Source organism: Rhinatrema bivittatum, chromosome 2, assembly GCF_901001135.1.
Source record: "Rhinatrema bivittatum chromosome 2, aRhiBiv1.1, whole genome shotgun sequence".
In the NCBI taxonomy this organism is placed as follows: domain Eukaryota; kingdom Metazoa; phylum Chordata; class Amphibia; order Gymnophiona; family Rhinatrematidae; genus Rhinatrema; species Rhinatrema bivittatum.
The window spans coordinates 348,738,891-348,860,968 of NC_042616.1; the positions used below are offsets into that span (position 1 = coordinate 348,738,891).

The window sequence follows — 122,078 nt, forward strand, 5'->3', positions numbered from 1 at the left end:
AGGGTCACCTTATCCTTGGTGAGGATTTTTATCTGGCACGGGTACCCACAATGGATAGCTCTCATGGGGGTATCATGCACTCAGCAGCACACTGATTAAACTTAAACACTTCGTTGAGGCTTGAACATAATAGATATATAGCTATCTAGATTCCCTAATTTGAGAAGCTATACTTTTTATTCTTCTCCGCATGATTCCTACTCCAGAATTGACTTCTTAATTGATAAAGAGTTAACTAATTCAGTGACATAAGTACAAATAGAGCCAATTACTTGGTCTGATCATCTGCCTCTTTGGACAGAGTTCTTAAGAATTATGACGCAGGATGCAGATTCTTGAAATTAAATGACATTTTACTGGATGACAGGCAATTCTGCAACAAACTCTCAGGCGTGAGGAAAATTTTGAAATTAATGATACTGGGGATTCTTCTCCTGTGATGGTCTGGGATTATTTGAAAGCGTATTTACAGGGTCATCTTATTGAAAGAGCTTCATTCCTGAAAAAGGAGAGAGGTCAGAGTAGGACAATAAGGGAAAACATATGATCTTGAAAGACAGCATAAAATTTCAGGGTCAAAGAATATACTACAGCAATTGTTGTTGGCAAGGGAGACATTACAATCCTTGAGAAACACAAAAATTGCCTATCATCTGGAGTTGGCTAAACAAACATTTTGAGGGAGGGAATAAGGCAGGGTGCCTTCTTGCTACCCATAACACTATTCTAAAAATTAAAAGTAAGTCTGGAGATATTCTAACCTCTAACAAAGACATTAGGAAACATTTGCTGAGTTTCATCAAGAATTATGGGCCTGAATGTTCAATAGCTCATGAAGTGATTGGGAAATATTTGTCTGAAGTTGAGCTGCCACATGTCAGGAAAAGACAGAAGTTGGCTGGACAAAGAAACATCTGTTCTGGAGGTTATTGCGGTCATTAAGGAACTTAAGGTTAGTAAATCCCCTGGAGTGGATGGGTTTACAGCCAGATTTTATAGACAATTTAAGGCAAATGTGGCAGGTCCCTTGACCAAAATGTATAACTTTTTGAAGGGGGGGTGGCTTCTTTCTCTCTGAATCTAATAAGGCAGGAATCATTATTTTGGCCAAACCAGGGAGGGATTCTACAAACTGTGGATCCTATTGCCCTATTTCTCTAATAAATTTGCCGCTGTGCTGGGGATCATGTGCCAGCAGTCGGCCAACGCACACAACTTACTTCAGCCCCAGGGCTGAAGTAAGTTTTGGAATAGAAGCTAAAAAAAGAAAAAGGTAGGGGGGAAAGGGCGGCGGTTGAGGGGTAGGGAATGGGGGAAGGCAGCACGAGGTTCAAAGGGAGGTGCACACAAGCTCTTAGACCACATTCAGGTTCCAGGAAGAACACGGCTGCCAGACCGGAGGGCATAAATGCTTCACTCCCCGAAGAAAACGCACGTCATCTGGATGAGCCAAAAGAGCAAATTCGCAACCTTACCTCGCAGACAGTCTAACACCGCCACCTGCACTCTGATAGAATTAAAGGATAACCCTTTGACTAAACCGTCTTGGAGAAAGGCCAAAATATGCCCCACGCAGCTCGCCTAGGATCCACTTACTGACCGGAACACCAGGTCTCAAAAACCGTCCAGACTCTCGCATAGGCAGGAGAAGTGGAGGTCTTCCTAGATTGCAAGCAGATAGTGATGACCGCGTCCAAATAACCTTTATCCTTCAAACACTGCCTTTCAAAAGCCAAGCCGCTAGACAAAATCAATTTGCCTGATCCAAACAACTGAGGCATTGATGCCGAAGATTCGGTAGATGAGCGAGTTGTAATGGCCCGTCCACTGCTATGCTAAGTCCACAAATCACAGATGCCTCGGCCACTCTGGAGCTATCAATCACTTTGCCCGGATGAACCTCTATGTGCCACAAGATCTTGCTTACTAATGGCCAAGGAGGAAAAACATACAGTAAGACTTTTTTTTGGCCAGGGAAGAACCAAGGCATCTATCCCTTCCACCCCTCTTTCTCTTTGACAACTGAAGAAATGTGGAGTCTTGACATTTCGGAAGGTCGCCATCAAGTCCACATACAGCGAACCCCACCTGTGAGTGATGAGACGCATTGCTTCTGACAGCACCCACTCCTCGGGGTCTAGCTGCTGCCGGCTCAAAAACTCTGCTTGCACATTGTCTGAGCCCGCTATGTGTGATGCTGTCAGGTGTTCTAGATTTTGTTCTGCTTAGTCGACCAAAATACGGGCCTCCTAAGCTACAGCTCAACTCTTGGTTCCTCCTTGTCGATTGATGTAAGCCACTGTTGTCGCATTGTCTAACAAGACTCTCACTGGCTTTCCCCTCACCAAGGGTAGAATTGCCAGGAGTGCCAAATGTATCGCTGTCATCACCAGACAATTGATGGACCAGGAGGCTTACTCTGGTGACCAACAACCTTGCAGAGTGGCTCTGACACACCGCTCCCCAGCCGAAAAGACTGGCATTGGTGGTAACAATAGTCTAGACCGTTATATCGAGATCCATGCCATGGTTCAACTTGTCCGGGAAGAGACACCATGAAAGACTGGAACACGCAAACTCTGGAAGAGGGAGAGGAAGCTGAATATCGGATACCATCGAGATAGCAACATGGACTAAAGAAGCCTCGTGGGCAAAATCGCATGGAATCAACTCCAAGGAGGAGGTCATAGACCCGAATACTTGCCAGGTAATCCCAGACCTTGAGTATTCGCTTGTCTAATAATCTGCGAATTTGGGCCTGTAGCGTGGAAATCTGCTCCTTGGTGAGAAACACCTTTCCCACTTTCGTGTCGAAACGTGCCCCCGGGAATTTCAAACTCTGGGAAGGAACAAGATGACTCTTGGAGAAACTGACTAGCCATCCCAATGACTTCAGGCACCAGAGAACTAAATCTATCACCTTCCAACAAAGGGCTTCTGACTTTGCAAGGATCAGCCAGTCGTCCAGATACGGATGGACCAGGATGCCTTCCCTCCGGCGAGCCACTGCCACCATAACTTTACCTTGGTAAAGGTCCAGGGCGCAGTCACTAGACCAAAGGGTAGAGCACAAAACTGATAGTGTTCCCCCAGAATCATGAACCGCAGATATCTCTGATGACTGAATCGAATTCCTATATGCAAGTATGCTTCGGTTAAATCCTGGGACGCCAGGAACTCTACCCGGGTGTACTGCTGCGATCACTGAACGTAGAGTTTCTATCCAGAACCAAGAAACCTTCAGAGCCTCGTTCACCTTCTTCAATTCAAGGATTGGTTGGAACATGCCCTCCTTCTTGGGAGCTATGAAGTAGATGAAATAGCGACCTGTTCTTCGCTTGTTCAGAGGAACTGGGATAATTTATTTATTTATTTATTTATTTAAGGACTTTTTTATACCAGTATTAGTGTGGACATCATACCGGTTTACATACAACAAAAGGTTTGGGAAAATACATAATAACAGGGGCTGCATAATGAGAGGGGATCAAACCAAGAAAGCGAGGAAATAAAGCACAAATGCAACGTGACGAGTAAATAACTTAGTTAAGAAAAGGGTGACAAAAGTCAAAGTAAAAAAAAACTGTCAAGAATATACAGGTCAAATAATACAATGTATACAGATCATATATACAAAATCAAAGTAGAGTCATGGCTGTAGGTAGAGCAAGGTAAAGCAAGGAGGAGGCAAGGGAGGGAGGGGGGAGGGAGGTGGGGAGGGTAGGGAGGACGGGATTGAAGGGTTGGGGGAAGAGGGAAAGGTTAGTCTGGGTAGGCTTGTCTAAATAACCATGTTTTAAGTTTCTTCTTGAAGTTGGAGAGGCATGGCTCTAAGCGGAGATTGGACGGTAGGGAGTTCCAGCGTGAGGGGCCAGCAATTGAGAGAGCATGGTCTCTGGTGGAGGAAAGGTGTGCTATTTTTAGGGAAGGGACAAGAAGGGCTCCTTTATTGGCTGTTCTCGTAGGTCGGTTGGACTGCACCACACTGAAGGGGATGTCAAGCCAGTTAGAATTGTGGGAGTAGATGGCTTTGTGAATGATAGTTAATGTTTTGTAGAGAATTCTAGACGGGATGGGGAGCCAGTGTAAGTCTTTAAGAATGGGGGTGATGTGGTCTGTTTTGCGGGTGTTGGAGATTATTCTAGCTGTCGCATTTTGGAGCATTTGCAGCTGTCTAATCGTGGAGTATGGGAGTCCTAGGAGGAGTGAGTTGCAGTAGTCCAGTTTCGAAGCTATGGTGGCTTGAATCACAGTACGGAAATCTTGGGTGTGTAGTAGGGGTTTAAGTTTTTTTAGGACATTGAGTTTGTAGAAACCTTCCTTAAGAATAGAGCTCACGTATTTCTTCATGGTCAATTGTTGGTCGAGGAAAATTCCTAAGTCTTTTACAAAGGGTTGTGCACCAATGGTCTTGAAGGCTGGATCAGAAGAGAGGGAGGGATTGGGAGAGGAATGTGGTGAGATGAGTAACAGCTCAGTTTTATTGGTATTTAGGGCGAGGTGGAGGTTGGTGAGGAAGGAGTTGATTGATGTAAGGCAAGCTTCCCAGTGTTTCAGCGATCAGAAATAGAGGTGTGGATGGGGATGATGATTTGCACATCATCAGCGTAGAGATAGAACTTACGATTAAGATCAGAGAGTAGGTGACAGAGCGGAGTGAAATAAATATTGAAGAGTGTGGAGGAGAGGGAGGAGCCTTGTGGGACTCCTTGTGAGAGGGGATGGGGAACAGAAATGGCGTTGCCTATTTTAATGGAGAATTTTCTGTCGCATAGGTATGATTTAAACCATAGTAGGGCAAGACCAGATATGCCAATCTCTTCAAGGCGGGCAAGCAGGTGGGTGTGGCATATGGTGTCAAATGCTGCGGAAATATCTAGGAGGGCAAGGAGGTAGCTGTGACCTTGTCCAATACCTCTGAGGAGATGGTCAGATAGGGTGAGTAATAGGGATTCCGTACTGAAGTGTTTCCGGAAACCAAATTGAGCGGTGTGAAGGATCTTGTGGTTTTCAAGGTAGTCCATCAGTTGGGTGTTGACTACTCTTTCCATTATCTTGGCAATGAAGGGGAGGTTTGAGATGGGGTGGAAGTTGGAAGGGTCTTTTGGATCGAGGGAGGGTTTTTTCAAGAGGGGTTTGACCACAGCATGCTTGAGTGTATCGGGGACAAGACCTGAGGAGAGGGAACAGTTGATAATATCAGCTATGGCTCTAGCTATAGAGCTGGGGATAGCTAGGAGTGCCTTAGGAGGGATGGTGTCATTGGGGGGGAAGCAGCTTTGAGTTTTTTGAGGATGGATTCTATCTCTTTGGAGGAGGTGGGATCAAGGAGACAGAGTATGGGGATGATAGGAGCTGTGCTTGAAGGGTGGGGGGAGTGAGGAGTTGGGGAATCTTGTGAGGAGCTTCGTTATTTTATTGTGAAAGTAGAGTGCAAGTTCCTCACATTTGGCGGAGGCTTTGGAGTCAGGTATGGTGTGTGTGTGTGTGTGTGTGGGGGGGGGGGGGGGGGGTTGGTTTCGTCAGCCCTGCGACGTAAGAGAAAGGTGCTTTAGGATTGTATCTATAGTCGTGAATCTTGGCTGCATAGAAATCACATTTGTGCTTCAGAGTGGTAATTCTGTAGCAGTGAAGGGTTGTTTTATAGCTGGCGGAGTGCTGTGGAATGGGGTCTTTACGCCAGGTTCTTTCTTTTTGGTGGAGTTTATTTTTCATTGCTTTTAGCTCAGGGGTGTACCATGGGTTCGTGTGCTTGGAGGCAGTATTTATGGTGCGTTTAGAGATGGGACAAAGTTTGTTGGTTATATCCATGGTGAGGTTGTTCCATGATGTTAGCGCAGAGTCGGGGTCGGCTCCCACTTGGCGCAGGCGAGAAACGATGTCTCTTACTGCCATCTTCTTTTCCTGGTAAGAGCATGGGGATATCAAAAAGTGGTCTCTTAGTGGCCGAGCAAATTCTAAAGCATAACCGTGTTTTATCACACATAGGACCCACTGGTCAGACGTGATCTTAGCCCATTTCTCGTAAAATAAAACCAACCAGTCTCCTATCACTGGAACCTGTTGCTATGCAAACTTTTTCTCTTCTTTTGGCAAACCACAGAGGCTGAAGGGCCTGCATCAGCACTCCTCACTGAAAGGCCTACATTAACACTTCTTGCTGAGTTTGCATAATCTCGTCCTGAACAGACACAAAGTCTGCATTTCTTATAGCTCTTAGTATAAATAAACCTCTGCCCTAGATAGAAACCGGCACAGCATGAGAGATTGTAGCCATAGCAACGTAGGCATGCACGCAGGCAACATGCATCAGCACGTAGGACGTATTAGCCAATCATATACTGTATAGTAGTTGCTGTGGAATTCTGTAACTCGATATAATAAAAACAACATCCTCAGACTGAGATGAGGGGATGATCAGAGGAAGCTGGCTGCCTGATTTTTGCCATAAGAATCCTGTCTGATGCCTCTTCTTTCCCTGCGTCGCTACATCTGGTGACCCCAAGCCGTGAAAGACCCCATACTCACTCGAGCTGGAAAAGCTTAGGTGCACCTCAGTAAACTCGCTCCCGTTGTTGTATTTTCTCAGCGAGTTTGCTCCCACATTCATGAGTATGGGGGGACAACAGTCAGCTCAGCAGAAAGTTCATGCACAAAAGCTGGCACAAATAGTAAGAAATCATTTCTTGATTAACAAAGGAGAGGTTATTAATGTCCGACTAGGAGATGTAGAAAATATGTTGAAAGAAATAAACTGCAGATGTCCATGGTATCCACAGATAGGTACTTTGGAAATCCAGGACTGGATCAAACTAGGGAATGCCTTGCACACATCCCCACGTGCCTCAATAAATCATCTATTGCTTTGGCAAAAATGCACGGAAGCGATAGAATATTTGGGGACACACGTTCACAAATCCTCTGAATCTGCCTCGGGGGAAGAATCACAGGATACCAAAGAGCCTGAAATCAAAGAAACTAACTTCCCTCCGCCTCCCCCTCCAACCCCCTTAGCATCGACTACCTCCCTGTACCCCCAGCTGCCATTGTCTGAGACAGTCGTTGATTCTGCATCACCGACTTGTCCAGATAAGATTCCATCTCAAAACACCGCTCCCAGTAATGATTTATGTGCTGCGGTCTGCATGGAATTTCAACAAAAAGAACAGGTGAAAGAAAATCTCACAGGAGAGGAATTCTTAGAGGGGCTTCAAGCATTTTCCATCACGGAGGTACCTCATGCCGAGGGTGAACTTCAATATCAGTGGTTAGCACTGCTTTACACTATTTTATCAGAAACAGACATTCATTCCAGCTATTCTCGTGGGCTGTTAGAGGGACTTGCGAAAGGCTATAAATTAATTCCCCAAGATTGGAAACATCTGGCACATATCCCTGATCAACTTTACGGGGTGGGACAATTTGCAACGCTGGAACAGCCAGCAGTGAGGACGCTTTCTGCTGTAGCATTTCCAGGGCTTAATTGTTGTGTTCCTACAGCCTTTAAGCAGGTTCCTGATTCAGGTACAGCCGCAAAATCATTTACAATGACTCATCAGGCAGCTACAGAATCCTACATACAGTTTATAGAACGGCTGCAAAAAGCTATTCAGCGTCAGGTGGACAGCCTAGAGGTAAGCGCTGAACTCCTAAAGAAATTAGCCTTTGAAAACGCAAATACAGATTGTAGAAAAACTCTGCAATCCATAGTCAGTAAACTAGACATGCTCCAGGCTTGCATAGACATTGGCACTCATGCCTTTATGGACACACTGGCAGCTGCGTTGCACACAGGTCAATTTCAAAAGGTAAAAGGGACATGTTTCAATTGCAAACAACCTGGTCATTTTGAACAGCAATGCTATGCCCCAGGAAGGGAAGCATACCAAGGCACTGATTCTTGCCTGCATACAGACGCGGGATGAGCGACATTACTCCGCCCCTAGGAATGTCATTATAACAGCAGAGCAGAAAGTAACTCCCAGGAAAACTGTCTTTCCTGAAATTCTTTTTCTGACTTTTTCTTTGCTTTACTATCATAAAGAGTATTATTGAGAAGTATAAAGACTGCGAGTGTTTTCTATAGTAAATTAAGATTAACTGCCGGCCTTCTTTGAATTCTTTGTAAGCATACAGTCCACAGATAATGATTTGAACTCCCTGCAAAAAGCAGGTAATGATTCCTTTAAAATCTCAGAGTATCGCAGTGCTCTGAAACTGAACATAATATTTTCAAGTTGACAATGCAGTTTCTTAGTCCCTAAATTTCAAGTGTTTTTCAAAGCATTTTAAAGCTAGTTTGATAATGTTTAACATCCCAAGAATGGCTTTCATTTTAATTTGTGAAGTATTTCTGCATGAATGAATTGTGTGGACGGAACGGAATGTGTTTACAAGCTGGTATGAGAATTGACGTTTTTTTCAGCTTCAGTTCTACAACAATTGCAGCAGTTTGTTCAGCATACAAAGACAGGAAAATCTCTAACATACTATTTTACATTATTTTATAACACATGGAAACATAAGATGACTTACAGGATCACAAGCGGCCATATCAGTCCTACGCTCCCATCCTCGGACTCAGAATTTAACCCTTGGCTAAGCTATTAGCACAAGGAAGCCTGTTTCTCTTATAGAAGTAAAAGATTTTCTTTTTCAAACTGTCCAGCATACTTAATGAATGTTTAATCAGAAGTGATACTAGTTTATTTGCCATGTTTAGATTTAATTTCTGAGAATTTATTTTGGAATGAAGTGAATATTTGGCAAAGTTTTGCAATGAAATACTTTCTTGTTATTTTTTCTACTTTCTTCCTACTGTTTTGCTTTCTGCCCTGTACTATGACATTGTAAGAACAATTAGATTTAATTTCAGGCATTGTTTGATATTGAAAAAGTACTCACTAGTATTTAAAAGTTTAGAACTTGAAAATGCTAAATCAGTTAAAAGGTTAACAGCAAAAATCAGTGACTAGGGAGAGAGGAGAAGGGGGGTCGAGCTAGTGAGCTGAAAAAAGAAAACTTAGGTTTCGTTTTGTTTAAACACAGACAGTTTCTGTAGGTTTAAAACATGAAGCAAATGTAATGCTTGCATTAATGATGCAATTCAATAATTGAGATACTTATTTTATATGCATGTGTACTCTGTTCTTTATTTTTTTTCTCTCATTTCTCTTTCGCAGAATGATTGTTGGCTTTCAGCTTGCATTGCAAGTGTACATAATTTGCATTCTTACTGCAATATTCATTTTATGACAGAGTAGGTTAAGATAGAATCTGTTTCCAAGAGATCAGCAAATCCTTGCTAGTTTCTGGTTCAAGTTGTCTAGTTATGTTATCATTTGCGGGTACATTTTTTTTAATAAGGATTTGTAGATTAAGTAAGTTAGGTACACGGTACCGATTTTTAAGTTTCTCTCCCTAATTTCTGTATCTGTTATCTGATTATCAAGCACATGCGATATTTCTCTCTCATAACACATACTTAATACCTTTTCTTCCTGAATTATCTCCTGCTCCAAACCTCTTCTGCCCTCAACTTTCAATGCTGAACTTTATACTTTCAAACTTCTTTAATACTGAGCTGAGGTTACTGAATGTTACAAGCAGTATTAAGTATTAGGTTTTTTTTCCTCTTTTCAAAGGTTCTCCCTTCATCTTACGGGAGGCAATTAAGAGTTAACAACAAGAAAGAAAGAGTGGGAGTGGGGGGGGGGGCTAGTGTGGGCAGAACAGCGTTTCTCAAGCAAAAAAAATTAGGTTTCATTTGGTTTAAAAGAGGAGAGAACTTGAATCTATGAATTAATCCTTTAAATTTTAGAAACAAATTCCTGAAGCAGTTAAAGATATTGAGAATAATATAGCCATAATTTAGCAAGAAAGTTTAATTTTGTTTACAGTGAATAAAAAAATCTGTGTCTTGCCAGTATAGGAAGTGCGGAATTGAAAAGGTTTTTTTTTTTAAAGAAGTTTTGTTTAAATAGAGCGTCCTTATTGGAAGTTGTTTAAAAGGTGTGTGTATGTGTATAAGACAGAGTTGTGAATGGTAATTATGGGAGAAAAGACAGAGAATTGAGATTGTTTTGATAGTACAGAGAGACATTGAAAAAAGTTATGATTCCTATTCTTTGACAAGCAATCACTGTTAGGGGTTGCTACATTTAATGCAACCCCTCCCCCAAGCTTTTTTTGCTGCAAATCCAAATTGATTTTATTAAATTGTATAGTAGACTTAATTCTAATTTTTTCCTGTGTGCCAGATTTTAATATTTTCCAGATTGACAGCCTTCCTGCCATGAGAGATGAGAAGATGAACACTTTGCAGCTTATTTTTTTTTTCATTTTTAAACAGAATTCTGATTTTTGTTTTCTACTGGATCGATCCAAAAACATTTTTTTCCACATTTTCCAAATTTTTTTTCACATTTTTCAAAATATTTTTTCACACATCTTTTGATTTTTGATCTTTGCTCTAATTTTATTTCTGATACATCTTGATATGAATTTTGAGCTCCAATTATGTGTTATCTGTTGTCTGTTTGATGTTAAGAAGATGAATATTTGTAGGATGGATGAATATGTGTCAGTCTTGTGTAACATATGTTTAATGTAATGTCTGAAATACTTGTTTGTGGTTCAGCCTACTGCAATTGACTTTTCCTTCACATTATTAATTTGAATTTATGCTATTTTACTATATTAGGAACTCATACCACATTTAGGCCTTGATGAATGAAAAATTGATACACCTTGCTGAAAGATTGTCTACATTTTTCCAAATATTTTCCAACCACATTTTGATTTAATTTTTTTTGCTCAAAAATATGTGTTCATTGTTTGCCTTCTGTCTTTTGTGTATGTCCTGACACCTGAAACATTGCTGTGAGTGAAATATATATTTTTATGTAATTGTCTATACACTTAAGTTCTTTCTTCATTTGTTTTTAATAAAGTGGGAAAACATTATATAAGATTAGTATAGTAGAGTTATAGCCATGATAAAATCCTCTCATTAATTAATTTGAATTTGACTGAATACACCATTGATTTTCAGAAATCATTCCATCAAGCCTTTTCCATGCCTTTGCCACAGAGGACATCCTGCAGCCATCATTAGGAACTGCACTGTTGATACTTTTTGCCTAATTTTCTCTTTGCATTTGTTTTGCTCCAGATGTGTTTCCCTTGCTTAGATGAGAACCTGTTATCCTTCTGACACCACAATCAGCCCTCCAAAGGTTGCACACACCAACTTTACATTGCTCACATAAGGAGCCACTTACATGCTAATGCTATCTGGCAAATGGATGTTACTCACTATTCTCCTTTTGCCTTGGAAATTTTTATATGTAACCATTGACACTTTCTCACATTTTCTCTGGGCCACCCCCCAAAAAAGGGGAGGCCACCAAGCATGTTATTAATCACTGTATAAGAACCTTTTCAGTCATGGGATTGCCTTCTGTTTTAAAAAACTGATAATGGTCCTGCTTATAGAAGCCATTCCTTCACTGACTTTTGTCAACATTGGAACATCAAACACATATTTGGCATCCCTTACCACTCCACTCACTGACAGGCTGTCGTGGAGTAAGACAGCCTTTGACAAACACAAACTAAAAGCAGGAATTGCCCCTAGTACTGTTTACCTTAAATCATTTAAACATATCATATTCCAATCAGGCCACAGCAGTGGACAATTATTTTGGGAACAGGATTAGCAATCCACAACCATTAGTTTTGTATAGAATATTATCTAACTATGTTTAGCATGACCCTATCCCCTTGTTATCATGGGGAAAAGGATATGCTATTGTGCTTTCTCCTTCAGGGTTCCTTAAGCCGTGGAGAGATGGCGTAGCACCAAGAACTGCAGAATTCGATTTCAAACTTCTCCCTGAGTCTTCACAACCCCCAATCCACAAACCTCCTGGAACAGCAGGGACTTGAAAAAAAAAAACTCGAGAACTTTTTGCCTTCTCCAGATAACGTTTTTGCTTGCTACATTTACTTGCTTGAACGCCAATTCATTGACAATTGTGATGTGCATCTTCTTATTCTGCATTCTCCCTCCTGCCATGGCAATATCTGAACAAGAACTATGACAATTCAATATGTACATTACCGATGCACAGACTTTATCACAACTATTGAACCAAACAGATTGCTGGGTTTACATGCACATGCCAACCCATTCCAGAGAAGGACTATTGATGCATGCAGTTCTATTTAACCTATCAGGATGGACTACTTACCCGTGGACTTACAGAACGGTCTTTATAAATTCACCAATCAATTACACAGTAATGCATTTGGATAGTAGGGTACAAGAGAACGCTGATTTTTGTTGGGAATATACTAATGACAGTATCACAGGGCTCAGGATAGGGAAATACCCATATTGCAATCACACATTCATCCTGCACCACAACATGTCCAGAATACACTCCTTCCTTAATGTAACCATTACTGAACACATGCACAATTTCATAACATCTGACTTAGCAGGTCTCAGAAAGACAATTCTCATTGTATTACTTTGTATTGTTATGTTAATATGTTGCTGTTGCTGTATTCATTTGCTTACCCAATTTGGCTAACATACTTTTACCTAATTCTCTACATAATGATTTCCTTTAAATTTATAAAGAAAAGGTGAGATGTTGCTATGCAAACATTTTCTCTTCTGTTGGCAAACCACAGAGGCTGAAGGGCCTGCATCAGCACTCCTCACTGAAAGGCCTACATTAACACTTCTTGCTGAGTTTGCATAATCCCGTCCTGAACAGACACAAAGTCTGCATTTCTTATAGCTCTTAGTATAAATAAACCTCTGCCCTAGATAGAAACCGGCACAGCATGAGAGATTGTAGCCATAGCAACGTAGGCATGCACGCAGGCAACATGCATCAGCACGTAGGACGTATTAGCCAATCATATACTGTATAGTAGTTGCTGTGGAATTCTGTAACTCAATATAATAAAAACAACATCCTCAGACTGAGATCAGGGGATGATCAGAGGATGCTGGCTTCCTGATTTTTGCTTAAGAATCCTGTCTGATGCCTCTTCTTTCCCTGCGTCGCTACAGAACCAAGGAATGGACCAGCCTGGCATCATTGGGAAGATATGACACCATCTCCTCCCTGTGAAGAGCCATGTCTGCCAAGCCAATGCCCTTGAAAGGACTGACTCCAAGACTGCTGTCTACCCGAGAACTGCCTGGGAGCAATCCCTGAAGGCCTGGACGCCTGAAACCTGCAACTCCCCTTGAAGCAATAGTGAGAAGGAAAAAAGCCTTTCCCTTTTGACTTATCTTCCAGCAACCAATTTCTCAGTCAGAGGAGCCTCTGGGCCGAAACCGCCAACATTATGGTCCTGGAACAGTTTCTGAGAAGATCATACAATGCATCCGCACTGTAGGCCACCCCAGCTTCCAACCACTCAGCTTGAAAAGCCTCAGACTCAGACAAAGATTTGTCCATTTGCAATTGCTGCACCCAGCGGAGTCCAACTCTCACCATAAAACTTCTGCCCAAAGCTGCTTGACCTCCAATGGCAGACACCTTGAAGATCTTTTTGAGATGTACTTCCAGCTTCATGTCCTGAAGATCCTTCAGAGCTGCATCACCTGTAACCAGAATGGTCGTCTTTTTGGTAACCTCTGAGATTCAAGGTCCCCAAGGTAGATGCCTGTGAAAGTCAAGTGCATCTTCAGGCAAAGGATATAACCTTATCCATAGCCCTACTGACCTTTAATCCTGTGACCGGGGTATCCCACTCCCTGAACAGGATAGCACTGACTGACTTATGGAAAGGAAAAGATCTGGCTGGCCCCGGGAGGCCAACCATGACCAGGTCCACTGCTCCCAATTCGGAATCCTCCTGAGGGATCTCAATGCCCAGCTCCTCTAGAACTGTGGGTATGAGCGGAGACAGCTTCTCCTTGTGGAACAAACGGACCACCTTAGGATCATCCCCCCTTCGACCGCCATGGTTTTCGATGGTGCCCGATCTGAGTCCTGCTCGACCACAGCTAGAACCAAATCCTGAGTGCCCAGCTCCTGGTGATCATCTTTATTATTATTATTATTATTATTATTTATTTCTTTTATATACCGACATTCAATCGAGATATCACATCGGTTTCCAGATAACCAAGAGAATAGGGCGTAGTCCGCCCTATTTTACATTATAACATGGTAACCAAAAAACAATTATAACATATTATAACAGTAGTACATGGAACAAAAGGTTATAGGATATAACAAAAGGTTATAGGAATAACATATGTACATGAATGTGTTGTTGATAAAATATATTTAGGATTAGGGACTTGTTGGTAAAGTAATTTAGGAATAAAGGAGGGAGGGGGGGTGAGGGAAGGGAGGGGGGAAGGTGGGGTGGGAGGTAGTGGAGTGAGGGATTCAGGGGGGTGAGAAGACTGAGTATGGGATGAGGTGTGTCCTCATCCCATGTGTCCAGAGAGATGTGTCCAGATGTGTCCAGAGAGATATCTGGAGCAGACGAGGCCCCTAAGAGGCACCTGATCCTAGAGGCCCTCCACATGGCCCTGGACCTCTTTAACAGTTTCACCAGAGGCTCCCTCTCCAACTTCCGTGCCTTATAGGTCTTGCGCAACAAAAGCACAAAATCGAATGAAAAGGAGGAAGCATCAGAGACACACCCCCCCCCCCCCCCCCCCGGTCCTCCTCACTCCCTAGAGGAGCCCCGACAGCATCAGGTCACCCCCTCTGGAGACAAAGGGGGAGGGAAATCTCTGCCCCCCCCTCCACGAATCATGGAGGAGCATTGAACGTGGCCAAAATGGCCACCGTTCCCTTGCTCAGCAAGAACAGATCCTCTGAGAGCTGCCACGTCAGCACGAGCCTCCCAGGCTCATGGCATCTGCTCAAGCAATCTCCTGCTGAGCTCCTCGAAGGTCCCGCCCCCCGGGGAGGCATTGGGCACAAAGGCCGACATGGGACAGATGCACACACGTCCCCGCAGGACGAATAGGTCGCCCTATGCGGCACTGAAGTTGGGGTTGGGCGGGGAGAAGAAAACTGCGCCAGGCAGGGAGGGAAAGAGATGCACCAGTAAAAATAAGATGCAGAAGTCAACTGACGAGAAAGCACCGCCAGGATGGGAGTCGTGCAGACTCACAGCCACCCCCTTCTGCTCTCCTTATTTTTCTTTTACTTTTTTTTTTTTTAAATACAAACTATCAAGAAAACAAGGAGCAAGGTACTTCCCTATGAATGGCTGGAGGCTCCGTTGGTCCTACAGGGCGAGTGATCCGGAGCCCCTGGGTGCCAGCCCTGCCCGGCAAGAGAAGAGCAAGCTAGATAAGGGTCCCCAACTCTCTGCTCGTCCACCTCAAAGACCAGAGGGGATGGTCCCTTCAGGACCTAGCAACCCTCTAGGAGGCCAACAGTGCTACAAATTGCAGATAAGTCTTTACTTTTTTTTTGCTAAGTCAGACTGCAGGCTTTGCACATCCAACATCTGCTGGAGACAGAGAAATACTGAGGGACTGCAGGTGGCACCTTGGCTTAAATGGCAGTGTCAGTAAAACTTTCTCTGTCTCCATCAGCATATTCCATGGACAGATCTAGATCAGTCCAGACTCCTTGCTTTTGCCTCCCCTCCAGCAGATTCCTCAAGGGAACTGGCAACCACACGGGAGGCCGAAGGTTCTTCACTCCCTTCAGAAAACGAGCCACGTTCAAATGAGCCAACAGGGAGACCCCATTCACCTCATCCCTGTAACAGAAGAGAGCTGCTACCTGCACCTTCAAGGAGCTACGGGCCAAACCTTTATTCAAGCCATCCAGCAAAAATTCCAGAATAAGTGGGATTTTGACCACCAAAGAGGAGAAACCCCGTTCCTCACACCAGGCTTCAAATACTCTCCAGACCCGCACATAAGCTAGTGATGTGGAGAACTTCCGAGTGTGGAGTAAGAAAATGTTGCTTACCTGTAACAGGTGTTCTCACAGGACAGCAGGATGTTAGTCCTCATATATGGGTGACATCACAGGATGGAGCCCAATCACGGAACACTTTTGTCAAAGTTTCCAGAACTTTGACTGGCCCCTAGTGGGCATGCCCAGCATGGCACTAACCCTGCAGCCAGCAGGGGTCCCCCTTCAGTCTTATTTAAAAGCTACAGGCAGTGCCAAAAAATAAAATAAGAAAACCTAACGAACCCAACACCGCGGGGCAGCGGGCGGGTTTCGTGAGGACTAACATCCTGCTGTCCTATGAGAACACCTGTTACAGGTAAGCAACATTTGCTTTCTCACAGGACAAGCAGGATGGTAGTCCTCACATATGGGTGAGTACCAAGCTGAGGATGTCCTAGAAATGCACCAAATGTACCTAGGTGTGCAAGGCACTAGGACTGGAATAAAATTTGGCCAAGGGCATCCTGAACCCTAACGGGCAGGCGGAAGGGTGTTGGTACGTCACGTTGTAAATAGGTTACAAAAGACAGACTGGCCGAAGATGGAATCTTGTCTTCCGGCTTTGTCCAAGCAATAGTGGGCTGCAAAGGTGTGGAGAGAACTCCAGGTGGCAGCCCTGCAAATGTCAGGAAGCGGCACCGATTGTAGGTGTGCTACTGAAGTCGCCATGGCCCTCACAGAGTGTGCTTTAACACGGTCTTGAGATGGAATGCCCGCTTGCTGATAGCAAAAGCATATGCAGTCTGCCAACCAGGAGGAGAGAGTCTGCTTAGCCCCAGGCTTCCCTAACGTGTTAGGGTGGAAAGAGACAAACAATTGAGTGCTTTTCCTGTGGGCAGCTGTATGGTCTAGGTAGAATGCTAGAGCCCGTTTACAGTCAAGGGTATACAGAGCCTGTTCTCCTGGATTGGAATGGGGCTTGGGAAAGAAGGTGGGTAGTATAATGGATTGATTAATGTGAAACTCCGATACTACCTTAGGCAAGAACTTAGGGTGAGTGCGGAGTACTGCCCGGTCCTGCAGAAGTTTAGTGTAAGGCAGATAGGTAACTAGGGCCTGTAATTCACTAACTGCGAGCTGAAGTGATTGCCAGAAGGGAAATCACTTTCCATGTGAGAGAGGCTCGAATGGTGGTTTCATGAACTGACCCAAAACCAGGTTGAGGTCCCAAGAAGGGGTCAGAGGACGCATTGAGGCTTGAGGTGAAACAAGCCTTTCAGAAAACATATTACAAGGGGTTGTGTACTGATATAGGAACATCCCTGCCACCTTTATGGAAGGCGGCTACTGCACTGACATGCATTCTGATCAAATACGTTTTTAGACCTGACTCTGATAAGTACCAGAGATAGTCCAAAAACTTCGTGATTGGTCAGGTATAGGGGTCAAGGGACTGAGAAGAGCACCATGACATGAACCTGTTCCATTTATAAGAATAAGATTTTCTCGTGGCAGGCTTCCGTGAAGCAATCAAGACACGGGAAACTGCTTCAGAAAGGTTAAGTGGCTGAAGGATTAACCTTTCAACATCCATGCCGTCAGGAACAAGGCATGACGGTTGGGGTGGTGGAGGCACCCGTTTTGAGTGATCAGAAGCGAGCTTCCCCAAGGGAATGTGCCTGCAAATGGAGAGATCCTGCAGTATTGGGAATCACACTTGGCATGGCCAGTGAGGTGCTATCAGGATCATAGTTCCCTTGTCCTGACATAACTTCATCAGAGTCTTGGAGCGAAGAGGAAGTGGAGGGAACGCATAGAGTAGACCGGTTGCCCACGAGAGGGAGAATGCGTCTCTAGGCTGAGAGTGTTTGCTGCGAATGAGAGAGCAGAAGTTCTCTACTTTGCGGTTTTGAGGAGACGCAAAGAGGTCTAGTTGAGGATATCCCCATTGTTGGAAGATGGAGTTCACTACCGAGGGGTTGAGAGACCACTCGTGCAGTTGAAAGATGCGGTTCAGCTTGTCTGCCAACACATTGTCCACTCCCAGCAAGCAGGTGGCCCTGAGGTACATCGAATGAAAGAGAGCTTCCACCCATATCTGTGCAGTTTCCTGACCCAGAAGGAAGGAGCCCGTGCCTCCCTGTTTGTTGATGTACCACATGGCAACCTGGCTGTCCATTTGGATCAGGATAACTTGATTTGAGAGGCAATCCTGAAATGCCCTGAGAGTATATCTGATTGCTTGAAGCTCCAGGAAATTTATTTGGTGTTTGACTTCCTCTGGAGACCAAGATCCTTGTGTTTGCAGATCAGCCACATGGGCTCCCCCGCCGAGGTTGGAAGCATCGGTGCTGAGAGTTATGTGAGGATCTGGAGCCTGAAAGGGCAAGCCTTGGAGATTAACCTGATTTCTCCACCAGGCAAGAGACCGACGGGGTGAGTAGGTTAGATGGACAATGGGCACCAGGGGCTGAATGGATTGAGTCCATTGTGACAGAGTCCACTACATGACTCTCATGGCCAAGCGGGGCATTGGGATGACCCGAACTGAGGACACCATGTGTCCTAGTAGGATGAGTAAGTGGTGTGCAGTCATGGAGTGCTGAGACTGCAGCTGGTGTGCAAGAGCCACAAGAGTGAGAGCTCGCTGTCGAGGCAGAAACACCTTTGCCTGCAAGGTGTCCAAGTCTGCCCCAATGAACGACAAGGTTTGAGATGGGAGTAAGTAGGATTTGTCGTAATTGACGAGAAATCCTACCGAGATTAGAGTGTGTAAGGTAAGATGCAGGGACGACAGAGCAGCTTGCTGAGTGGGAGCCCTGATCAACTAATCGTCTAGATAGTGGTAGACATGAACACCTTGAGTCCTAAGGAAGGCTGCAACTATGACAAGGCATTTTGTGAAGACTCGTGGTGCAGATGCGAGGCCGAATGGAAGCACTCGGTACTGATAGTGCTTGGGGTCTACTAGAAACCTCAGGTATTTGCAATGAGATGGAATTATCGCGATGAGTGTATGTGTCCTGGAGGTCTAGAGAACAGAGCCAGTCTCCTCTTTGTAGAAGAGGAAGAAGAGAGTCCAAGGTTACCATTTTGAACTTCTCTTGCTGGAGGTACTTGTTGAGGGTACATAGGTCCAGAATTGAAAGAACGCCTGCCGATTTTTTGGGAATTAGAAAGTACCGGGAATAGAAGCCTAGGCTTTGCTGAGAGTAGGGTACTGGTTCTATTGCTCTGGACTGGAGGAGGAGGGAGACCTCCTGTTCCAGAAGGATGAAGTGATCAGATGTTTGCCACATCAGTAGAGGTGGGGAGTCCGGTGGAATGGAGAGAAAGTTCAGATGATAACCTTGAGAAATTATCACCAAGACACACTGGTCTAGGTGATGGAGTGCCACCTGTTGTTGAAATGGCACAATCAACCTCCCACGGGTATGTGGGGCAATGGAATCTGGCTGCTGCTCTCTATGTAGGAGTCAAAAACTGGAAGCAGGGCCCAGCTGAGGAGCTCCTTGTGGTTTTTGTTTTCGTGTCTGATGAGACTGGGCTTTTTGAAACTGTCTCGTAAAACGGGTTCTAGATGGTGGCGGGTAGGATTTCTTCGGGCGGAAGAATGACTTCTTAAGAATCCTTTCGGCAGGGTTGTTTTGAAGAGTACTCAGAAGGTATCAGAGAGAGCTGTCTTAAGGTCTCATGATGATCCTTGAGTTCTGCCACTGTTCGTTGAATCTGCTCGCCAAACAGATTATCTCCTATACAAGGCAGGTCGGATAGTCTGTCTTGTACTTCAGGGTGAAGGTCGGAAGACGAGCCAGGCCCATCGTCTTGCCGAGACAGCAGCTGCAGCTACCCTGGTAGCAGTGGCAAAGATGTTATAAGAAGATCTGATGCTTGCCTGCCTCAAAACCCTTGTTTACTAGGGTTTGCAGCTGATCTTGAAATTGCTGAGACAGGGAGTCCTGTATCTGCTTAAATAAGACCCTATTATATTGGGTCAAATAGAGCTGATAAGAGGCAATTCTAGAGATGAGCATTGCACCCTGGAAGACACGGTGACCAATGGCATCTAGAAATTTCTGTTCCTTGCCTGGGGGGAAGGAAAGGTGAGGTTTTGATCTCCTTGCTCTTTTCTGGGCAGATTCTACAACCACAGATTGATGATCCAATTGGGGTTTGTGAAAACCTGGAGCTGACTGGATGAGATAGGTGGTGGCAGCTTTCCTGTGGACTGGGGCCACAGAGCCAGGAGGTTTCCAGTTCTTTTTGAGGAGATCCAGAAGAACCTGGGGGATAGTGATGGAGGTTAGTTCCTTGGGAGCATCCAGGAATTGTAACAGCTCCATCATTTGATGCCTATCATCTTGTTCAGTCTGTAAGTGGAAGGGAACCAATTCAGACATCTCCTTCACAAAATTTAAAAAGGAAAGATCCTCTGGAAGAGAATGCTTTCTGCTTTCAGTAGGTGAAGGTGGTGAAGGCAAATCCTCAGTGTCTGTGAAGAATCATCAGTCCAGGTATCGTAGGGATCAGCACCTGTTCCTCTTGGAGCTAGAGGAGGACGGGGCGGTGGGATCCCTGAAGATCCTGGTCTAGGTTTCAAAGGACTAAGTGGAGGCACCGATGAGTGGATCGGTGGCATCGAGGGACGTATTGGCATCGATGGCTGAGGCATTGGCAGAACTCCAATGGAGGGATGCGGAATGGTGTTTCTCCTCCCGCTGACAAAGCAAGCGGGGAGGGCACCGGAGCCATCAGTGAGCCGGGGTCCATCAGTGGAAAAGCGCTTCCATCCTCGAGAACAGTGGTGCCAACACTGCTGGAATCAGGTCGATGGTCGGTTCCACAATCAGTGTCGGAGGAACCTGGAATCGATTCATCGCCTTGTCGATGGCCTCCTGAACCATCCGGTCCAGTTCTTCTCAGAGACCTAGAGCAAGCAGCCCCGGCTCCGGAACAGAAGAAGGAGGCAGTGGCATAGCCGGAGAGACCACCGTTAAAAGGTGAAGTCACAGCTCCCGCTACCCTGTCGGGTGAGGGTTGCCTCAGTGACCCGGTCGCCGAAAAGGTCTGTGCCTTTTCTGGATGTGGTTTCTTCAACGGCGGCTTGGACGATGGCGAGGTCTATGATTTCGCTCCCTCGATGATCCGAGACTTGATGCCAATGTTCATCTCTACGATCCCCTCGGTCCTGAGGGGGAGTAGAGGGTATCGAAGGCCGAGATGTCGTCGATGCCAGATGGTCATCGGCCGGTGGTCGATGCTGGCGCGAAGTTGACATAGCCGGTTCGTTCCGACACTGATGCAATAGACGGCATCGGGGTTTGAGCACAGAAGAGAAATTCCATAGTCTCCATTCTGGCCTTGCAACCTTTTGGTGTCATTAGGGCACATTTGGTGCAGGTCAAGACATTGTGCTCTCGTCCAAGTCACATTACACAGACTTTATGGGGGTCTGTGATGGACATGGTGCGATTACAGTCTGGGCATCGACGGAATCCCGATGCAATGGCAAAAATTGAGCCACGGTACGGTTAACGGGCAGTAGGCCGTGAGGGCCAAACGGGTAAAAACTTACTGGAGTACCGCAGCTTGAAAAAGTTAAAGGAGGGACCCCATGGGGCAAATTAACTTTTAGTAATTCCGTGAGGAAAATTTGTCAGGAATCTCTGCAGAGCTCCTTAACCGCGAGGCTACTGCTGCACGGAAAAAAGACGACTGAAGGGGGACCCCTGCTGGCTGCAGGGTTAGTGCCATGCTGGGCATGCCCAGTAGGGGCCAGTCAAAGTTCTGGAAACAGACAAAAGTGGTCCGTGATTGGGATCCATCCTGTGATGTCACCAATATGTGAGGACTACCATCCTGCTTGTCCTGTGAGAAAGGTGATAATTACCACCACAGAATATCCTCACTTCTTCAGGCAAGCCCTCTCATGGGCCAGACCATAAGATAGAATCAAGTCAAATACTCTTGATGGACCGGTCCCTACTGAAACAGGTCCCTTTGTGGTGGGAGGCGCAGGGGGGGGTTCTCTACTAGGAGTCTCCTCATACCACGGACAGCTGGGCCAATCCAGAGCTATTAGCAGGATTAGCCCCCTGTGGTGCTTGATTCTGTGAATGACCCTGCCCAGCAGGGGCTAAGAAGGGAAGGCATATAGCAACTTGTCTTCCAGCCAGATCTGAATGAGTGCGTTGACTCCCAGGAACCACGGCTCTCTTCTGCGACTGAAGAATCAAGGACCCTACGCATTGTGAGATTGACAGGAAGTCCCAACTATTTACTATTGGTTGAAATGCTTTGGCAGACAATTCCTACTCTCCTGGATCCAGACTCGCCCTGCTTAGAAAGTCTGATCTGATGATGTCTTTTCCTGTGATGGGGGAGACTGAGATCATCAGTAGATGTACTTCCACCCACTCCATAAGGAGGTCTATCTCCTGTGACAGGCTCTTGGTTCCTCCCTGGCCACGATTGTTGCGTTGTCCAATATCACGTGGAGCCCCTGGCCCTGCAGTCTGTGGCTAAACTGTAAATACGCCAATCTATCTGAGCTTCAAGGTAATTGATGTTCCAGAGGGCCTCTTCTTCTGTCCAACATCCCTGGGCCGTCAGCTCCTGACAGTGGGCTCCACAGCCCTGGAGTCTCACAGATGAGCTTCCTGTAACCACCACTGGAGGTGACAGCAGACTCCCCTCGGCAAGTGGATACGAACCAAATAGTCGAGACTGTCGGTTCCAACGTGATAGCAATGAGCGTTGAAGAGGATGCATGTGTGCCCTCATCCACGGCACTACTTCCAGGTTTGCCTCCATCAAACCAAGAACTTGGAGATAGCTCCACACCGTCGGGCATACCATGTTCACCAACTGATGTACCTGGTATATCAACTTCTGTATCCGTGCGAACGGAAGAAAGATCTTCTCCCGCCTGGTGTCGAACTGGACTCCAGAAACTCCAAGAACTGGGATGGCTTGAGGCTGCTCTTGGCAAGGTTTACTACCCAACTGAGTTCCTGTAACAAGGAAATTACCTTGTTGGTCACCAGGAGGCTCTTTTCCATGGACTTAGCCTGGATCAGCCAATCGTCCACGTATGGGTACACCAGGATCCCATCTTTTCTTAATACTGCCACCACGATCACCATAATCTTGGAAAACGTTCTGGGGGCAATGGCTAAGCCAAAGTGTAGTGCCCGAAACTAAATGACAACCAGCACCGCAAAGCGTAGGAAACTGTGAACCTGTTGGAATGGAATATGCAGGTATGCCTCGGATAAGTCTAGGGAGGTAAGGGACTCTCCCGGTTGTACGGCCATTATCACGGAGCGCAAGGTCTCCATGCAAAAATGAGTCACTCGCAAGTGATGGTTGATGCTCTTGAGGTCCAAGATGGGGCGAAAGGATGGAATAACGCCCCATATTTTCCTGGGGCGTAGGTACTGGGATCAGAGCCCTCATCCTGAGGAGCCTTAGAAGTGTAATCTCCACTACCTGCTTCTTGTGCTGGGAATGGCAAGGAAACATCATGAATGCAACCCGAGCAGTGCTGTGGAATTGCAGTGCATATCTTGCTTGTATGACTTCCAGTACCCATTTGTCTGAAGTAATCTCAACCCACCATTGGTAAGAGAGACACAGACGACCTATCTCCTCGTCCTGAACCTGCCCCAGGGCTAGGACCTCCCAAGGGGTCAAGACAGCTGAAATGTCGAATTTCTGTAGGGATGAAAATGCTGGGAACCCCTGAAACGACCCCTCATAGGTGAAGGGAGCTGCAGCTGCTTCCTCTTATCTTCCAGTAACCGGGGAACTGGAGATTCGCCCCATTTACTGGCCAGCTTTTCCAACTTGCTCCCAAATAGGAGTGATCCTTTAAAGGGCATCTTTGTAAGACCAGTTTCTCAACCATAGACATCTGGCCGCCACTGAGGCCACTCTTCTGGCCAAAGTTTAGACTAAATGAGAGCCTGCATCTGCTAAAAAGGCAGCAGTGGGTTCCATAACCACTCTGGGATTCACCCCCGAGTCATCAATCTCCTGAGAGAGAAGCAGACATGAACGAGTCACAAGAGCACAACAAGAAGCGAACTGTAAGGCCATTGCTACAGCGTCAAAGGCTTGTTTAAGGATAGAGACGATCCATCTATCATGCCCATCTTTTAAGACTGCTCCTCCCTCCATTGGGATAGTTCGCTTAGAGATGACACAGACCAGTGCATTTACTTTAGGGAAACGCAAAATGTTCTCTTACTGCTGCGTCCAGAGGGTACAGAGCTCCAAAGCCCTGCCCCCTTTAAACTTGCTTCTGGGGCACTCCATAGAAACATATAGAAACATAGAAACATAGAAATGACGGCAGAAGAAGACCAAACGGCCCATCCAGTCTGCCCAGCAAGCTTCACACACTTTTTCTCATATACTTATCTGTTTCTCTTAGCTCTTGGTTCTATTTCCCTTCCACCACTATTTCCCTTCCACCCCCACCATTAATGTAGAGAGCAGTGATGGAGCTGCATCCAAGTGAAATATCTAGCTTGATTAGTTAGGGGCAGTAGGGGTAGTAACCGCCGCAATAAGCAAGCTACACCCATGATTATTTGTTGTACCCAGACTATGTTATACAGCCCTTACTGGTTGTTTTTTCTTCTCCCCTGCCGTTGAAGCAGGGAGCTATGCTGGATATGCGTGCAGTATCAGTCTTTCTCCCATGCCGTTGAAGCAGAGAGCCATGCTGGATATGCATTGAAAGTGAAGTATCAGGCACATTTGGTTTGGGGTAGTAACCGCCGTAACAAGCCAGCTACTCCCCACTTTGTGATTGCGAATCCTTTTTTCTTCTCCGCTGCCGTTGAAGCTATGCTGGAAATGCGTGAAGCATCAGTTTTTCTTTTCCCCTGCTGTTGAAGCAGAGAGCTATGCTGGAAATGCGTGATGTATCAGTCTTTCTCCCATGCTGCTGAAGCAGAAAGCCATGCTGGATATGCATCGAAAGTGAAGTATCAGGCGCATTTGGTTTGGGGTAGTAACCGCCGTAACAAGCCAGCTACTCCCCTCTTTGTGAGTGCGAACCCTTTTTTCTTCTCCCCTGCCGTTGAAGCAGAGAGCTATGCTGTATATGCATTGAAAGTGAAGTATCAGGCTTATTTGGTTTGGGGTAGTAACCGCCATAACAAGCCAGCTACTCCCCTCTTTGTGAGTGCAAATCCTTTTTTCCACATTTCCTCTTGCTGTTGAAGCTTAGAGCGATGTTGGAGTCACAGTAAGCATGTGTATGTTTATTGAATAACTCCACTCCAAATCAATCAACTCCTGGATGGTGTCCATAACTATAAAGTAGCAGGAAGCTTTCCACAGTGAAATCAGAATGGAATTCTTTTTTGGTGCTATCAGAGTCCGCCCCAGGAACTCCCAGTGTCTTCAGGGTCTGGGAAACCAGGGCTGGCAATTTGTCTCTATGAAAGAACCGAACATGGTTCAATACGGTTCCAACCCAGAGGGGATTTCCCCATCATCCAAGGAATCAGGATCCTCCTCTTCATCTGTGCCATCTGGATCCCTGCCAGGGATGCCCTTGGTAAGGCGAGGCATACCTCTGAGTCTGCCGGTAGGAATGGGAGAGGGAGGAGACACCAGTCAAGGTTCCATCCAGACAGAGGCAAGTGATGCGATAGACTGCACCTGCACGAAAGCATGTAGCCCCTGGAAAACTCCACCCAAGAAAAGGCAGCCAGGTCCATGCCTAATCCAGGAGGCACTGGGGTGGGGACCAGTTGAATTCCCCTCTCCAACGAATGAACCTGTCAACGAGATACTTCCAGTTCAGGCAATGACCAGCCCATCATCCGAATGGGAGGAGCCTGGCTTAGCAAAGTCCGAGGCGGCCAATTCTCCTTGGACTTCCTCACAGTGCCAATATAAGTTGGAGTCCAGGTCAGACTGTGAGGCTGAAATATGGCAGGCATCGCAGAGAGCAAGGTGGTTAGGTTTCTTGGTTGACAGTGCCATTGGCAGTGCGTGCTCTCTCTCGTCTCGTGCACAGCCCGTGCACACAGTTCTTCCTGTATTGTGTGCTTTAATAGATGAGTGCGTAGGTACTCGCCCAACATTACACACACAGTTAGTCCACAGAGCCAACACACTGCGCGTACTGATGTCATATGGAGGGCAATATGGCACACACACAAATGCGCGCAAGATGACACCACCATGGCCCAACATGTGGTATGCCAATTAAGTTTACAGTAGGGCATAGCCCACCAGGGGCTGCTCAACCCGCTCAGAAGACCAATTCCCCTTACCCCAAACGGAAGCGCGAACGACGTTGGTATGATGCGCCAAGCACTCCTAATTGTCTCTGAACCGGGAGGTAAATCTTACTTTTTTTTTTAAACCTTACCTGGGCTAAGCACTTACCAGCTGAGTACAGAGATTGTCTCCAGCAGCGGGGAGGGGGGGGGGGGGGGGAGGGGAGAAGGTTTTGGCCATAACCACTACGCTCGGCTTCCTGCCTAAGGAGCAAATTCCACTTCAGTAACCGGCTACCAGATAAAGGCACACATCTGAGGAATTTCGGAAACTGCCTCAGGAATTCTCAACTGGGGGAGGGACCTTTAGGTATCACTGCAAGAGAGCGGGGCTCAATTTTCTTCAATTTAGAATGTAGAATTTCTCCTCCCAAGAACTACAGCAATCCCCATAGGGAGAGGTTCATCCACCATCTGCTGGAGACATAGAATACTGGAGAGCTGAGGTCACTGCAAGGCTATATGTAGGGTGACAGTTTTGCAACCTGTCTCCATCTCCTGGCAGGGGAGCATAACCCATTGGTCCTGAGTCCATCTGGCTTCACGCTAGGAAAAAAGGTCTTCTGTTTTGGATTTTTTTTTACTATGGGGACTACTGATCATTACCATCAAGAATTCCTCCTTTTTCTTCTTCTCCATAAATATGAAGTACTTCACTTGATAATATTTTGATGTGTGCTTGAAATCTGTTTTTTATATATTTGGGTTTTTTTTTTTTATTATGTTCTATTTGTCTTAAAGATTCTCAAAGTATGCCTCTTTCGCTACAATTACCTGTATGTACCTTTGATGCAGACTAAAAGCAGAAACATGATTAGGTTGGGTCGTTGAACTGAATCTATATAACTGATTTTATGTTCTGTATATATTTTTACCATTTATTAAAAATACATATTTATTGTTGATGTGCCTATTTGTATTTTTTGTATAATTTATATAGACATATATACAAAACATACATACTTTTTTTTTAAAACATACATAGTTTTTTAAAAATAGATTTTAAGCACGTGTACCACTTTATCTTTTGGATTTCTATTTGTGGTCGCTAGTCTTTTTCATATCTGAAATATTATAAAAAGTCAGTAAACAGAACTGATAAATATATTGTTATAAAAACTGTTTTATGTTTACATGGAAGGAGCAAAGACGAGCCTGGCCTGTTTCGACTTGCATATCTTTGTTGGTCCACAACAAATTTCTACCATCAGTGTTCCATTAATGTTCACAGATGCTCTTTGTTTTCCTCAGATCTTCCTTGTGCCATTTTTCTCCAGTCAGCCCTTTTTCATTTCACTTTCTATTATCGTACACATGCAACAAAACTCCTTTTAAACATAACTGTTCTTTTGCACAAACCAGAATGTTTTTGTGTCTGTCTATATTGCAAGTTCGTTTTACCGTATACTACAACCAGTGACGTGGATTCATATTCAAGCCATGAGCTTAAGCACATCAGAAGTAAACAAGCTTTCTGCCCTCTCCACTTATTTTCTTGAAAAGTTCTTTTCTCCTTGTCTTTTTTTTTTCCTGTAACCGGGAAGTACTTGATTTCTGCTTTAATCACCCTCAGATTTAAAAATTAAGAATTTGCTCCTTTTATTATGTATCAGTTTACACATGTTTTGGCATGTAAAGATTCACATGGAGGGTTCTGAGCTTTGAGTGAAGTAACACTGCTGCCACCTATGGGTCCAATTTTAAGAAGCATTTACTCGAGTAAACCTGGGTTTTACACATGTAAATGCACTTTACTCAAGTAAGGGGCTTTGAAAATTGCTGCAACATATGCCATTGAATTGTCCATAGGACTTATTTGCATAAGTGCACTTTACTTTGTAAATGGCTTTTGAAAATTGCTAAGACAGTATGTTACATTTATACACATAACTCCTTTGAAAATTACCTATCAGTACTGTAAGAAAATAGAGCATCTCTTTTTTTCAGTTGCAGAAAACAATTACCCAACACCCATTATCAGCTGTTCACATGTTTTACCTTTTCCACATATGTCTCTATGGGGAAAAAGCTAACAAGGGTCTATTAGGGCTTTCTCCAAAGCCTATCCCATAACAAAGGGCTTCTGCAGTTTTCTAAGCAGTTCTACACCTTCTGCATTTCACCATATGAAAGGACAGAGGACTATTTTCCTGGCTTAAGGCATCTCACAGTCTCCTCTTCAAGTCAAACATTTTAGTATGGCAATATTTCCTTTCATTTAAGAAGCAGATCAATACACAGCATGTCAAGTACCAAAGACCCTCAGACACGTTTTCTTCTAACATAAAAATACATAGTAGCTCCATTTTATTCCATGCTATTTTATATATTCTGTTGTGTATAAGATCCATGAGGAACCACAATCAGGTCCTGAGCCTCACATGGCAATCGACATTGGTAAAACATCAGTCCTGTAACAGTCTCTCTCAAAAGGTTCATCCTACAACAAGGCTCCTTTTACTCTCCAGTCCTGACAGAGCAGAATCTGCAGTTCTCCATCATCACTGTCAGTGTCCTCGTCATCTTGTTTCCGGAATGCCCTAGATTTCATCGCCTCCAAAAACGTACCTTTCAACATATCCTGGCGATCACGTAGTGCCTCCACCCGCCGATAACACTCACTGTGACATGGAAAACATTCTCTTTAACACTTCACATTAAGTAATTCTTAATGAATGTCACACAAACTCCTCACCTAACTCAAAAACTGCCTGAACTCTAACATCCTTAGTTTTCTTCTTACCAAAAGGTTTTGCCATGAACCTGGGGGTAAGAACACATCTACATGGTGAGTGAATGCAATTCAATCAGGTGAACAATTCTTTCCATATAGTCAGCCATGAGCTCATAGGATAACTCCAAAAAGTTAAAATTGAACAAAATGTCAGAATGAACAAGGACCATGCTGTGACAGAACTTATTTGTCCGATTGGGCTGGCAAATGAGCTTCAAAGGTTAACAAGTTAGGGAAAGCAGGCACTTAGATTAATTATATCTAGCTGAGTCTACACTGTGGGACAATTTTCTGCCATCATTTAATGGAATATTGCCCCATGCATCTAGAATATTAAGCACAAAATGGAGGCTCAAGAAATAAGCCCCCTTTCCATTTTCATCTAAAGCAGAGTGCACTTTATAAAGAACTCCATTAATTCTAATCAGGGTTACTAGCATTTTGCTGATCAGAATACAGCATCAACAATCCTACTACATAACGGGCCGATTCAGTAAAAATGCGGGAGAGCGGACGAACGCCCGCTCTCCCGGCGCGCGCACCGGCCACTCGCTGGTGCGTGAGATTCAGTATGTAAATGAGGTGGTGCGGCAGAAACTGGCAAAAGGAGGCGCTAGGGACACTAGCGCGTCCCTAGCACCTCCTTTTGCCCCGGAGCGGCAGCTGTCAGCGGGTTTGACAGCCAATGCTCAATTTTGCTGGCGTCAGTTCTCGAGCCCGCTGACAGCCACGGGCTCGGAAACCGGACGCCAGCAAAATTGAGCTTCCAGTTTTCGGCCCGACAGCCGCCGGCCCAATTTAAATTTTTTCTTCTTTTTTTTTTTTTTTTTTTACTTTTTACACCCTTCGGGACCTCCGACTTAATATCACCCATAAGTTTTTACTGCTTTTCTGTGCATTTTCCCGGTGCCGGCAGAAACTAGCGCCTACTTTGGCTGCACATTTTACTTTCTGTATCCCGCGCGCATACCTAATAGGACCATCAACATGCATTTGCATGTTGAGGGCGCTATTAGGTGCCGCGGGTTGTACGCGCGTTTTCCGCCCCTTATTGAATAAGGGGTAAGGGAAAACGAGTGTCCAAGAGCAGGCTAACAGGGCGCTCCATTGGAGCGCACTATACTGTATCGGCCTGTAAGTGATTCAGCAATTTTAGCACCTATTTGAATGAAAGATCAACTATACAATCATACTAATGCAATCATCAAAATAAAATGAATGAAAAACATCATTATGTAACTTTCTATAGGGGGGGCACACATGATTAGCATTTTGTTCCTGCACTTGATATTGAAGGCATTTCCAGGTTTTTCTGCATTGATGTTTCTACCACCCTGGCATAGACTCTGGTAAGGAGTGGGGCAGAGCACTCTGCAACATCCCACCTGTGATGGAGGCTTTGATCCTCATCCCATGAGGGCCTGCTGCCCAAGTATCAAGAATGGGCTGGGCTCAGTTGGTTTCAGAACTTACCATATTCAAATTTTTCAAAAAGTTCCAAAAGGTATATATACATTTTTTTTTTAATGTATAAAATCAAAACAGAAATCAAGAGCCCTCTGTTTTACAAATGAATATTACAGCCTTCAGTCATTTTGGGTGCAGTATTCAGTCTGGCTGCAGTACTGCAAACCTCGTGGGCAATTTTTAATTGTGGGGTTTGCAGCAATAATGAAAGCAAAAGAATGCACTTACTTTTGCTTTCATTATTCCCCTTAAAGATTACCCACAGAGATTTGTGCTTGCTTTAGTTGCAGGTAATTTTTGCAGTGAAAATGACACATGTTGTTCAATCCCCTAACTTCTCCCTGCTCCCAAGAGCACATCTGCAATCCACAGGAATACGTAAATGCATTACTCAACCATGTGTCTGCTTTTATACACAGACAGGGTGGGCATATTTTAAAGCCCAATTTCCGCTGGGGTAAAATGCTTTTTTACCCATGGAAAGAGCTTTGAATATTGCCTTCCTCACATTTTAATTTCATATCAGAAGGCGGCGAAGTCAGTCTAAATGTCTTGCGAGGAAAGAAAGAAAAGATGAATAGGTTTACTCACATTTGCTCATCAATTTCTTCAATCTGGCGGTCTAGGCGGCCCTCCTCATCTTCCTCTGCCACTATTGCTTCTGAAACCTACAACAGAAAAACAGATCTTCATTTTATCTCTGCCAGTCTGTCACTACATGAAGCAGAACATATGCTAGGCATCACTGAAGAAGACAAACAGCTCTGTTATGCTGCTACACAAAATTATGTCTGATCTACTGCACCCTAAGGGTCTTTGAAGGTTTGCAAGACAACCAAAGGAAGCACCAAAGGAAGCACTGGGTAATATGCAGCATCACCCCTGGCAGAAATCCTCAAGTCAACATCTGGGTCATAACTGGTTTAATGAACATTTTCATATACCCCACTGTCCAATCAGGAAACCCATAAAAATAAAAATATTTATTTATTTTATTTAAAAACTTTTCTATACCGTCGTTAAGTTAGATAACCATCACAACGGTTTTCAGCAAGGCACGCTAATGAAAATGTGAGTGGTATAGATTACAAATTAATCGTGTGCCATCGTAGTGCGGTAACAATTCATTTCAAAAAAACTGTGTGTGTAAATTAGGCTTGTCTGTTGGGATCATATTAGGCGGTTTGAATTTAACATTAATGTGCATTTGTAGCATACAACTACTTTTAGTTTGGTGCGTCCTTATCAGTCAACTGTTTTTAAAATAAAATATGAAAATAAAGCCATATTAGAGAGTAACAGATGCATCTTCATCAAGAGCATCTATTTTACAAATTGTGCAGGTACTAAATAATAAAATACATATAAAGGTGTGCCTCATTAAGGTGATTTCCAACAGGCAACACCTAGGAAGAAATTGGATAATCCAGTCCTAAGTCTTGACAAAATAAACGACTCCTTAAAAAAATGAAAACATTGCACATAGAATAAAATGCTTTTCAAATAATCAAGAAAAGAACATTTTGATCTTTCAGATGAGAAATAATATTGCAGATTTAATGGTTATCTGGCTTATCCCCTCCGACATGCTTATTCTAATAATAATTTCCAAATACAGAAAGAACCTGCGAGCAGTGCAGACTGGGCCAGCACTTACTGTATTCACTTGTCGCATCTCTTTCTGAAACTCATCCCACTCTTTGTCCATTTGATCTTTAGGGGCATCAACTTTCCTCACCTGTCAATACAAAAGGAAAGAAAATCAGCAGCTTGGGTTATTTCCCTCCTTCTGCTCAGAGTCTAATGCTTACGTTTAATCACAAAAACGTGAAAAAGCCAAAGTGACCTCTGAGTGATCAAAGTTGTTTTATAACAATCAAATTGTTCAATTGCCTGCTCTTGACCAGTCAATTGTCTAGGTGTGGGAAGACATGAACTCAGTCTGCAGAGGTGTGTTACCCCCATGGCCAGGCATTTTGTGAAGACCCGTGGGGCAGACACAAGCCTGAACAGCAATACTCTCTACTGGAAGCGCTGTCTTCCCACTACAAATGGGAGATACTACCTGTGACTGGGGAATATCTTGATGTGAGTATGTGTGTCCTTGAGGTTGAGTAATCATAGCCAGTCCCCTTTTTGCAAAAAGGGGGATGAAGGTGCCTAGGGAAACCATTTTGAACTTTTCTTTTTTTTTTTTTTTTAAGAAACTTGTTCAAGGCCCTGAAGTCTAGGATGGGACAGAGTCCTCCTGTTCTCTTTGAAATCAGGAAGCACCTGGAGTAGAATTCCCCATCCTCTTTGCCTTGCTGGCACAGGCTCGACTGCTCTGGCTGTTAAGAAGGGAGGAGAGCTCCTCTTCTAGAACCTCCTGATGCGCTACTGGCCCCCATAGTGGGCACGGAAGGCAATTTAGCAGGACACCCAACAGATTCAATTGGAATAAAGTAATATTTCTATGGCATGCTGACAGTTGACACAGCATTGCAATTACAATCTGTATGATGGGAGGATAATTGATGGGCAGGCAGGTCTTTAGTCCTGGGGAAATTCTGCGCAATTGCAGAGCGCACAATTTCCCCTCGTGCAGAACTGCCATTTTATGTGCAGAATTGCCAAATTTTGTGCAGAAAATGGCAGAGGAGACCCCGGCATGCCGGAAAAACGGAGCATGTGAAGATGAAGGCCCTGGCACGCCGTTTACGGCAAAGATGAAGGCCCCCGTGTGCCGCGGGAAGAGCTCCGCTCGCGGTGAAGATGAAGGCCCCTGAGAGAGTGAATGTGTGTGTGAGAGGAGAGAGAAAGGGGAGGTTGAGAGAGGGGAGGGTGAGAGAGAGAGCAGGGGGGTGAGCAGGAGGGTGTGAGAGCATGGGAGGTGAGACAGCAGGGTGGGGGTTGTTTGAGTGTGGGTGCCAGAGAGGGAGCCTATGAGGAGATTGTGAAGGAGTGTGTGAGATTGGGAGCTAGTGTGAATGAAAAAGGGATCACGTGTATGTGAGGGTGCTAGCCTGTGAGAAGGAGCCTGTGTGAAGAGATGTATGAGACAGAAACAAAAGTAGTCTGTGTGAGGATGTAAGTGTGAGAGAGAAAGGGAGCTTGTGTGGGTGTGTACGCAATAGAGAGGGACCTTGTATGAGGGCATGTGTGTGTGCGCAAGAGAGTGAGAGAGCCTGTATGAGGGTGTGTATGTGTACTAGAGAGCGGGAGCATGTGTATGAGAGAGGGACAGAGGGAGCCTGTGTGAGGGGCAGTACTTAGAATGGGGTCTATCATCTGTAGGTAATCCCAAACCGTCGGCAGTTGTTTCAGCAGTAAGGACCTGACCTGTCCCTGTAATTTGTGACAGCGCCCAGATGAGAGGAAAACCGCCCCTCGATGCGTGTCGAATAAAGCTCCCAAAAACTCCAGCGACTGCGAGGAGTGAGCTGACTCTTGGCGGTGTTTACTACCCAACCTAGAGACCGCAACAGTTGAAGCATGCAGCTGATCGCCAAACAACATAGGGACTCTGATTTAGCTCGAATCAAGGTGCACCAACAATCCCTCCCATCGCAACTGAGCCGCCATGACCACCATGATCTTGGTGAAGGTTCTGGGAGCTGTCGCCAGTCCGAACGGCAATGCCTGAAATTGGTAATTTTTCCCAAGACGTAGAACCAGAGATGCTTCTGATGATCCTTCCTGATCCCAATGTGCAGGTATGCCTCAGTGAGATCCAGAGATGCCAGGAATTCTCCAGGACGCACTGAATCAATTACGGACCGCAACGTTTCCATGCGAAAATGAGGAATCTGCAGGCATCTGTTGACACACTTTAGGTCTAGGAAGGGACAGAAGGACCCTTCCTTCTTTGGCACGACGAAGTATATGGAGTAATGTCCTTTTCGTTGCTCCAGGGGTGGTACAGGAACAATTGCTCCCAGGTCCAGCAGATGAACCAAGGTCTGCTGGACTCCTTGACATTGTCTGCGTACACGCACGGGAATGGAAAAAACAGAGGACAGGGTTGACGTGCAAAATCTAAAGCGTAGCCGTGTCTTATCACCGAGAGCACCCATTGATCCGTCGTAATTGTCTCTCTTCTACTAGAAATGGCCCACAATCTGCCCCCTACCCTGGGTACTGAGGAATGGACCGGCCAGACATCATTGTGCGGACTTAGCATCAGGGGTCGATTGGGAAGAAGCAGGCCTCCCAAAGCGTCTACCTCGAAAGGGCTGAGACTGCTGCCTGCCCCCCCAACTGGAAGGAAGGGGAAGGAGTACCTGAACGAGAGGTACGGGCTCTTCGATTTCCCCGAAACCTTGACCTAGATGAAAAAGTGCCCCTGGGACACGCTTTGCATTCCGGAATACGATAGCCCTTATTCTCGCCGAGCAGCTGAATCATTTCGTCCAATTCCTTCCCAAACAAAAGCTTTCCCTTAAAGGATAAGGAGCCCAGTCTGGACTTAGAAGCTCCGTCCGTGGACCAGTTCCGCAACCACAATAGCTGTCTCGCCGAGACGGCCGAAACCATGGAGTGCGCAGAGGTTCGCAAAAGATCGTACAGAGCATCCGCACTATAAGCCACTACCACCTCGAGGCGGCCAGCCTGTCGGGCTTCCTCCTCCGACAGGCCTTCGTTGGCAAGGAGCTGTTGAACCCAATGCAGACCGACCCTTAGTGCGAAATTACTACAAATTGCTGCTCGGCTCCGAGAGCAGATACTTCGAATATCTTCTTCAGCCGAACCTCCAGTTTCCGATCCTGGAGATCCTTCAGTGCCGTGGTCCCCGTGACCGGAATAGTAGTCATCTTCGTCACCGCTGATACGGCTGCGTCCACCTTGGGAACCCGCAGAACTTCCAAGGCTTCCTCGGGCAAGGGATAAAGCTTATCCATAGCCTTTGTGACCTTCAACCCCAAGTCCGGGGTGTCCCGTTCTCGAAATAGCAAGTCCGTAGCCGAAAAATGAAAGGGAAAAGTCATGGTAGGACCACTCAGGCCCAACAACACCGGATCCATGGAGCCGAGACGAGACTCCTCAGGAGGCGTAGCGATCCTTAACTCCTCCAGGATCGCGGGAATGAGAGGGCCCAGTTTGTCCCTACGGAAGAGACTTATCATCCTGGGATCATCGCCCTCCGAGGCCTGGCTCTGTTGCATAACACCTTGCGACGGAGCACCGTCTCAGTCTATCCCCCTCGGGGGTCGGGACGGCCTCTCCAAATCCTCCTGGTCCGTTGATTCTGCCAGTGAGTCCGAGTCCTCCTGGGGAGGGAGAGCCCTCAATGGTCGCTTTGACTGCGGGGGTTCTGTCGTGGACCCCAGCCGGGGGCGGCCCATATCCGCAGGTTGTGGCCCCTCGGGCCCTCCTGCTGCCAGAGTGTGCCGCTTGTGGGCTTTAAAGGCCCTATGCATCGCCAAAATAAACTCGGATGAAAATGAGGAGCAGGAGACATCAGAATCTGCTCCTGTGTCGTCCCCTGCTCCTTACCCTAAGGGTCCCGCAGGGGAAACAGACTGCGGGACCAGTCTTTGAGGGGAGAGGGAGGGTGGCAAATTTCTGCCCCCCCCCCCCCGCAATCGGCGCCACGATCGGAGCCGCTGATGGAGCCTGCGCCAAAATGGCGGCTTTTGCCGCACTGGCCGGGAGCTACCTGGGAAGGGACGCAGGGAGCTCCCCGAAGGCGATCGTCATGGTGCTCTGACGAACCATCACCCCCCGAGCCGACCCCGAGGTCCCTTCGCCACCAGGGATGCAGGCTGAGCACAGCCCATCCCTGGAAAGACGCACGCTTGCAGAGCCGCCCCATGTGGCATTGCGAATCGGGCCGAGTCGAAAACCAAAAATAAAATTAACAAAAAAAAATTAAACTATCGGGGGGACCGGGAGCGCCCTCGGACCGCCGCAGCTGAAGCCAGAACAATGCACGCCAAACGTTTACCTTTTTTTTTTTTTTTTTTTTTTTTAACGATGCAGTCCCTCGGTGAGTGCTGAAGCGGTCTGGCTGGGGTGAGTGAGCCGGGCTCCCTGGTATCACCCCGGCTGGGCTGGCACTAACCTGCAGGGTACGCAACCCTAAGCCTCAGCAGCCTATCGACCAGGGGGAATGGTCCCCTCAGGACCTGGGGCAACCCCCTGGGAGGCTCAGACCTGCACTGATCTCCAAACTTGGAACTGTTTCTTTTTTTTTTCTTTTCTTTTTTTAAACTTAAAGGAAGAAAAGGAAACAAACACTAGCTAACTAAACAAACCCATTTTTCTCCCTTACTTTTTTTTTTTTTTTTTTTTTAAATCAGTGAAGACTGTGGGCTAAGCACCCGGCCATCTGCTGGAAACAGAGTAATATTGACAGGCTGTGGGTGGCACCCTGGTACTTATGGCAGAGCCTGTCAAATCTTGCTCTGTCTCCATCTGTTGGTGCGGAGGCAAAACCTGCGGGCTACGGAGGGAACATCTGGGCAGCATGCCACCAACCCTGCAGCCACCAGAGGTCCCCCTTCAGTCTCGTTTGTAGCAAAAGTACGAGCAAAAAATAAAATAAGAAAACGGTAAGGAACCCAACTCCGTGGGGTGGCAGGTGGGTTTTCGTGAGGACTAACGTTCTGCTGTCCTGGGAGAATACCTGTTACAGGTAAGCAATTCTGCTTTCTCCCAGGACAAGCAGGACGGTAGTCCTCACATATGGGTGAATAGCAAGCTACAGTCATATGTATGAGGCCAAGCAGCACACAACATGTGCAACAGCACAACTGGAGTGCTGTTGGCAAGGATGAGGCAGCCTGAAATTCACAGCGGGTTGAGGAAGGAAGAGTTGGGTTCCTACACTGGAAACAAATTTCTTAGGACATACTGGCCAGCCTTGTCCAGGCAGTAGTGAGCTGTGAAGGTGTGGAGAGAGCTCCATGTCGCAGCGCTGCAGATGTCAGCAATTGGTACTGAACGACAGTGTGCTACTGACGTTGCCATTGCACTGACTGAGTGTGCCTTCACTCGTCCCTGTAGTGGAAGGCCTGCTTGCTGGTAACAGAATGCAATGCAGTCTGCCAACCAGTTTGACAGTGTTTGCTTGCCCACCGCATTCCCAAGTTTGTTCTTATCAAAAGATACAAAGAGTTGGGTGGACTTCCTGTGGGCTGTAGTGCGGTCTAAGTAAAACGCAAGAGCACGCTTACAGTCCAAGTGTGCAGAGCTTGCTCATCTGGGTGAGCATGAGGTCTTGGAAAGAAAGTGGGCAAGACTATGGATTGATTTAAATGGAAATTAGTTACCATCTTAGGAATGAATTTAGGGAGAGTGCGGAGAACCACCCAGTCATGGAGGAACCTTGTGTAGGGTGAGTAGTTCACAAGGGCCTGTAACTCACTTACCCTGCGAGCAGATGTGATGGCTACTAAGAAAAGAACTTTCCATGTAAGGTATCAGAGTTCACAAGAGTGCAAGGGCTCAAAAGGAGTGTGCATGAGCCGTGCAAGGACAACATTAAGGTCCCATGTAGCGACCAGTGGCCGTAGAGGAGGCTTAAGCTGTAATAAGCCTCATGAAGCGACTCACCAAGGGTTGCGCCTTTATCGGGGCATCCCCTATTCCTTGATGGTTAGCAGAGATGGCACTAAGGTGCACTCGGATAGATGTCTGGAAACCAGATTCCGAGAGGTGCCAGAAATAATCTAACAGATTGGAATGCGACAGGGCCCAGGCCCAAATCTGCACCGCCTCCTGGCAGAGCAGATAAGAGCCCGTGGCTCCCTGTTTGTTCAGGTACCACATTGCAACTTGGTTGTCTGTTTGAATCAGGACAACTTTGTTGGCGAGGCAGTCCTGAAATGCATAAAGGGCGTACCACATCGCTCAAAGCTCCAGAAAGTTGATTTGATGGGTTGCTTCGGCTGTTGTCCAAGTCCCTTGAGTTTGAAGGCCTTGGAATTAGGCTCCCCAACCTAGGTTGGAGGCATCCGTAGTTAAGGTCACCTGAGGAGCCAGTTGCTGGAAAGGAAGACCCACTTTTAAGTTAGCTTTGTATGTCCACCAGGCAAGGGACAGACGAAGCTGGCTGGTTATGTGTACCAGGGATGACAGCGGTTGAGTAGCTTGTAGCCACTGGGATTTTAGAGTCCACTGGGTCACTCTCATGGCAAGGCGTGCCATGGACTGTTGATGCCATGTGGCCGAGCAACTTGAGTAACTGGCCAGCTGAGGCTCTTTTTCGACGGCGGCTAAAACTGGCAAGGTTGGACAGTGTAGTCGCATGGTCGTTGGGTAAGAATGCTCTGGACAGTGTCGTGTCTAGGTCTGCTCCTATAAAGGAGAGAAGATAAGACTGTGTCAACTGGGATTTGGTGTAATTGATTAGAAATCCCAATGAATTTAGAAGCCTTATGGTGAAACAGTCGAGGGCTCCTTGTTTTGACTGGCTTTTTATGAGCCAGTCGTCCAGGTAAGGAAAAACATATAAGCCTCTGCTGTATAACTGCGCAGCCACGTCTGCCAGGCACTTCATAAAGACTCGAGGCGCCGAGGCTAGGCTGAATGGTAGTACCTTGTATTGATAGTGACTGTGACCCACCACGAATCGCAGATATTTGCGATGACGAGGGGAGATCGCAATATGGGCGTATGCGTCTTGAAAGTCTAGAGAGCAGAGACAATCCCCTTGTTGAAGCAGAGGAAGCATGGTGCCCAGAGATACCATTCTGAACCGTTCTTTGCGAAGAAATATATTCAAGGCACGGAGGTCCAAATAGGCCGGAGGCCGCCGGTCTTTTTTGGAATTAGGAAATATCTGGAGTAGAACCCTCTCCCCTGCTGATTCGGTGGAACCGGTCCCACGGCTTTGACTGACAGAAGGGTTGAGAGCTCTAACTCGAGTTTTCCTGTGTGGTCGTCTCAACTCCAGGATGGATTGGGTGGGAAGTCCAGGGGTATTTTTGAAAAATTTAGACGGTAACCATGGGTTACGATGGACAATACCTACTGGTCGGTGGTGATTGGATGCCAATTTGTTGCAAAGTGGCACAGATGGCCCCCCACTGGAATATGGCTTCTGCTCTCTGGAAAAGATTAAAAATCCAGAGCTGGCTGTGGTCTAGATATTCTCGCTTGGCGCGCATGTCCAATCTGAGGTGCCCGAGTCGGTCGTGCATGGGATGCAGGAGGCTAATATCTGTGTGGCCTGTAGAATTGTTTCTAGGGTTCTCTACGCATGATCCTGCGGGCTACGGAGGGAACATCTGAGGAGACAGTTGATAACTGGCGCAGGGTCTCATGATGGTCCTTTAACTGGGCCACTGTGTCCTGGATCTTATCCCCGAACATGTTATCTCCGGTACAGGGTAGATCTGCCAGTTTGTTCTGCACTTCTGGGCGTAGGTCTGAGGCCTTAAGCCAGGCGCAGCGTCTAGCACTGATGCCCGCTGCAGAGACTCTGGGTGCTGTTTCAAAAAAATCGTAGGCATCTGACTTCATGTTTACCTGCTTCCATTCCTTTTTGTAGGATGGAGGACAAAGTTCCCTGTTGTTGAGGCAATGTCTCCGCAAATTCCTGGATTTCTTTCCAGAGATTTCTGGTATATTGGGTCATGTATAATTGTTATGCTGCAATTCGCGATATCAACATGGACCCTTGGAAAACTCTTCGTCCCAACGCATCCAATGCCTTCTGTTCCTTACCAGGAGGAGCAGAGGAATGTGGACGCGATCATTTAGCTTTTTTCTGAGCTGATTCCACGACTACAGAGTGGTGGGGCAGCTGACTATTTTGAAACCCTGGGGCTTGCTGAACCACATAGGTAGCATCTATCTTTCTATTGACTGGGGGTACCGTACCTGGATGTTCCCACAGGCGGTGCATGAGGTCCAAAAGAACTTCATGCACTGGTATTGCCATTATTTTTTTTGCAGCATCTACAAATTGTAAGATCTCCAACATTTTAAAGCGAGCAACTTCCTCCGTAACCAGTGAAAATGGTATAGTCTCAGACATCTCTGACAAAACTGGCAAAGGAGAGGTCTTCTGGCGGAGATCTTCGCCTTTCCTCTGGCGGTGAAGGCTCTGAGAGCAAGTCCTCAGATGTCCATGATGAATCGTCCCATGGATTATAGGGACTTTCCCCTTCTCCCAGTGGAGCTCCCAATGGAGGAAGCATGCCAAAGCCGAGAGCGTGGGAAGGCATTGATGGATGTGGCAGTGGCATCGATGGAATCATTGCTGGCATTGGGGCAGATGAGGTGCACTTGGGTACCGGTAGCTCAGATGGCCCTGGCATGGGCTCCGGCATTGACTGTTCACATGGAGGGAAGTGGCCGGGAATCGATCCTTCCTCCTCCGAGGAACCCGGTACTGGGTTGAGGACCTGCGGAGGCCTCGATGGATGACTCGATGCCAGGGTGTCCGATGGCAGAGGAGTAGGTAAGGCACCGATGAGCGTATCGAGGCGCTCGAGGAGTGGTGCAAACATTGAGGGAGCCGGTTCCTGGGGCTGGTGGCAATTGGAAGCCTAGAAAGGCTTTCAGCACTGCCTCTTGGACCATGTGGTCCAATTCCTCCCAGGAAGCCGGCATGGGTGGCACGGCAATCGGGGTAGGAGGCAGGCTAGGCATCACTAGAGCTTCCACGGAGGCCCGTGGAGGCTTGGTGCCCGGCACCGGTATTGGTGGAGAACACCCAGGGGGTCCTGGGTCCAGAGGAGGATGGGGGCTCCTCTCCCCGGGCCCTCTTCGCAGGCAGCTCGATGGAAGTCTATGCCGTTGCGGTAACGATGCCGGCATGGGGTTGGGGACGCCCGGTGCCGTGTTTCCCCTCAGTGCTCGGTCCGGTCTTTCCCTGGCACAGAGGACGATGATGCTGATGTCCTCGATGGAGTCAGTGACGGACGGTCACCCTGACCACGATTGCTCCTGGCCCTCCATGGTCAATGGCTCTTGTCCATGTTCATGACCCAACCAAGTTCCTGAAGCAGGGACCTGACCCTGCTGGTCACCTGGAAGCTCTTCTAATGACTTCGCCCAGATCAGCCAGTCTTCTAAGTAAGGGTGCACCAGGATCCCTTCTTTCCTCAGTGTCAGAGCAACAACCAACATAGTTTTGGAGAATGTTCTGGGGGCGGTTTCCAGGCCAAAGGGCATCGCCCGGAACTGATAATGGTGGCTCAGTACCACAAAGCATAGGAAATGCTGGTGGTCTTGACGGACTGGAATATAAAAGGTAGGCCTCCGAGAGGTCCAGGGATGTTAAGAACTCTCCCAGTTGTATGGCAATTATGACAGAGTGAAGAGTTTCCATGCAGAACTGAATTACCCACAGATGACAACTGATGCTCTTGAGATCCAGGATGGGGCGAAATGAACCCTCCTTGTGTATGATGAAATAGATGGAATAATGCCCCATATTTTCCTGGGTGTAGGTACTGGGGTTATAGCCCTCAAACTGAGAAGCCTTATCAACATGGATTCCACTGGTGATGATATGAACATGTCCCGAGGGATGCTGCGAAATTCTAGAGCGTATCCTTCTCGTATGATGTCCAGTACCATTTGTCCTACATGATCGCAACCCACCTCTGATAGAGAGATAGTCGGCCACCTATCTCCTTGGCCCATGGATGGATTGGACAAGCCCGAACAAGTTCCTCTTTTTGGTTGTCGGCTCCGAAAGAACCGAGACCCTTCCCGAGGGCCAAGATGTCTGAAATGATGAGTTTCTGTAGGGCTGGAAGCACTGGGAGCCCCAGCCCGAACCCTCATGGACTGAATCAGACCAAGGTTCATTGAGCCCAGCATCTTGTCTCTGACAGTGGTCAGTCCAAGTTACAAGTTCCTGACAGATGCCATAAAGTAGATCCAAGGATAGCAATAGCTTTCTTTAGTCTCCTTGGCTAATGATGTGTTAAGGGATATAAGAACATAAAAGGTGCTGTAGAAACAGTCTCCATAAGTAGTCATCCAATAGCAGGCAGTGTTTTTTGGTAATGAGACTAAATGAAGTTTGAAAAGAAAGATACCTAACAGTTTTTACTCTAGATAATGTTATGGACTGAATCACTATGAACTGGAACATTACTATCAGAAAGCAACACAATTCCATATATTTATTCTAATTAAGACAATATTGGTTCTAGCTCAAGAGGGATTACAAGCAAAATACATTTTCTGTAAGAAAAAATGTTTCACCTATTTCAGAAATTTTAAACTGCTTCAGAAAATCTTATTTTTGGATGATATTGTTCAGACACTGAACACAGGTAAAAAAAAGATGACAGGTAACAGGTTATATCAGGTTTATTTTCTGGCAAAAAAGGTTCACGAACATCTCTATTTTGTACTATCTTTTCCAGTTCCTTTCCTATCTTCCCTGCAACCTCCCCACACTCACTCCATCTCCAGACTCTCATGCTCCTCCCCCTAACCCAAAGATCCTGTTTCACTGCTGTCCCCTCCAATTCTCTCCTCCCCCAAAGACCTTGATCCCCCAGTGGTCCCTCCAGATCTCTTTAGATGTTTACAAAATGTGCATCTGTCTCCCTTCACTCTTATCCCTTTGCTTCTGGATGCCAGTTCCAACTTCCCTTCCATTTGATTGGCAGGGCTTCACAAAATCTACCAGCCCATGTTGCTGGCTCCTACCATTTCTCAATTGCTTCCTCTGGCTGTATCACAGGCAGAGAGCTAGGGGGAGCAGAGGAGTTAACCCGGGTAGGGAATTGAGATCTGTGTAGGATATGAGATCAGCAGATGCAGAAGACAACAGAGCCCCCGTAAAAGGTGCTGGCTTGCCCTCTTGACTGTTTCACCAGGAGGAAAAAAAAAGGCACTGGGCTGTGTTAAGCTGGTCTGTTATCTGTAACCTATTTCTGAAAATTAACTGTTCAATAAGACATCCTAAGATGTTATAGTCTCTGAAATCAGACAAAATGAAGGCTTTGAAGAATGGATGAATGCTCATTCCTTTCCTATGTCATATTATCTGCAATCATCTTGAACTGAAGCATTATCAGAGAAAACACATTAGTTCCATTCCACACATTTTCTCCAATTAGATTTAACTTTGGAATAAATGTAGATAGTTTCCATATCAATGGAAAGCCCTTGTGTTAGAAAAGAAAAAAAAAAAAGAAAAGAAAGTATGGTTTCTCTTGGCACATGAAGAAAATATTATGCAAAAAATTGTATTTCACAATCCTCCCAAATTCCTTTGATAGAGGCATATAAAACAGAACTTCTTAGCAATTGATCTCAAACTATTTTTTGTGATAGACAACCATCTACTTTAGCTTCAGCAAATTATTAAATCTGAAAATCTCCCATTAGCAAAACACTGAAAAAACGACCTGCCTTTGCATCCACTTCTGGATCATCAAAGAATCCTTCTGGTAAAGCTTCGGCTGTGTTTTCTTTCCTGAAATAATAGAATACTGTTTATAATACTTTTATTCAACTGTAGTTGCTTCAGTTCAGTGAACAGATCACAAAACTGAAGAATAAAGTTTAGAGAATTCTCAGCAGAACAGAAACAGATTGCAATGATAATGCAGTAGGCATTTTAGAAGTTATCAACCCTTCAAAAGAATCATTTCTATCCCTTAGATTCTGTAATAACTAGGGTGACATTTCAAGTCAAACATAAAAGGGCAGGCTCAAAAAGAGTTCTGAGATCTGATGAGATGATCTTGTAAAAATTCACATTCCTGTGCAGTCAGCTAGTGATCTCTGCTCACTTATCTAATGGCTCTTTCAATAAAAAGGACACTAGCTTAAATGAGGACCACCACAGATTTTCTCTTAAGAATTTTACTGTCTGTGAACATCGCAATCCCTGCTGCAGGCTAAGATTTTGGAAACAGCATGTTTTTAATTTCAATTCTTCTTTATAACATGGTATGATAAAGGGAACTTGGCTTCTCATATTACTACATGTGAATTATTCCTGCAGTGACATTAGAAGCCAAGTTTCCATTCTCACTGTTGGACTTAATTATAATTACATACTATATTTTAAAAATATGCAAAATGGTAACAAGAGCAGTCTGTAATATGGTTACATTGTCAATTCATGAGCAGCTTTATACATCATTTATCCTGGTCATCATTTTGCAGGCACTATTTCCCACATAGAGGGTTAGGTTGTTTTTTATTTTTGAAGCTTCGTTCTCTGAAAATACTGACCCAATGTTTCTAGTTTTCAAATTTGTTTGAAAGTCACATTTTCTTCCTGCATGCCAAATTTAGTGAAATTCCATCCCTTTTTGGTGTTATCGTTCCTGTGCATGGACTGACAAACAATCTGTCATATAATTCTAACATTCCATATGTTGGAAAATATAAAGATGACTATGGGTATGAGCCACACCCTCCTGCTGCTTACATGGTTGTAATAACAGAGTTTTGACTTATCCCTAGGCCCAACTTTGAGGGAAAACCTTTGATGAACATTTTGACTGACTTACCTTTCCACTGTCTTTTCTTGAATGTCCGCTTTCAATATTGACCCTGAATGAGTTACTAGAGGAGCTGGTGGAGTCTTGCTGTCAAAGAAATCTAACACACCACAAACAAAAATATCAATAAAATTTTTCTTTCCACCTCCAATGCTGGTTTCTTCTCTCCGCACACTTTAGCATATCCTTCTACAACTTGAGAGGCTCTGCTGGTACATTGCAGATAAGTCATCAAGGCTGTTTTTCCTTGATTTTATCTCTCATTGCTATACTAAAAGAATCAAGTTCTTATAATGATGGGGACAGGAAGTTTCTTTTGGAACTGCACCTGTCAGAGCACTGTGCCATTAGCAGGAATCATCCCTGTAGTACATGCTTGCTCTCCCTCATTACTATGACTCTGAGCTTAGTCACAGGCTCGCACATCAAGCACAAACACTACACATTTCAAATACAGAGTTCTAGTGGCCTTATTGGTCCTGAAAAAAAATTGCAATACATGTCTGACCATCATAAAAATGATTCTATAATGGAGGAGGACAAGAGCTTTTCAGGATACAGAAGTTCTTTCCTCGGCACTCTTCTTATGGAAATCTTTATCTATGGAGAACTCTTACATTGGCACAATAAAAGCTCACAAAGACATTTTTTTTTATTTATATTCTGCATTTTGCACTTTTTTTCAGCGTTTCTAGAAAAATGCAATAACTGAGATGAAGGTGCACTGGGAGAAAACGTGAAAAGCATATATTAGTCAGTAGTTCTCTGATAAACAGTCATCGCAAGCTGTATTATTAGCTAGTGAAAGATGTGATCATTTAAGCATCTTAAAGCAAATAATCCGTACCAAAAATGCTTTCAGCTAACTCAGATATGCATAGTTTCTGGTTATAAGCCTATGAATAAAAAAAAAGGACTCATTCTTTATTCTTTGCACTTGCTGCGTAGCTCTCACATTCTCCCAGTCCAAATAGTTATGGGATTTACACAAAAGCTGCTTAAAAGATGGAAACTGGAGAGCATCCAAAACGAGAGAAGGAATTCAAATACATTTCTAACATGGGTTCAACCAATAGCCGAGAGGCAGCACTGCATAGTATCATGCAAGAGAGCTGGGTATGATTCCTAGACTTGACTTCTGTTCCTTGAGCAGGGTTGGAGCTGGTAGAAATTTATGAACAGTAATTATAGCTTCTCCAAAAGAGGAAGTACAGTTATTGCAAAATGACGACACCTACTGGCCAAGCTCAAGATGCATATGTACCCTCTGTAGCTTCTGCCCAAAAGGACTATTGCTGCAATGACTTAATTATAGATATTGAGGGATTCTATAAAATGGGGAGAACCCTATCATAAGAAAAGTAATGGAGAAATCACTTACCTGATAATTTCGTTTTCCTTAGTGTAGACAGATGGACTCAGGACCAATGGGTATAGTGTAACAGGAGTACACTATAACCATTGGTCCTGAGTCCATCTGCTACATGCTAGGAAAATTATTTGTCCTATCACTACACATTTAAGATAAATAATACATAGCATGATTCAGTATCAATATCCACAGTCAAAAAGGTTTTCAGTCCAGGGCAAACAACCAGGATAGGAACATATCCTCTAAGGTACATTGTGATGCCATGTGAGTGGTCTTAGGCTTTAGAAAAATGCTTTATTCGCAGTGCAGAAAAACAATATCAGATACCTGCTTACCTCAGCAACATATCAAGACTTCCAACATTCACAGTCTTGGCAATATATTTACCTTCCTCTACTCTAAGGCCTCCCTGTTCTCTCATGGGACTGCTTTCTTAATTCCCAGCTCATTGAAATGCCTTGGGAGCAGGATTCTCTTCTGGGCTGTGTTTTAAGGCAGACCAGGCTAAAATATCTGGATCTGATCTTTTAAGGAGATCTTCATATACACTACTATACATTAGCTTGACCTTCCCAGGTTGAGTGCCTGCTGCTACCAGGGGGTTACCTCCCTGCAAAGGGAATAGACTTCTAGATTTCCTCTGGCTACTCGATGCTTTACCTCTTTCTTCATTATGAATAAGAAAGAAGTTGGATTATGTCCCTTGGACCCAGGGACTGTCTTCCTGTCTACCATCTAATCCTGGACAGACCTGATTGGCTTATCTTCCCCTTGAGTACTCCTGAAACTATTCAGGTTAGTCTCCCCATCCCCTCCTGGAAGAGTTACAGGATCATGGACTATTTGGGGAACCTACTCTACCCCAAAGTGGAACTCCATCCATAGAGTTCTAAATACTGGAGCTAATTGAGTTTTCTCTTCCAGCGTTGCCGTCGTGGTCTGAGCACCTTAGGCTCCCTGTATAGGTTTGGCTTTTCTAACAGGAAGGCATTTGGGAGAGATGGCTCATAGTCTGAACTGGTTGAGCAAGGTGTAAGCTGGGTCCAGAGAGGTGCAAACTCTGTATAATCACATCCCAGAACCATGGGGTAATGGAGCTTGGGAAGTAATCTGCTATGCTGATCTGTCCAGCTGGGCTAGTCAGTAGGACCTAGCTGGTCAGGTATTGTTCACTGATTACTATGTACACAGGTAAGACACACCCTTCTCATGTCTGATCTGTAATATCTGTACTAGCTCCCTCTCGATGACAGTTTTTACACCTCCAAGTCCACCAGAGTTTACATGGAAGAGCTGTCAACTCCACTGGAATCAAAGTTTGTGAACTATTTCTGGTCAGGTTTCTCAAAGTTACAAACATGTGGCACCCTGCCATTAACATCTAAAGGGTCAACACTTGCTTGAGAACAGTTGTTCTCAAGCAAGGTCCACAGTTCTACTTTAGCTGTGGGAAGAAGAACAGTTGTTCTTCTTCCCACAGCTAAAGTAGAACTGTGGACCTGGATCCTGTGACTGGTATGTTGCTTTTGGACATCCCGCTTTCCCTAGTGGTGGTTTCTCAGGCAGCCTGGGGCATCTTGGCACAGAGTGTGTCTGATGCTAAGATCAGCTTCTAAGGCTGCCATGATAGTAACCTTTGGGTGCTGGCACACCCACTGTTGGATTCTGCTCTAAGCGGCATACACAACTACTACCACCATACGTAATGGCATGTGAGTAGTCAGAAAGGGCCGGAAGATGGCACAGTCTAGACTCCAGCCTTTCTCCACAGAAAAATAGTTTATTCACAGTGCAACAAAGCAATAACAGTAAATGCCTGCTTACCTCAGCAGCATAAATCAAGACTTTCAAGATTCACAGTCTTGGCAGGATATCTGCCTTCCTCTACTCCTGGGCCTGGCTCTCTCAATCCCCTGGTCAGCAAAATGTCCTGGAACCAGGGTTCTCTTCTAGGCTATATCTTAAGGTAGACCAGGGCTTCCCAAACCTGTCCTGGGGACCCCACAGCCAGTCGGGTTTTCAGGATATCCACAATGAATATGCATATCATGGAGACTTGCTATATGCAAATGTATTTCATGCATATTTATTGTGGATATCCTGAAAACCAGACTGGCTGTGGGGTCCCCAGGATAGGTTTGGTAAGCCCTGCGGTAGATCATGCTAAATGTCTGGTACTGGTCTTTTAAACGAGTCTTGATATACACCTCTCTATATACATAAATATCTAATTTAGGTCTAGATTTTTCATTCCGCTGTAAATATAGCAGAATTAAGAGCTGCGGTCAGAAAAGGGGTAGGGGAGTGAAAGTGTGCAGCTGGCTGCATCATGGTGGTGCGTTTTTGCCCGCTGCACACCATCACACTCATAGCACCACTGCAAAAGGTGGTATTTCCAGTGCTTCTGCCGACCTGTGTGCTACTGGGCCCAAAATTTGGTTAACCCCCTCCCCTTTCCCTCACTTAAAATTTTACCATTACAATGCGGTCATTATCACATGTGATAAGGCCCTAACACATGCGATAACGGCCCATCACGTTTTGAAAATGACCCTATTTGTATCTTGTATAGCTCAGCATTACCTGGAGGTAAAGAATTATCTGTTATCTGTGCAGGTGAAGGAATGTCTGTTGCTTTCTGTACTACAGAGGACACAGTAGGATTGCTAGACATTCCATCTTCCTCCTCCCCCTCTTCCTCTTCATCATAATCCCCTGCCAATAGGCCTGGACCCTTAGAAGGGAGCGCTTTTTGGGATGCTTCTCCTGCTTTCTCAAAAAAGTCTGCTGGCAACCTAGGATAAAGTCATAAAGCATGCTTAGGTCAATAAGCCAATGAAAGTGTATAGAGAAACATCATAAAATTTTAACATAGCTGAAAACCTGCATCATTCTGCAGAAATGCCTGCTATACACAGTTTCTCTTCATCAGTTCCCTATAAAAGTAAAAAGTTACATGACAGTCAAATATTACTACTGCAAATTTTAGAAGTACTAATCTGAAAAGTTCAGTATGAAAATGAATTGTATATGTTAAAAAATGTTGTAGTAATACTTTAATTGGTTAAAAGGCCTGAAGAGCAATTTTAATCACAAAATAAAGGATATGTTCAAGGTAAAAAATGCCTACTTGAGTGAATGATTAACAGCTCACTAGCAGTCTTACCTGAACTATGAGGGCCCTAGTGCTACTAGGAGCATTCTTTTTTTTTTTTCAATTGCTTATTAAATACATTTTTATAATCCAGTCAAAAATAATCAATTGGATAAGCTTTAGAATCCAAGCAAATAGTAAATAAAATACACCCACCCCCCCAAAAAAATAATGAAGCTCATGTCTACAATAAAGGGGAATCATATGAAGTCTTAACTATAAACACACTATAAAACCCAAGCCTGGAAGGAAAAGAAAAACATCCTGTATAGGCTATACAAACCAGAACTTCTTGGAAGCTGAGAATCTCACTAACATGTTTTATCCACAAGAAACTTTTCAAGATGTGGAGAATCATAAACAATACATTTACACTGTTGGAAGACAATAATATATTTACATGGTTATTTCAAATGAAAAGTGACCCCCAAGTGCTAAAACCCAAGACTTCAAAACCAAAAATGTCTTCCTTCTTTCTTGTGTACTATAAGTCACATCTGGAAAAATATTTATACCACCACCATAAAAAAAAAAGCATATTTCTATTCTGAAAATATAATTTAATTACCAAGTCTCTATCCAGATCTAGCACAAAACTTGCAATCAAGGTTTTCTCTCTCACAACCACTTCCTGTGAAGACTAAAAATCCAGTAAGATCCATTTCTCTTGACTATTCCAACAATTCACATTCCCCTTCTTGCATCCAGATACATCACTTAACATCAGGTAAGAAGTATATTTTAGTTAAATGAGGCATTTGCTGAGTGGTAATTTTTAAGTTCTCGAGAAGATACTTCTTAAAGTTCTCATAAGGAGAAATAGTCCTCAAACTAAGAAAATTTATTAACCTCAAAGCTTATTATCTAACAATTTTCCAAACAAACATGTCTTAAGTACAAATTGTCTTTCAATAGCACCTCCTTTGTACTCAAAACCTAATAATTTGAGAACAAATAGAGCTTGACTGAGCTGCCTGTTGGAGATTCATCTTATTCCTGAACCATAGCTGCTTACGATATAAATGTGCAAACACTGGAAACAGAGCCCGAAAGCAACTCCTCCGTTCTTACCAAAGACAACCCCAATTCTTCCAAACAGATAAATTTAGCCAATGATAAAATCTGAACCAACTTCGCCCAGAAAGGGAGACCGGGACAGGAATGGGAGCGTTCAAGGCTGCTCTCCCAACTTCTTCCACCCACAGCAGCTCTTCAGAAGGCAGAGATCCCAAAAAGCATACTCCTCGTAAAGAGCCCGGATCTTCTTGCAGCCTCAGGGGCCAATGCAAGCCTCCACCATCACTTCAGAGGATGAATACAGACTTCCCATCCAGGAAAAAAACCTGAAGCAACTGTGATGGGTTGCAAACCTCCAGAATCAGGGAGAGGTTGGTATTTCCAAAAGAGAAAATAACTGAAAAGTCCAGATAGTCTCTGGAATTAAATGTAGTCTAAGCCCAGGTGTCCTTCTGGTATCAGTTGGAGTTGAGGCCAGACAGATCAGCATTTTACCCTTGTGATTTTTCTCCATAATTTCAAAGTTATTCTAAAGATATTACAGGATAAAAAAGGAACACGAGAGCCAGAACAGCAGCATCTTCCTAGGTGGACACCATCTTGAATTCCTAGGAAACATCCATTTTGTACCATCAATAGCAAAGCCATCAGTGTTGCTAGCATGAACCAGCCCATGAATGCTCCCAGCAGCAGTAAAGTTTCACATTCAGATAAAATTAAGAACTGCTAGGATTTCATATTTGTTGTCCGAAAGATGAAACTGCCTGCCTGGACAAGGAGACTTCATTCAATCTCATAGGAAATTCACTATGTACTTGAAAAAGAACTAAATGGGCAACAATGACAAATGGGCATGAACCATAAAAGGAAAGATAGATGGGAAGGTGAAATTATGGAACGTGTGTCATCCAGACATCTGGAGTCTAGCCCAATGGCTCAGTGGCAGTACCCCCTGTGCTATGATGCAGGAGACTCAGGTTGGATTCTGGAGTTTGGGTCTTGCTTCTCAGATAGGCAAGATATAGGGATCTGTGGAAGCAGCTTTCACAGCTCCTGGGTGTCAAACAGTCACTGCATAAACAATGATACCTAATCACTAGTTTCAGGATACCTGTATACCAGGAGCCAAAGCGAACCCCTATCTGTGACTACTGTTCAAAAATCGTCACTGCAATGGCTGAACTAGATGGGAATGAAGAAATGGTTAAAAATAAAGGGGAAATCCTACGTACCTATGAATGAAGGAAACTAGATAGACAAACTGCTTATACAATCACAGACAAGTAACATATCACAGTTCACCCCAAAAAAGCATTTAATAAATAGCAAAATCCATAATGGCCATAAAAAAGTCTGAAAGAAACAGGGGACAAGCGAAAACCCTGATAGCATTTCGCACGCAACCACACATTTTAAGGTTCACAGGTCATTTGCCAACCTCTGCTGCATGTCTATATATACCAGGAGTAGGCAACTCCAGTCCTAAAGTGCCACAAACAGGTCCGGTTTTCAGGATATCCACAATGAATATATATGAGATAGATTTGCATACAATGGAGGCAATGCATGCAAAAATACTTCATACATATTCATGGCAGATATCCTGAAAACCAGACCTGATTTTTTTCCACTCCAAAATAAAACAGTGCAATAGCATAAATTTGCATGATTTTTGCAAAACTGTTCTACAACCGAATTTTGATATTTATTAAAGGCTTTTTAGGAGTAAGCCTCTTTAACCTTCTTTCTGACTGTAGCTCAGTTCGCCATTGCCCAAGTATCAGCGATTTGTCTGCCAGAACTACAAATGAGACTCACTGTGCCATTGCTTAGCAGAGGTTGGGTTCCAAATGAGCAGGAAGAAATTGCCAGGCTGAAAAGAATCCATATCCTGGTACTATATGAACAAAACTGCTCAGTAAACAAGAAACATGCAAATAAAAAGGTTAAACATTAAAAAGGAAACATGGGTTCCCTCTCTCTACCTAAAACGTCCCCTTCCTAAATGCCTGCTCTGTGGTTTTACAGGAAAATTCTTAGCATGAATGGAAGATTTCTCTCAGTTTTTTTCCTGGTTTAAGGAGATTTAACTTTCATTGCTAGGATATCACAGCTGAGCATATCAGAGTCTTAGAAGCCTTATTACTTGATCACCAGTGGGCCGCTGTCATTGCATCACTGTACATGAATTAAACAGCAAAAATGTGCTTAAGTTAAGCCAGTTTTCTAAGCGGACTTCTAAGCAAAAGTTAAATTTGAGCATTATCCCCCCCCCCCCCCAAAAAAAAAAAAAAACAACCTACTCGCTCACATTTACACCTGCTAAAATTACACACAATCATCTTTGGAAATTTTACATGCATATGTTTTCAAATCAAAAATTGTGTAAGGGTAACCCCCCCCCCCCCCCGGAAACATCTTCCCAGTCCCAGTAAACTAATGCGCAGAAATGCATTTGAAAATTACCCTCCAAATGGACAGCAAAAAACGATAAGGAAGCACCGTGAATGGAGAGGGGCCCCAGGGTCACAGAGATGTGTTCAAGCCAGCTAACTGTAATGCACTGGCAGTCAGTGGGCTGGAAAGCAGGTTTCCTGGGCGCAAAACGTCCAGTCAGTAAGAGGGAGCAAAAGCTGAGGCTGCTGCTAAGGACCTACACAAAGCAGAAAATGTTGCTCCAGTTTATATTCTGAGTTTAGAATGAGGGAGCAGACTACATTCAACACAAATTACTTACCCAGACACTGGGGTCAGCGGCCGTTCACCAGAAACTGCTGTAAAAATCAATATGAAAACCAATCACTTAAGTGGCAATCAAGAAAGCTCCCATTCTGAAATATAAAGACAGAGGGATCATTTTCTGGTTAGGGCAGTACACACAGCAGGTTTAATTTCCATTTCTAAAACCCTAAAGAGTTCTTGTAGACAGTAAGCCTGAGCTTAAGACACTTAAACAAGAATTAAGGGCCAAAGAAAAGAAATGGCGCAAGGATCCCACCCCCACTCTGCTAGCATCTTATAAACACACTCACCACTCCTACAGAAACACCATCATTAAAACAAAACAAAACAAAAAAATTACTACGCCCTCAAAATCCACAACTACTAATAAAGCTCTGGAATTTGTTGCCAGAGGATGTGGTTAGTGCAGTTAGTGTAACTGGGTTCAAAAAAAAGGTTTGGATAAGTTCTTGGATGAGAAGTCCATTGTAAAAAGTGTTAAATAATGAAATTCGGAGAGCCCAGAACAGAAGCGGACTTAACCAAAGCCTCTCAGTTCTTAGAGGCAAAGCCTAGACATACTTGGGAACTTGGCAGAAATAAAAACTGTGCAGAACTGTCTCATGTGGACAACCATTCACTAATGTCTAGGCTGCAATTTAAAAAGTTTGAATGGTATTTTAACCAGATGTTAGAAGGTAGCACTCTACCATAGTGCAACAAATAAAACTCCAAGATCCACTTATTTTAAAGTTTTGCATGGGAATACATTGTGAGTGCATTTCTAACCTAGTATGGGCACATGTTCACGCCTCCCACCAGCCCTTCCCTCCCTCCCACATTCTCCTCCTCCTCCCCTTCCCCTCCTACCCTCTCTCTCTGTGCTTGCTATAGTTCTCTTTTTGTCCTATCAGGCCTGGAGATGCAGCCTGTTCTTGCTGAGCCCTCATCAATCACCTTATCCACCAAAAAATATCCACTTGCTCCAAGTGAATGCATTTTTAAAAGCCTACCCATAGGATATAAAGGAGCTGCAAAATTGCAGCAATGCTCTCACAGATTTTTGGAAGCCTCAAGCGGCAGTGAAAATATTCAAGCCCAAAGGCCAGGTGAATGAAAGGAATGTTTGACTAAAGTGATTAGGTGCTTGTGGACATCTCTGATTATGGCAGGACAGATGTTAATGAAACATCTATAGGAGCTTCTCCTCCTGCAAAAGCCAAATAGCTTTTCTCTGATTGTTCCAATCTCTTTTAAATATATGATTTTACAACAATTGCTTTTCACTTTCTATATATTTTTTTAAAATACTTACCTTCCAGAGGACAAAAAATTTGGATAAAAATCAAGCCCATATTATATAGATATTATCCCATCAGAGCTGGTACACATTTTCCAGTCAATAAGCAGGCTGAATTAGCCATGCTGTCTGGGACATCTCTTCTGGGTGGCTCAAGGTGCAAACTTCTCTCAAGATATAAAGTAGAGTTGCTTACCTGTAACAGGTGTTTTCCCAGGACAGCAGGATGTAGTCCTCACATGTGGGTGACAACACTGGACGGAGCCGTATCACGGAAAACTTTTCTGTCAAAGTTTCTAGAACTTTTGACTGGCACACTGAGCATGCCCAGCATGCCGTAATCCCTGTAGCCACAGGGTCTCCCTTCAGTCTTGTTTGTAGCAAAAGATGCGAGCGAAAAATAAAATAAAATGTTTTGGACCCAACTCCGCGGGGGTGGCGGGTGGGTTTTGTGAGGACTACCATCCTGCTGTCCTGGGAGAAGGCCTGGGAGAACATCTGTTACAGGTAAGAAACTCTGCTTTCTCCCAGGACAAGCAGGATGGTAGTCCTCACATGTGAGTGATTAGCAAGCTACAGGCTGACTCATATTTGTTTGGACCAACAGTTGTGCAACAGGCACAACTGGTGTACTGCTGGGAAAAATGAGGCAGCCTGAAAATCACAGGAGATGGATGTGGAAGGAGTTGGGATTATACTGGAAATAAGTTCTTCAAGACGGATTGGCCAAAGGCGAGAGTTGACGTCCTTCTTTGTCTAGGCAGTAATGTGCTGCAAATGTGTGAAGAGAGCTCCATGCTGCAGCTTTGCAGATCTCGGCAATCGGTACTGAACGATCGTGTGCTACTGAGGTTGCCATGGCTCTTACCAAATGCGCCTTCACTCGTCCCTGAAGAGGAAGGCCTGCTTTTTCATAGAAGAATTCGATACAGTTTGCTAGCCGGTTGGAGAGAGTTTGTTTGCCCACTGCAACTCCTGGTTTTTGTCAAAAGAAACAGAGTTGGACGGATTTCCTATGGACTGCAGTGCGGTCTAAGTAAAATGCAAGAACACGTTTACAATCGAAAACTCTCTCACCCTGGTGAGAGTGAGGCCTTGGGAAAAAAAGTGGGTAGGACTATAGACTGATTCAAGTGGAAGTCAGTAACCACCTTGGGAAGGAATTTAGGGTGAGTACGGAGGACCACTCGGTCATGTAGGAACCTTGTATAGGGTGAGTATGTGACAAGTGCTTGTAACTCACTAACCCTTCGAGCGGATGTAATGGCTACTAGGAAGAGAACTTTCCATGTAAGAAATTTAACATCGCAGGAGTGCAAAGGTTCAAACAGGGAGTGCATGAACCTTGTAAGTACCATTCAGTGACTGGTGGCCATAGAGGGGGCTTAAGTTGTGATAGACCTCTCAAACTCACAAGGAGTTGTGCTGTTACCGGAGCATCCCCAACTCCCTTGTGGTACGCTGAGATGGCACTCAGTTGTACCCTCACCGAAAAAGTCTGGAGACCAGAGTCTGAAAGGTGCCAGAGATAGTCTAATAGAGATGAAGTGGAGCAACAAAAAGGGGTCAATACCGTTTTGCGTGCACCATATGGTAAATCTATTCCACTTAGGATGTTCGTATGGAAGGCTTTCGTGAGGCTACAAGCACTTGAGAGACATCAGTTGAAAGGTTGAGCAGTTGGAGGATCAATCTTTTAATATCCAGGCTGTGAGGGATAGGGTCTGAAGGTTCAGATGGCGTACATGCCTTGGTTCCGAGTTACGAGAGTGGGCGCTGTGCCCAGGCGATTCTCTGATCGAGAGGTTGAGAAGCATGGGAAACCATACTTGTCGAGGGCAATATGGGGCTATGAGTATCATCGACCCTTTGCCCTGTTGTAGCTTCATGAGAGTTTTGGCTATCAGCGGTATCGGGGGATACGTGTATAGGAGGCCTATGCTCCAGGGGCGAGCAAAGGCGTCCATGGCTAACGTGTTGTGTTGCCTGTGCAGGGAGCAGTATCTGTCCACTTTGTGATTCAGTTCTGATGCAAAGAGGTCTATTGTTGGTTGACCCCAGTGTTGGAAGATTCTGGTCGTTACTACTCGATCCAGAGATCACTCGTGGGGATGGAACTGTGGACTGAGGCGATCTGCTACTACGTTTTGTATACCTGCCAGATAAGTGGCCCACAGATGCATGGAGTGTGCAAGGGCCCAGGCCCAGATCTGCGCAGCTTCTTGGCAGAGGAGATAAGAGCCTGTGCCTCCCTGCTTGTTCAAGTACTACATTGCAACTGTGTTGTCTGTTTGTATGAGAACAGTCTTGTGTGAAAGGTAGTCCTTGAACGCAGACAGAGCATAACATATAGCCCGAAGCTCTAGGAAGTTGATCTGAAACGTTGCTTCGAGCTGTGTCCAAGTACCTTGAGTTTGAAGATTGTTCACATGAGCTCCCCGACCAAAGTTGGATGCGTCTGTAGTTAAGGTCACTTGAACTGGTTGCTGGAAGGGTAGACCTGTCAGCAAGTTGGCTTTGTTTTTCCATCAGAGAAGCGATAGATGTAGCCGATGGGTTACATGAATCTGGGATGAAAGCAGTTGAGTGGCTTGGAGCCATTGAGATTTCAAAGTCCATTGAGTTATTCTCATGGCCAGTCTGGCCATAGGAATGACGTGGACCGTGGAAGCCTTGTGGCCAGCAACATTAGGAATTGATGGACTGAGGCTGTTTCTTTTGTGTGCAGAGACAAAGCTAGCTTGGAGAGTGTCTGCGCGGTCGTTGGGCAGGAAGGTCTTTGCGAATGTGGTGTCCAAATCTGCTCCGATGAAAGTAAGGAGGTGAGATGGAGTCAGGTGGGATTTTTGTTAATTGATGAGAAATCCAAACGAGTGTAGTAGATTGATAGTGATCTTGAGAGCATTGAGAGCTCCTTGCCTGGATTGGGGCTCTTGATTAGCCAGTCGTCCAGGTAAGGAAACAAGCATATGCTGCTCTTGCGTAGATGGGCCACAGCCACTGCTGGGCACTTTGTAAATACACAGGGTGCCGAAGCAAGTCCGAAAGGCAGAACGCTGACTGAAAATGTTGATGTCTCACTATAAAGCACAGGTACTTGCGGTGCTGTGGGGATATTGGAATGTAACTAATAGCTTTTTTATACAGCTCCCCTACGAGAAAAGACTAAAGAGGTTAGGGTTTTTCAGCTTGGAGAAGAGACGGCTGAGGGGGGATATGATAGAGGTGTTTAAAATCATGAGAGGTCTAGGTCAGGTAGATGTTAATCAGTTATTTACTCTTTCGGATAATAGAAAGACTAGGGGGCACTCCATGAAGTTAGCATGTGGCACATTTAAAACTAATCGGAGAAAGTTCTTTTTTACTCAACGCACAATAAAACTCTGGAATTTGTTGACAGAGGATGTGGTTAGTGCAGTTAGTGTAGCTGTGTTTAAAAAAGGATTGGATAAGTTCTTGGAGAAGAAGTCCATTACCTGCTATTAAGTTGACTTAGAAAATAGCCACTGCTATTACTAGCAACAGTAACATGGGCTATACTTAGTTTTTGGGTACTTGCCAGGTTCTTATGGCCTGGATTGGCCACTGTTGGAAACAGGATGCTAGGCTAGGCTTGATGGACCCTTGGTCTGACCCAGTATGGCATGTTCTTATATCGGTTTACAATGAACTAAGAGAAATACAGCAAAGGAGGGAGGGGGAGCAGTAGTAACGGGGGGGGGGGGGGGGGGGGGAATAACAGGGCAAAGGCATAACAAAAAGAAGGTTCAATGGATGTGAGCATAAGCGTTTGAAGATCCAGAGCCAGTCTTCTTTTTGCAGGGGGAGCATGGTGCCCATGGACACCATTCGGAATTTTTCTTTCCACAGAAATTTGTTGAGATTGCAGAGGTCTAGGATGGGGCGGAGGCCGCCTGATTTCTTTGGAATAAGAAAATAGCAGGAGTAGAACCCTTTGCCCTGTTGTGCCGGGGGAACGGCTTTCATAGCCCTGGCACTCAGAAGGGTGGACAGTTCTGACTCTAGAAGAGTTGTGTGATCTTTTTGCATCCACAGTGGACTGGGTGGTGAATCCGGGGGGTACCATGAGGAAGTTTAGATGGTATCCCTGGGTTATGATGGATATAACCCATTGGTCTGTGGTAATGCTGACCCAATTGGTTATGAAGTGGTGAATCAGACCTCCTACTGGCAAGTCTGGTTTTGAATTTGTGGAGTGGCTGCTGTTTTCTGGATAGATTTCAAAATCCAGAGGCTTGGCCGGTTTGAGTGGGTGGCTGAGGCCTGGATGGTTTGGGCTGTCGTGGATGTCCTCTCTGAGGAGGTTTGGTTGGTCTCACGTGAGATGTAAGTGGATAGTACCTGCGTGAGTGGTAAAATGGTCTCCTGGGGTTCCTTCTTGTGGTTCTTCTGGCAGAGGAGGGAGTCTCTGTAGTGACCATGGACAGCTGACGCAGGGTCTCATGGTGGTCTTTCAGTTGAGACCACTGTGTCCTGTATCTTGTCACCAAATAGATTTTCTCTGGTACAAGGCAGGTCAGCAAGTTTGTCTTGGACCTCAGTTCGTAAATCTGGTGCTTTAAGCCAAGCCCACCTTCTGGCACTGATTCCCGTCACTGATAAGATAGAAGCAGTCTCAGAGGAATCGTAAGCAGCCCTTACTTCATGTTTTCCCGCCTCAAGACCTTTTTGTAGTATGGTATTGAGGTTGTCTTTATGTTGTTGGGGGAGAGTATCAGCTATTCCCTGAACTTGTTTCCAGAGATTCCTCTGACATTGTGTCAGGTAGAGTTGATATGCAGTTATGCGTAACACTAGCATAGACCCTTGAAAGATTTTTCAACCTAAGATGTCCAAGAATTTGTGGTATTTTTCAGGGGGAGATGAGGAGTGAGGGCATAGTCTCCTGGCCTTTCTCTGTGCAGACTCAACTACCACTGATTGATGGGGTAGTTGAGGCTTTTGGAATCCTGGAGTATGCTGGACAAGATAGGTTGCATCTGTCTTCCTATTCACTGGTGAGACAGTGCAGGGATGCTCCCAGAGACAATGTTGGAGGTCCAAGTGTACCTCATGGATGGGAATCGCCATAATTTCTTTGGGGGTATCCACAAATTGGAGGAGTTCCAATGTTTTATGATGTGTGTCTTCCTCTGTGACCAGATCAAAGGGGACTGTCTCTGACATTTCCTTTATAAAATTTGCAAAGGAGAGGTCTTCTGGGAGAGACAGTCTCCTTTCTTCCAGAAGAGATGGTTCAGATAGTATGTCCTCCATAGAACTGTCGGTGTCAACATCCTCCCATGGGTCATACGGGGTCTCTGGCTGAGATGCCGAAGGAGTGAAAAAGGCAGCTGGTAGCGTAGGACACGTCATTGACAGATCCCTTGATGGCTTCAATGGAAGAAGCGGTGGCACCGATGAAGGTTTCGGCGGCATCAGTATAGAGGGGAATCGTGGGCATCTCGGTCCAGAGAGCCCCGACGGACCAGGAATCTGTTCCAGCATCGGTGGACACGGTGCTGGAAAAGGACTGGAGTCCGTGCCTTCATCTTCCGAGGACCCCGGAATGGGTATCAGGGGTTTTGGAGGCTCTATAAGTTGTCGTGGCATCGATGGCCCAGGCTGGGTCGGAAGGGCACCGATGCGTGTGTCGAGGCAGTGAAGCAGTGGTGTCTGTAGGTTCTGGAGGGCATCCAGGACCGCCTGTCGGACCAATATGTCCCAACTCCTACCTGGAGGCTGGTATCGGTAACACAGCTGCAGGAGGAGGCAGGCTAGGCGTAACTGGCACGTCCACAGGTGTCTGTGGGGGCTCAGTACCCAGCATCAATATTGGTGGGGATCGCCTCGGTATCTCAGGTGGAGAGGAGGTTGGAGGCTCCTCTACCCATGTCCTCTTCGCAGTCGGCTCGATAGCCATCGAGGCTGATGCGGTATCGGTGCTGGCACCGATGTTTCCCCTCGGTGCTCGGTCTGGTCTTTCTCCAGTACAGAAGAAGACTATGCCGATGCCTTAGATGGTGTCTGTGACGGATGGTCACCGCTGTCCTGGTGCTCCTGGCGAGGTTTGTCGAGGGGTTTCTTCAATGTTCCTGCCAGTGATGACTGAGTAGACGTTGGAATTATCTTGATTTTAAAAAGGGACTCCATCTTGTCCAGGCAGGCCTGCCTGCCCACCCTTCAGGGTCATTTGGGCACAACTTGGGCAGAAACTAACGTCGTGTGATGAGCCGAGGCACAGCACACAGACATCATGTGGGTCGGTTATCGACATGGTACAAGGACACTCCGGACATTTTCGAAACCCTGTTGCTATGATGGAGAAAAAGGGGGCCGCAAAAACAGTCTGCAAACACAGATAGCAAGGGGAGCAGGAACCGACCGGAGACGGTGGATTTTTACTCACCAAGCGATGAAAAACAATATTGTGATGGGAGACCCCTATGAGGGAACTTTGTAATGAAGAAATCTTCAAGTTTTTCCGTGAGGAAATATTGTGAGAGAATCTCACTGATCTCCTAACCGCGAGGCAAAATGGCAGCATGGAAAAAAAGACTGAAGGGAGTCCCCTGTGGCTACAGGGATTATGGCATGCTGGACATGCTCAGTGTGCCAGTCAAAAGTTCTAGAAACTTTGACAGAAAAGGTTTCCGTGATAGGGCTCCGTCCAGTGACATCACCCACATGTGAGGACTACCATCCTGCTTGTCCTGGGAGAAAAAGCTTTGCTCTGTGCACTTGCGCGGTGGTTCCTGCATGATTACCTCAGTTCTAGTTTTTCCTGTGCAGCTCACAGACACAGATTTCCTTCTCTCTCACTTTTCCTCTCTATTCTCTCTCATCTCACTCCGGTGAACCTCCAAAAGCACTTTTAAGTGCTACCCATGGCTCCCAAGACCCTAGGCTTCAAATATTACCAGTGTGACAAAGTAATGTGACACCGATGGACATAACTGTTGCTATCTGTGCCTGGGGCCTGACCATGACCAAACATCCTGCCATGGCTGTGGAAGAATGTCACCAAGAGACCAGCATTAGCGGGCTGAAAAGATCGTCAGACTGCAGGATAATAAGGGAGCCTCCTAGGGTTCCTATGCCCCAACACATCGTTCGGCTCAGTCTTCGTCTGGCCCAAGTGGTAGAGACCAACTGTGTCAAAACGGGCATCTTTGCTGGGGCCGCCTTCAAAAGCTCAGAGTCAGGTGAGGAAACCTCCCAGAGAGCTCGGAGGTGAGGGCTCGGGTGAAAACCCCACAAAACCCCTAAAGCTTCGTCAAAACCAGCGCTGAAGAGTATCGAGAGTCAGACAGAGTCACATCCTCTGACGCATAAATCTACAACCCCCCAAAAATTGACATTGATGCATGCGGAGCACAAAGCAGTTCGACACACCATGAATCACAGAGCCAACATATCGGCCATTGACGCATGCAAAGGATAAATCCCCCAAGGCGCAAAGACTAAGAACACAATCGATGCAGGAGCATCAGACATCAACGCATAAGAAACATGCATCACAGCACACAGTGAGGAAGCATCAGGAGGGGCCTCACAGAGACAATGGCGTCCAGACTAGAAAGTGGTCTTCACACCACAGGAGCTTATGGATTCCAATGCCTCAGATGTCTAAATTATGCACATCTCTGAGGGCTCTTCTTTGTCTTCCAAGAGAAGGGTCTATACAGGCCTATTGGCGGTTTCCAAACAGAAGCGGAAGCAACCTCAGCTTCAGGAACTGCTTGGTCAAGACACGAAAGTCTCGCCACGAAGTCAGACACAGCACAGCAGAGGCCCAGACTCCTCAGTTCTTCTAGCGATGTTGCCCTCCTTCAAAGCAAAATGGCGATCTTCAGGTTGGACACGAGGGGATAGGGATACATCTCCACCTCCCCAAAAAAGGAAATATTCTCCTCCGAGGCCAGGGTTAGGGGGACCTGCCTCACAGGCCATGTCCCAGATATTGGACATTCTGCAAACCATTTTTGCTTCCCTGCCTACTGGGCACCACCCTTAGTAGCCTACTAGTCCCTCTGAGGAGGCCTTATCACCACCTTTGCTCCCTTCTCAACAGGAACATGAAGGAGAAAGACTATCGTCGCAACCCATCTCTGGAGGAGCTATCTTATTTGAAATTCATTGAGAAAGTGGGCTATCTTAAAGATAGAGACCAAAAGGTTTCCGAATCCAAGATCAGAGGTCCATGGTATACTGAAGATCTTCGACTTCCTATTGGAACAGACTGCATTTTCATCTCATGCGGTCCTCGATGCACTAATGGACAACTCGTGGGAGTCTCCATTCTCAGGTCCCACTACTTCATGAAAGACTGACTTGGAAGTTTCGGATGTATAGATCCAATGAGTACAACTACCTCACGCATCAGTTGTGATCGAGCCAGCCATGAAAAAGGCAAAAAAAGACATGCCTACATTCCAACATACCACCAGGTAAAGATAACGAGTTCCTGGATGACTTTGGTATAAAGGTTTTCCAGGGGGCGATGTTGAATGCCAAGACTCAACAGCATCAACCCAGTATTTGTAAGAATGCCTGCAGAATTTAAAGCTGAAGGAGGGTTCAACAACTCATGTCCAGTTGCAGAACCAGGCAGTAGCTGACATGGAAGAAGGATTATGCCAATCTGCTATGCAAACTTTATGATGCCTTCAAAAACATCTGCTAGAACATCCACATCTTCTATAGCCACACACAGGATTGCCTAGCTTTGAGCAAGTGTTATTCAGGACGACTCATGAGAAGCTGGCTGATCTCCTTGCAAAGGGGATAATTTGTTCAGAGACAGGCTGTGGGAGACTATATCCCAACTCAAAAAGCAGAATGTGGCAGTCTCCTCGTTTACATCGTGAACGGAACAATCTTCCTCAAGAAGATTCTATCCAGCATATAAAAAAACCTTTCTATCAAAAGGTGGCAATACAGGCCGTTTGCTCCCTACAGGTCACTGCCCCAACCACCACAGAGGCAACAGACTCAGACTCAACCTAGGGGATGTGCAAGATCTCAACATCCACAAAAACAGCAAGGTCCCAATCAAAAGCCACAACAGAATTTTTGAATACAGCTTGACCACAGCTATTATCGGAAGTAGGTGGCAGAATACCACACCTGGATCTCCATAAATCAGATTGTTAGGTTCTCAGTGTGGTGCAGAATACAGACAGACCAAACTAAGAATTCTGCTGGTGCTCCAACTTGTACCATCTTTCTGGGATCAAAAGGGCAATATACTTCCCCAACAGGAAGTGCAGTCACTACTTTATATCAACCGGTGATCCAATGCTATCTCGACAACAGCGCGATCAAAGATTCTATTCCCAATACTTTCTCACCCTGAAAAACAGTGAAGGTCTCTGACCCATCTTGGACCTGCAGGCCCTCAAGTTCATTCTGAGAGAGAAATTCAAGGTGACATCTCAAAACCATTCTACCATTTCTGCAACGCAATGATTGGATGTGTTCTTTAGATCTCAAGGATGCATACTCCCACATCCATCTTCCTAGTGTTACCTTTACTTTCAAGTGAATGCTCACCACTACCAATGTAAGGTGCTTCCATATGGCCTGTTGACAGCACCCAGAGTGTTCACCAAGTACCTAGCCGTAGCCTTCCTATGCAGGAAAGTGTTTCCCCCTATCTAGATGACTGGTTTCTAGTGTCCTCGAAATCCAAACTCTGCAAGGCTTTCCTTCCATCGGAAAGGATCTGGCTCACATTTTACGGAACCAGTCTCACCCCCCAGCTTGTCAAATATTCACCATTCTAGGCCATATGGCAGCAGCCATATATGTTGTTCCACACACCCACCTTCACATTCGACAGCTGCAATGAGGACTCAAGGCACAATGATCTCAGAACAACCACCCGATGTCACTACAGGTCATGACTCGGTCTATTATCTCAGACATACGATGGTGGCTATCTCCCCGGGTTCTAGAATCAGGAGCACTGGTTTTGTTCCCCAGCGCATCAGATTGTCATGACGACAGATGCATCCACAAAGGGATGGGGAGCACATGTACTACACCTGAAAATACAGGGGGTTTGTCTCCCACAGGAGAGAACTCTCCAAATCAACCTTTTGTAGTTAAAAGCCATAAGGAACACCATCTATACCTCTCATTTAATAGGAAAGAGGGTAATGATTTATATGGACAATCTAGTGGGCATGTTTTACTTAAACAACGGTGGCAGGTCCAGTTCCAGAATACTTTGCAAAGCGGCAGTGCTGATCCTAGAATGGGCACTAGACCAATCCATTCAGCTGCAGGCGACCTACCTTCCAGGTAGCAGGAACACAGAGGCTGGCTGACTCAGCAGTATTTTTCATCCCCACGAGTGGGCTTTGCATCAAGTAGTGGCAAACACTATGTTCGGGGGGGGGGGGGGGGGGGGGGGGGGAAATACCCTGCATGGACCTCTTTACAACAATGCAACACGAAACTGCCAGGTTTTTGCTCTCTGTACCTAAGCAGACACTGGATCGCCCAGGCATTCCTAATTTCCTAGAGGGGAGACCTGTTTTATGCATACCCGCCAATACCTCTAATAGGTCGTTTGATCCAAAAATGCACGGTGGAGGAATGAGATCTCATCCACATTCCTCCAGCGTGGCCCAGACAACCGTGGTACACCTATCTCATACAACTCTTGATTCAACCATCAATCTCCTTGGAACAGGGCAGACCTGCTGTCAAAAGAAGAAGGTACTCCATCCGCTGCACTCCTCTACACACTTGACAGCTTGGAAGTTGAAAGGGAGGTGTTAAGTCATCTTCCTCACCCTACTGAGATTCAGGATATTCTAATATCTGCCAGAAAACCATTCATGAGAAAGATTTACGTTGGTAAGTGGCATAGGTACCTTCACTGGTATGCAACAGTGGACGTAGACCCATTCGGCTGTTCCCCAGAACAACAATTGCAATGTCTGCATCTGTTATACTCCTCCGGCCTTGCAGCGTCATCCAGAGTGCACCTCAGTGCCATAGCAGCATATCATCCTTCCACACAAGGAAACTCGATCTCGACACACCCACTGGTATCTAGTTTCATGAGGGGTTCTAAAACTCCATCCCTCGGTTTCAAAACCTGTGGTTCCTTGGGATATCAACCTGGTACCGAAAAAACACTTATGCTTCCACTTTTAAGCCAACGCAAACCGCTTCTATAAAATTTCTGACATGGAAAGTATTGTCCCTGTTTGCGATCATGTCAGCAAGACGGGTTAGTGAGCTTCAGGCATTAGTCCACTATCCCCCTTACTTGCAATTCTACCATAACAAGATCACCTTGTGGACCCATCCATACTTTCTTCCAAAAGTGATATCAGCTTTTCACCTGAATCAATCACCTTACAGAACTTTTTTCCAAAACCGCATGCAACTGATAGGGAAAGGTTACTGCATACTCTGGATTGTAAAAGAGCCCTGGCATACTACAGAGGACTCAATTGCCTAAGCGACAGTCCCAACTCTGTCTCCTTCAACCCGAACACACCAGGGATGCCAGTCACCAAAAGAACCTTAGCTAACTAGCTGTCCCAATGCATTTTTTTCTGCCACTTGATCCAGCCATCGTGCCTTGCAGCTAAAGTTAAGGTACATCAGCTCAGAGCCACATCAGCTGCTATAACTCACTTTCGCAACATACCGTTTCTAGACATTTGTAGAGCGGCTACTTGGTCCTCTCTACATACATTCACATCCCATTTCTGCCTCCAAAAACAATGAGTGCAGCAAAACTGCACCACGCCACTGCACAGAGCTGTTCACCAATGAGACAGGTTAAGCACACTGGACCCTCCTAGAATCTGACATCGATATGGAAATTACCACTTTTATGCATGGGTGGTCAATAGTGTGCTCAATCAACCCTCACCTGGGGACTCCCAGACAGCATGGCTAATTCAGCCTGCTTATCAATGGGGAAAAAGTAAGTTTGCTTACCGTAAATGAAGTTTTGCATAGCTAGGATGAATTAGCCATGCAATCCCACCCTTCTCCCTGTACAGCCTCTCCTTCTTATCTTTACCTGTTTGTTCTGTTCGCTGCTAGTCCATTTTTTTTTTTTTTATCAACTGAGGCAGTCAGGTATTCGCATGGGAACCACTGTGCAGGAGCACAGAGAAAAGCTCTGTATATTTTGAGAGACGTTTCCCCTTGAACTGCCCTGGAGGGACATCCCAGGCAGCATGTCTAATACATCCTGCTATCTATGGAAAACACCTGGTAAGTAAACTTGCTTTTTTTCCTCCGAAAAATGGCATGCTGAGTGATCTAGTCCTGGATTTGAACTTGGGGACTCCAAGTTTATATTGAGATTACAGTTTACGATGTGGCAGAGCTCAACTATTTTGTGCATTATAAGCATCACCCATTTTTAAAAACTAACACATCAACCAGTGCTATAACCCATATAAATGGAAAAGGACTAAGAAGAAATTTGGGACTTGTCAGTGGCACTCTGTCACCATTTGTATCCTTGCAAAGCTATTCTTCAATAGGCTCAGCAGGCACCAACGCACTTGAAGGAAAGGCTTAAATTATGAGGAATAAATAATGAATTATTTCTTCCTCTTTTATGTGCAAAATGCCTTGTTTCTTTGTCTCACTAATGGGAGGGGAGACCACACATGTCTGAGGCAAATGAAACATCTAGAGCCTCTCTCAAATGCAACCAAACTTTTTTTTTTTTTTTTTTTGCAGCCCCTGCAGATGGAGTCAGCTAACACTAACAATATTTTAGGAAAAAATCATCAATAAGGATACCAGTAAGAGCTGATGTTCAAACTCTGAGGCCACCCAAAAAAATTCTGTCACATGAACCCCTGATCTTGAGGATTTCATTAAAATCTGGGAAAGATGAGAGATGCAAGGACCTTCTCCCATATACCCTTATTTCAAGGCTGCTCTCTTGTCATGAAAATGCAAAGCTCTTTCCTCCAGCAACAATTCTCCTGGCTTTAGAGCATCCACCATCACATAACTGCCTTCCACACCAATGGCACTCACTTCTACTTATTTCTAAAGCATAAGATAAATGTGTGTATATTTTAGGTTTATCTGCTACCCCCACCGAACTACTGTATTGGAGAAGCAAGATAAAAGATTTTTAAATATATAAATAAATCAGGAAGCAAATCCTCCAAACTGCTTACCAGCTATCTTCTATCAACAGCAGAGTAATAACACTGCCATATTTTGCTAAAACAGGATTTCCCTTACCTTTTCTCTTTTTGATTTCTTGACTTCCTGTGTCCAGCACTTTTCTTCCAAGGGGATGAAAGGATGATGTACTGATGGAAGGGCCTGGTGCTTCCTGCTTGCCACCTTTCAGCTCTGCGACTTTCTGAAAAATAAATATTAAATTTACATAAACTGACAGCATTCTCTTTCCACTAACAATGTCCTGTAAGTGCCAGAGGAAACAGACAACTGTAGTGACACTAAAAGCCGGAGTTGTCCACAGCTGGAACCAAGGAATTTATAGCACATTATTACAAACCATTTAGAACTGAGCACTCAGCTGCTCAGTAATACTTTGAATATAGCTGTCCAACCAAGGTATTTTTTTTTCAAATAGGGCACTTCAACATGATCTGAACTTTTAAAATCACTGAAGTGAGTTTAAAGAAATGCCTTTGCCAGTAATATAAATGGCACAGACCATATTTGTAGTCCAACAACCACAGTAAAGAAAAGGTTTCACCAAATTAAAAAAAAATTAAAATTCATAGATCCTAAATCTAGTTTGTATGGATATAAGTTTTATACTGTAAGTTTCTCTCCACAAAAGTGGCTCCCTTTACTTAAACAATGAAAGAGGTGGACTCAGGAATAGTAATTGTTTAAAATAATTAAACTGAAAACATTGTTAATTGCATCAGCCCATTCTGACTACAATTTCTTTATAAACTTCCAGATGGAAAGTCAGGCAGAACAGAGGACCTTGCATTTTCCGCGGGGAATCCAAATGACATGAGACTGAAGCTTCTAACCCAAGAAGAAGCTGCTCATGTAATGGAACCTCAGGCAAACCACCTCCCCACCCTGAAACGGGAGAAATTACTTACATGATAATTTCGTTTTCCTAAGTGTAGACAGATGGACTCAGGACCAATGGGTATATATAGTGTACTCCTGATAGCAGTTGGAGACGGATCAGATTTAAATCTGACGTCAGCCCCAGTACATATACCCCTGCAGGAAGTGCAGCTCTTCAGTATTCTCCTCGAAAAGCACTGTGGATATATGTATGACTGAATAATTTGAATAACTTGATTAACTTTATAACTTGGTTAACATGATTAATTTGAACTGGTTGGTTATAGCTGGAGACCGCCAGTGCCCTCAACCAAGAAACGTCGACACCAGGTAGGATGGGTGTCCTAGATGAAGGAAAGCATAGCTTACCCGTGAATCACTCGCTCCCGGGGATGTCCCCCGAGAATTCCATGAGTAACGGCAGCCGTGGGTGGGATGCTGAGTCCATCTGTCTACACTAAGGAAAACGAAATTATCAGGTAAGTAATTTCTCCATTTCCTAGTGTGTAGCAGATGGACTCAGGACCAATGGGATGTATAAAAGCTACTCCCGAACTGAGTGGGAGGCTGCCCGTGACCCACTTAGTACTGCCCTTGCAAATGCTGTGTCCTCCCGAGCCTGAACATCCAGGCGGTAGATGGAGAAGGTGTGGATGGAGGACCAAGTCGCCACCCTGCAGAACTAGGCGGGTGAAAGCATCTTGGTTTCCGCTCAGGACACTTCCTGGGCTCTAGTAGAATGGGCCATGACTCATAAAGGCGGTGGCTTGCCTGCTTCTACGTAGGCCGCCTCGATGACTTCTTTCATCCAGCGGACTATGGTTGCTCGCACGGCCACTTCCCCTTGCTTCTTCCCGCTGTGAAGGACGAATAGATGGTCCGTCTTTGGTACGGATTACAACCTTTCCAGGTATCGGACTAGGAGTCTAACGACGTTGAGATGGCGTAGACTTCGAGCCTCTTCTGAATCCTTATGCTCATCTAGCGATGGTAGTGAGATAGTTTGGTTGAGATGGAAGTGAGAGACCACTTTGGGGGAAGAACGACGGAACTAAGAACATAAAAACATGCCATACTGGGTCAGACCAAGGGTCCATCAAGCCCAGCATCCTATTACCAACAGTGGCCAATCCAGGCCATAAGAACCTGGCAAGTACCCAAAACATGTTACCATTGCTAATGGCAGTGGCAATGGCAGTGGCTATTCTCTAAGTGAACTTAATAGCAGGTAATGGACTTTTCCTCCAAGAACTTATCCAATCCTTTTTTAAACACAGCTGTACTAACTGCACTAACCACATCCTCTGGCAACAAATTCCCGAGTTTAATTGTGCGTTGAGTAAAAAAGAACTTTCTCCGATTAGTTTTAAATGTGCCACATGCTAACTTCATGGAGTGCCCCCTAGTCTATTATCCGAAAGAGTAAATAACAGATTCACATCTACCCATTCTAGACCTCTCATGATTTTAATCACCTCTATCATATCCCCCCTCAGCTGTCTCTTCTCCAAGCTGAAAAGTCCTAACCTCTTTAGTCTTTCCTCATAGGAGAGCTGTTCCATTCCCCTTATCATTTTGGTAGCCCTTCTCTGTACCTTCTCCATTGCAATTATATCTTTTTTTGAGATGCGGCGACCAGAATCGTACACAGTATTCAAGGTGCGGTCTCACCATGGAGCGATACAGAGGCATTATGATATTTTCTGTTTTATTCACCATGCCCTTTCTAATAATTCCCAACATTCTGTTTGCTTTTTTGACTGCCGCAGCACACTGAACCGACGATTTCAATGTGTTATCCACTATGATGCCTAGATCTCTTTCTTGGGTTGTAGCACCTAATATGGAACCCAACATTGTGTAATTATAGCATGGGTTATTTTTCCCTACATGCATCATCTTGCACTTATCCACATTAAATTTCATCTGCCATTTGGATGCCCAATTTTCCAGTCTCAAGGTCTTCCTGCAATTTATCACAATCTGCTTGTGATTTAACTACTCTGAACAATTTTGTCTCATCTGCAAATTTGATTATCTCACTTGTCGTATTTCTTTCCAGATCATTTATAAATGTATTGAAAAGTAAGGGTCCCAATACAGATCCCTGAGGCACTCCACTGGCCACTCCCTTCCACTGAGAAAATTGTCCATTTAATCCTACTCTCTGTTTCCTGTCTTTTAACCAGTTTGCAATCCATGAAAGGACATCACCACCTATCCCATGACTTTTTACTTTTTCTAGAAGCCTCTCATGAGGAACTTTGTCAAACGCCTTCTTACCGGTTCACCTTTATCCACATGTTTATTAACTCCTTCAAAAAAGTGAAGCAGATTTGTGAGGCAAGACTTGCTGACTTTGTTCCAAACCATGTCTTTCTATATGTTCTGTGATTTTGATGTTTAGAACACTTTCCACTATTTTTCCTGGCACTGAAGTCAGGCTAACTGGTCTGTAGTTTCCCGGATCGCCCCTGGAGCCCTTTTTAAATATTGGGGTTACATTTGCTATCCTCCAGTCTTCAGGTACAATGGATGATTTTAATGATAGGTTACAAATTTTTACTAATAGGTCTGAAATTTCATTTTTTAGTTCCTTCATAACTCTGGGGTGTATACCATCCGGACCAGGTGATTTACTACTCTTCAGTTTGTCAATCAGGCCTACCACATCTTCTAGGTTCACTGTGATTTGATTCAGTCCATCTGAATCATTACCCATGAAAACCTCCATTACGGGTACCTCCCTAACATCCTCTTCAGTAAACACCGAAGCAAAGAAATCATTTAATCTTTCTGCGATGGCCTTATCTTCTCTAAGTGCCCCTTTAACCCCTCGATCATCTAACGGTCCAACTGACTCCCTCACAGGCTTTCTGCTTCGGATATATTTTAAAAAGTTTTTACTGTGAGTTTTTGCCTATACGGCCAACTTCTTTTCAAATTCTCTCTTAGCCTGTCTTATCAATGTCTTACATTTAACTTGCCAACGTTTATCTTATTTTCTTCTGTTGGATCTTTCTTCCAATATTTCAATGAAGATCTTTTGGCTAAAATAGCTTCTTTCACCTCCCCTTTTAACCATGCCGGTAATCGTTTTGCCTTCTTTCCACCTTTCTTAATGTGTGGAATACATCTGAACTGTGCTTCTAGAATGGTATTTTTTAACAATGACCACGCCTCTTGGACATTTTTTACATTTGTAGCTGCTCCTTTCAGTTTTTTTCCTACAATTTTTCTCATTTTATCAAAGTTTCCCTTTTGAAAGTTTAGCACGAGAGCCATGGATTTGCACACTGTTCCTCTTCCAGTCATTAAATCAAATTTGATCATATTATGATCACTATTGCCAAGCGGCCCCACCACCGTTACCTCTCTCACCAAGTCCTGTACTCCACTGAGAATTAGATCTAAAATTGATCCCTCTCGTCTGTTCCTGAACCAATTGCTCCATGAAGCTATCATTTATTCCGTCCAGGAACGTTATCTCTCTAGCGTGTCCCGATGATACTTTTACCCAGTCAATATTGGGGTAATTGAAGTCTAAAGAGAAAAGAAGCAAAACCTTGCACGTAAGCAAGTATCACAGTACACTGGTGCAGGGTAAATGTTTATTCACCATCAATTTCTATGGTATGCTTAACTTGAAGAATTCAGAACATCAAGAATATATATAATTCAAACAGGCAACTCCATGAATTCCAAATAATGCTTTAAACTCGGTCCCCCGACACGGTCCCGTGTTTCGCTTAGGCTGCGTCGGGGGGGAACCAGGGGTACATTCAAATCTAAAGTGTAAAAGCAAATAAAAGTCAACTCAAGAAAATGGTGAGAACGGCTACATTGTAACATCCGTTAAGCAAAGGTACATACCTCTAAAATGTCACCCGGAGCGCGCAGGCTCTCGCAGGTGTCAGCCATTTAAACACAGGAAAGAGCGCGAATGTGACAGCTTTCGCGAGAGCTGTCACGTTGGCAAAACCATGCGAATGCTAAAGACCCGCATGATTGAGCATTGTTCAAACATTCGCCTTCATAGAGTAGATGAGCCCCTGGTTTCGCACTGGATTGACTCTGGTCACACCGTCTCTGATCTCTCCTTTTCAGTTATCGAGGTAGTACGTCCCCCCCTTCGGGGTGGGGACTTCCCCGAGGCTCTGGGTCGGAGGGAGCAGAGGTGGATCTTTACGCTTAATACGGTTGCCCCCCAGGGTCTAAACAGAGAAATTGAGTGGTACCTGTTTTATTAGGACGGATTCATCGAGATTTGCTGGCTTTTGACGGCTCTCGCGAGAGCTGTCAAAAAATTTTGACAGCTCTCGCGAAAGCTGTCACGTTCGCGCTCTTTCCTGTGTTTAAATGGCTGACACCTGCGAGAGCCTGCGCGCTCCGGGTGACATTTTAGAGGTATGTACCTTTGCTTAACGGATGTTACAATGTAGCCGCTCTCACCATTTTCTTGAGTTGACTTTTATTTGCTTTTACACTTTAGATTTGAATGTACCCCTGGTTCCCCCCCGACGCAGCCTAAGCGAAACACGGGACCGTGTCGGGGGACCGAGTTTAAAGCATTATTTGGAATTCATGGAGTTGCCTGTTTGAATTATATATATTCTTGATGTTCTGAATTCTTCAAGTTAAGCATACCATAGAAATTGATGGTGAATAAACATTTACCCTGAACCAGTGTACTGTGGTAATTGAAGTCTCCCATTATTACTGCAATACCAATTTGGTTAGCTTCCCTAATTTCTCTTAGCATTTCACTGTCCGCCTCACCATCTTGACCAGGTGGACAGTAGTATACTCCTATCACTATATAGTCTTCCCTGACACACAAGGGATTTCTACCCATAAAGATTCAATTTTGTATTTAGTCTCATGCAGGATGTTTATCCTAGTGGACTCTATGCCATCCCGGACATAAAGCGCCACACCTCCTCCCGGGTGCTCCTCTCTGTCATTGCGATATAATTTGTACCCCGGTAGTGCACTGTCCCATTGGTTATCCTCCTTCCACCATGTCTCTGAGATGCCAATTAAGTCTGTCATCATTCACTGCTATACATTCTAATTCTCCCATTTTACTTCTTAGACTTCTGGCATTAGCATACAAACATTTCAAAGTTTTTTGTTTGTATTTTCATTCTGCTTTTTAATTGATAGGGATAAGTTAGAATATTTTAGCTCAGGTGAGTTTTACGTTACAGGTACTTGGACTACTTTTCTTATTATTGGAACCTCACTGTCGGGATGCCCTAATTCTAATGCATCATTAGTATCCTTTGAAGATACCTCTCTCCGAACCATGCACTGCTGAGCGACTGTCGGCTTTCCCCTTTGTTCTAGTTTAAAAGCTGCTCTATCTGCTTTTTAAAGGTTAGCGCCAGCAGTCTGGTTCCACCCTGGTTAAAGGTGGAGCCCATCCCTTCGGAAGAGACTCCCCCTTCCCCAAAAGGTTCCCCAGTTCCTAACAAAACTGAATCCCTCTTCCTTGCACCATCGTCTCATCCACGCATTGAGACTCTGGAGCACTACCTGCCTCTGGTGACCTGCGCGTGGAACAGGGAGCATTTCAGAGAATGCTACCCTGGAGGTTCTGGATTTAAGTTTTCTACCTAAGAGCCTAAATTTGACTTCCAGAACCTCCCCCCCCACATTTTCCTATGTCATTATTGCCCACATGTACCACGACAGCCGGCTCCTCCCCAGCACTGTCTAAAATCCTATCTAGGTGACGCGTGAGGTTCGCCACCTTCGCACCAGGTAGGCATATTACCAGGCGATCCTCACGCCCACCAGCCACCCAGCTATCTACATTCCTAATAATCAAATCGTCAACTATGACGGCCGACCTAACCCTTCCCTCCTGGGCAGTAGGCCTTGGGGAGATATCCTGAGTGCGAAAGGACAATGTATCACCTGGAGAGCAGGTCCTTGCTACAGGATCCTTTCCTGCTGCACCCAGTTGATGCTCTCCCATCATGAGACCTTCTTCCTCCAAGGCAGCACCAGGGCTGCCAGTCTGGTTGGGACTTGGCTACTATGTCCCTTAAGGTCTCATCTATATACCTCTGTCTGCCTCAGCTCTTCCAGGTCTTCCACTCTAGCCTCCAGAGATCGGACTCTTTCTCTGAGAGCCAGGAGCTCTTTGCATCGCATGCACATGTACAACTTCTCACCGGTGGGTAAAAAATCATACATGTGACACTCGATGCAAAAGACTGGGAAGCCGCCCTCTTGCTGCCTTCATCTCAATTTTGATCAGTTCCTAGTTAAGTTTTAGGTTGCTATGGGAGTAGGAATGTGTCTAACGTCTTTTAAATGTATTATTGATCGAATTCTCAATAAAATTTTTGTTGATTTTTTGGGGGTTTTGTTGGTTTTTTTTTGTGAAAGTGGCACCTGCCTATAAATTAAGGGATGAGCTAGGGGTGGGTGGGAAATACAGTCTAACTTCAGTTAGTCAGCCAGAGTGACTCACTGCTCTCTTGATTAACAAATGTTAGTACCTATTCAAACCAAGTCACACTACCTCAACACCTTTCAAAGGTGAGTAACTGGACTGAACTTTTCAACCTTTTTACTTAGGCATACACTGTTCCTGGCTACTTTTTTTTTTGTTTTTTTGTTTTAAGTACAAACACTCAGTTCTGCTTACTAGCTGCCTTACAGACTTTTAAAAATAAACACACTACCTACTGCTTTCTAGCTGCCTTATTGCCTATTTAAAAATACAGTCTAACTTGTTTATTCACTGTCTTACTGACTATTAAAAGCACAAACACACACACACTAAATAATATATTCCCAAATAGTTAACTTTGCCCCAATACTATTAAGAAAGACAATGTCCCACACAAAAACTGATACCTTTCAGCCACCAGCAAGGTGATCCTCTCCTCTCAGTGTTCCCACTGGAATGCATCCAGTTTCTGTGCACAGCTGGATGGTTCCCGGGGTGAGTCTAAGGAACGGCTCTCAGCAGGACAGTGCTTGTAGCTCAGATATACGACAGGCTGAACAGACTACCAGCAGGAAGGCTGTCTTCAATGTTAATAGTCGGAGAGACAGGCCGCGGAGAGGTCTGAAGGAGGTTCCTGCTAAGACAGGTTGATGTTCCAAAGAGGCACAGGCCACCTTAGGGGTGGTCGGATGTGCTTGACTCCTTTCAGGAAGCGGGAGACATCCGGGTGAGAGGCTATGCTGCCGCTCTCGCTCTTGGTTCCGTAGCATGACAATGCAGCCACCCGTACCTTGATGGAGTTGAGGGACAATCCCTTCTGTAGGCCGTTCTGCAGGAATTCCAAAATCACAGGAATTCTGACTGAGCGTGGTATGATGTGGTCCTTGCACCAGGCTTCGCATACTCTCCAAATCCTTATGGATGTTAGGGATGTGGAGAACATGCGTGCTCTGAGTAGGGTGTCAATTACTGCCCCTGAGTATCCACTCCTCTTTAGGCGAGTCCTCTCAATGGCCAGACCATAAGAGAGAATCAAGCTGGATCCTCGTGGAGGATCGGTCCCTGTTGGAGCAGGTCTCTGTGTGGGGGTAGCAGCAGGGGATTCCCTTGTCAGCAGTCTTCGCATGTCTGCGTACCACGGTCTTCTTGGCTAGTCCGGGGCCACTAGAAGTACTGGTCCCCTGTGGTGTTCTATCTTGTGGATGATCACGCCCAAGAGGAGCCACGGCAGGAAGGCGTGTAACAATCTCTTGTGGTCAGGTCTGTACCAGAGTATCAATTCCCTGGGACTGAGGTTCCCACCTGCGGCTGATGAAGTTGGGTACTTGGGCGTTGGACTGGTTTGCCAGGAGGTCCATGGTTGGTGTTCTCCAATGGTTTCCTATCAATTGGAATGCTGTGGTCGACAGCTTCCATTCTCCTGGATCTAGACTTTCTCTGCCGAGGTAGTCCGCCGCGATGTTGACTTTCCCAGCAATGTGGACGGCCGAGATCTCTTGAAGATTCACTTCCGCCCATGACATTAGGAGGTCTATTTCCAGAGACACCTGTTGGCTTCTGGTTCCTCCCTGACGGTTGATGTAGGCCACTGTTGTGGTGCTGTCTGACATTACTCTGATCGCTTTGTCTCTGAGTCTGTGACTGAACCTTAGGCAGGCTAGTCTGACTGCCCGGCCTTCCAGGCGATTGATGTTCCATCCCGACTCTTCTTCGTTCCATTGCCCTTGGGCGGTTAGCTCCTGGCAGTGTGCTCCCCATCCTCGTAGGCTGGATTCCGTGGTGAGTAGGATCCAGGTTGGTTCCTTGGCTCAGATGGGCTTCTTGTAGCCACCATCGTAGTTGGGTCCGAACTCTGTCCAGGAGCTGAAGCCGTACGGTGTAGTTCTGGGACAGTGAATTCCATCATGATAGTAGTGAGCGTTGTAGGGGTCTCATGTGAGCTCGTGCCCATGGGACTAGCTCCAGTGTGGATGCCATAAGGCTGAGAACTTGTAGGTAATCCCATGCTGTGGGGCGAGGTTCGCTCAACAGGGTCATCAGTTTTGATCTCCTTGTCGGTGTCGGGATGACCTTGTCTTGTTTGGTGTCGAACCGGACTCCCAAGTATTCTAGAGATTGGGAAGGCTGCAGGCAGCTCTTGTTTATGTTGACCACCCACCCGAGGCTCTCCAGTAGAGTTTTGACTCACTTGGTTGCCTGGTGGCTTTCCTCTGGGGATTTTGCTCTGATCAGCCAATCGTCTAGATAAGGGTGCACGCGGATTCCTTCCTTCCTCAGTGTTGCTGCCACCACCACTATGATCTTGGTGAACGTCCGGGGTGCAGTGGCTAACCCGAAAGGTAGTGCCCGGAACAGGTAGTGACTGTCCAGGATCGAGAAGCATAGAAAATGCTGATGCTCTTGATGGATCGGAATGTGTAGGTAGGCTTCCGACAGATCCAGGGAGGTGAGAAACTCTCCCGGTTGTATTGCCCCTTATTACCGAGCGTAAGGTTTCCATGCGGAAGCGAGGAATCTTCAGGTGACTGTTGACCGCCTTGAGGTCCAGGATAGGTCTAAGCATTCCTTCTTTCTTGGGGACGATAAAATAGATGGAATAATGGCCAGTATTTATTTGTTGTGGAGGCACCGGTGTTATAGCCTCAAAGCTAGTAATCTGGTCAGTGTAGCTTCGATTGCTATTCTTTTGGAAGGGTCGTGGAAGGGAGATTCCACAAACTTTTCCGGAGGGAGGTGGTGGAAATCCAGGTAATATCCCTCTCAAATGATGGATAGGACCCACTTGTCCGAAGTTCTCTCGACCCATCTTTGGCAGAATAGGGCAAGTCTGCCCCCTATGACTTCTTCCTTTGGATGGGTCGGATGATTTTCATTGTGGGGTGCGGCTGGGCCCTGGACCCAACCGAGCTGGCTCCCCTTTTATTGTGCTTGTTCCAAAAGGACTGGCTCCGGCCTGCGGGGCGGGCTGCTTGATATGAGCTTCTATACGGGTTGAAGCGCTGTGATCCTCTGCTCCTGGAGGTCCTGGGGAAGGATCGCTGGTTTCTCTTACTCCTGTTCTCCGGTAGCCGCGGCAGTGGGGACTCGCCCCATTTGTTGCCTAGTTTCTCTAGTTCGCTTCCGAACAGGAGGGTTCCCTTGAAAGGCATCCTTGTGAGTCTCGTTTTGGAGAATGCGTCGGCTGACCAGTTTCGGAGCCAGATTTGTCTTCTGACTGCCATGGCGGATGAGACTCCTCTAGCTGCTGTGCGTACCAGATCCAAAGCGGCGTCTGCTAAGCAGGCTGGTCTGTGCTAAGCAGGCACGTGTCACCATGGCACAGCAGGCCGCGATCTGTAAACACATAGCGGAGACATCAAGAACTGTTTGAGGATAGATTCCAGATTTATGTCTTTCGCATCCTTGAGTGCTGCTCCTCCCTCCACTAGGATAGTAGTGCGCTTCGAGACCGCGCAGATGATGGCATCCACTTTCGGACATGCCAGGAGATCTTTTGCAGCTGGGTCCAGAGGGTACATGGCTACCAGAGCCCGGCCCCCTTTGAATGTAGTTTCTGGGGCATCCCATTCCAGGTCAATTAGTTGCTGGACGGCTTGTAATAGTGGGAAATGGTGGGAGGTTTGACAGAGTCCCTCTAACAGTGGGTTCGTCTTAGGTTCCCCTGAGGCACTTGTGCCCGGGATGGCAAGCTCTTTTAAGCTGTGTGTGACCAGGTCTGGAAGCTCGTCCTTGGTGAAAAAGCATCTCATGGTTTGATGGGGTTCTGTCCCCGGAGGGAGCTCCCCTTCCTCCAGGGGTTCTGACTCCTCATCTGAGATGTCAGTGTCCCCGAAGGTGGGGCTTCTGGGCAGTGGGATCACTTCCCTGGGCATAGAGGGTCCCGGCATGTTGAGGTCCTCTGGTGGAGCCTGTGGTCGCGTTATAGGAGGCCCCAGTTGCATGTGGACAAAGGTATGCAGACCTTTGAAGAATTCCACCCAGGAGATAGATGCTGGGTCTAGACTAGGGGGCGCCATGTCCCTGGGGAGCCCTGTTTGAGGGGGGGAGGGGGGTCCTGCTGTGTAATGCTAAGACCGGCGTACTGCTCGAGAGGCTGGGGTCCGGTACTGGCTGGGGGCCATGATTTGGGTCCCCTAGGGCCTCTTCGCACTGTATACACAGGGCTGTGGTCTCCTCATGCTGTGCAGCTCTAATGTGGCATATGCTGGGCAAAGGCCCTGAGCTTTGAGTTTATTTTCAGGTGGTGCCATGGCTTGTGTGCATACAATACAGTTGTGCTCGTAGGTTTGGTGCGCGCGTGCAGGGAGATGTGCGCGCTGTTGAGCACACAGGTGTGATAAAATTTATTAGGGCCATCTGTTTAGTGGAAATTCACCAGAAAAGGTCCAGGGGTCACTACTTGCTTGTAAATTAAGGGCACTGCTGTTCTTGAAAATGTCTCTGAAGCTGTCTCACACTTAGATAACAGAAAAACATATGTATCGCTTTGTATTTCTAGGCAAGACAATGAAGAGTTATAAAATCAAGGTTAGTTAGCTTCCCAGGGCTCTGTGGAATGTTAGAAGTAAGCAAATGTTTTCCTGTAACCTTGTGACCCTAAGTCAAAGGAGTGTTGTTTTAATTACTGGGGAAAACAGTATTTAAGAATGACCAATTCAATCACAAATTAAGTCAGGTTCTTAGGCTTACGAGCTGACTTCCTTATGCGCATAAAAAATAAAGGCTTTATTCACGAGAAATACACTGTCTGTCTTTCCTGGTGCCCTGTGATAAACTTTTTTACCGCACAGGTCGAAATTATGCGCCCGGCACGATAAGCGCGTGGCTACGCCCGTCGCTTGTGTACCCAGCACTTGTGCGTGAGACATTGTGCACACAAGGTATTTGTGCGCACGAATCACCTATGTATACATGGATCAAAACGGCGGACAAGGTGGCAAACAAAGCCAAAATGGTGACTGCGACCACGCGGACAATATGGCGACCACCTCGGAGGGTCTCCACGTGGGAGGGCCCTCGGATCTGACCGGAGTCTAGCCCTGCTAGGGCAAGCGGCACTGGTCCCGGCTGGCTGCCTGTGCATCTCCTCGAACTTCGGTGTCCGGAGACTTTTAAATAGATTTCTACCTTACCTTGTAGGCACTTCCCGGTCTCGTTCCGGGCGGTCTCCAGCTGTGGGGGGAGAGCAAAATATCTTCACTGCTGCGCTTGAGGTTGCACCCGCTGCCTCTCAGCCTCACCCGATGTTGGGGGCTAGGTCCCCGCCGAGGGTCGGCCGGCCGGACCGAGGCTTACCTCCGAGGGATCGCGGAAATCACCTTGGGAAATCTCAACTGGGGGAGGGACCCAACGGGTGTCACTGCAGGAGAGTGGGGCTCATCTGTAGAGGTAAGATTTCTTCTTAATTTGATTTTCTTGGGTAAATTTACTCTAATGCTGTGCTAGTGTGCATAGAGTTCCTAACTGCTATGGAGACGGAAAATACTGAAGAGCTGCACTTCCTGCAGGGGTATATGTACTGGGGCTGACGTCAGATTGAAATCTGATCCGTCTCCAACTGCTATCAGGAGTGCACTATACCCATTGGTCCTGAGTCCATCTGCTACACGCTAGGAAGTTGAAATTAAGCTCTTCTACAATACAGCAACTGCATGGCACAACAAATGCACATCTGATGAGAGGGATAAGGGGAGAGAAAATACAGGGGAGAAAAGCAATCATAACTTCTGAGCTGGTGAACATCAGGAATCACTGTCTGCTCCAAGACAAGTTCAAATAATGGATTTCAGGTCAAAGCTTTGGTTTTAGTTTTACTCTACACTGTGGGGCTTGGAAAATTTTTGACAGGGAACAATCCTCATGATGCCATCTCTAGTTTATACAAAACACAGTCCACACATTTGATGTTAGTATGAAATTAAACACACCATAAATATTCCTAAAATTTTAGCTATATTCTTATTAAATGAATCATTTATATATTGCCAATACCATGGTTGCAAAACTAAACCAAATTTCATTGCATTAACTATCTGTCCCAGTTATGTGCCCTTTGCTTACTCTGAAATATAAATCATTTGTTATGCAGTCCAAAAATCAGCAAGGGAATTGGAGGTAGGGTACGAAGGGACAATGAAATCAGTCTAACTACAGTAGCATAAAGTTTCCTTTCTTAGGATCATTTTATGCAGAGGTATTCTGATACCCCAACAGGCGACTTCATTAACTATTCAGTGTCATCCACAAGGTAAAACATGACATGTAGCCTAACCACAATTAGTAGACATACTAAAATAACAAACACCAATAAATCAATGTCTTAGAGAAGAATAAACTAATTCAACACATTTTTAATTCTTACCTCTTTATGCTGTTTACCAAGGGTATGTGTTGTCCACAATAATTCGTTCTTAATTGATGTGTTGCACAGTGCACAAGATAGGTGCCCCAAACTGCTGTATGTACACAGGCTAAAATTAAGGAACTATTACAAAATTATTAAATAACCTTCGATACCATGGTTCTACAACTACAATTGCCAGGTTGCCAAACAGAGACCAAAAACCTGGAGCTGGTAACAGGGATGAATAGTATAATATGGGCAGACTTACACAATGGGGAAATGAGGGATGTTGAATGGGTGTGTGCACGCATACTCCTTGTCCCTGTGACAGTTCTGCTGCTGCCCTGTGACTTACATTACTGATAACAGTCCATCAGGCTTGAGGGTGGCACATTGGGCTTTCTCTTCCCAAAAAGCTGCTTCATTTCTGAACTGACAAAGCTTCAACGACCGAAAAACAAACTCCAGTTTCTTCACAGCTCTGAGATGATACAGAGATACAGCAGCCTAATGAAGATATCCGCACCAACCAACACAGAAGTATCTAATAAGAGGAGCGGAAGGTGTTGCGTGAGTTTCGCCTACGTTGTGACAATATCTGCTCCTTCCCTAATCCCTTCCCCAAGTATCCCAGTAGTCACTTTACCTTCCCCAAAGTTTTCTCCATTGGCCATCACTCTCCCAAGTTGTGTAGTTTAACCATGACCTCACTCAGTGAAGAACGTTCTGCCATTTTCTCATTCGCTAGTTTGTTAACCAGTCTTCTATACAGAGCAGCTTTGAAAGCCTTACTAAACCATAAACCGAACACCTCCAATTTCTTATCCATCAATGAAGCACAACCAGTGATTGGCCAAAGCTAGGAAGGTTTTTAAATCACAGTCTAGTTTGTGCTTCTGTTTGACAGGCCAGGTATTAAGTACTGTGTTTACTATGAACTTGCCTTAAAGGTTGAAAATGAGAAAATTCTGTTAGTAAATCTGGCTCAATATAAACTAAAAGTCATAAGCATCCCATCCCGACTGCACTATTATCTGCAAACAGAGTTGGAAAAAAGCATATACCAACATGCATGCATAAAAGGAAACAAAGTGCTAAGAAAAAGTGATCAAGTTGAAAAAAAGGAGGCTAGAAAAAGTGTGAGGAATACATCTGATAGAGCAGTAAATTCTTACAGCTACTTACCAGCAGAGGTGGCAACAACCAAAAACCAGGAACAAAAATCAAACATGTCTTGGGACAGCTACAAATGGTGGGAGTGAGGGAAAGAAGAAAGAGTAGAGAACAAAATTATACTTACCTGATAATTTACTTTCCTTGAAGACTGCTAGACCAGTCATTACAAATGGGATTTCCCTCCTCTACAGTCAATGCAGACAGGGGACACACCTTTTTCAATGCCTCACTCAGGGGTATAAAAGAGGTGTGGCCCTAGCCAAAGCCAGTAGCCTACTGCCAAAGCTTCAGAAATCCCCTTTATACCTTCCTTCTATGGGGTACTGGGACCCATTCTGAGCGAGGTACAAATGTCAGATGAGCAAAAGATATAGGCAGAAGGAGGCCACTTAGTCGTGCCTCACTTGATGCCCTTAGTCCCCCTGACCCTTCTCCCCTGGTCTTCCTAGGTGGGATGCTGACTGGTCTAGTAGTCTTCAAGGAAAGTAAATTACGACACAAGTATAATTTTACGTTCCTTATCATCCTGCTGGACCAGTCATTACAAATGGGATGTACAAAAGCTCTTCCTTAGCTGGGGAAGACAGGGCTGCTTTACCAATCCTGGCCTCAAAGGCAGCGACTGATGTGGAAAGTGGGACCAATTTCTTCTGTTCAAGAAGACGCAAAGATGGCCACGCCGCTGCCTTGCCAGCTATTTCTGAGGAGGCTGATGTGCCTCTGCCCAGGATGAGGCTTGTGCTCTTGTAGAGTGAGCCTGGAGCCCTATCAGGGCCTGCTATCTTAACAATAAGATAGGCCAGTGCTATTGCTTCCTTGATCCCTTTGATATGGTGGCCCTATAGGCCATCTACCCCCTCTTGGGCATCAAGTATCTAGAACTGCTTGATTGTTCTTCTATAAAGCTAGGTATGACAAGAGAAAGCTATGTATTTTTAATAAACCCAGGTTTTAAATTTTCCCTGACAGCAGTTGCTACTGCTGACTGGACAGGCCTCTGCTTCTCATAAAAACTAACTCAGGCTCGGGTAGACAGATGGACTGGGCCTTGGAACATTCCTAGATAAGGATCTCTACAGTATTGAGCCTGCCTCTAAGATGCATCTTAGCCAAGTAGGACATTCCTGGAATGGTCCTTCATGAGTGTTCATTAGATGGTCCAAGGGGTTACCTGTCCCAGACCTTTAGCATCAAAATGCTATCATACTCTATTCCCAACCTGGCATGACTACCAAAGGAAGGTGGGGCGCTACTCTGGAGGCCTGAGGACTCCTGAACTGCCTCGGGCTCATAAGCCAGATGCCTAAATATAAGTGCGCCTAGAGCCCTGCAAATGCTGGGCTGCTGGCCTCACTACCACAACCTTGGTGAAGGTTTGGGGGGGGGCTGATGCTAGGTTGACGCAAACCCTGGAAGTGGTCCTGGGCCTTGCCTTGCTCTGGGGATACACTTAGATGGGAATATGATGGTAAGGGCCTAAGTTCAGACATTGGAAATGCTCCCAGCCTCCCCACTGATGTTCCCTACCACTATTTCCCTCGAACAGTAGGGCACCTGTTGATAACTGGTGATACCCTTTTTTTTCCCCATACCTTGTATTTCAAGTTTCTAGGACTGTCTTTTTCTTAGGGCTTCTGGAGTCCTTGAAAGTGTCCTCACCAGGTGATATCTATCCCCTTCCCAGAATGCCTCTGGGCAGAACCTGGGCTAACTGGGCCCCCCCATACTAGGTGGCCCAGGCACATTGCCTCCAGAAATGGAGGCTTGCTGAACTCCCGCCTAGAGGAGCCTATTTTGGTCAATATACTGACCTTTAGTGCTGATCTCCCCCACTTCTACCCAGACGCTAGTCTTACACATACCTGCTGAGACCAATCATCCGCTCAGGAGATTGTGCATGGACTGTTCCCCACCTTATACAGCAGGGGATCGAATAACCTAGCACTTTTTTTTAATCCACCAGTGAGCACTCTTGCTCCTGGGGAGTGGGGGGGGGGGGGTCATCCTTGATTTCTCACTACCCTGGTGGGAAGGTCCCATTTCATTGCCAAAAGGAATTTTCAGGAGCAAGTGAAATTGCTCATGCCATTATCCTAGAAAAAAAAAAAAAAAAGGAGAGGATACCAGTTCCCTTTCACCGGAAAGGACATATTATATAGGTGTCATCAATATGTAATGCTAGCTCCCTTTCTTCCTCCAGGAGACTTGAAGGCTGGAGCTCAAGAATCCTTTTACAGGGGTTTAGGATTCATCCTCAGCGGCTGCATCTGTAGGCCATTTGCTTCTTCGGGACCCAAGAGACAAGAGCTCATAGGGCACTGCACTTTGTGGCTTAACCTCAAGCTCTGGGGCAAGAGTTCCCAGCTAGGGAACCTTGCAGCCCTCCTGGGCCATTTGGGGGATGAAAGGGGGCTTTCCCTGGATATCATCCTGGGGCAGGGCCCTAGCATGTCCTCGCAGGACAAGAGATTCTTTTCTCCTCATGGTTCTGAACTGTTCTGATCCTGTGGTCAGGCCAATAGCTCCACTCTCAATTGCTTTTACCTAGCTTGAGGGATCTAATGACGGCTCTCGCCTTCAAGATGCCCTGTAACTTTTTCTCTTGAGGTAGCAGGCCTCCGCAGGGCTGGGCCCTTGCTTAACTTCACAGCCAGAGCCGTTTGAGCTCCCAGCTGTATACCAAACTCAATACAACATATGCTAAGTGAGCCTGAATCACTGCAGGGCTACGAGTTGCATGTGCCATCTTAAGGGCTGCTGGGGCTGACATTGCCAGCCACCATTGGAGAAGGAGTGGTTTGCAGCCCAAAATGCAACACTAACTAAAACAAACCAGCTTAGGCATGCCTTGCAGCTGGTGATATGTCATTCTGTTAAAAATCAAGATGAGCTGACTACATTGTGTGGTTTTCCCTTAGGTTAGGAGTGAACCAGTGTGCTTTCTGTTAGCTCCATACTAATAAGGGAGATTTGAATTACATTAAGCTCCAACGTACTCCTTATTTTAGATAGTTAAGTCTCAGCTGTGTGAACAAAAGAAGTACACACAAATGCAGCCAGAAGCAACCCATTTGGGTCATTTCCACCACACTTCCCTCTTCCAGAAGAGTCACGCTGTAGCCCTGTAGAACATTGAGCTACTACTACAGGCTAAACATTTCTAGGCTCTGAGATAATTGTACTCTGCTAATTATCAATTAACCAGTGCACTGCCAAGTATCTGGTATCTTATACTTACTGCTGGGTCTTAGCAACATCAGGTGGTCGTGTTAAGACCACTGTGCCTTGAGTCCCCATTGAAGCCATCATATATGAAGGCTGCTGTGTGGAATGACATATATGGCTACCACCATATGACCCAGAATAGTGAATATTTGACGAGCTGGGGGATGAGACTGGTTCCGTAAAATGTGAGCCAGTTCGCGAAAGGTTAGGATTCTTTCAGCTGGAAGGAAAGCTTTGCAGAGTTTGGTGTTTATCACTGCTCCTATAAACTGAAGGACTTGTATGAGATGTAGATTGGACTTCTCATAGTTGATTATGAATCCTGGGTTCTCCAGGCAGGTTATTTTCTGTATTAATGCGAGAGGAGCTTTCTGGATTTTGAGAACACTAGAAGCCAATCATCTAGATAGGGAAACATTTATCCCTTTCTTGTGTAGGTGGGCCACAGCTATGGCTAGGCATTTTGGAAGCACTCTGGAAGCTGATGACAGGATAACGGAAGCACCTTGTACTGGTAATGTTGAGCGTTCACTTGAAAGCAAAGGTTATGCCAGGAAGACAAATGCATTGGGAGGAGGGAATATGCATCCTTGAGATCTAAAGAATACATCCAATTGTTGGGTTGCAGAAATAGAAGAATGGTTTTGAGATATGTCATCTTGAATTTCTTCTCTCTGAATTAATTTGTTGAGGGCCCGCAGGTCCAAAATGGGCTGGAGGCCTTTGCCCTTCTTCGGGATGTATTGGGAATAGAATCCTTGATTGTGTTGTCATCGAGGTAGTTCTTGGATTGCCTTTTGATGGAACAGCGATTGAACTGCCTGTTGGAGAAGCATATTGCCTGTTTGATCTCATAAAGATGGTGTAAGATGGGGCTCATGCAGAATCATCTTTATGTTCAGTCTATATCCACTATGTACCACACTGAGAACCCAACGATCTGATGTTATGGAGGTCCAGAAGTGGTAAAAAGAAGATATTCTCCCACCTATTGCTGACAATAGCCATGGCTGAGCAGTCTTCAAAACGTCTGTTGCGGTTTTTGATTAGTGCTCTGTTATTTTTGTGGACGTTGTGCTCTTGAGCATCCCCTTGAGTCTGCTGAGACTGTTGTCTCTGTGGCTGATAGGGTGGTGACCTGTAGGAGGCAAACCGCCTGTAATGTCTCTGGTAGAAAGATCTCTTATAAGCCGGATAGAATCTTCCGAGGAACACTGCTCTGTTGATGATGTTGAGATCGCCACACTTTGCTCTTTCAGTTGGGATAGTCTCCCATAGCCTGTCTCTGAACAAATTATCCCCTTTGCAAGGGAGATCAGCTAGTTTTTCATGGACGTCGTCACGGATTGCACTTGTTCGAAGCCAGGAAATTCTGTGGGTGGCTATCGATGCTGACGTCCTAGCCGATATTTCACAGGCTTCGTAGATTGTACGAAGCAGATGGCGCAATCCCACTTCCATGTCAGCTATTGTTTGGTTCTATAGTTGGTCATTGGTTGTTGAACCCTCCAGTTTTAAGATTTGTAGGCATTCAGACAAATACTGTATGATATAGAAATGATGCTGGTGAATCTTGACATTAAGCACCACTCCCTGAAAAACTTTTCTTACCGAGGTCATCCAGGTACTTATCTTTACCTGGTGGTATATCAGAACATAGGCATGTCTTTTTTGCCTTTTTCATGGCCAACTCAACCACAACTGATGCATAAGGTAGCTGTACCAACCCATAATGCAAGGATCTATGCATCCTATACTTCAGATCAGACTTCCGTGAAGTGGAGGGACCTGACACTGGAGACTCTTACGATTTGTCCATTACTGCATTAAGGACCACATGAGATGGGAGTGCAGTCGGTTCCAATGGGTCGTCAAAGTTTTTAAGAATGCCATGAACTTCCAATCTTGGATTCAGAATTTTTTGGTCTCTATCTTTAAGGAGGAGCTCACCTTTTCAATGAATTTCGAGTAAGATAGGTCCTCAGGAGTTCCGGTGGCTCTTCAGTAGGGTCCGATGGTATGCCAGTCAACATACCCGGTGAAGTTGGAGAAGAGTCTAGAGGCTCCTTTTCATGTTTAGAGGTTGTGGGCTTGGGTTGTGACAACTGTCCTCCTCTACTTCAAGCTCCTGTGGAGAAGGGGGGAGCAAATGTTACAAGGCTTCTTCAGAGGGGCTAGTAGGTATAGAAGCAAAAAAGGTTTGTAAAATGTCAGTTATTTGAGACATCTCCTGTGTGGCAGTTCCACCTGAGGGTGTGAATGAGAATATTTCCTTTTTTGTGGAGGTAGAGATGCATTTTCATCCCTTCCTGACCAACTTGACCTCTGTTTTGGAGAAGGGTAACGCTGGTAGAAGAATTGAGGAATCTTGGCCTCTTGTGTTCTGACTGACCCTGATCTTTGTGGTGAAACCTTTGCCTCTTGACTAGCAGCTCTTGAAGCTGAGGCTGCTTCCGCTTTTGTTTGGAAACTTCCAAAATGCCTGTACAGACACTACCTCTGGGAAGGAAAGAAGAGCAGCCCTCAAAAACCTGCATAATGTCAACGTCAGACGCATCGAAATCCAAGGGTTCTCTTGGGGTGAGGTCTACTTGAGGGTCTGGACGTCATCGCACTAGTGAGGCTCCTTTCTCACCATGTACTGTGACGCATGTTTCTTATGCATCGTGTGCACAGACGCATGGCATTCCTGTGTCGATTACTTTGTTTTCAATTTTGCGTTGAGGGGAATTTTTCCTTTGATCTATTTATTTATTTTTTAGTTTTATATACCGTCATTCGGTAAAGCCATCATAACTGTTTACAAAAGTTCAAAATGCAAGATTTTTAACAATTGAGCAAAAGGCATAATAGGACGCATATTAAAAAAGACATCCAATTTCAAAGATATTAACTTAAACTTGCACTATGGATTGCACTAAGGGGGGCACAAAGGGGAGGGCAAGGCGCCTTTCAACGGTCGGTGCTGCCCTATTGATGGGGGGGGGCTCCTGATCGGGTCTCTCATTCACATCGCTGTTCCTTCTTTTTTTTCTAGTTGTTTTTCTCCTGTTTCTCTCATGGTGGAGGAGATGTAGTATGGGTTGGTGTTGTGCTTCAAACAACGTGAAGCTCCATTTTCCATGTTTTCTTCTGAATCTTGGCTTCGTGCGTCGGAGGGCGCAACTCCACTCAGCTTCCAACGGTTTGAGCGACACTTTAGAGTTTTGGTGATTTTCTCACCCAAAGCCTTACCTCTGAGTGGCTTCCCATTTGACCCTGATTTTGAGGTTGGCTGCAACAAAAATGGAGAAATTACTTACCTGATAATTTCATTTTCCTTAGTGTAGACAGATGGACTCAGGACCAATGGGTATAGTGCTCTCCTGATAGCAGATGGGAGACTGGGTCAGATTTCAAAGCTGACATCACTCTACATATACCCGTGCAGGAAGCTTAGCTCTTCAGTATTCTCCTTGAAAAGCCATTGTGGATATATGCATGCTTTAATAACTTGATTAACTTGGACTGGTTCAACTGATTTCCCAAACTGGAGACCGCCAGTGCATTCAATCGATTAACACAGACACCCGGCAATCTATGGGTGTCTTGAACTAGGGGTAATTCATGGCTAACCCGTACTTATTTATTTATTTATTATTTTTATATACCGACATTCGATCTCAATTGAGATATCACACCGGTTTACATTCAGGTACTGTATTTCTCTATCCCCAGAGGGCTTACAATCTAAGTTTTTGTACCTGAGGCAATGGAGGGTAAAGTGACTTGCCCAAGGTCACAAGGAGCGACAGCAAGACTCGAACCCTGGTCTCCTGGTTCACAGTCCACTGCTCTAACCACTAGGCTATTTCTCCTCCCTCCTCCCTTGTCCTAGTCTCGAGATTTGTTATCCGAGGTTCCCGGATTCTGGGGCAACCGTGAGCGGGATGCTGAGTCCATATGTCTACACTAAGGAAAATGAAATTATCAGGTAAGTAATTTCTCCATTTCCTAGTGTGTAGCAGATGGACTCAGGACCAATGGGATGTACAAAAGCTACTCCCGGACAGGGCGGAAGGCTGCCTGTGGGCCACTTAGTACAGCCCTTGCAAAGGCTGTGTCCTCCCAGGCCTGAACATCCAGGCGGTAGAACCTGGAGAAGGTGTGTATGGAGGACCACATCGCTGCTCAACAGATCACGGTGGGCGACAGCAGCTTGGTTTCCGTGCAGGATAGTGCCTGGGTTCTCGTTGAATGAGCTTTCACTTGCAGAGGCAAGGGCTTCCCTGCCTCTACATAGGCTGCCTTGATTACGTCTTTGAGCCAGCAGGCTATGGTCGCATGCGAGGCCTCTTCCCCCTGTTTCTTGCCGCCTTGAAGGACGAACAGGTGGTCAGTCTTTCGCACAGGTTCCGATCTTTCCAGGTATCGGACTAGGAATCTGCTGACGTTTAAATGGCAGAGAAGGCGTGAATCTTCAGAGTCCTTATGTTCGTCTGGAGATGGTAGTGAAATGGTTTGGTTCAGGTGAAACTGAGAAAGCATTTTCGGTAGGAAAGAGGGGACAGTGCACAGCTGTATGGTTCCAGGTGTGAACCTGAGGAACGGTTCCTGACAGGATAGTGCTTGAAGTTCGGAGATGCAACAGGTTGAGCATATTGCCACCAAGAATGCAGTCTTCAAGGTCAGGAGACGTAGTGACAGACTGCGTGTGTTGGTCTGAAGGAAGTTCCCGCTAGGAAGTCTAATAGTAGATTGAGATTCCATAGTGGCACCGGCCACTTTAGGGGTTAAACATCGGAGATGTTTAAACCCTTTCAGGAAGCGGGAATCATCTGAATGGGTTGATAGTCTGATGCCGTCCACTTCAGCTCTGAAGCAGGCCAGTGCGGCAACTTGAACCTTGAGAGAGTTGAGAGACAACACCTTCTTCAGGCCGTCCTGCAGGAATTCCAGGATCATGGGAATTTTGACCGCCCACGGGAGAATCTCACGGTCCTCACACCAGGCTTCGAATACTCTCCATATCCATTTGTAGGCCAGTGATGTGGCGAACTTGCTTGCTGTAAGCATGGTTCAATCACTGCCTTAGAGTATCCGTTCTTCATGCGATTCCTCTCAAGGGCCAGGCCATAAGAGAGAACAGAGTCAGATCTTCATGTGGGATCGGACCCTGTCATAGAAGGTCCCTGTGTGGAGGTAGGCACAGAGGGTTCCCCGCAAGTAGTCTCCGCATATCTGCGTACCATGGTCATCTTGGCCACAAAGGACTAGTCCTTTGTGGTGTTCTATCTTGCAGATGACCTTGCCCAGTAGTGGCCATGGGGGGGGAAGACATACAGAAGGCCTTCCTGTGGCCAGGTCTGGACCAGGGCGTCAATTCACCGGTATTGTGGTTCTCGTCTGTGGCTGAAGAACTTGGGAACTTGGGCGTTGGACCGGGTTGCTAGTAGGTCCATGGCTGGGAGTCCCCAGCGGTTTACGATCAGTTGGAAAGCTGTGGTCAACAGCATCTATTCCCCTGGGTCTAGGCTCTCTCTGCTGAGGTAGTCCGCAGAGACGTTGTCTTTTCCCGCGATGTGAGGCCGAAATCCCTTGCAGGTTTATTTCCGCCCACGCCATGCGCGGGTCTATCTCCAGGGACACCTGCTGGCTCCTGGTTTCTCCCTGGCGGTTGATGTAGGCAATGGTTGTTGCATTGTCCGACATGACTCTGACCGACTTGCCCCGGAGTCTGTGATTGAATCTTAGGCAGGCTAGTCTGACTGCTCGAGCTTCTAGGCGGTTTATGTACCATCCCGCCTCTTCCTTATTCCATCGTCCCTGGGTCGTCAGTTTCTGTCAGTGGGCTCCCCACCCTCGCAGGTTCGCATCCATGGTGAGCAAGATCCAGTTCGGTGGGGATAGATTTACTCTTTTGCTCAGGTGGTCTTTCTGTAGCCACCATTGGAGCTGGCTTCGAATGTCTGCTGGAAGCTGGAGGTGAATTGAGTAGTTCTGGGACGTCTGGTTCCATCGTGACAGTAGGAAACTCTGTAGTGGTCGCATGTGGGCCCTTGCCCATGGAACAACTTACAGGATTGACATCATGAGTCCAAGGGCTTGGAGGTAGTCCCGTACCTTGGGACGAGCATAAGTCAACAGTTTTCGCAGCTGGGCCATCAGTTTCCTTCTCTCCTTGGAGGTGGAAGGAAGACCTAGTCCTGTTTGGTATCAAACTGGACTCCCAGGTACTCTAGCGACTGGGAGGGCTGCAGGCAGCTCTTGGCTGTGTTGACGACTCACCCGAGTTCCTGCAGCAGATTCTTGACTCTGATGGTCGCCTGGTGATTTTGCCCTGATCAGCCAATGGTCAAGTAAGGGTGTACCAGGATTCCTTCTTTCCTCAGTGTTGCTGCCACTACCACCATGATTTTGGTGAAGGTTCTGGGGGCAGTAGCTAGCTCGAAGGGTAGCAACCGAAACTGGTAATGATGGTCCAGTATTGCAAAGCGTAGAAATCGCTGATGATCCCAATGGAACGGGATGTAGAGATATGCTTTGGATAGATCCAGAGAGGTCAAGAATTCTCCTGGCTGTACTGCCCTTTTGATTGAGCATAGGGTTTCCATGCAGAAGTGTGGAATCCTCAGGTAACGACTGATGGTCTTGAGGTCCAGTATGGGCTGGAATGTTCCTTCCTTCTTGGGGACAATAAAATAGATGGAATAGTGACCAGTATTTTGTTGGTGCATGGGCACCGGGATTATCGCCTTTAGGCTGAGTAGTCTTGCTAGTGTGGTTTCCACTGCTGTCCTCTTGGAGTGGGAGTGGCATGGTAATCTCAATTTTGTCCAGAGAGCTGCTGTGGAATTTCAGAGAGCATCCTTCTCGAATGATGGATAGGACCCACTTGTCCATTGTTATCTGGACCCCTTGGCTACTGGACCAAGGCACACCTCTGAGGGATCTCGGAAATCACCTCAGGAATTCTCAACTGGGGGAGGGACCTTTAGGTATCACCGCAGGAGAGAGGGGCTCAATCTTTTCTCCAATTTAAAAGTAGAATTTCTTCTTCCAACAGGTAAAGCAATCCCCATAGGGAAAGCATGTCTGCACTATACTGTCTACGCTATACTGAAGGGCTAAAGGGGCACTGCAGGGGTGTATATAGGGCGACGTCAGCTTTGAAACCTGACTCCGTCTCCATCTGCTGGCAGGGAAGCATAACCCATTGGTCCTGAGTCCATCTGGCACACACTAGGAAAACAGCATTTTACTTACAAGGATCATAAGAATTGCCATGTTAGGTCAGACCAAGGTCCATTAAGCTCAGCATCCTGTCTCAGACAGTGGCCAATCCAGGTCACAATTATCTGGCAGATCCCATAAAGTAGATCTAATTCCTGTTACTCACTCCCAGAGAGAGCAATAGCTTTCTTTAGTCTACTAGGCTAATAATGTATTATGGGCTTTTCCTCCATGAACTTGCCCAAAACTTTTAAAACTGTACTATGCTAGTAACTCTGGTCATATCCTCTGGCAATAGATTCCACAGCTTGTTAGTGTGGTGAATGAAAAGTATTTTGTTTTGAAGCTACAGGTTATTAGTGTCATGTAGTGACTCCTTGTTTTAGTATTATTTAAAAGGGTAAAACAGCCATCCTTTATTCATCCATTCCATCCCACTCATGATTTTATAAACTTCTATCATATCACCTGTAGGAGAAACATGTTCTTGTTAAACAGGTTGTGCAGCTCAGCTTTCTGGCTCCCTGTCAGGAATAAGGCGATCTGATCAACCGCCTACATGCCAGGGACAGGATGAGTCCAACTGGGTAGTAGCAACTGTTGATACATAACATGGGGGGTAGTGATCAATCATTTCTCTCTCACATGCACACTTGTTTAAGGCACAGTATAAAAGAGCAGAACTTTCCAGTGTCCTGCGGGAGTAGGAGATATTGCCTCTATAGACGTATAGAGTGCTGGACACTGAATCTCGCCTTTGCTGACCTGACGACTCCTCGATATAAGGCTGATAATACGAAGGGTGCTGGATGGCATATGCAATCATGTGGTATGTAAATAACTTTCTGTAAATAACATATATTACCATGATGTCACATTAATAAATGATGTCATAGATATTGTGTCAGAGTACCTTACTCTCTCATTACCAACATCACCTTTCAGACATCTCTTTCCAAGTCGAAGAGCCCTAGCCTGCAAAGTCTCTATGATAGGAGAGATGTTTCATCCCCTATCATCATTTTTGGCACCTTTTCTAGTTCTGTTATGTCTTTCTTGCGATGCAATGACCAGAACTGCACTCAATATTCAAGATGCAGTTGCACCATGGCTCAATACAGAAGCAATATGATATTTTCCATTTTATTTTCCACACCTTTTCAGATCATTCCTAACATTCTAGTTGCTGTTTTGACTGCCGCAGCAATCTGAGCAGAGGATTTTAAAGTATTGTCCATAAGTAAAGGACTCTGAGGTTCTTCTCCTGGGTAATGATCTCTAATACAGAACCTATCATATATCTATAGTTAGGATTATTTTTCCCTATGTACATCATATTAAATTTAATCTGCCATTCAATTACCCAATCTCCTACTCTCACAAGGATCTTTTGCAATTCCTCTTAAACTACTGTTTTAATAACTGACTAATGTTGTGTCATCTGCAAATTTGATCACCTCACTCATCATTCTCTTTTCCAGATCATTTATGAATATGTTAAATAGCACAGGACCAGTATTGATCCCTGTGGTATTTCACTAATGAACCTTCTCTCCATTTGGCAAACTGACAATTTAGTCCTCTGTTTTCCAGCCCTTTAACCTATTACCAATCCACAACAGAACACTGCCTCCTATCCCATGACTTTGTAATTTCCTGAGGAGTTTCTCAGTGGATTAAAAATTGTTGCACTAAGGTCTGATGACGTTGTTCTCTATGTTAAAAAATTATAAAGATGGTTGACAACAAATGAATTGTTTCCTCTCTGTTTGAATTGTGTTAATAGTGAGGGGATTTTGGCTTCAGTATTGTGTTTTAGATATGTTACAGATGATTAGTAACAGGTTAGCAATTTTATGTTTTAGTTCTTTTAGCACTCTTGGGTAAATATCATCTGGTCCCAGTGATTTGTTACTCCTTAGTTTGTCAATACGATCTATTACATCCTCCATGGTCACAGACATTGATTTCTGATGCTCAGAATCTTTACCATTGAAGAATGTTTCAGGTGTGGATATGTTCCCAACATCCTCCACGGTAAAGACTGAAGCAAAAAACTCATTTACAAGCTGATGCAATATCGTGCATTCAGGCTAGCACATAGGTTGAGGCATGCCCATAACCCCTTATACAATAAGGGGATCAGCGCATCCAAAACGCACCTCCAAACCAGCAGGTAGCTAATAGCGCTCATCACGTGTAAATCCCACATTGATGAGGCTATTAGCTAGTACCTCCCGTATGTAAAAAATAAACGTGTGCCCGATACAACATTTTTACTCTCAAAAATTAATGCCAGCCCCAGAGCTGGCATTAAGTCTTGAGGAGCCCCAAAGTTTACAGAAAAGCAGAAAAAACTGCTTTTCTGTGGTTCCTCCAACTTAATATCGTGGGGATATTAAGTTGGAGGAATCACGGAAAGCAGCATGGAAAATAAAAAAATGTCTTACTGCCAGTCAGGTTAGGAAAATGAATGCTCAATTTACGAGCATCCATTTCTCCTGTGCATGGGTTACAGAAAAGGATGCTTGTAAAATTGAGTGTCTGTTTTCCTAACCTGTGCACAGCCACTTCTCCTGGGTGCCCGATGCCATGGATGCGCTAGGGATGCACAATTTATCCCTAGCTTGACCTTTTTAGCACGATAATTCATTTGCCCCTTGCATCAAGCACCCAGGAGAAGTGATTGTGTGCACATTAAAAAAAAGTGTGTCCAGTTTGCACACACGTTTTAGTGTGTCAATATTGCATTGACCTGTTAGTTTGTCTGCTATTTCCTTCTCCTCGCTGATCCCTCCTTTTACCCTTTGATCATCTAGCAGCTCAAATGACTCCATTATAGGCTTTTTACTCATCTTGAGTATTGTGTCCAGTTCTGGTCACCATATCTCAAGAAAGATATAGCAAAATTAGAAAAGATACAGAGAAGGGAGACCAAGATGATAAAAGGGGATGGAAAAATTTCCCTATGATAAAATGGCTAAAGAGATTAGGATTCTTCAGCTTGGAGAAGAGTGGCTAAGAGGGAGATATGAAAGTAGTCTATAAAATAATGAGTGGAATGGAACAAGTAAACATTGATCAGTTGTTTACTTTTTCAAAAAGTACAAAGACAAGGGGGACACAATGAGGTTACTGGGTAATACATTTAAAACTAATATGAGCAAAAAATTTTTTACTCAACATATAATTAAGTTCTAGAATCGGTTACCAGAAGATGTGGTGAAAGCTGTTAGTATGGCTGCATTTAAAAAAAGGTTTGGACAAGTTCCTGGAGGGAAAGTCCATTAACAATTAAGGGAGTTTCAGAAATCCACTGCTAATTCTTGGGATAAGCAGCTTGGAATCTATCTACCCCTTGGGATCCTGCCAGGTACTTGTGATCTGGTTTGGCCACTGTTGGAAACAGAATACTGGGCTTGATGGACCCTTCATCTGATATAGTATGGCAAGCCTTATGTTTTTCAAATGTATTTGAAAAAGTTTTTGCCTCACTGGCAAGCTTTTCCTCAAAGTCTCTATTGACCTAACTACTGTTTTAACTTGGCAGTGCTTATGCTCTTGCCTATTTTCATCCTTTGGGTCTCCTTTCCATTTTTTGAATGATGCCCTTTTAAGTTTACCTGCCTCCTTTACCTTACCATCAAATTATACTGGAAAGTCATCTGTTCTTCCTTCGATCTTTTTAATACATGGAATACATTTTATCTTAACTTCCTGGATGTGAAGAAAGTCTGAAGCAGAGAGAAATCCCTGAGACGGGCACTTGTTAATGTTAAAACAGTTGCAAGATATATTTTTCTCTGTTTTTAATCATTTTTTCATGGATTTCGTTGCAGAATCACGAATACAGTATTAATCACCTAGACTAGCATACCAGTCCCCCACCCATCTTTTCTGGATTTTTCCTATAGCACTATGCTCATGACATTTTACAGACATAAAATTATGTTTCTAGATGTGATATGTCATTTTTATTTAGCAGACTTTTCCTTGTCTCTTTTTCAACAGATAGAGCTAAGCCGCTCTTGGCTTCGTACCTACCTGGCGCCAGCAGGGCACTGTAGCTCTAATCTCCCCCCCCCCGGACAAAACTCTGCCCAGTATCATATAACCGGGCGGGGGTAAGGAAAGGGAAGAGCAAGTTTCGAAAGGATATTTGGCATAGGGGGATTCCACACGCTTCCTGATTGACGCGTTTCGCCGCCTCTCATCCCGCATGAGCCGCCGCAGCACCTCCTGCTTCTTAGCGTCCGACGCCATCAGCGTTACCAGCCTCGCTTATTTCCCGCGAGATTGGGCTTTCTTTTTTTTTTTTTTAGTCATTCGCGTTTGTTTTTTTCGATTCGCGCTTGTAATTGGGCGTTTTTCCTGGCAATCGCGTTTTTTTGGGCTGGTGGGCGGGACCTGTGCTCTGATGTTGCAGTGATTGGCTGCTGCTGCCATTGAGGCCTGTCCATAGCAGGCGCACCGGCAGCCAACCGGAACTGCAAACAGTCACAGGATCGTGGGCAGATCTGGCATGGATTGCAACAAGCGTCGTGGGTGACCAAGAAGTTTCTGTACAGTTGTAGACTTGAATGATGAAAGGTGTGTAGCACTCACCTGGCTACAGCCAGGTATCAGGAGGGGGGGGGGAATTGAAAACGTGTTTGTAGGGAGTGGGGAGGGGGAAATGAGTGTTTAGGGGCCAGAGATGGGGTAGGGAGGGGGAAATCTGTGTGCGGGGCCAGGGATGGGCTCGGAGGGGGTGGGGAGGAGGAAATTAGGGTGTGGTGCTGGTGTTTTTTTAATTTGTTCTACTCCACTTTTTTAATTTCATCTAATTTTTTTTCTCATTTCTTCTCCCTGCAGTCGATCACCTTTGTAAGAAAGCCTGTCCATACCTACTGTTTCGGTTATTGGCTGCTAGCTACTAAATGGATTTGATCTACTGTATACTCCTGGGGGAATTCTGCACAAACAAGTTTAAAATTCTGTGCACAAAAACTGAAAATTCTGAAAAATTCTGCAAACTTTATATTGGTCAAAATAACACAATTTACAGAACAGTCTTTAATTACACTTTAAATTAATAGAGAAAAAAGCTATTACTTAGAATATTTACAATTCTGCATTTTGAGCAGAATTTCCCTAGAAATTCACTGTAAGAATGTCCCACTCGCTCTCCCTACTCCCCTGGCCACTTTGCCCTCTCAGGCTCCAACTCCTCCACCTGCCAGTATCTCCCCCCTCCACCTCTAGGCGCAACCCCTTCCACTCTATTGCCAGTCCCAGAGTTTGACCCTGTTCTCAGTACTGCCCCCCTCACACAGGCTCCCTCTGTCCCTCCCTCTCTCTCACACATGCTCCCTCTCTCTAATTCACATATATACACACACTCATTCAGGGCTCTCTCTTGCATACCCACCCACGCTCCCTTTCTGTCTCACCCAGGCTACCTATGTCTTGCTCTCATGCACCCCTTCACACAGGCTCTCTCACACATACACAATCGCTTCACAGAGGCTAGCACCCTCACATACACACAATCCCTTTTTCATACACATGAGCTCCCAATCTTTCATATAAACACTCCTTCACAATCTCCTTATACACACTCATATACCTTATACACATACTCATATATCCTTATACACAATCTCATATACACACTCCTTCACAAGGCTCCCTCTCTCTGAAACCCACACTCAAGCATCCACCTTACCTCCCATGCTCCCTCTCTGAAACTCTCACTCAAGCATCCCCCCACTCCCCTTTCTTACCTCCCATGCTTTCTCTCACCTTCCCCACCCCCCTCTTACCAACCATTCTCTCTCTCTTTTAGTTCCTTACTTTAGCTGTAGTTAGTCCTGGGGGGATTCTGTGCTCCGCAATAGCGCAGAATTCCCCCAGGACTAACTATAGCTAAAGTAAGGAACTAAGGAATCAATGGGAGATTTACCTCTGTTCGGTATCTCCCTCAGTACGGAGCTTACTTCTTAATGATTTGCCCATACGATAAAAAGTGAATGTGTATGTTCTTTTTTTTTTCTGCTTTTAATGTCACAGCCCTAGGTTCTTTGATTTCTTCGTTTGCTAGGACCGATGTCCTGGGTCGGGAGGGGGGGTGGGGAACTGTTTAATTGTAGGTTTAGTTCTGGAATTCATTTTTAGCTGTTTCTCCGGCTTATAAGGGTTTGGCTGGACAACGGCATATGTGTTACATGCTTTGTACTTCTGGAACGTTTGTACGAAAACAAGAAAATGTGACCATTTGAATTGTAATGTTGGCAATGTTTGTTATTCTTGTCACTATTATAAAAATAAAGGAAAAAAAAAGAACTAAAAGATACTGCTAAGCATGGGAAGAGGAATGTGAACTAAAAGCATGGATTCAGTCTGTTCTTAGTAATGAGAGTAAGGCTATGGTTCATAGTGGATAACACATTGAAATCGTCTGTTCAGTGTGCTGCGGCAGACAAAAAAGCCAACAGAATGTTGGGAATTATTAGAAAGGGAATGGTGAATAAAACGGAAAATATCATAATGCCACTGTATATTTTTTTATTTATTTAGGGCTTTTTTTATACCGACATTCATGATACCAATCATATCATATCGGTTTACAATGGTGCAAAAACATTAACATCAACATGAACAACAGGCGAAGAGAGAACAAAGTGAACAAAAGTTACAATAAAACAGGGGCACATGAACTGGGAGGAGGAAGAGGCAGAGTCAAGGCTAACTCAGAAATAAATAATATCTAGTCATATACTCAGGATTGAATAATATCAAATATATAAATAATATCATATACTCAGGGCTGTAATAATATCATATGTTCCTGACTAAATAGTGTCAGTTCATAAAACTCGGGACTAATTAATGTATAGTCAGAAGCCAAGTCAGGGATGGGGTATGGCGAGTTATTGTAGTTGGGGCGGTCATAGATCAGGGAAGGCTTGTAGAAATAGCCATGTCTTGAGCTTCTTTCTGAATGTCAGTATGCAAGGTTCTTGTCTAAGGTCTGGGGGCATGGCGTTCCAGATGGTTGGAGCCGCAGTCGAGAAGGCTCGATCTTTGGTGGATGAGAGATGTGTGGATTTGGCTGAGGGGGGGGGGGTGTAGCGAGCCCTTGTATGCTTCTCTGATGGGTCTAGAAGAGAAGTGTAGCATGAGTGGGTAGTATAAATCAATGGGTGTTCTGTTGTAAATAGCTTTATGGATGATGGTGAGACACTTGTGTAGAATTCTAAAGTTTACTGGGAGCCAATGCAGGTTTTTTAGGATGGGTGTGATGTGGTCTCTTCTGTTGGAGTTTGTTAAAATTCTAGCGGTCAAATTTTGTAGCATCTGAAGCGGTTTGGTGGAAGAGGCGGGAAGGCCTAGCAGAATGGAATTGCAGTAGTCTAATTTGGAGAATATAATGGCCTGGAGTACCGATCTGAAGTCTTGAAAGTACAGTAGCGGTTTGAGTCTTTTTAGTACCTGAAGTTTGAAGAAGCAGTCTTTGGTTGTGTTGGTGATGAACTTTTTTAGATTTAGCTGGTTATCAATTATAACTCCGAGGTCTCTTGCTTGGCTGACCAGGGTGTTTGTGTGACTTGAATGTATGTTATCATTGTGGTTGAGAGATATAAGGAGCATTTCTGTCTTAGACGTGTTAAGAACAAGGTTTAAGGTAGTAAGGAGGTCGTTGATATCTTGGAGGCAGTTGTCCCAGAACTTCAGTGTTTTTGTGAGGGATTCGATTATTGGGATCAGGATTTGGACATCGTCGGCGTAGAGATAGTGTTTGAGTTTAAGATTCATAAGCAGCTGGCAGAGGGGAAGAAGGTATAGGTTGAATAGTGTAGGAGACAGAGAGGAGCCTTGTGGTGTATAGCTCCATGGTGAGACCGCACCTTGAATACTGTGTACAATTCTGGTCGCCGCATCTCAAAAAAGATATAATTGCGATGGAGAAGGTACAGAGAAGGGCTACCAAATGATAAGGGGAATGGAACAGCTCCCCTATGAGGAAAGACTAAAGAGGTTAGGACTTTTCAGCTTGGAGAAGAGACGGCTGAGGGGGGATATGATAGAGATGTTTAAAATCATGAGAGGTCTAGAACGGGTAGATGTGAATCGGTTATTTACTCTTTCGGATAGTAGAAAGATTAGGGGGCATTCCATAAAGTTAGCATGGGGCACATTTTAAAACTAATCGGAGAAAGTTCGTTTTTTACTCAACGCACAATTAAACTCTGGAATTTGTTGCCAGAGGATGTGGTTAATGCAGTGAGTATAGCGGTGTTTAAAAAAGGATTGGATAAGTTCTTGGAGGAGAAGTCCATTACCTGCTATTAAGTTCACTTAGAGAATAGCCACTGCCATTAGCAATGGTAATATGGAATAGACTTAGTTTTTGGGTACTTGCCAGGTTCTTATGGCCTGGATTGGCCACTGTTGGAAACAGGATGCTGGGCATGATGGACCCTTGGTCTGACCCAGTATGGCATTTTCTTATGTTCTTATGTGCAAATTTTGTAAGTGTGACATTCATGCACATCATGCAGACCTTCTGCAACCTGCAAAAAGTTAAGCTCCTTTGTCATCTATGCGACTCACAGACATTGGTGTTTCAATTTCACCTGTTTTGGGCTTTTTTTGGGTTTGTTTTTTTGGAAAAAAAGTGCTTGTTCTTTCATGAAAACCTGGCAACCCTGGACGCCATCCTCTACACCAGCCCAAACAGAAAATCCAGTCAGGAGAACGTCCGGCGTGCAAGCGATTAAAACTGTCACAAACGTGATCTCACTTCCGCAAGCAGGAACTAGAGTGAATGTAGGAGAGAAGAAGGTCATAGTGCACAGTGTGCACCCACAAACAAAAGGTGGAGATTTAACAGGGGGCAGAACCAAAGCCTGGAGCAAAGTGAACTCAGTTTTGCCAGATAGGGCTATTTCACGTCCTATTGGGCTACCTTTTTTCCTGTTGTGTGGGAAAATATTTTTGTGCGCATTGGGCTAGTTTTGGACTGGGCAGCCGAGTGCTAACAGCTCTCTGTAGTGCTGTCGGCTTTTTCTTTTACCTCGGGCAGCCCAACCGTCATTTGCAGTATGATGACTCATCGGCAATAGGAACGACAGGACAGGTGCAGAAGGAAGAGGAATATGCATACGTTTGCAGAATCATGACTTATTGGCAGCAACCAAATCAGAGGAGACATGAACTAGCAGGGCAGGAGGTGCAGAAGGAAAAGTAAAGTACATACCGTTGCATAGTGAGAGCTCATCCAGCATACTATCTATCTGCTTTTCCGTCCACCATGCTGCTGGCACCTTTTGAGAAAACAGAACTGGCTGCTTTCACCCCTGAACCTGTTGTTGCTGCTGCTGAATTTTCCCGTTATGTCGCCCTGAAGGCACAACTGCTGACCTCCCCCCCCCCCCCCCCCCCCAATGCCCTGCTGAAGCCTCTAACCCAGGCAGCTGCTTGGAACAGCGCTAAAGATGAGGTGAGATTATGGGAAAATCCTTTTTCCCTGTACGTACCGGATCAGTCCAGACAGTGGGTTGAGCCTCCTGTCCAGCAGATGGAGATATAGGATACCCTTTAGTTTTTTCTCTTATCAGGACAGTGCTCACCCTGCATCCCTTCAGTATTTCTCTAACTCCAGCAGATGGCAGACCATGAGGCTCCCCTCTAGTCAGCTAGATTTTTGGGAAAGTCTACTTTCTCCCTTTTTCTATCTTATTTGGATCAAGCAAGTACTTGATTTCTAATTTCAGTTTAAAAAAAAAAAATCTTAAGTTTTCATTTCTTGTATGGAGCAACAGTTTTTGCCCCTTGCTCTTACTGGGTGCCTAGGGGGGGCTTTGCCCCTTGAGATCCTCAGCCTAGCACCCTACCTGGTGACCTGCCTGGCTAGGGGTGAAACTGGTGGTCCAGTCCCTTCCCCGTGCAGACCCAGAGACGAAGCATACCTTTGGTCTGCTGCAGAGAAGTTCATTCCTCTGCTTCTTCAACTTTACCAGCAAGTTTAAAAAAAAAACAAACAAACAAAAAAACCTTCCAGTGGGGGAAAGAGCAGGTAGCTGAACTTTCACTTCCCTGCTCTCAGCCAGGCACCGGCGATTCTTGCTATCTCACATGCGGCAGATCTGCCCCTCCCACTCTCCCCTCTATGCCTCTATCGGCCTTTTGCCTTGCGTGTGGAGAACCTGCCTCGGAGGGGACAGCTCCTCTGTGCCGGAGAGATCAGCTGGTCGTTCCCGGCCCGGCAGATGTGCTGCAAGGATGGCCCCGTTCCTGCAAACTGCGGGAATGGTGGCCATTTTGGCTCCAAACCTCACTGAAGATTCTGAGCCTGATAGGGGCAGGGACCCGAGTTTTCCTCACTCCTCCTCCCTCCCCCCCTTCGATTTAAGCCCCGTGGACTCCCCAGCTGCCAGTTCTGACCCAGGCAAATCTCCAGGGCTTTTTTCAGCTGATTTTGTTCTCATGCATAAGGCTTATGTTGCCAGCCTTCTACAACAGGCAGGCACCAGATCCTCAGCTGCCTGCCTGCCCTTCTCCTGCCAAGGTTCGTAGATCGGCTACAGCGCAGGGGCCCAGGACCCCAGAGTCTCAGGGGGCGAACCGGGTTTGGGTGGTCCTAGGGGTTCCGGCCCCTTCGGCCCCCACTGATCCACCCGCTCCAATACTAGACCCGGATGCCGATGTCCTCACTCTGAATCCGCCAATAGAGGGGGACGACCCCAGGGTGTTGTGTCTCTTCCAGCGTGAAGAGCTGGATCCACTTATACCCCATGTTCTGGCTGAGTTGGGCTTAGATACCCCTCCAGAGAGCCACACATCCGCCACAGCTTCTAGCAACGTCGACCCAGTCCTCGCCGGCCTGAGGGCACCCCGTGCACCTTCCCTTTCCATCCGATGCTAATGCAGTTACTGCTCCAGGAATGGGAGACGTCTGAAGCCGGTTTGCGCGTGGGCAGAGCTATGGACAAGCTGTACCCGCTTCCAGACCCGTGTCTGGATATGCTCCGGGTCCCTAAGGTGGACACCTTGGTCTCCGCTGTCACGAAGCGCACTACTATCCCAGTCGTGGGGGAGACTGTGTTGAAAGATCTTCAGGATTGCAAATTGGAGGTCTACCTCAAAAGGATTTTTGAGGTCCTAGCGCTTAGGGTCCAGGCAGCAGTCTGTAGCGGTCTCATGCAGCAGGCAAGCCTTAGGTGGATTCAACAACTACTCAGCACCCAGGACCTCCCGTCTGCAGAGGTGGAACAGGCAGAGAAGCTGGAAGGCACCATTGCGTATGAGGCAGATGCCCTCTTCGATCTTCTCAGGGTGCAGGCCAGAGCTATGGTTTTGGCGGTGTCCGCTATACGTTTCCTCTGGCTTCGTAATTGGGCAGCGGACTCCTCTTCTAAATCACAGTTGGGCACCATTCAAGGCTAAGTTGCTCTTCAGGGAGGACCTGGAGCAGCTTATTAAATCTCTTGGACAATAGGGTGCATAAGCTGCCGGAGGACCGCCCTCAGCAATCCAAATCCTTTTTTCCTTCGCACCCTCGGTTCAGGGGTTATCGCAGATACAACAGTCCAAGTGGGGCTGCCCAACGACCCACCTCCACTAGATCCCATTCTTGGTCTCATTCCTTTCATGGCCGACAGCTGTTCCGGGATACGAACCCTTCATGTTCCACCTCAAAGTTCTCCCAATGAAATGCTCCCGCCTTAAGTGGACGTCTGTCCCTTTTTCTCGAGGAATGGGCCAACATCACATTGGTTCAGTGGGTCCTCTATGTACTCACCAACGGCTACGAGTTAGACTTTGTTTGGGAACTCCCCAACCGCTTTCTAATCTCTCCCTGCGGCTCTCTGAAGCGTCCAACAGTGTGCCAGACTCTGGCCAGGCTACAAGAATTTGGGGCCATAGTTCCTGTACCCCTGGAGGAACAGGGATCCGGCCAGTATTCCATCTACTTTGTCGTGCCCAAAAAGGACGGCTCCTTCCGACCGATCCTGGACCTCAGAGCTCTCCGGGTGCCCCATTTTCGGATGGAGACCCTGCGAGCAGTCATAGCGGCGGTTCGCTCAGGCAAATTTCTGGCCTCTCTCGACTTGATAGAGGCTTACCTGCATATCCCAATCCGCTACGACCATCAGAAGTATCTCCACTTCGCCATTCTGGGACACCACTTCCAGTTCCGGGTGCTTCCGTTCGGCCTGGCCACTGCGCCACATACGTTCACCAAGGTCATGATAGTGGTGGCGGCCTCCCTTCGGGAGGGAGTCCTGGTCCACACCCTTACCTGAGCGACTGGCTCTGGCCAAGTCAGAGAACCTTTGCACTGCAGCGGTCGACAGGGTCGTGTCTTTTCTCTCCTCCCTCGGGTGGATTGTCAACTTCTCCAAGAGTCACCTCAAGCCCTTCCAGGTCCTGGAATTTCTAGGAGCCCGTTTCGACACCCGCGTGGGCAAAGTCCTACTGCCCGAGCACCGGGCGCTCAAGCTCATGAACCAGGTACAACATCTCTTATCTTTACCCACGGCCTGGGACTATCTCTGGGTCCTGGGCTCCATGGCTTCCACCATAGATCTGGTTCCTTGGGCTTTTGCGCATATGAGTTCTCTACAGAAAGCGTTGCTGTCCCGCTGGAAGCCTGTCTCGCAGGAGTTCCAAACACCCCTACCACTCTCACTCTACCATTGCCAGCATGCAGCGGTGGCTTTCACTCGCCCATCTCTTGAAAGGAGTGCCTTTGGAGACACCCCAGTGGATCGTTGTGACGATGGATGCCAGCCTCTCCGGCTGGGGAGCAGTGTATCAGCACCAGTCTACACAAGGACAGTGGTCTCCTGTGCAATCCCGATGGCACATCAATCATCTGGAAGCCCGAGCTGTCCTTCTGGCACTCAAGACATTCCTGCCCTTGCTCCATCACAAAGCCATGCAGGTCCTCTGACAGTGCCACCACAGTAGCTTACATCAATCGCCAGGGTGGCACCAGGAGTCGCCTGGAGGCCAGCAAGCTGCTCTCCTGGGCAGAGAGACACCTGAGTTGTCTGGCAGCTTCCCACATTGCGGGGATGGAGAATGTGCAAGCGGACTTCCTCAGCTGACAACACCTAGACCCTGGAGAGTGGGAGTTGTCAGAGGCGATGAATCTTCTGGTGCGCAAGTGGGGAGTTCCTCACCTCGACCTGATGGCTACCCTGAACAACGCAAAGGCTCCCAGATTCTTCAGCCGTAGATGGGAGCACTGATCGGCAGGAGTGGATGCCCTGGTTCTTCCCTGGCCTCACAATGTTCTTCTCTGTGTTCCTACCTTGGCCTCTGGTAGGAAAGGTACTCAGAAGCGTAGAACTCCACAAGGGGCCGGTCATTCTCATGGTGCTGGAATGGCCTCTGAGACCTGGTGAACCTTGCAACAGACTGTCCTCTTCGCCTCGGTCACCTCCCAAACCTGCTCTGCCAAGGACCAGTATTTTTCGATCAGGTGGATCGTTTTTGTCTAGCGGCCTGATGTTTGAGCGGCGGTGTCTGAGAAAGAAAGGGTATAAGGAGTTATCTCCACTCTCTTGCGGGCATGGAAGACCTCTACCTCTCTCGCTTACGTCCGCGTATGGAGAGTGTTTGAGAATGCATGTGCTGAGTCCAGAGTCCAGGCGTGCAATGCTCCAGTGTCTCAGGTCCTCTCCTTCCTGCAGTCTGGTCTCTCCAAAGGTTTGTCTTTCAATTCTCTGCGGGTGCAGGTTTTGGCCCTCTGTTCTCTCCTTGGGTGTATCGATGGTTACGCGGTGGCGACTCACCCGGATGTCATTCGCTTCCTTAAAGGGGCCAAACATTTAAACCCACCTGTCTGGCATGCTTGTCCGTCCTGGAGCCTCAATTTGGTGCTTCAAGCCCTTTGCGAGGCACCTTTCAAACCTCTCCGGCGGGCCACGCTTAAAGACCTCACTCTTAAGACAGTATTTTTGGTCTCTATTTGCCCGGCCAGGAGAGTGTCTGAGCTCCAAGCCTTGTCTTGTTGGGAGCCCTTTCTCTGCTTTTCTGACTCAGGTGTTTCCCTCAAGGCGGTGCTATCCTTTCTTCCAAAGGTCATGTTGTCTTTTTACGTCAATCAGTCAGTGGAGCTTCCTGCCTTTTCTCCTGAAGACATTGCACGCACCCCTGGCGGGGACCTCAGGCGTCTTGATGTAAAGAGAGTCCTACTCCAATACTTACAGGTTACTAACGAATTTCGCATCTCTGATCATCTTTGTCCTATGGAGCGGCCCAAATAGAGGTAACAAGTCCTCTAAGGCTACCATTGCTCACTGGCTGAAGGAGGCCATTACGTCGGCTTATATCTGTTGTGGCTGGTCGGTTCCAGAGGGTTTGAAGGCCCATTCTTTGCGTGCGCAGTCTGTCTTTCCTCAGGAAATCTGCAGGGCGGCTACTTGGAAGTCTCTGCATACTTTTGCTCGTCATTATTACCTCTACGTCCAGGCGCCAGTGTTTGGCTCCTTTGGAAGGCAGGTGCTTCAAGTGGGTTTGTCTCAATCCCACCCTCTTTAGGGAAACTTTGGTACATCCCACTGTCTGGACTGATCCGGGTATGTACAGGGAAAGGAAAATTGGTTCTTACCTGCTAATTTTCGTTCCTGTAGTATCATGGATCAGTCCAGACTCCCACCCGGGCTGTGGTTTCTTTTTGATTCGTCCGCTCAAAGGTTTTTTTCCTTTTTTGTTTGGTTCTTAACAGCATTTTGGATCTGGTTACTTCCTATCAGAACTTCAAGGCACCGGAAGTCTTTTTCAACTGGATATATATGCAAGAGCGGTTCTTTCATGTGTTGATCGTTCACTTTACATGTTGGTTGTTACTTGCTTGATATTCTACTGGTTAACTTTACCTTTTCTTGCTTTGATAACTTTTATACTGAAGGGATGCAAGGTGAGCACTGTCCTGATATAGGATACCCTTTAGTTTTTTTCTCTACCTCCATCTGCTGGACAGGAGGCTCAACCCACTGTCTGGACTGATCCGTGGTACTACAGGAACGAAAATTTGCAGGTAAGAACCAATTTTCCTTTTTTTTTTTTTTGCCCGATTGAGGATTAGCTTCTTGGTGGAAAGAGATCATAGGTGGAGGACAAGAGCAAGGTAGAAAGGGGGTTGGGGTGAAAACAAGACAAAGACAGAAGATCGAGTGTGCGGTAACTCAGGGAGTCAAGATCCGCGCTTGGCTCATCTCCCTCACCACCAACAAAGACAACAACTTTGGTGTGTTAAAAGGCCACAGTTAGTTTAGTTAATTAATTAATTTAACTAACCCGAGCCCATACAATACATTATCCATTTAATATATATAATTCCTCCCCCCCCCCCCCCCCCCCCCCCGATCCATATCTTCATCCTTATCCACACGTCCCAGCGAGAGTAAGCTCTGGCCTTGAGCTTAGCCCCTTGCTCGCTGGCCTCCCCGCCCACCCTAGCTACAGGTCTGTGAATCGCTCTCCTTTGCGCCCAATGCACGAATGAATGGCCCACGACCCAAGCACATTCCAGCTGACTATTCACCCCCTTGTGATCCTGCAAAAGAAGAAAACAAAATCAACTCCACCGCTCCTCCCCTCTTTCATCGCTTTGGACTTCCACCTGCCAATAGCCTTTATCGCCTCTTCAGACCAACCGTAGTCGTGGCCGCACCAATGCGAAAGGAATGCGAACTATACACCGCAGTATCCCATCCCAACCTGCCAACCACAAGCTTTGAGATCTTTGTGAACTGAAAACTAGTTAAGGGGATGCCATCTTCATGTATTAAAAAGGAGAGCCTCCCATCCTAGGACGAACTTCCTTATACGCTCGGACTGTTCTCACTGGGCAAACTATCGCATGCCCCACTTGCACCAACCTGAGGAACTGCCCTCTGATCCGTTTTGGAACGCTGCACACATACTGACACTGTATCCTCCTGCAATTGAACTTGGCTTACCATCGAACTTGCCACTAATTCACTTATTCGCATGGCCCCGAAAAAGGCCAGCGAGAAGGCCGTCCTAAATAATAAAACTTCGTACCCCGACCAGCACACCCTCTCTAGATCTTCAGCAATGCTGATTAAATCATCATATCTGATAGGGCGCAGTTTGTCACCCCCCCCTTTCCCTTTGCCATCCCCCCTAACGCGCTTCACCATGAAGCTCGCTGTCTGATTTCCTCCCCTTTCATTTTTGAAAAAAGGAAAATCCAGCTAACTGCAACCTAACCGCTGACCGGGAAAAACCTTGTCTCTTTGCCCATGATATAAACTTGACCACTTCCTGCTCCCGGCACAGGTCCTCCTTGCCAACCCTTCTCGCTCAAAAAGTGAGTCAGGACCCCGTACCCTGCCACATAGGCTGTCTCGGTAGCCGGAGCCACCGAATTCTTGATCATTTGCATTCTTCCGCAGACCAAGCTTCCATAATCGATCCGGGAAATGTTCTGCCGTCGAACTCGCTTGCAGTGCCAATTCCCAAAAAACGGTCCACTTGAAACGAGATAAGGCATCGGCAATTACATTCTGCATGCCCAGCATGTGCCTTGCTCTGATAGTTACATTCCATTTCAAACACAAACCAACCAGCTCCCACAACAACGTGGCCACCCTTAAGCATTTTGCCGCTAACTAAATAAAAAATAAATAAAAAAATAACCGGTTGATAACCTTTACCACCACAAGGTTATCTCGCTAGAAAACCACCCGCCTATTACTTAACTGCCGCCCCCAAATCTCCATCGCCACTACCATGGGGAATAATTCCAAGAAGGTAATATTCCTCGTGAGATCTTCTACTACCCACTTTTCTGGCCATGGCTCTGCGCACCATTGCCCTTTTAAAATAAATACCAAAACCTGACGCACCTGCAGTGTCCGAAAACAGTTCCAGTTCAACATTTGACACTTTGCCCTACTGGATGATTTGAACTCCATTAAAAGTTGCAAGAAAGCCCTCCATCCTCCCAATTCCTCCTTTGTCATCCTCGTCACTCTGATAAAGTGATGCCCAGCTCAAATCCCCGTTGTGGATGCCGACAACCTTCTAATAAACGCTCTTCCCACTGGAATGACTCTGCACGAAAAATTCAAAGAACCGATTGGTGACTGCATCTGTCGCATCAAGGTCGCTTGATGTACCCTCCCCACCAACTCCCTCAGCTTTTGAATTTTGTCCCCTGGCAAGCGCGACACCATCTCTTCTGAATCAATACCCAAAAACGTTAACCACGTAGCTGGTCCCTGTCTTGTCCTGAGCAATTGGAACCCCCAATCTCTTTGCCACCTCCAAAAACCTTGTAACTGCTCCTGACAACACGACAACTCTCCCGGCCCTGCAAACAGGAAATCATCCAAATGGATCATACTTGTAGAGTCCATATGCCGCTCTGTCACCCATTGAATAAACAAACTAAATGCCTCAAAGTATGCACAGGATATGGCACAACCCATGGGTAGACACCTATCCACATAATATTTCCCCTCAAACATAAAACCCAACAGAGGCACACTTTCCGGGTTAATCGGCAACAGTTTAAAGCACCCCTACCCGCCCCACGCACCAAATCTTAACACCGCATCGAATGATGCGTACCTAACGGAACATAAGCTCTTGGGGATGAAATCGTTCACCGATGATCCCCCTGGGGTAGGAAAGGTTCAGGATTGGTCTATACTTACCAGGCGCCTTCTTTGAATAACTGCTAGTGGAGAAAGGTGCATTTGACTGAAAGTAGGAACATTGAATGGCACCTGCAACTCTTCCCAACTGAATTTCTGCCTCCAATTTACTCCTTGCCACATCTACTCGCCAACCAAGCGTTCCTTGCCTTCCCTCCTACTCCCCCCATCAAGATGGGAGAAAAAGCTTTTTTCCTTGCATGCGTCCTTATTTAATCCCCTTCTGGCTTGGCCCACCCTGTCCGTGAGAGCATTTACTAGCAGGGTGCGCTCCATCGCAAGATCCACACGCATGTCTGAACTTGCAGTTCGGGAACAAACAGGCGCCCTTATTGAAACACCAGCAGATGTCGGATCCTCCTACCGCTCCTTTCTTACCCGCTCCAGCTTTGCTGTTATTTCCTGGTCCACGAAAGGACCCAACCCACTTGCCCCACGCCATCCCCTGACCCCCCCTTTCGTACTTCCTGCACTTTTATTCATCATTTGATTGAGCCATAAGTTGATATCCTGAGTTCCCCGTGACATGAACCTGTTTCCTGCCATTTTTTCCCAGAACTTATCATAGTTGAGTCAAGCCCAACCTTCATAGTCCCGAAATGCCCTGAGTATTCTATCAGCATACACTAATAGCTCGTATTGTACTGGCTCATAATGCCCCACGACACTTGCCATTCTTAGAAACCCTCTCACCCAGTTAAGAATATTTTTTGATACTTTGGGCCCTCTTGCTCCTTTCTTATCCTTCTTTTTTCCTTTCTTCTTATCCTTCCCTTCTCCCTTCCAACAAGCGAAAGACACTCACATATCTCCTTTTACGAATTCTCTTCCTTAATTTCCTCGGCAGCTCTGACAAGGATACCAGTGCTGGGTGCCCCATATCCTGTCTCAGCCCTAACCCCTCCCCCTCTCTGTCTTCTCGCATCAGATTCACCAGAAGTCGAACTCAGACGACCCCGAACTAGATCACCTAGTCTTCCCTTTTTTTTTTCCTCTTCTTATCTGTTCCCCCTTTCCTCTTATCGCTCTCATTATCCAACTCACCTGTTCTGTACCACCAGCATCAGCAAATCTGCACACCATGCCTTCCTCCATTCTCAATCTCGTTTTCGTCCCCTGCCAACTGCTGGACGCTTGTCTTCACGTTCTATCCTGGCTCCTTGAATGTACTCGCCTGGAAAAACCACTCCTGTTTTTGCAGATCCGGAGGGAACACCAGCAGCAACACCGCTCTTTTGCCAGTATCCCTGACTGTCTCTGCCCACCGGGCCTTAATAACCCTCCCTCGCAAACCTTCCCCAGCCTCCAAATCCCTGAATCGCCCCTCATAGCTATCACTTTTAACCTCTGGCATTTCCCCAAACTACACCAGGCATCCTCTCGCTTCACTCTATCCCCAAAAACCTTTATATCTAACATGCCCTGCAAAGGTCTGCCTTCCTGAGTACCTGCTTCCATGTCTGTCCTTTCTTGACGGCTGGTTTCCGCAGGCAAACCTACTCTGCTCCTCTTCATTCCCTTCCTGGTTCTGTTGCTGCTCTTTGTAGCTTCCGTTATTGCTATCGGCGGCAATCCTCCTCCATACCGGTTCCTTTGGTAGTTTTCTTCGTCTCCTTCTTCTTGCTTCTGGCACCACCCGACGAGATACGCTGCAGCAAGGTCCCGGGTTTAAGGGCAACGCCCTCCACACCATACTGCACTGCCCTAAAATCTTCTGCCCCGTTACCCCTCCCGAAGAGGGGACAAGGCCATGCCACCGGTCATATACTGGTGCAGTGTCAAGAATAGAATAAGCAGAGGAATGTGGAAGCAGGACATGAAGAGAGGTGAAGGGAGAAGGGGTCGGGGCAAGGGATGTGAAAGAAAAGAGGGGGATGAGTAAGGAGCAAAGAAGAAAATTGGTGGGTAGAAATGGGAGTGTAGGGGGGCAAGAAGTTGATAGGGGAATATGAGGGGTAGAGAGGGCGGGGCGGGGGGGCAGGCCTAGCTCTTTTGCCGCCCTGTTTAAACAATTACTGTGCTTACTCTGATTCATTCAGTTTCTGTCTGAGGCCTGTAAAAACAACAAAAAAAAAGTTCTCTCTCCCTCACTCATATGCTTTCTCTTGCACGGTTGGTCCTTTTCTTTCCCTCAATCAAGCACTCTCCTTCACAAGCTCGCCCTTTCTCACCAACCTCTCACACAGGCACACACACTTCAGGCTGGGCTCCACTGGTACCCTGCCTTCTGGCTCCTGTTTGGGTGCTGCCCTTCTTGGTGCTGCCAGAGGATTCCAATAGCAGTGAGAAGACCTCACCCAATGTATGGCTACTACAGGCCTGGAAATAGATCCTGCAAGAACAACATGTACGGTACTAGGCACCGCAGGAGCTATACACTAGCAGGAAAAAAAAAAAAAAGACACCAAGAAATAAAAAGTAGCCAGACTTTGCCTCAGCCTCCCTTGCCACTGGAGGAACTCAAATCATCTCTCTGACACAGGGACACTGCCCCTGCCTTCAACCCACCCCTGCTCCTCTCAACCTCACTATTTATCAGGTGTGGCAAGTCAGCAGCAGCGGCAAAGAACCAGAAAAGAAATTTTGCCGGGGCATGTGGTAGCAGCTTAAAGCTGTTGGAATTCATGCTCCTGGCCTATAATTCTGCACTACTCTTCAGCTCTTTATCTTCCCATGCTTGCCTACCACTACGAGCACAATCACTGGACTGAAGGTACCAATTATTGCCGGTAGGCCCCGCAGCAGGCCACTGCCAAGGCTGCTGCTGCTCCCCCAGCTGTGCCATCTCGTGGTATGAACACTTGATAGTGTCTGACATGGAAGGGAGTAGGGGAAGAGATGAGGAAGGCTGTTGAGTACATTGCACAGGGGAAAGAAGATTGGGAAGGGGTGCTGATGTGGGTGTTATGTTGAGGATGTATAGGCCCTATTATTTTCCTTATTGCTTTCTCTCAACTTCCCTGTCTTCTCAAAGCTTTGGTAAAAAATGTAGCTGCTGAGGGTATATGGTGCTGCATCTGGAATCACAATTAACTTTTCAAAGTCAGGCATTCCCAGTTGAACTAAAACTAATGCTGGAATGGCCTCCTGTATATAATATGGTAAGGGCATGGTTTCAGTATTTATGCATTATATTTATGCAGTTTTCTGAATTCACCTGTTGACATACTCTACCAGTTTGTATGTTTTAATACATCAGAAATGAAGCTAATATAAATTGTATTTATTTTATTTGTTCCTCTGAAGCTTGGGCTACTTTTGGGCTTGGGACTTCTTTCCCTGATTTACTTGGGCTACAATACGTCTTACTTTGGTTAACAACCCCTGCTTAAAATCTGGCACCATGGACTGGAATCAGGGAGGGGGGGGGGCATGCACCTCCAATGGCCAGTTGGGCTACTGCAACTTGAAACAGGGGTTTCTTAGTGTCCAGTCAAATGAATCCAGAACAAGTGGGTTATGCACCTCTAGCAGCAGAAAAAGATGGAGCAAACAGACACCACAGTACTTATACCCCCACATTGACATAAGCCTGCCAGTATTTTCTGTCTCTGACAGATGGTGGATGTGCATCTCCCTACTGGGGATTGCTTCATTTAAAAAAAAAAAGTAAAAAGAGACTTGAGGAAATAAATTCACCCCACTCTCCTGTGGTGATACAAAATGGTCCCTCCCAGTTGAGAATTCCTGAGATGATGTCCATAGTCCTTCAGATGAGTGCCTTGGTCTGGTAGCTAGTTTTTCAGCCGGAAGCCAAGCGCAGCGGTCACAGCACATGCCCTCTTCCCCGCAGCTGGAGATGGTCTCTGTACTCAGCCAGGTAAGGCTAAGCTCCGTTAAGTATAAAAAAAAAAAAAAAAATTATACAGACTTGGGAGTGTTGGGTTTTTTTTTTTGTGTAGGGCTTCTCCTCCCCCCAGTCTCCATGCTCAGCCCACCGTTCTGACATTTGTCCCGCTTCGTAGAAGGTCGAGAGACATGAGCAAGTTGAGCAGCCTCCTTAGGTTAGACCTCGCTCAGAGGCTTTTCGTTGCTCACCGGGTAATAGGCCACAAGGGTATTCCACGTGCTTTCTAAGGCTGCCCTCTACAGGATTGTCAGTCCAGTGTGTGCATCCAGTTTTTAGATGCACAGTCAGGCCTTGTAGTCTCTGCATCCATGTTAAGCGCCGCCGTAGTGGCCACACGCTTACCTTTGCACAACTGGTACTGTGTGCTTAAGTTTTTTGTGATGCTTATTGTTAGGTGCCTAGGTGTGTGACCCCTAAATATTGGACACCTAGGTGTATGATGCTTAAATGTTGGACGCATAATTTTGTGCACCGAGGTTGAGCGCAACTAAAAAAAAAAATGCATGGCTCCAGCTGCCACTCAGCATACTGTTGGCCATATTACCACCTGTGCCTATGAAGGCTTAGCGTCCTTCTTGCACTGCTTGTCATTCGGGCATCTCAGCCAGGAGGGCCCACTAAATTGTGCCAGCGCTGTTTGGAAACAACACTCATAACCGTTGACACAGACGTTATTGTTGACCTCCAAGATGAAACAGGACATAACATGGTGGCTCCTAGACTCCACCCTGTCCAAAGGAGCATTATTCAGTCCTCCTCCTCACAATGCAGTCTTAACAACAGATGCGTCTCACAAGGGATGGGGAGCACATCTCGAGATTTACGAAACTCAAGGGTTATGGACAATCTCAGAGCAGAAAGATTAAATGATTTCTTTGCTTCGGTGTTTACTGAAGAGGATGTTGGAGAGGTACCCGTAGTGAAGGTTTTCATGGGTAATGATTCAGAGGGACTGAATCAAATCACGGTGAACCTAGATGATGTGGTAGACCTGATTGACAAACTGAAGAGTAGTAATCACCTGGACCGGATGGTATACACCCCAGAGTTCTGAAGGAACTAAAAAATGAGATTTCAGACCTATTAGTAAAAATTTGTAACCTATCATTAAAATCATCCATTGTACCTGAAAACTGGAGAATAGCTAATGTAACCCCAATATTTAAAAAGGGCTCGAGGGGTGATCTGGGAAACTACAGACCGGTTAGCCTGACTTCAGTGCCAGGAAAAATAGTGGAAAGTGTTCTAAACATCAAAATCACAGAACATATAGAAAGACATGGTTTAATGGAACAAAGTCAGCATGGCTTTACCCAGGGCAAGTCTTGCCTCACAAATCTGCTTCACTTTTTTGAAGGAGTTAATAAACATGTGGATAAAAGTGAACCAGTAGATGTAGTATACTTGGATTTTCAGAAGGCATTTGACAAAGTTCCTCATGAGAGGCTTCTAGGAAAAGAAAAAGTCATGGGATAGGTGGTGATGTCCTTTTTCATGGACTGCAAACTGGCTAAAAGACAGGAAACAGAAGGATTAAATGGACAATTTTCTCAGTGGAAGGGAGTGGGCAGTGGAGTGCCTCAGGGATCTGTATTGGGACCCGTACTTTTCAATATATTTATAAATGATCTGGAAAGAAATACGACGAGTAAGATAATCAAATTTGCAGATGATACAAAATTGTTCACAGTAGTTAAATCACAGCAGATTGTGATAAATTGCAGGAAGACCTTCTGAGACTGGAAAATTGGGCATCAAAATGGCAGATGAGATTTAATGTGGCTAAGTGCAAGGTGATGCATATAGGGAAAAATAACCCATGCTATTGTTACACAATGTTAGGTTCCACATTAAGTGCTACAACCCAAGAAAGAGATCTAGGCGTCATAGTGGATAACACATTGAAATCGGTTCAGTGTGCTGTGGCAGTCAAAAAAGCAAACAATGTTGGGAATTATTAGAAAGGGAATGGTGAATAAAACATAAAAGGTCAATGCCTCTGTATCGCTCCATGGTGAGTCTGCACCTTGAATACTGTGTACAATTCTGGTCGCCACATCTCAAAAAAGATATAATTGCGATGGAGAAGGTACAGAGAAGGGCTACCAAAATGATAAGGGGAATGGAACAGCTCCCCTATGAGGAAAGACTAAAGAGGTTAGGACTTTTCAGCTTGGAGAAGAGATGGCTGATGGGGGATATGATAGAGGTGTTTAAAATCATGAGAGGTCCAGAACGGGTAGATGTGAATCTTTTATTTACTCTTTCGGATAATAGAAAGAGTGGGGGGCACTCCATGAAGTTAGCATGTGGCACATCTAAAACTAATCTGAGAAAGTTCTTTTTTACTCGACACACAATTAAACTCTGGAATTTGGTGCCAGAGGATGTGGTTAGTGAAGTTAGTATAGCTGGGTTTAAAAAAGGATTGGATAAGTTATTAAATTAAGTTGACTTAGAAAATAGCCACTGCTATTACTAGCAACGGTAACATGGAGTAGACTTAGTCTTTGGGTACTTGCCAGGTTCTTATGTCCTGGATTGGCCACTGTTGGAAACAGGATGCTGGGCTTGATGGACCCTTGGTCTGACCCAGTATGGCATGTTCTTATGACCCTGCAGATAAATGTATTGGAGCTCAGAGCAATTCGCAATGCGTTACAAGTGTTTCAAGATCACTTAAAGGGCCGCAGGGTCATGATCTACACAGACAATCAAGTGGCAATGTTTCGTATCAATAAACAAGGAGGGTCCGGTTCATGGTCCCTTTGCAAGGAGATCCTGACAATCTTCAAAGACGCTCACCAACATTGCATACATCTGCAAGCAACTTACCTACCAGGAGTAGCAAATACAAGAGCGGACAGGCTAAGTCACATCTTTCATCCTCACGAATGGACACTCAATTCGGAGGTAGCCCAAGACATCTTCATGCAGTGGGGGACGCCTGCTATAGGTCTCTTTGCAACAGAGATCAACGCTCAGGTTCCCAAATTCTGCTCGATAAGACCAAGTCAGTTCAGGATCGCCCAGGACGCTTTCCTCATTCCGTGGACGACAGGCCTCCTGTATGCCTTTCCTCCCATACCACTCATAACAAGGACAATTCAAAAGTGCATTGCAGACAAGACTCAACTGATACTCATAGCTCCAACCTGGCCAAGGCAACCGTGGTTCAGTTTCCTTCTCTGACTGTCCATCACGGACCCAATTCGGTTACCGAATCGCCAAGATCTTCTTCTCCAAGATCAGGGAACGCTTCTACACCCGCTACACTCATCTCTCCATTTGACAGCTTGGAGATTGAGAGGCTCCTTTTAACGGAACAGGGAGTTTCCACTTCAGCACAATCCATTTTGTTAGGATCCAAAAAACTATAGCTACAAATGGAAAAGATACTCGACCTGGTGCATTTCTAACGGTGTACCACCATTAGACTGTTCACCTGAGTTACTCATGGATTATCTACATACACTGTACACAGCTGGTCTTGCAACGTCATGCAGTCGGGTTCATCTCAGTGCCATAGCAGCATATCACAGACCACTTAACGATATTCCTATTTCCAATCACCCCTTACTATCTCGTTTCATCAAGGGGTTAACTCACCTTCGTCCTCCAATCTCCAAACCTCCAGTTCCGTGGAACCTCAACATAGTTCTTGAGCAGCTTATGCTTTCCCCGTTTGAGCCCATGGACTCCGCACATATTAAATACCTCACATGGAAAGTAGTGTTACTGATTGCTGTAACATCAGCACGATGAGTCAGTGAACTACAGGCCTTGGTCCATTATTCTCTGTATTTACAGTTTCATCACCAAAAAGTGGTTCTTCGAACTCACCCGTCTTTCCTACCAAAAGTGGTTTCTCAATTCCATCTCAATCAGACCATAGAACTACCCATCTTTTTCCCTAAACCTCATGCAAATGATAGGGAAAAATTACTGCATACACTAGATTGCAAAAGAACTTTAGCATACTACAAAGAAAGAACAAACTCGGACTCCCGTGTTTCTCAACTCTTTGTCTCTTTCGACCCGAAGGCGCCTGGACTACCGGTGGCTAAACATCTGGATAGCACAGAGCATCAAGTTCTGCTACAACAAACAGAACCTACAGCTACATTCTGTTCCCAAAGCTCACCAAGTTAGAGCAGTGGTGGCCTCCTTGGCACACCTTCAACATGTACAACCCATAGACATTTGTAAGGCAGCTACATGGTCATCGCTCCATACCTTCACATCGCACTACTGCCTTGATCAACAAGCAGCCGCTGATGTGAAGATAGGGCATGCAATCTTCCAATCTCTGTCCTCGTGTACACGGTGAATGCCACACTGTTCATGATCACGTACAAATATATATACCATAAACAACGTGAGCGGGAGCTTGGGACTCCCATGACAGCATGGCTAATTCATCCTGCTAGCTACGGAAACACCGTTTATGGTAAGCAAACTTGCTTTTCCACCACCGTCCGTTGAATCTGTTCGCCAAATAAATTATCTCCTATACAGGGCAGGTCGGATAACCTATCTTGTTCCTCAGGGCGAAGGTCAGAAGACTTAAGCCAGGCCCACCTTCTCGCTGAAATAGCAGCTGCAGATACCATTGTAGCAGCATCAAAGATATCATAAGAAGATCTGATCTTCTTGCCTTCTTGCCTGCCTCAAAACCCTTGTTTACTAGGGTTTGGAGCTGATCTTGAAATTGCTGAGGCAGAGAGTCTGTCAAGTCTTGTATCTGCTTAAAAATGACCCTGTTACATTGGGTCATATAGAGTTGACAAGCGGCAATTCGGGAGATGAGCATTGATCCTTGGTAGACTCGGCGGCCAATGGCATCTAGAAACTTCTGTTCCTTGCCACGGGGAAAAGAAGTATGAGGCTTTGACCTCTTTGCTCTATTCTGTACTGATTTAACCACTACAGATTGGTGATCCAATTGTGATTTCTGAAAGCCCGGAGCTGACTGCACCAAATAGATAGTGTCAGCTTTCCTGTGGCCTGGAGCCAGGATGTTCCCAGTTCTTCTTTAGAAGATCCAGAAGAACCTGGTGGATAGGGATGGAAGTTATTACTTTGGGGGTATCCAGGAATTGGAGCAACTCCATCATCTGATGCCTATCATCCTGCTCAGTCTATAATTGGAAGGGAACCAATTCAGACATTTCCTTCACAAAATTTATAAAGGAAAGGTCCTCTGGAGGAGAACGCTTTCTACTTTCAGTGGGTGAAGGTGGTGAAGGCAAATCATCGGTGTCTGGTGAGGAATCATCAGTCCAGGTATCATAGGGATCAGCCCCTGCGCCTCTAGGATGTAGAGGGGGACGGGATGGTGGGATACCTGAAGGTCCTGGTCTAGGCTCCGAAGGAATAATTGGAGGCACCGATGAAGTCATCGAAGGCACCGGCGCAGGCATAGAGGGCGCCGATGGGCGTATCAGCACCGATGGTTGGGTCGTTGGCGATGGACGTATCTGTATCGATGGCTGAGGCAGAACTCCCGAAGGAGGAATGCGAAACGGTGTTTCTCCTCCCGATGACAGAGTGAGCGGGGAGGGCACCAGTGCCATCGGTGACCCAGGGTCCATTGGTGGAAAAGCGGCAATGAGCACTTCCATCCTGGAGAGCAGCGGTGCCAGTGCTGCTGGAATCGGGTCGGTGATCGGTTCCGCAATCTGTACCGGTGTCTGAGGAACCTGAAGTCGTTGTATCGCCTTGTCGATGGCCTCCTGAACCATCTGGTCCAGTTCTTCTCGGAGACCTGGAGCAAGCAGCCCCGGCTCTGGAACAGAAGAAGGAGGCAGAGGCATAGCCGGAGGGACCACCATTAAAGGCGGAGTCACGGCTCCCTATGCCCTTTCGGGGGAGGGTTGCCTCGGTGACCCGGTTGCGGAAAAGGTCTGTGCCTTTTCTGGATGGAGTTTCTTCGACAGCGGCTCGGACGATGGCGAGATCAATGATTTTGCTCCCTCGATGGTCCGAGACATTCTATGCGGGTGGCGATGTTTGTCTCTACGATCCCCTCAGTCCTGAAGGGTAGAGGGTGTCGAAGGCTGAGATGTCGATGCCGGACGGTCACCGGCCGGTGGTCTGTGCTGGCACGAAGTTGACAGTGCCGGTTCTGACGACGTCCATGCAATGGACTGAGTCAGGGTTTGAGCATGGAAGAGAAGTTCCATCTTCTCCATTTTGGCCTTGCGACCTTTTGGTGTCATAAGGGCACATTTGGTGCAGGTCAAGACATCGTGCTCTCATCCAAGACACATTACACAGACTTTATGGGGGTCTGTGATGGACATGGTGCGATTACAGTCCGGGCACCGATGGAACTCCGATGCCATGGCCATGAAAAAAAAAAAATTGAGCCGCGGTACGGTTGACGGCCAGTAGGCCGCGAGGGCCAAACTCAATGGTAATCGACGGAAACACAGGTAAAAACTTACCGGAGTACCACGGCTTGAAAAAGTTAGAGGAGGGACCACTGTGGGGCAAATTAACTTTTAAGTAATTCCGTGAGGAAAATTCCTGTCAGGAATCTCTGCAGAGCTCCTTAACCGCGAGGCTACTGCTACGCGGAATAAAGAAGACTGAAGGGGGACCCCTGCTGGCTGCAGGGTTAGTGCCATGCTGGGCATGCCCAGTAGGGGCCAGTCAAAGTTCTGGAAACTTTGACATAAGTTTTCCGTGATTGGGCTCCATCCTGTCATGTCACCCATATGTGAGGACTACCATCCTGCTTGTCCCATGAGAATCAGTTTTTCTGCCATTTTCTTGTCCTCAGAGTCCCTTGTGCTCCTCAGTCATCTAGTGGCACAACTGATTCGCTCACAGGCCTTTTGCTTCAAATGTACTTGAAAAATATACTTTGACTAGTTTTGCCACCTTATGGGCCAGCTGTTTCTCAAAGTCTCTCTGTCCTGTATAACTACTGTTTTACATCTAACTTGTCAATGCTTATGCTCTTGCATGTTTTCATCATATGGGTCTGCTTTGCATTTTTTAAATGATGCTCTTTTAGTTTTAACTACTTCCTTTACCTCACCATTAAACCATGCTGACAGTCATTTGGTCTTCCTTCGACCTTTTTTAATGCATGGAATACATTTTATCTGAGCTTCCAAAATTATATTTTTAAAGAATGTCCACACCTTATGTAAACTTAACTTGCAACTGCTCCTTTTAGTTTTCTTCTAATTTCTTCATTCTATCATAGTCTCCCCTTTTTAAAGTTATATGCTACTGTAGTAGTTTTACTTAATGTCCTTCCTCCAGTGATTGTGTCAATTGTATTTGCATTATGAACGTTATTGCTTAGCAGCCCCACTAAGTAACATCTTGCACCAGGTCATACATTCCACTGAGGACTAGATATAAAGTAGCTGCCCTCTCCTTGGTTCATGTGCCCTGCTCAATTCCTTTCTTGAGACGGATCTGGGAACCGGTGCTATGGGGGCATGGGAGTCTTCACAGACTTGTGGGAGTGGGAGGTATCCCACTTCGAGCTTCTGTGCCCAAAGTCTGATGTCTTACTCTGAGATGAGGAGCTTCTCTGCTGCACTTTCCACAGGGCCTCGGTTTTTCAAGTACGATGTTTCTGTGCTGGCAGGTACATCCTACTGCAGCTGTACCAGATGGCAGATTTACAATCTAGTCTCAGG

The 122,078-nt window shown here is 45.8% G+C and overlaps 1 protein-coding gene across 2 annotated transcripts; it reads right to left on the reverse strand.

Moving 5' to 3' along the window:
• Positions 1-27,317: 27,317 nt before the first annotated feature.
• Positions 27,318-97,187, reverse strand: ZNF830 (zinc finger protein 830). Of its 2 annotated transcripts, XM_029589880.1 has the most exons (10): positions 97,040-97,187; positions 81,286-81,385; positions 67,640-67,763; positions 53,108-53,144; positions 48,783-48,994; positions 44,837-44,927; positions 43,725-43,788; positions 32,071-32,151; positions 31,005-31,081; positions 27,318-28,833 (listed from the first exon to the last, which is right to left on the reverse strand). In XM_029589880.1, the coding sequence occupies exons 1-10, from the start codon at positions 97,141-97,143 to the stop codon at positions 28,653-28,655; spliced, it is 1,071 nt and encodes a 356-aa protein (XP_029445740.1). In that variant the 5' UTR covers positions 97,144-97,187; the 3' UTR covers positions 27,318-28,652. The 2 variants fall into 2 exon arrangements, with proteins under 2 accessions (XP_029445740.1, XP_029445739.1); XM_029589879.1 differs by lacking the exon at positions 81,286-81,385 and having other exon boundaries at positions 96,925-97,161.
• Between the last annotated feature and the right edge of the window lie 24,891 nt (positions 97,188-122,078).

Coding starts and splice junctions, on each gene's coding strand:
- ZNF830 (XM_029589879.1), bottom strand. CDS start 97,143: ATGGCGTCGGACGCTAAGAAGCAGGAGGTGCTGCGGCGGCTCATGCGG. Junction 48,995..53,107: donor CCGCTGACCCCAGTGTCTGG/GTAAGTAATTTG, acceptor ACTTTATCCTAG/GTTGCCAGCAGACTTTTTTG. Junction 32,152..43,724: donor ATCCAGAAGTGGATGCAAAG/GCAGGTCGTTTT, acceptor TTGTATTGACAG/GTGAGGAAAGTTGATGCCCC.